Genomic DNA, 102813 nt, shown 5'->3' with positions numbered 1-102813 from the left:
TTAATAGTTCTGACACCAATTTTAAGATATTTCAACCTATTAGAGTTACCAGGCGTTCTGCTCCAACTAAGAGTATATTACTAGATATACCTAAAGCTAAGACTGTCACGTTCCAGAACAGTTTTTACTCAAGAGCCTCAAGAGCATTTAACACACTTCCAGACTTCTTGAGGGACAATACAAAATCTATAGATGTATTTAAAACTAATTTGAGGGCATACTACCTAGATTTGACTTTAAATGTGTACGATCCCGCAGTACCTCAAACGTTCAAAAGTGTCTGCATAAAATCTCATCAAAGCAGATCGTTACCTGTATTATTAGTTAAAATGTGTTGTTAATTAGTTGTCGATACTTAATTATTGTGATGTGATTTTATTTATACAAGGAGTCTCGTTATTGGAACATATCGTTCTGTGAGTTCTCTCCTGTCAGAGGTTTTTCATTTTGTTTTTTTTTTCTCCTCTGGCGAAGTTTATAAATAAAATAAAAAATAAAATAAAAAAATTATTCTAAAAAACAGTAAAACACAAAGCCATGTATGGCGTTTTTCCCAAATTGAGTTTTATTTTCTCTGAAAAATGCACGGTTACCCCAAATTTTCTTTTTGGATACCAAGAGCATTTGCTAAGTCCTTCTTTATCCACATAGTTTTAAACCGGGCAAAAATATCCCTGTATTAGGAAACCCGAGTATGTCAAGAAGCGCAGAACGTATGTGCAGTAACAAAAGTAGGCACCATCTTTAAGCTCTTTGACAATTTCAACCCACATAGTTTATTCAGTTCTTCGTTGGCTGAATCTCTGTCCCATTTTATCAGGTTTCTAGTTAGACGAAACTGCCGAATGGCCAGCTCCTCCCCGATCTTGGCAAGGCACCTGTTAAAGAGAAGAATGTTTTCAGGCAAGCCGCTCAACTCTATACTTTTTAATTTACGTGAGCAATACGCGTACGGGTTATTGATTCAGCAGAAATAATGCATTCTTAAACTACAGAAACGATTCCATCAATGTTTTCAGTGACACAACACGAAAGGCAATTTCTCTTACTACTGGACCAACCTCTGTTTCCCCAATAAAGTGTGGGATATAGTGAATGTTAATACACAGGAGAAGAACTAGGCTCCCTTTAGACAAGAGAATTCCCCATCCATCACCCTGTTTATTTAAGAATGATAAGCCTCTTAAAATGCGTATTAGAGTTTCTCTAATTATGTTAAGTCCGTTATATCAATTTATCGATTTAAACTGACCTTTACTTTCCAAAATCAAATGTCACGTCGTCTCCAATCAGCATGAAAGGCGCCCACTGTCTTACTTCTGAAAAGCCGTTACTTCTCATCCACTTCATGGTCTGGTGAAGAGATTCACTAGCACTTTCACCACGAACAAGGTGCTCGTAGAAACGTCTCATGAACTCCTTTGTTGCCAGGTCCTCTAAGGCCCACAGGGCAGCCAATACAGAACGTGCACCGGAACCTAAGAAGGCTCGAGCGATTCCAACAACCCCCTCGGATCTAATCTGTCCACGTGCACTGTGACAGCAACTGAGGACTACCAGTTTGGCTCGCAGACGAACTTGCGAAATTTCAGCCATTGTTAACAGGTAGTGTTCTTCACTCGGAATCCCTTCAAAAGAGAGTGGAGCGGCAAGAGCGATTTCTCCTCTTTCGGCGTCACCATGAGCAGCAAAATGTATCAGACCTACTGAGCGCATTCGCTGAAGAACTGCCTTCTTAGTTGCGTGCTCTCCTAATAAAGGCTGAGCTTCCAGCAGTCGTGCAATAATCTCGGCTTCCTCTTTTGCGCCTGGCAATGGACATAATTTCTCTCGACGTCCCCTGTGATACACCACACCAACCTTTGGCTCACCCACTATCAGTACATCGGTCTGACTGTGATAATCCTCTGGACTCTCCTGAATCAGCCTGAGAGTCGTCAAAGAAGGAACAATGCGGATCCTATAAGTCTCTGCTAAATACTTGTCATTTTCATCCTTAAACGCAGAAAATGGAACTTTGCACAGGACGCGATCAGGAACAATGATGATTTCGGGCTCTACAAGTAAGTCAGCAACAGGACCGATAATCATTTTGTAACACTGAGAGAGATTCGGTGGATCAATATACTGGTTTTCGTCTTCATCATCTTCTACAGGACGGAAAGTGGCGATTTCATCTCTCGAGAAAGACCCCTGTTTTAAGTAACCAGCGTTTGAAGGGAACAGTGATCGATCTTCGCAGTGCTCTTGAGTAAGCGGAAATGGAAGTATCCTGAAGATTATGTCATCGAAAATTTTATCAACAGACCTTCCTCCCATTTTGTTGCCAAAATGGTCGCTGAAGTCCTTTAGACGAAAATCTATGGTTTTGTCTGGCTTAATAACCCAGAATAATAATTGATGGTCGCGACAGGAAATGTATAAACAGGAACAGTTACTTTCTTTGGTCTCAGTCCTTTCAATGTTAAACCACGACCGTGGATTCACTGATGTTTCTTGCTCCACAGAGTATTGAGCTGTCATTAAGTCTGCCAGGGCTCTGGCCCGACTGAGCTCTTCCGAACAAAGTGCTTCATGAAATTTCCCAGTATTCAAAAATAGGTCTCTGAGGAGTTTGTATGGAGAAGCGCACTTGTCTATAAAAGAGATTTTATATTGGTCATTGTTTCTTAAATGCATTCGAATTTCCTCACACTTTCCAATGCTTGCAAGGAGACTCGAAACAGCTTCTTCTATGTTTCCAGTCAACCCCAAAGTGTCCCATGCAAGTGAAAGGAGGCTTTCAAGCTGCATCTCAAGGTATCCAATCTCGTTACTCAGTGCAAGTGCCTTCTCGTGCGCTTGTTTGGCCTTGAAATATTCACCTGTGCGAAAGAGCAAATCTCCCAGGCGTTCGTGAGATACTGCTTCTCCGTGTTTGTCACCAGTTTTTCTTTTGATCTGAAGACCTCTCTGAAGATATTCTTCAGCCTTGACATATTCACTAAGAGATTGAAACACATTTGCCAGGTTTCCGTAACATGTTGCTTCTCCGTCCTTGTCACCAATTTCTCTGTAGATCTGAAGAGCTTTCTGAAGATATTCTTCGGCCTCGACATATTCACTGAGAAAATGAAAGACATTTCCCAGGTTTGTGTAACATGCTGCTTCTCCGTCCTTGTCACCAATTTCTCTTTGGATCTGAAATGCTTTCTGAAAATATTCTTTAGCTTTCACATATTCACCGAGAGAAAAAAAAACACTTCCCAGGCTTGTGTAACATATTGCTTCTCCGTGTTTGACACCAATTTCTCTTTGGATCTGAAGTGCTTTCTGAAGATATCCTTCAGCCTTGACATATTCACCTAGAGTCTGAAACACTTTTCCCAGGCTTGTGTAGCATGTTGCTTCTCCGTGTTTGTCACCAATTTCTCTGTTGATCTGAAGGGCTTTCTGAAGATATTCGTCAGCCTTGACATATTCACTGAGAGATTCAAACACAATTCCCAGGTTTGTATAACATGTTGCTTCTCCGGTCTTGTCACCAATTTCTCTGATGATCTGAAGGGCTTTTTGAAGATATTCTTCGGCCTTGACATATTCACTGAGAGATTGAAATACCTTTCCCAAGTTTGCGTAACATGCTGCTTCTCCGTCCTTGTCACCAATTTCTCTGTTGATCTGAAGGGCCTTCTGAAGATATTCTTCAGCCTTGACATATTCACTGCGATATAGAAGCACATTTCCCAGGTTTGTGTAACATGCTGCTTCTCCGTCCTTGTCACCAATTTCTCTGTTGATCTGAAGGGCCTTCTGAAGATATTCTTCAGCCTTGACATATTCACTGCGATATAGAAGCACATTTCCCAGGTTTGTGTAACATGCTGCTTCTCCGTCCTTGTCACCAATTTCTCTTTTGATCTGAAGTGCTTTCTGAAGATATTCTTCACCCTTGACATATTTACTAAGAGAATGAAACACATTTGCTAGGTTTCCGTTACATGTTGCTTCTCTGTCCTTGTCACCAATTTCTTTGCTGATCTGAAGGGCTTTCTGAAGATATTCTCCGGCCTTGACATATTCACTGAGAGAGAGAAACACAGTTCCCAGTTTTATATAACATGTTGCTTCTCCGCGTTTGTCACCAATTTCTCTTTGGATCTGAAGTGCTTTTTGAAGATATTCTTCAGCCTTGACATATTCACTGAGAGATTCAAACACAATTCCCAGGTTTGTGTAACATGTTGCTTCTCCGGTCTTGTCACCAATTACTCCGTTGATCTGAAGGGCTTTCTGAAGATATTCTTCAGCCTTGACATATTCACGGAGAGATTCAAACACTTTTCCCAGGTTTCTGTAACATGTTGCTTCTAAGTGTTTGTCATCAATTTCTCTGTTGATCTGAAGGGCTTTCTGAAGATATTCTTCAGCCTTGACATATTCACGGAGAGATTCAAACACTTTTCCCAGGTTTCCGTAACATGTTGCTTCTAAGTGTTTGTCATCAATTTCTCTGTTGATCTGAAGGGCTTTCTGAACATATTCTTCAGCTTTAACATATTCACCAAGAGAAAAAAACACACTTCCCAGGCCTGCGTAACATTTTGCTTCTCCGTGTTTGTCACCAATTTCTCTTTGTATCTGAAGTGCTTTCTGAAGATATTCTTCAGCCTTGACATATTCATCGAGAGTCTGAAACACTTTTCCCAGGTTTGTGTAACATTTTGCTTCTCCGGTCTTGTCACCAATTTCTCTGTTGATCTGAAGGGCTTTCTGAAGATATTCTTCAGCCTTGACATGTTCACTGAGAGAATGAAACACATTTCCCAGGTTCGTGTAACATGTTGCTTCTCCGGTTTTGTCGCCAATTTCTCTTTTGATCTGAAGGGCTTTCTGAAGATATTCTTCAGCCTTGACATATTCACTGAGAGATAAAAACATAGTTGCCAGGCTTTCGTAACATGCTGCTTCTCCGTTCTTGTCACCAATTTCTCTTTTCATCTGAAGGGCTTTCTGAAGATATTCTTTAGCCTTGACATATTCACTGAGAGATAGAAACATAGTTCCCAGGCTTCCGTGACATGCTGCTTCCCCGTCCTTGTCACCAATTTCTTTGTTGATCTGAAGTGCTTTCTGAAGATATTCTTCAGCCTTGACATATTCATCGAGAGTCTGAAACACTTTTCCCAGGTTTGTGTAACATTTTGCTTCTCCGGTCTTGTCACCAATTTCACTGTTGATCTGAAGGGCTTTCTGAAGATATTCTTCAGCCTTGACATGTTCACTGAGAGAATGAAACACATTTCCCAGGTTCGTGTAACATGTTGCTTCTCCGGTTTTGTCGCCAATTTCTCTTTTGATCTGAAGGGCTTTCTGAAGATATTCTTCAGCCTTGACATATTCACTGAGAGATAGAAACATAGTTGCCAGGCTTTCGTAACATGCTGCTTCTCCGTTCTTGTCACCAATTTCTCTTTTCATCTGAAGGGCTTTTTGAAGATATTCTTCAGCCTTGACATATTCACTGAGAGATAGAAACATAGTTCCCAGGATTCCGTAACATGCTTCTTCTCCGTCCTTGTCACCAATTTCTCTTTTCATCTGAAGGGCTTTTTGAAGATATTCTTCAGCCTTGACATATTCACTGAGAGATTTAAACACAATTCCCAGGTTACCGTAACATGCTGCTTCTCCGTCCTTGTCACCAATTTCTTTGTTGATCTGAAGTGCTTTCTGAAGATATTCTTCAGCCTTGACATGTTCACTGAGAGAATGAAACACATTTCCCAGGTTTGTGTAACATGTTGCTTCTCCGGTTTTGTTGCCAATTTCTCTTTTGATCTGAAGGGCTTTCTGAAGATATTCTTTAGCCTTGACATATTCACTGAGAGATAGAAACATAGTTGCCAGGCTTTCGTAACATGTTGCTTCTCCGTCCTTGTCACCAATTTCTCTTTTCATCTGAAGTGCTTTCTGAAGATATTCTTCAGCCTTGACATATTCACTGAGAGATTGAAACACAAGTCCCAGGTTTCCGTAACATGCTGCTTCTCCGTCCTTGTCACCAATTTCCCTTTTCATCTGAAGTGCTTTTTGAAGATATTCTTCAGCCTTGACATATTCATTGAGAGAACGAAACACATTTCCCAGGTTTCCGTAACATGCTGCTTCTCCGTCCTTGTCACCTCTTTCTCTTTTGATCCGAAGTGCTTTCTGAAGATATTCTTCAGCCTTGACATATTCACTGAGAGATTGAAACACATTTGCCAGGTTTCCGTAACATGTTGCCTCTCCGTCCTTGTAAGCAATTTTTTTGCTGATCTGAAGGGCTTTCTGAAGATATTCTTCAGCTTTAACATATTCACCGAGAGAATGAAACACAATTCCCAGGTTTATATAACATGCTGCTTCTCCGTGTTTGTCACCAATTTCTTTTTTGATGGTGAGTGCTTTCATGTAAAAGCGTTTTGCTTTTTGATACTTACCTCGGTTTTGATATATTTTTCCCTGTTCGAAAATTTGTGTTCCTTCTACGTATTTTGTGTCACACGCGCGGTACATTCTGCCGTTTCCCACTGCACTTGTGTGGTCACTGATAGAAATGAAGCCAGACATCATTTGGATATTGTTGAACAGAATCATGTTTTCCCTGGATAATTCGTTGGCTATGAGAATACGACCGGTTTTGCAAAGGAAATTGGCCACAAGTGTAGCAGTATGGAGAACTTGTCGAACTCTTTCAGTGCTTGCCATGTCTGACGTTTCTAGAAACCACAGAGAGAAAAAAAGTGAAACGACGAAGTGGTAGCCAGAAGCAAGAGTTACGTAAACGTGTAATGCACTTGTTAGTGGCCATCCAGGGGGTGGGGGGAAGGTGAATCTCGGAACCCCTTGGTAGGTAAAGTGTTATGAACAAATCTCCCATACTCATAGACGATATTTTCTAGCAGAAAGCTACCACCACCCCTTCCCCGGTGGTACTTAGTATTATTTGATCAATCGTTGAAGGAGCTTAATATAGTTTACTAATAGTAGTTTGATTACAACAAATGGTAGATTAAATTGAAGAAAGATCCTCGCAGTTAGTACGCAACTTAAGCGGTTGCGAAAAGAAAGTCTGAAAAAAATTCAGGCTTGAATGGCATTCCTTTCAAGCCTGATTTTTTTTTCAGGCTTTCTTTTCACAACTGCTTAAGTTTTTTTTTTTTTTTAATGTTTTTTTTCCTTCATTGAAGTACCACACATTACTTACAACACTAACACTGCTACAATACTAACATTACTTACAAAACTAAATTTCTAACAATGCGTAACACTATTTACAATATAGTAACATTACTACAATACTAAAATACTAACTATAAATACAACACTTAAGTTAGTTATGCTAGTTATTTTTATAATACATATCATTTTTATTTATTAACCTAGTTTTCTACAGTTTGTCACTAAGGGAGAAAGAACGAGAGCACTATACCGTTATAACGTATCTAAAGCGTACAGTCTATATTTTTTCCATTTAAGTTTGTGACTGGACTCGTTCTTCTTTGACCTCGTTATTTGCCATTCTAATCGATAAACGTAGTTGATCTTATTGGTGAATATTCTAAAAGAAGGATGGGTACCTTTTTGGCGACAATCATAGATATATTGCTTAGCTAAAATTACAAGATGATTTAATAAAAGAAAATCGTCCTTTCTCTGCCAGATTCCCAAAAGAATATCAGTCTTAGAAAGTTCCTCTAAGTCTATATTTATTTTTTTGCACCAAGAAATAAAGTCCAGCCAGAAACTCGTAGCATAGGAGCACGTAATGAATAAATATTCGAGGGATTCGTTCTCACGTTCACAGAATGTACATAAAGGCGAAGTTATTAGACCTATTTTACAGAGGAATGAATTCGATACTAAGTATCTATTTAAAATTTTATATTGGAATTCCCGCCATTTTGTATCCATGAGGACTTTAAATGGCAGTTTGTTTATTTCGCGCCACTCTAAACATTTACCTGAGTACAGATCCGTAAATTTCTTTTGCGCAGTTGGGGTGCTTTCATACTTTGCTCGTATTTCTTTATAAACATTTTTCGAAACAGCTTTATCGATTCCAACGCACATGTTCTTTAAACGTAGTTGGATATGGTCACTTAAAACAAACGATTTCCCACTTTTTGGCCCACAAGACAACAAGGAGTTTCGCCACACCATCGGAAGGGCATCAAGAATCTGCATCAAGTAACACACTTCCATGGGTGACAAAATTGATTCATTAAGATTCTGTTTAATAATTACATCATTCTTGTCACTTATAAGATCTTCGAGTGTGACTATTCCTTTATTAAATAGGCTATAATGAAAAATCGATGTTCCGTTAATTAAAAGATCCTCATTATTCCATATTATTGTATTCGCTCTTGTGTTATTGTTCAAAATTTGACTGCACTCTCCCGTTGCTGCAGAATGCTCAGCGAAGATTTGTAGACATTCTTCGTAAAAACGAGGTAGTTTAACAGGAAGTTTTTTAAGGTCAAATCTACAAGCCAACACGAATTTTCCGCCAACTTGCTTTAAATAATGCGAAAGAATCATTTTCCAACTACTTTGTTGCGCTTCGGCAAATTTTTTGCAGCTCATGATTCGTTGCGTCCTTATAATCGATTCTAGATGCGGTGCTCTCAAGCCGCCATTTTCCTCATCACTTATCAGGACTGAGCGTTTCACTTGATCCTTTCCTTTCCAAATAAAGTTAAATAGGATTTTGTTTATCTCTTTGATTATGTCCTTGTGTATACACACTAAGCCAGCCCTATACATGATAACCGGGACCGCAAATGTTTTTATGATTTGTATGCGTCCAAGAACCGTTAGGTTTCTCCAATTCCAAAAGTGCAACTTTTCTTCAATAGATTTTAAAATTTCTTCAAAATTAAGCTTTTTCCAAAGAACCTGATCGTACGTAAAATGAACTCCTAAGATTTTTATGGCCTTTTTAACACTAATACTTATATTTGCAGGGGTTGTTAAAGTCGCCGATATTGGATTATTAATTCCCAAAAACATGATCTCCGTCTTTTCATAGTTGATTTTTAGACCAGAGCACAAAGTGAAACTGATAACAGTGTCTAATAATACGTTGAGCGAGGTGTGATTTCTCAAAAAAACTGTCAAGTCGTCAGCGAATAGCTCTAACTTTATCTCTTCATTATCAACTTGTATTCCTTTAATTTCTTTGTTGACACGTATGTTAATAGCCACAATTTCCAAACAAATAATAAATAAGTATGGGGATAGTGGATCACCTTGTCTAACACCCTTACCAACTTCAAAGGGGGCTGTTGTGAAATCATTGTTCATCACCGTACTGGAAATGTTTTTGTAAAAAGTTTGTATCCAGCGAATCAAAGACGGACCAAAGTTAAAGATGGAAAGCACCTTAAACATGAAGCCACGATTAACCGAGTCAAAGGCTTTCTGGAAGTCTATAGCTACTAACATTCCGTTGATGTTGTACCTTTCTGTATAATCTAGGATGTCATCTATAGTTCTAACGGCATCGAGGATCGTTCTTCCTTTAACATAAGCATTTTGATTGAAATGTATTATTTTAGGCAAAACCTTCTGCAGTCTTGTGGCAATTGCCTTAGAGCCAATCTTGGTATCAACGTTAATCAACGAAATTGGTCTCCAGTTACTTATGTGTCGTTTGTCTTTCCCTTTCTTCTCTATTAACTTAATGATTGCCTGCTTTTGAGTACTTGAGAGTTCACCATAGTCATATGAGCAATTAAGACAATCAACCAGTAGGTTTCCTAAGGAGTTCCAAAACGTTTTATAAAATTCAACAGTAAGACCATCATTGCCAGGCGACTTGTTATTTTCGAACGACTGAAGGCAATCAAAACATTCCTTAACTGATAATTTCCCTTCGCAAATATTCTTCATTTCGGAGGTAAGTTTAGGGATTTCTGGTCTCAACAAAAACGGGTGACTCTCGTCTACTTCTTCGTCGTTTCCGGCGTATAGATCCGAGTAAAATTTAAGCATTTCCATCGAAATTTTCTTTGGATTTGTGGTAAGCACGCCATCACTGGTAAACACCTTTCGAATACAGCTTTTGGTTCCTCTGTTTGATTCAAGCCCTAAAAAAAACTTGTTGCTTTTTTCACCTTGTTCGTACCAATTTGCTCTTGAACGAATTATTGCACCTTTTGCCATATAATCAAAATGTGAATCATATTCCATTTTTAATTTTTCAAGGTTTGATGTAGAAGAGTTCATTCTCAGAGCTTCCTCGGCTTCTTCAATCGAAGTCTCGATTTCTACCAGCTTTTGCTTTCTTTTCTTTGCTTTATCTTTACTATATTTTATAGTGAACTGCCTTACACGATATTTAATTAGATCCCACAGGACCCTTTTGTCAGTAACTTCATTAAATTCTGCTAGCCATTCCGGAATTTTTTCATTTATTGCGGAAACGTAGTCTTCATCCTCCATTAAACTGGAATTGATTTTCCAGAAAGAAGGGCCACGCATGTGCTCGTCTAAACTATTAAAAGATATAATTATTGCCGAATGATCAGTCCTAACAGCCGTCTTAATGCCTGTCTCCTCTATCTCATCTTGACACACATCACTGATAAGCCAAAAATCTAGTCTCCTCTGAACAAGGGGCTTCTTTTGTCTACAGGTAAAAAGCTTACTATCCGGGTTTCTGATTCTCCATATGTCAATTAAATCATAATTTAAGCAGATGTTTTCTAGAATTTTAGCTGACTCTTTTTCTTTAGGCGAACCTCCAGAGCTGTCAAGATCCAGATCCCTAACAACATTAAAATCTCCACCAATTATAATTCTTTGATTTTGACCAGTTACAAGATTGTCTAATTTTTGCTGTAGCTTATCAAAGAAGGAGCATTGTTCTTGTATCTTATTAGGCGCGTACACATTCCCCATAATGTAATTGGAACCTTGTACGGTGACATCTAGCAAAATGTAACGTCCATTTTCATCAGCTTCTGTGGATTTCAATTCAAATTCTAAGCTGTTTTTAACCAGAACCGGAACACCACAGCTTCGATTAGAACCATGTGCAAAAATCATTGGCCCTTTCCACTGAGATTTCCAAATGTTTTCCACATCTTTTGTGCTATAAGTTTCTTGCAAAAATATAATATCTGCGTTTTGTTTTCCAAGCCAGATCAATAAAGCCTTTCTTTTCTCTAGAGCTCGAATACCTCGAACATTTAAGGAAAGCATTTTGAAGTTTAGGTTAGCGTTCTCGAATTTTTAGAGTCATTTCGATATGAACCAAACTTTCTCCCCTTGTAAAATACCTAATAGAAAGAGAGGTGACTTGTTCGTAAAATGTAAATATAGCAGCTAACACTAGCACACATAACAAAGACTCAAAAATTATGACATTGCACATTGCTAACCTACCTAAAAAAAAAAAAACAATGGAACACACATTGAATTTTAAACAACAGGTCGCTAGAAATATTCCTGAACGCGACCAACTTCACACAATATGACACTTACAACGACACTAATTGGTTCTAAAAACGGTCTTAAGATTGGAATCTTAGTAACGACCCTTGGGACTTCGGACTTGTGCACCTGTTGAAAAAAGGATTCCTGGGAAAAACAATGACGAGTTACGGCATTTATCAGCTTCTAAAGTTGTTACCGGATATATTTAATTTTGTAGCAGTTGTTTATCCTTTTATGCTAATTTTTCGAGCAAAAAAAAAAAAAGAAAAAAAGAACATTTTTAACTAACAAAACGAAAGCATAAGAAAAAAGAAAAACTCTTACTCTAATAAAACGACTCAAAAATAGGCTTATTACATCAGTAAATGTTGTTAGGAGGGCATGTATGGTTCCTAAACATCGTCCTTCTTACTTGGTAAAAGGTACTCAGGCAAAGTGTTTGCTGCGTATCTGTTGCCGTTAACTATTAGATTTTTACCTTTAATGAAAGCTCTTTCGATGTTAAGTTCCTTAGCTTTCTTGTAGGCAGCACTTAATTTACCGCGTACTTTAGCCGATTCTGCGGATAAATCTTTGTCGATGAAAACTGTACGAAAGCGTCGACTTTTCAAGAGTTCCTTTCTTTTTGTCCACACCAAATCGGCGTCCATACGTGAAACAAATCGCACAAGAATTGCTCGTGGACGAGTTGCAGAACGAGCCCCTTCTTCAGATGATTCATTTGAAGCTGGTTTTGGTCTTCCTGTACGGTGTATCGCGTGAAATTTTATATCTGACGGCACACCGAGTTCAGATAGTATATCCTTGACCTTCTTTACACATTCTTTATTATCCTCTTCCGCTTCTTCGGGAACGTTGATAATTCTCAAGTTCTCTCTTCTCGAGTAATCTTCTTGTTTAACCGCCCGATCTTTAAGGATCTCGACCTCCTTCTTTAGTTGGCAATTTTCTTCAAGAGCGCCTTCCACTTGATCTTCTAAATGCTTGTTCTTCGCTTTTAGCGACTCAACCTCCTCCCACGCAGCACTCAATGATTTTATTGCTTCCTTTAATTCCTCTCTCATGGCCTCTATGTCCTCTCTCATTTGACATCTGAGGGTTTCCATTTCGCTGTTTATTTTTGTAAAGCCATTTTCTATCCTGTCTTGTATGCTCGTTAGCTTTTCGAGGATTCTCGAATCGTCTTCTCTAAGCGACGAGCTGGAGCCACGAGGCCGTTTTTTATCTTTGCCTTTACTATTTGACATACTTTTCGTTAGAAATGACATCTATCGGACTCAATCAATACTTCAAAAACATTCAACATAACCAGACAACCGCATAAAGATTATAAACTCGCCATTTTTGAGAGCCTCACCGAAGGCGTCTGACCGCCATCTTACCCAGACCCAGTCCCCACAACTGCTTAAGTTGCGTACTAACTGCGTGGATTTTTTTTTTCATTTAATCTTTCAACCGCAGTTCAAAATATATGTCTCATATATTCATATTCAAATGATACATTACAAAGAAATCTCTTATTTTTGAAAAACGTCAATTTGCTTATCTGTGTATCTTTCGTCTAAGGATGAGGACAAAGAATATATTTTACTACTGTCCTGATTATTTATTACATTAAAAGGCAATTCCAAAATAACTTGGTTGTCACGGAGGGAAATGGAAATAAGGCAAGACTCTAGCTTGTTCTGCAGTTCAATACAAAGAGAGTAATTTGGAGTTCATGTGAGGAGTTCTTGGTTATTGGTAGGGAGCAGATCCACCAACTAAGGAGTCTCATGGTTCTTTTATACTGACCTCTTTCAATGTTTTCACTTGGCACGTGTTTTGGTTATCACGTATTAAAACAGAATTAAGATACTTATTTAATGTAGCTTCATTTTGTTTCATGATTAAGGAAAATGCCATCAAAAAAGCACTTTATTTTTCTGTTCCAAATCTCGTGTGTGAAAGAGTGATTTAATCCCCCAGTACTAAGAGTTGGCTAGCAAACTGGGCAAATTCTGTTAGATGCCATTCTCGGAGACCCAGGGGCCGTCAGTCGGGGGCGGTCTTGAAAACTTTCTTCGTGCTATTTCGCCCGCCCCAGACTGACTGCCCCTGGGTTAGATGCGTCCTTGGGTTACCCTTTCTCCTTTTCTTCCCCACCAGGATGGCCGCTGATAAGTACGTAATAAGAAATATTTGTTTGATAATGGAGGTCATGGGTTCAAATCCCGTTCAAGCCTGAATTTTTTTCAGGCTTTCCTTTCGCAACTGCTTAAGTTGCGTACTAACTGCGAGGATCTTTCTTCTATTTGATATCCTCTGTTAAGTTACATTATTCTGCAATATTTGTCGTAAAGTCTCTTTTGTTTCTGTGATAAAAATTGCTTATTGCAAAACCAAATTTTGTGCTGCCTGGCTAAACTCGTATTAACGGGTTTTCATAATTTTCTTGTAATATGACAAATTAAGGTTGAATTCAAAGTATGAAGCACATTTAACAAATCTCTTCTTTCATCTTTTCACGGTAAAAAGTGAAATTACACTAGAAAGTAAACAGCGATAAACTAAGTTTTTTGTAACTGATTTGCTGTCAATGTCCTGCTAATTAATTAATTAATTAATTAATTAATTAATTAACTTTACTAACCTCGCTCTTTTGGCGTATTCATCTTTGTTGAAGGGAAGGGAGTTTCTCTGTTGCAAATTTCTTGCCTTAGTTAAAGAGTGAAAACGGGGACTTTCTCTGAAACCAAAACAGTTGAATATAGTTTACGAAATCATATTTTAACTGCAAAAATGTTTCGTTTAAAAGGGAAACTGTCCAAAAATATTTTCGTCAGATTTAAAACATAGTCCAAACATTTTCCCTTCCGAACAGTTATACTTCTTGAAATCACCTTTTCTCTGTAAACACTAATATAAAACTAGGAAAACTAAGAAGCAAACAGTGGTCCAATAAAGTAAACAAATTACGGAGTTTGTCGTAAAAACATATTTAAAAATGTCCTTCTAATTAAAATTGTTTAATTACAAGGATACCCATCGGTTCATACTATCTTTACAGAAGCCGTAAACTCCTCAGAATTTAGTTTTAAGAAAATCTAAATCAATTTCTTTGGTAAAATCTCAGCCCAAAGTTTTTCGTTTCACTGAAAACCTAATTCCTTTTGTTTTCGTAAAGCCAGCAATGCAAAAGCTTGTAGATTCGGGACTAAAGAAGATTCCGTCTCCTAAACTTTTTGCAACTTAAATTTCAATTAAGGCAAACACTAATTAGCTAATACCAATATATTAAAAAGGACACAAAATGAACAGAGAACACAGGAGACAACATTTTAAGTAATTTGCTTAATAAATGCTCTCGCTGGGTGGCCCTGAAATTATATAGGCCATTCAGTAAACTCAGACTAACAAAATAAGGTTATATAGTTGTACCTACCTCGCACCGTTGGTCTTATTAAATATTCACTGTTGTTGAAGGTAAAGAAGTAACTTGCTTCAAAAGTTTCTCGCCTTGAAAACTGAAAATCCAGGACAGTTGTTCAGTATTTACAACGTCACATATCGCAGCTAATTATAACAATAATACCGTCATTAAAATTTAAAACAAATGCCAACTACAGTCATCAAAAATTGAAGGATTGCAAGTCACTCATCCAGGAAGATTTGGATGATATCTGCCATCTTTCGTTATTAAAGGGGAAGAAGTATGAAGGTTTTTTTATATGTTTTGTTAGAAATGATGAAATAAGACCTTCAATCAGCTGCCAAATTATTTTAAAATGACGAGAGGAAAGAAAACAACTCAATTCTTGAAAGGAACGAGTCGTGATCTGTTCTAGCCCATTTTGGAAACAAAATTGCGAGAACTTGAAAAATATTAGCCTAACATTTTTCAAGTTTTAATCCAGACTGGCCTACTCTGTCTCTGGCCAGAGGCACTAATCGACAGTTTTATTGCACTGGGGTGATGACTTACAACAAACTTGACAATTATTTCGTTGTTTCTTCTGACAGACAAACATTTTCGCGTTTTGAAATGACAGCAAATTTACGTGATACTTCTCCTTTAAATCACAACCAGTGATGGCGGATGTTATTCGGAACTTTCTGGGTGTGTTTCAGTTTCCAGTTGTCTATTTACGTGCTACATCACGATATCCAAAATATCTTTAGAAGCTTAACAATCTGAATGAGTCAGAAAGTTGTCATCAGTTTATTTCTTGGAATGATTGAGTAACTGCCCGTTCCGAAGTTCAAATGGATTTGACTGGGGACGAATTTTTAACCTTTCATTTAATCAGAAATCCATCCATCACAAGAAAAGATCATATTAAAATAAGTCAGTTTACCAATTTTGTGATTCGGCCGCTAAATTGCTACCATGTAAAAGGCTTTCAAAATTCGAAAAAAAATTTAGAGACTTTGTATGGATTTGGGGGACGCCATCTGAGAATTAGAGACATTTAAATAAAATTTGGGCAACCTTTAACAGGACACAGCCTGGTTACTTCGCAATGAAACATACCTTAACCTGGTAAACTTATTAAAGTGATTTTTCTTGGCAAAGGGGTTCATTTTTTCATTATATGACGCAATTTGAAGCATGTGTAAAACAAGGGCCCAGTCCCTTTATGAAGTTCGGAAACGCTAGGCAATTAGAAAAACAAACAAACCAACAGGAAACCAAAACTTATACACACAATTGAAACAAAAAAAGATCACGAACGCAAAACAATATTGTATTTATAAATACGTGTATATGAAGGCAAAATTAAATGATACGAGGTTATAGTGAGGGCCACCCCATGGTTCATTTCGGTGGATATCTGTTCAAATGCAAAATATAGACGGCAGACTGATCCCAACGGCAGAGGTGACAAAAAATAAACAACACGGCTAGAAGAACTTGTATATTATTAATTACACCATTATCTGTTCGTTTGGTCTGAAGAAAATCTGCTCAAAGTTTCGTAACACTGAAAAAATTATCTCCTTACCTTTTCGAAGGAGCAAGTTTGTCGTTTTAATAGCGAAAAAACGTCAGCTTGTATTTTGGTAAAAACTGCAACCACTGCTAGCAAATTTTTGCAACGGTTAAAGTGAAACGCGCCTTAACGTGGCCACCCAACAAACGTTTTTTTTTTTTTTTTTTTTTTGTAATTTAGCCACAAAATACAAAACGACATGTTTTCAATAATTCGTTGTTCGTCACTTGCCTGTTGGATTTTGCAAGGAGGCGTGACTGTTAATCAAATTTGCGTATCCTGATTGGCTAACTTGTAAAAAAGGTTTGTTGGGTGGCCACGGCAAGGCGCGTCGCACTGTAAAATTTTCAGCTATAAAATAGTATCCGAAAAGGTAATCCGTGTCAGCTTACACAAACATGTATTTAAAAGGGCACAAATATAACATCTGCAATAAGCGGCTTAAATGATTGAAACATCATAGCGCATGGAACAAACAAAAAATGAAAGAGTGCAAGGAAAAAACAACCCTTTGTTAGACGCTTTCTAAAACGACCACTGAATCAGTCATTTACATGGCTTCATCTGTAAAATTGTTTATTGTGACAACTGAGACTAGTTCCGTGAGAGTGCAAAGAATATTATTAGGAAAAAAAAAGAAACAAACAAACAACCGCGAGAGCCGAGTTCATTTTCAAGCTTTTCCAAACTGTACTGGACGACCCAAATCACGGCTGACTTAAAAACTAACAAGCTAAGGATACCCATCGGTTCATAATCTCAGTTCAGAAGGCCACAATCGCCAAGAATTTAGTTTTAAAGAAAATCTGAAGCCGTTTCTTTGGCAAAATGTCAGCTCAATGTTTTTCGTTTCACTGGAAAACTAATTCCTTTTGTTTTCAGATGGGAACGCCAAAAATACGGAATATGGTCAGCTATCATTTACGTAAAGCCAGCAATGCAAAAGCTCGTAGATTCGGCACTAAATAAGATTCCGTTTCATAAAACATTCTGCAACTTATATTTTAGCTTAAGCAAACCTGATTAGTTTTCAGTGTATTAAAAGAAGGACATAAAATGACCAGGTAACACAGGAGACAACATTTTAAGTAATTTGCTTAATAAATGCTCTAGCTGGGTGCCCCTGAAATTATATAGGCCATTCAGTAAACTCAGACTCACAAAATAAGGTTAAATAGTTGTACCTACCTCGCACGGTCGGTCTTATTAAACATTCACTGTTGTTGAAGGTAAAGAAGTAACTTGCTTCAAAGTTTCTCGCCTTGAAAACTGAAAATCCAGGACAGTTGTTCAGTATTTAGGACGTCACATATCACAGCTAATAATAACAATAATACCGTCATTAATTAAAACGTAAAATTTAACACAAATGCCAACTGTAGTCATCAAAAATTGGAGGATTGCAAATTACTCATCCAGGTAATAGTTAAGGTTATGTGCATGATAGAATATAAACGTAAACTGACAATCGGAGACATACTCAGCAAGATTTGGATGATATCTGCCATCTTTCGTTATTAAAGGGGAAGAAGTATCATGCTTTTTTTATATCTTTTGTTAGAAATGATGATATAAGACCTTCAATCAGCTGACAAATAATTTTAGAATGACGAGGGGAAAGAAATCAACTCAATTCTTGAAAGGAAAGACTCGTCATCTGTTCTAGCGCATTTTGGAAACAAAAATGCGAGAACTTGAAAAATATTAGCCCAACTTTTCTCAAGTTTTAATCTAGACTGGCCTACTCTGTCTCTGGCCAATGGCACTAATCGACAGTTTTATTGCACTTGGGGTGATAATTTATAACAAACTTGACAATTATTTCGTTGTTTCTGCTGACAGACAAACATTTTTGGGTTTTTGAAATGACAGCAAATTTGCGTGACACTTCCCCTTTAAATCACAACCAGTGATGCGGATGTTATCCGGAACTTTCTGGGTGTGTTTCAGTTTCCAGTTGTCTATTTACGTGCTATATCACGATATCCAAAATATCTTTAGAAGCTTAACCAGTTGAATGAGTCAGAAAGTTGTCATAAGTTTATTTCTTAGAATGATCGAGAAATTGCCCGTTCCGAAGTTCAAATGGATTTCACTGGGGACGAGTTTTTAACTTTTCATTTAATCAGAAAATTAAAGTCCATCACAAGCAAAGATCACATTACAATAAGTCAGTTTACCAATTTTGTGATTCTGCCACTAGATTGCTACCATGTAGAAGGCTTTCAAAATTCGAAAAAAAATTTAGAACCTTTGTATGGATTTGGGAGACGCCATCTGAGAATTAGAGACATTTAAATACAATTTAGGCGACCTTTGACAGGTCTCAGCCTGGTTACTTTGTAATGAAACATAACTTAACCTGGTAAATTTACTAAGGTGATTTTTCTGGCAAAGGGGATCATTTTTTCATTACATGTGTGACGCAATTTGAAGAATGTGTAAAACAAGGGCCCAGTCCCTTTATGAAGTGCGGAAAAGCTAGGCAATTAGAAAAACAAACAAACCAACAGGAAACCGAAAAGTATACACACACTTGAAACAAAAAAAGATCACGAACGCCAAACAATATTGTATTTATAAATATGTGTGTATGAAGGCAAAATTAAATGATACGAGGCCATCCCATGGTTCATTTCGGTGGATATCTGTTCGAATGCAAAATATAGACGGCAGACTGATCCTAACGGCAGAGGTGGCAAAAAAATAAACAACAAGGCTAGAAGACTGAAAACATTAATTATGTTCTTATAAATATTGATATCTGTCTGTTTGGTTTTTAGAAAATCTGCTCAAAGTTTCGTAACACTGGAAAACTATTTCTTTTCGTTTTCCTCTGAGAAAATATGAGAAAAATTGTGTAAAGTCATTAGCTAGGATTTTTGGTAGTTACTGCAACAACTGGGAGGCAGCGTGGTCGACTGGTTAGGGCGCCAGACTTGAAATCCGGTGGTTCCGGGTTCAAGTCCCGCTCTGACCTCTAGCTGGAGTTGTTTCTCGGTAGCCCAAAGTTCAACTCCTCGGACGCGCTTGTAAATAGCCAGCTGGTCTGCCTCCTGCCAGTTGGGATTTTTAACCCTGTTGTTTTCAATTTAAATTATTTGTTTGTGACGTTAATGCTCGGCCCCACTAGCACTTGTGCTATAAACACTGCCGAGGGTAAACAAAGGTTATTTATTTTTATTTTTATTATTTTATTAATTCCAAGATTTTATGATCTTAGTGAAATAGCGCTGGAAGGGTTTCAATGTTGGCCTGAATAAGTTTCTGAATCACATTACGTAGTGTTTTCTTCTTTCCTCTTTTCTCGGTAAACAATATTAGCTAATGTTATTTTACTGTAAAGTAAGCAGCAATCCTATAAACTAAAACAAGCCACATTCAATGTCCTTCTAAAGTAAAACTGTTAAATTATATCGGGAGGCCATTCAGTAGCGTAACAAAATAAGGTTTTATAGTTGTACTTACTTCGCTCTGTAGCGGTATTCACTGTTAACTCCTGTTGTTACAGATTAGGATGTGATTTGTTTTGAGGTTTCTTGCCTTAAAAACTGAAAATACAGGACTTGCTCTGTATTATGAAACAGCTGGGCATTGTTTACCACGTCATATGCCACAAGTAATTATAAAAAAATAGTACCGTGATTTCAAAATGGCAACTATAGCCATCGAAAAGTAGCGATTTGCAAATTACTCATCCTGGTCATAAGGTTTTGTGATAGAGTATAAAAAAGAAACTGACAATTGGAAACTGCTGGAAATGTAGTCAGAAAGATTTGGATGACATCCGCCATCTTTCGTCGTGACTACATCGGAAACAGTGATGGCGGATATCATCCGGAACTTTCGCTAGGAAGTAAGCAGCAAGCCCATAAACTAATAAGCCACATTAAATGTCCTTTTAATGTAAAACTGTTAAATTATATCGGGAGGCCATTCAGTAGCTTAACAACATAAGGTTTTATAGTTGTACGTACTCCGCTCTTTTGGCGTATTCACTGTTAGTTCCAGTTGTTGCAGATTAGGGTGTGACTTGTTTTTGAGGTCAATGTATTTCATAAATATTCCATAGTCTTTTTTACAACACTTTTACTGTCAAATTTCTCGCTCGTTGATCGACTAATTTTTATCATATTTAATAATAAAAGCAGATGACGCCATCTACTTTATAATTATATCGAACTTTACGCTATCTTAAAAAAAAATGAGGTTTTGTTTGTTTACTTTCTTCAGTCACTTCCCTGGAGTGTTCGCGATGCACCTGATATTTGATCATCCCCACCCACCCCACCCCACCCCAAGAATGTAATTGTTGCATAACTGCTTCAAATATATATGCGTGATTCTCATATGAATACAATAGAACATGGCGGGAATGTATTCACAGTCAACACAAGGCAATAGTGTCAATAGTCTCAGCTGTCTTGACCAAGATGGTGAGCCCCATAAAAAGAGGAATAGCAGACCCGTCTCCCTTAAACGTTCTGTCGGAGTTCCTGGAGCGGTCTCCCTCCTTGTTGGCACAATGATCGGCTCAGGAATCTTCGCGACTCCAAAGTGGGTTTTGCTGTACGTTGGGTCGGTGGGAATGTCTCTGGTCATGTGGAGCTTGTGTGGATTGATCGCTTTATTTAGTGCTTTGAGCTACTGCGAGTTAGGGACACTGATTCCGAAATCAGGCGCCGAGTATCCGTACCTCATGGAGGCATACGGACCCCTGCCAGCTTTCCTCTACGTCTACGTCTTCGTGCTATTTGTGAAGCCCTCCGGAATAATGATTCTGCTTGTTTTTGGAGCCTATGTCATCGAACCTTTTTTCCCAGGTTGTGGGGGTCGTGAGGATCTTGTTCCACTTGTTAAAATTTTAGCAGCGGCTGCTTTAGGTGAGGTGAAAATTTTACTTTGTCTTTATTGACATGGCGGGGAACATGTTATTACATGCATGTATTTTATAAGTGGGAGTCGTCACGCAACCACTTTGGTCACGCATGTTTAAGGACGGTGCCTGCTACCTTTAATATAACATGAAATTTTGGCGACACTTTAATTTAGCGAATTTAGCGATTTTTAGATGCACAAAAATCAAGTGTCGCTTACTTTAAATCGTCGCTAAATTAAAGTGAGTACAATATGAAATTCCGCCATCTGGTCAGTTACACACACATACGCTATTTGACGGTCGATTATGACGTGTATCGGATGTCTCTTACACATTTCAGTCATTTCAGCTTGATAACTAAATTGGTTTCTTCGCTAGTATTAAATTTTGCATTCCCGTGTGAACTCCACGGTTTCCACGTTTATAAAGAGCTGTGGAATCCTATACTAAATGAAAAGCTCGACACAATTCAAGAGGAAATTCACGCAGGCTGGGTTCTCGCCGCTTTATATGACTTTCTGACCGGCGTTGAAGGAAGGGATTTGAGAAAGCAGGAGTCACGGAAATTAACAACAACGCGCGGCAAACCACTACCACCTGTTGATCCATTTGAAGAAATCTGCCGGGCTTGATCAGTGTAGTTAGAATGTTAATGGAAGGTACTCGTAAAACGAGCATTGACTCTGTCTGACAATGTACCTTAAACATGAGTGAGGACAACATTAAGATATGACATTTCAGTTGCAGTTTCGTTTGTTTCGTTCAAAATTAAGTTTCAGAACGTTGTATGATTTTGATTTAAATGCCTCTATGATTTTACAACATAAATTTTCCATTGTCGTCGTTAAAGTTTTGAATACCTTACAAAAAATCTAAAATTTACAAAAAATCGCTTAATCTAAGTGCCGCTAAATTAGGATTTTTCAAAATCGTTGAATTAAAGTGTCGCCAAAATTTCATGTAATAAGGTAATACAGAAGTATTTTGGCGCCCTTTATCACTATGCGGTTAAGCAGATTTTAGCAAGGGCTGTTGGAATCCAAAAAGAAAATTGGGGGTAACCACGCATTTTATCAGAGATAATTAAGCAATAATAATCCAAAAAACCGGCAAAAGACAAAGCAATGTATCGCGTTTTTCTTCCATAATTGAAGCTTTGTTATCTCTAAAAAAGGCATGGTTACCCCAAATTTCAAGAGGGATGCAGATTCGAGTAAAACCTTTTTTTCTCCAATTCACAGGTATCATCACTTTCATAAACTGTGCCAGCGTAAAGTGGGCGACTCGAATGCAGATCGTGTTCACTGCCGCCAAAATGATCGCTATTATGATGCTGATAGTGACAGGCCTGGTACGCTTAGGACAAGGTAAAATACATCGCTATTTCACTGTTTGGCTGGGAGGGGGTCGCTAGTAGCCTCCTTTTCTCCGGTTGAGACAGCCAACATTGTAACATTGCAAAATCCCAATTCGATCTAGAGGAAGATGACATTGCACTAAAAGCACTTGCCCACGTGGCAGGCGTCGATTGGGAAGGGAGTTGGGAGGGGGGGGGGGGGGGCATTCGCTCGCTCAGCGTGGAGCGCGAAGCGTGAGGGGAAGAAGAAGGAGAGATTCACTGTAGGTCCATGTATGTACGACAACACGTTCTTTATTTTTTACACTGGAAGTTTTCACTTATCCCAGGTCAGTTGTGCGGATTGCATTGCATTTCCCGTCCCCACTCCTCCCTCGCCACTGAATTTTGTATGATTTTCTTCGAATTCTAAATTCCTGGAAAATAAAGGCATTGGGATAAGTTAAGCAAGAATATGAAGTAATATCAAATGATCGTGTGAATATAACTGTTTGTATTACAGGGTACACTGCTTCTTTAGCAAATGGATTTGAGGGAACAAGTTGGAATATCGGAAAACTTGCCTTTGCGTTTTACAATGGATTATTTCCTTACGATGGCTGGTGAGTGACTAAGCAACTCCAAGACGAGGTTTTGAGAAAAGTGGTTTCAGCTACTTTTACAAACGGATAGTCGTGTTATAAAACAGATTTTGAACTGGTTATAGAACGTGTTTATAGAAAGGTTTTATTTTTTAAAGTTCATATCACTTGCATCACTTTCGTATTCGTGACTTTCGTTTTAAAAAGCAAAACAGTATAAAAACGGCCGTGTGACGCAGAACTTTTGTTTCGTTTTAGATAAAAAAAGGCGCAAATTCTCGAATTGGAAGCATAAACGCCGCCTTAATATTGCACTCTCTGAATAGAATGCTCAAAAAAAGCGCCGGTTACTAGCGTGGCTAAGACCATGTTACACTCTCAATTGTATCGTTTTCCTTTACAGGAATCAGCTCAACTTTTTTACGGAAGAAATGAAGAACCCTAACAGGTAAGCCACACACACAGTGATAAATACCGCAGCGTTCCAGTCGTTAGTTTCTGGAAGTTTTGGCAGTCTTTTGACCTTCGTTACTTTATTGCGTTCGACGTAGAAAGAACGCACTCCTAATACTGATTGGAGTCGAGATTGTATCACGAATGAATGGATCTGGCACCCCCCGCAGATTTTCCAGGGGCTGCTGACATCATCACCAACTTGGCAAAGGAAAGAGAGCCTGGGATCGAGATCATCGAACGCACTCCCTAATCTTTGATTATTCCTTGTCATAGCTTAAGTTGCTCACTATTCTCACTCCTGAAAAACTCTCATAATCAGACGTGTGAGGTTCTTTACCTGTTTTAAACACTCTGTTAAAAGTTCATTACTGGATGGCTCTCTAGAAATCCCGTTTGCCTATTTAAGTAAATTATTCTAGTTCTTTTTGCCTCTTTTGCCAAGTTACGCACTCTACATCATCTGGTGGTATATTTTTACCCTCCCTCCTCCCCTTCGGCGACGTTCCGCTTTGCCTTCCTCACTGTCTTGCGACCTCCTGCCTAGGTTAAAATTTCTTTGCTTCGCATATCTTAATTCCGCTAAGGCAGTGAGAGGTGTTTTGGCAGTGAGGATGGCTTACTATCAGATTACGATACAAACGTAAGTGATGTTAACTAGAGAGGAAAAGCCCCACATTAATGTTGATTTTGGAGACGAGAGGGAAACTGTAGAACCCGGAGAGAAAAAAAACAATCCACAGATAATGCTGAGTGCGAGTTCGAAGCTTAGAGAGACATAATCTTTGGCGGATAGGCGGTGAAGCTAGCCTGGAGAAAAGACGTTTAAGAGAATTACGTTTACGGCAAACGGCAAAAGGCAGAAATGGCCACGTGACCATGTTACCCTATATTTGCCGCTCGCTGTTTTCAGTTTCTCTGTAAAATTGAGTAGTTTTGAAGAAGGAGAAGATGATGATTATGATACTTTATTTGAATACATAGCAGCCTTGCGGCTGAATTGCGTTAACGTCAAAAGCTAGAATTATTTTGCACTATTCTCATCTATGTACTCATTTTTTTCAAGCAAACATAAACGCGAATCTCACGTTTGCCGTTTGAGGTAAACGCGATTTTAAATCTCTCTACTGAACGACTACTGAACAGAGTGAGGCGACCACTCCGCTGACCAGTGCGCCATCCCTTCTCGATTTCTTTTCAACAAATTTCACAGCTTGTTTTATATTACGTTTGGGATTGTTACTAAAAAATGACCTTCCAACAGAATCGTATGATTTGATCTTAGAAACCTCCCTCTGACCATTTGGATTGGCCTTCCGCTGGTCACATTGTGCTATTTACTGGTGAATATTGGATATGTCACGGTTTTATCTGCACAAGAAAATTTGGTGACCGACGCTTGAAACCGCAGATTCCGAGTAAAAATTGGTGATTGGTTGTAGCAAATTGCACAAGGTGTGAGCGCGGATCGTTACTCACAGGCGGTCGTTAATCCCACGTTAACAGACAGAACTTCTGATACGCGCTTATGAAAACGGTTTGCCACAACAAAGGTACACGACGGTAAGATAACCAAACAAAGTTTATTGAAGCGATGGAGACGTTAACAATGCTTGGAGGTGAAGCGATGTGTAGCGAAGCGATAACAAAGCGGTACGGTAACAAAGCGATGTATAAAGCGGTTTCGAAAACTAAGAAGTAAAACAACGAAAACTATAATAAGACTAAGTATTAAAGCTATTACAAACTTAAGAAACAAAAGTGAAAACTTCGTAAATCCGATACAAAAAAGCAGTAAAACAGTAACATGCACAAAGTAAAGAGACTTACTTCTGTGTCCGCGTTAGGGATTTACAGCGTTATACTTGAATTATAGTCTTGATCTTTACGCGATGGTACGTTGACTAGAACTGAGCGTTTTCCTGAACACGTTCGAGGAAAAGCTAACTAACTACAAAGGACTATAGATACAATAATTAAAAGCATTGTTTCGTTGCTTGTACGTGGGCAAACATATCCGTTGGTTTGACCACAGAAACTTAAACTTAATGACAACAAAGAAACTCTAAAGTCTAGAAAGGAAATACAAAAACCATGAAGAATAATTTGGCAGCAACATTCCCGGTCCCTTAAACAAAGCAAAGCTGTTTAACACTATAAAGCAAAAAACTAAGCAAAAAACTTGAAAAACTAAAACCTAAAATACTTGAAGTAAAAAATATTATCTAAAAAATGTACAGTCTTTCATCGAAGCTTAAGGCTTCTCAGCATCTTCACTTTCAGCATAATCAGCATCCACCTTGTCGTCTGCGGCAAGTAGTAATACAAGCTTGGCCACTGGTCTGCGTAATTCTGCTTTGGCGGTTCTCAGGACAACACTTCTGACAAGGTCCTTAGAGTCTCGTTCCACACTGGTAACCACGCCCATTGGCCACACGTTCCTTGCAGCGTTCTCATCTTTAACAAGGACGATGTCGTTGACAGACAGATTTCTTCTTTCTTTATTCCATTTGGGGCGTTGTTGGAGGGTTGGCAGGTACTCTCGTCTCCAACGCGACCAGAACAGGTTACAGAGATACTGGACTCTACGCCAGCGGCGGCGCATGTAGACATCGTTACGTTGAAACTTGCCAGGAGGGGGCAGGACGATGCTTGTTTTCATGGTCAGGATCTGATTCGGTGACAGTGGTATTGGGTCGTTAGCATCGCTTGAGATGGCGGTAAGCGGTCTTGAGTTTATGATGGACTCGACCTCACACAATAAGGTATGTAAGGACTCATCATCCAAGCGACTTCCATGTTCGCGGAGGAGAGTGTCTAGGAGCCTTCGTGCTGTTCTAATTTGTCTCTCCCAGACTCCACCCATGTGACTTGCTGCAGGCGGGTTGAACTTCCAGTCAATCTGCTGATGGCGAAGCTTCTCGGTGATCTCTTCGGGGTTCATTTCATTGAAAGCTTCTCGCAGCTCTCGTTTTGCACCAACAAAGTTAGTACCGTTGTCGCATCTTATTTCTCGTACAGGTCCGCGACGAGCGATAAAACGGCGAAGTACGTTAAGGAAACAATCTGTCTCGAGTGAGTTTGCGACTTCAATGTGGACGGCTCTGCTTACAAGGCACGTAAACATTACTCCATATCTTTTGCTTTCTTTGCGCCCTTGTTTGGCCACGTACGGTCCAAAGAAATCGACCCCAACATAGGTGAAAGGAGGTGCTGGTGTTAATCGATCTCGTGGTAGATCAGCCATCTTCTGATCTTGAGGCGGAGCTCTGGTGCGACGACACGTGACACACGAAGAGATATATTGACGCACTGCGGAGTTAGCTCCAACGATCCAATACTTTTCGCGTAATCTTGCGAGGACATGTCCCCGTCCTGCGTGACCGAGTTGCTCGTGAGTGTGACGGATGATTAATGTTGTCACGTGACTCTTTCGAGGCAAAATAATTGGATGCTTTGACTCTTCTGGAATGTCAGCATAATTCAGTCGGCCACCGACTCGTAGAAGACCTCCATCAACGAACGGGTCGAGGCGATAAAGGGAGCTGGTCTTCGTTATTTCGGTCTCTCCTTTCTTGGGGCGTGTCCGTTCATGCCCAGGTTCGTTAAGACTTGCTTGGTAGAGGCTCTTCAACTCGTTATCGAAGTTTTGAGACTGTGTGAGGCGAATTATTGCATGCTCTGCTTCTTCTAATTCTTGAACAGTAAGTGATGAGCAATCTTCGTTCAGCTTATTAGCTTTATCGTTAGTGATACTGAAGGAGCCATGTTGTTTCTCAGTACTCTTTAACCTTCTTTCTTGGAGAATGGTTTTCACTCTCAAGAAAACTGCAACGGCTTTCTTTAAGCGATACCAGTCGGAAAAATGCTGCAGTAGCTTCGTTACGGTGGCTTCTGGTGCTTGATCGGTGATCGCTGTAGCAAAGGCGTTAACTTGTTTCTTGACCTCTGGATCTTCGGTTGAAAGTTCGCCAAAAGACGGAGGTTGTACTGGCCATTCTTTCTCTCGTTGCCATAGAAACTCCGGTCCCCTTAACCAGCGCTGTTGTTCTATCATTGATTTGGCATCTAGGCCTCGGGAAGCATCATCAGCAGGATTTTCTTTCGTTTCCACATATCTCCACTGGCTAGGGTCAGAAAAATTGCGTATTAGTTGGACACGGTTGGCGACGAAGACCTGGAATCGTTTCTGGTCGTTACCGATGTATCGCAACACGGTGGTAGAATCGGTGTGGTACTGTACAGTATCGGGCTTATCGTCGAGCTCTTTCTTCATCATTTCGCCGAGGCGGACGGAGACGGTAGCGGCAGTGAGTTCCAAGCGTGGGATCGTCACCGTTTTGATCGGGGCAAGCCGTGCTTTTCCAATCATAAATGAACAATGTATGCGACCTTCGTTGTCGCAAAGACGCTGATACACTACTGAACCGTATCCCACTGAGCTTGCGTCTGAGAAAATGTGAAGCTGTCTAGACTCCACCTGTCCGAAGTCTGATGGTTTCACACAGCGAGGGACGATCATGCGTTCGAGAAGTGGGAGTTCATTTCGCCACTTTTCCCAGCGTTTAAGGTAAGGATCAGGGAGCTCATCATCCCATCCAAGCTTCTCTTCTCTACACAGGTCTTGAAGCAACTTCTTGGCAGTCAGAGTAAACGGTGCAGCAAAACCAAGAGGATCATAAATGGAGGACACGGTCGATAGTATTCCTCTTCTCGTTAGTGGCTTCTCCTTGACGACAATGCGAAAACCGAAGGTATCTGATTCGACGCACCACTGTACGCCGAGAGCACGTTCGACTGGCAGGTCATCGTAGTTGAGGTCCAGCGTTTTCACGTCTTTTGAACGCTCTTCTTCCGGAATTGACTCAAGGACACTTCTACGGTTGCTGATAAACTTCGTGAGTCGGAATCCACCCTTTGCGCATGCTTTACGAAGACCGTCAATTTGATCCTTGCCTTCTGCTTCGGTACCGACTGATCGCAAGCAGTCATCCACGTAGAAATTGCGTCGTAGTGTGTTTGCAATTGCGTTTCCAATTTCTTCTTCGTTTTCGTTTGCTGCGTTCCGTAAGGCGAAATTGGAACAGCTGGGCGAGGATACAGCTCCGAACGGGTGAACCGTCATTCTATATTCTGCTAGTTCGGCGTTCAAGTCACCATCTGGCCACCAAAGAAAACGCATGAAGTCGCGTTGGTAGACAGGAACCCTCACTTGGTAGAACATGGCTTCGATGTCACCCATAAAGGCTACTGGCTCTTGTCTGAATCGAGTGAGGACGCCAACCAGGGAATTTGTCAGGTCAGGACCTTGTAGCAGTTGTTCGTTGAGCGAGGTTCCACCAAACTTAGCACTACAATCAAATACCACACGAATCTTCTCTGGCTTCTTAGGGTGGTAGACGCCGTGATGCGGAACATACCACGCCTTGCCGTCTTCGGTCTTCAGTGCTTCGTTTGGGACTTTCTCCGCATATCCTTTATCCACCATATCGTTTATGAATGCCACGTAGTCTCTCCGATACTTGTCGTTCTGCGTCATCTTCTTCTTCTGCCAAAGAACTCTTTTGAGAGCTTGTTCTCGGTTATTTGGTAGCTTGACGTCCTGCTGACGAAAGGGGAGTGGGATCTCGTAGTGACCCTCTGCGTGTCGGATGCCGTTGTGGACTAAACTGAGGAATTTCCTATCTTCCTGAGAGTAGCCGACATCTTCTGGAATGTTGCTTGATGCCCTTTCGCTGAAGTCAAGCTCGAATAGATTAAGCAGGGATTTAGGGGTGATGATTTCCTTGACGCTTTCTACTTCTCTGACAGTAATTCGATGTGCAGTCAGTTTTCTCGTTGCTGGTTCGGTGGTTACATAAACTGGACCGCTGACTGTCCAACCATGGCTGAGCTGTAAAGCGAAGGGACCATCACCATCGTTTGGTACTACCTTGAGCGGTACAAGGGCCTTTGGGCAGTTGCTTCCAATTAGAAGACCGATTTCGAGTTCAGGATCATAAGCAGGTATCTCTTCAGCGATTTCTTTCAGGTGCTCGATGCGGCTGACAATTTCTGAAGTAGGGATCTGCTTGTGATCGGCTGGGATTTCTTGTCTAGTGTAGGTTCTGGGCAGCTCGATAGGATTCCTTCCTTTCAGATCAGACACGACAAGATCTTTGACAATGGCGCTTTCTACTAGGCTTTGACCGTGCATCGTTCCTAGCTGCAGTGTTGTTTTGGTACTTGTGGCTTCGAGCTGTCTTTTGAGGCTTTCGGTGAGAAAACAACCTGCGCTTCCGTTATCATAAAATGCATACGTCTTCACCGATTTATTCGTGCCTTTTTGCGTTATTACAACTGGAAGGATCGTCTGAAGGAGGATGTCGTCTTTTGCATTGGCTTGCTGAGTGATGTCCACGCATCCGTTTGTAACTTTTGTTGCTTTCTCCTCAGAAGCTTGCCTTTGGCTAGTATCTTCCCGTCTGGCCACTGTGAAGCCTTCTAGATGAAGCAAAGTGGGGTGAGGCTTGCTACATCTCTTACAAACTCTCTTCTTCCTGCAACTTCGCGAGTGGTGATTATCGCCGTAGCAAGCGAAGCACAGCGCCTTTTCCACAAGGAATGCCCTCCTTTCGTTTACTGTTTTCTTCTCAAAGGCTTCGCAGTCGTCCAAGTCGTGGGACCTTTCGCACAAAGGGCATCTTTGGCTTTTGACGTTTTGGCGGGAAAACCCGGCCCCGTGTGAAGAGGGGGGCTTGGCAGCCGTACTCAGGTTGGTGGCGAAACTGGAGCTTTTCGGCTTGGATGGCGGGAACTTCTTATTGTCCTCTGTGACGCCGCTAGAACGTAGCTTAGATTTGATGAGCGCGTCTTTGCCATAAACAGGGTCGTTTGCCGTTTCGGCCGCGTATTCCACAAATTCCACCAAGTCACCAAAGCCTGCGACGGTGTTGTCCTTACGCCTAGTTCTGACTACGGTTTCGCGCCACTTGGTTTGCAGATTGGCGGGAAGCTTTAGAACTATAGCTTGCAAGTTTGGTGCGTGATCCAACACTGCCAAGTGTGCGATGGTCTTCATAGCTTTATGGCATTTCGTTAAGAAGATCGAGAAACGTTTTAGTGCAGGGCCATCGTCATACTTGAGGACTGGCCAACTTAAAAGCTTCTGCATGTAGGCTGAGGAGACCTTGTACGCGTCGCCGTACTCCTTTTCAAGTAGTCTTCGGGCTTCTTGATAACCTTCGTCAGGCGCAATATGGAGGCAGCCGCCGATCAGTTCCTTGGGTTCGCCTATCAGGTGCTGGTCGAGGTAATAGAGCCTGTCTGCGCTGCTTATTACTTTTGACTGAACGCGCGCGTCAAAGGCCATGATAAACGTTTTGTAGTCCATGGGGTCGCCCTTGAACTTCGGTACCTCAGGCTGAGGAAGAGTCATTGCTGTGGCGAGCTGGTGTTGCGAGGATACCATCCGTTGTATCTGCTCTTGCTGCTTCTTAAAGACTTCCTTTAGAAGTTTTTCGTCACGTACTTGTTGCATGGAATTTTCGTCACGCCGTTCGGTTTTAATTCCATGAGGAAGGGGCAAAAACTCTGGAGCATGAGGGTCTAACGGGGAGAGCTGCTGACAGTTTTCACTCTCTGCCTTGAAGTTATCTACGCCGCGGTCTTCGTGGCCAGGAAGAAACGGTAAGGACAACCTTTCACGTTTTGGTTCTGGTGATGGAGATGGCGTTACATTTTGCTCCGACGACGGCGTTACATCGCGTGGCGGAGTTGGTAGTGTTACCGGAAGAGTAGGTGGTAAAGTTTTGGCACGGTTTTCGTTAAGGTTTCTATCATCGTCTTGTTGTTCTATTTCAGCCAGAACACGTTCCCTCGCTTGCGCTTTAGCAATTTTAAGGTCAAGACGGTATTCTTCCTCAGCAACCTTGAGTTCAAGTCTCTGTTTTAGCATAGAGCGTTCTGCGATTAATTCGGCAACTCTGGCCTTTTCTTTTGCTCGCGAAGACAACGACGAATTTTTCGAGATTCTCGAGGAGCGTGACTTGTTTGAATGACGACCGGAAAGGTTATCAAATTGATCGCTGAGGCATTGTTCACACGCGGTAATCCAATTAACTACCATCTTGCGGTACTCGAAAATGTCACTTTCTTTAAACCCAAAATGCGCCGACGCTTCTTCTTTGTCTTCCGGCGATGACAGCGCATAAAGGTACTCGTTTTGACAATCTTCAAAGTGTTGACATAATCTGTCAAGTTCCGTTAACTGATATTTCACGACCTCCAGATTGTTTTCATTGTTCATAAGTTTTGACATGTCGGTTCTTTTGCGGGTAACCGCCGATAAAGCGTTCGTTCGTTTTTGTTTTAGTCGGCGAACGTTTTCTTCTTCACCTTTCTCTGTTAATTTTCGAATCCTATAAGATTCTCCGTGCAGATCGTTGTCGACGTTTTCAGCATTTTCGGCGAAGGTTTTCGATACTTCTTGATCTTCTAAATCATTGTTCTCAAGTTCCGGTTTGTCATCGGTATTTCTAAGCGTGACGTCGACAACTTCGCTCAATGTTCCTTTGTTTGAGCACGTGCTTTCGTTCGATGCCATTTTAGACGTTTCTTTTCGTTAGAGTACTTCAATGAAATTCAGACGAAACCAAGCGATTTGAACGTTGCGTTGAATGGTTAGAACTGAAATTCACACATCAAAGCCAAGAATTTTCGAAACGAATGTGAGCGCGGATCGTTACTCACAGGCGGTCGTTAATCCCACGTTAACAGACAGAACTTCTGATACGCGCTTATGAAAACGGTTTGCCACAACAAAGGTACACGACGGTAAGATAACCAAACAAAGTTTATTGAAGCGATGGAGACGTTAACAATGCTTGGAGGTGAAGCGATGTGTAGCGAAGCGATAACAAAGCGGTACGGTAACAAAGCGATGTATAAAGCGGTTTCGAAAACTAAGAAGTAAAACAACGAAAACTATAATAAGACTAAGTATTAAAGCTATTACAAACTTAAGAAACAAAAGTGAAAACTTCGTAAATCCGATACAAAAAAGCAGTAAAACAGTAACATGCACAAAGTAAAGAGACTTACTTCTGTGTCCGCGTTAGGGATTTACAGCGTTATACTTGAATTATAGTCTTGATCTTTACGCGATGGTACGTTGACTAGAACTGAGCGTTTTCCTGAACACGTTCGAGGAAAAGCTAACTAACTACAAAGGACTATAGATACAATAATTAAAAGCATTGTTTCGTTGCTTGTACGTGGGCAAACATATCCGTTGGTTTGACCACAGAAACTTAAACTTAATGACAACAAAGAAACTCTAAAGTCTAGAAAGGAAATACAAAAACCATGAAGAATAATTTGGCAGCAACACAAGGTTTCTGACTTACTAGAGCTTACAAACGTAAGTAGTATCGGGTCAGTTTATTAAGGGCCCCAAAGAGAACTGAAATCAGTCTAAAAAGCATTATAAGTAAAATGTCATTTTCTGCAGTCCGTCACCATTTTATGCCTTTTAAAAGGTAATTATTTTTCTTGTGGCGCGATTCAACAGCTAACCAAATGATCTTAGGCTCTTGGAACGAGGATTCGAGGAAGATGACTTTTTTGCTGTTTTCTTGTTTCTTTTAGTTCATTAATTAATGGAGCAAATTGGCCAGCTCAGAGCTGGAGGACAACATTTTTTTCTTTTCCCTTGGCAGATTATATGATTATTCAAGGAAGAGTGTAAGTTCTCTAGCGTTACTAATCACTTTAAAAAATACCCTGCAAGCTGAGATTTCACTTAGCAAGAGAAAATATAGCCCTTGGTCGTTTCGTTTTTCTCCCCATATCAATGCCACCGCTGCAATTTTCTTTTACTGCAATAGAAAGAAAACAAAAACGGACGAGAGGAAACCTTTTTTCGTAGAGTATTTACAGGGGAAGTATCACGGGGATTTTGACCTGTTATCGTCAAAATGGTGCGAAAACACCTTCTTGAACATCAAGAACATGAAATCAACCGAATTCTTGAAAGGAGCAACTCAAGACCTGCTCTAGTGCATTTTGGAAACGAAAACGCGTGAACTTGAAAACAGTCAGCCTAACTTTTATCAAGTTATAGTCCATTCTAACCAAGTCCATCTGTGGCCATAGTCTTAGTACATTGGAGTGACAAATAATTATCTACAAGAAATCTGAGCAATATTGTTAGGTTTCTCTTCTAAACCACAAGCCATGAAAACACGCAAGTTTGGGACTAAGACAGCCTTTATTGATACTAAGTTAATAATTAACATTCCATATAAAATCTAAACTTGACTAAATTACACTCCAGCAAAACAAATTAAGACAATATAAAATCAATAAAGACAATTAACAATAAAACACGATGCACCCGGCTGTCTATGTATAATACGTGAGAACAGGTAGATAAGCTACAATAGTATATGGAAAATCAAGATATCCGGGAGGGCGGGGAGGGAAAACTACTTCTAATCAACTACTAAGTTGTACTGCATGCACGCTAGCGATAGCAATAAGCAAGTGACCTGGAAAAAGCTAACACAGCTCCTAATCTAGATTATTAGGCAATAGTACTTTAACTAGCACGCTGTACTTGTCTAGTACCTACTATCTCACGTGACTTGCTAGAGACAGTAAAAATACAAGGAACAATGAAACCTGTAATAGCGTGGTACTAAGACTGTCTGAGTCCCATACCCCATGTTTGAGATTTAGACGGGCATCAACTGAGCTGATGCTACCCGATTAAAAAAAAAACGTTTTAAAGTTTTTGATATGGCACCAAATTCCCGTGATACTTCCCCTTTAAGCATTGAATGGCACCGCAAGCAAATTTCCTTGTGCATTTTACATCCGGCCAAATAACGTTTTAGCTAGTTGTTTTCCTTTTGCCAACAGACTCTTGCAAATCGCACGGTTATACGGTGTAATGGCTTGGATCATTCCAATTCTCGTCGCTTGGTCCACGTTTGGGACTGCTAACGGCAATGCTTTCGCAGGAGGAAGGTAGGATACGATTGAAAACTTAGCAGGTGAAAATACTGAAACCTTCGACTTTTGACAGAAGCAATACTAGATAGAACATGCATGATATCTCAAAGATGTATCTGTTTTTACAACATGTCTGTGAAAGAAAATTGGCTTAGTTTGATTCTCCAATTGAATGACCGAGAACATTAACCATCCTGTATGTTGAATTTTAGTTTGAATTTTCGTTTCACACAAAAGAGTCTTATATTAAAGCCTTCAATTTAATCAAAGAACATTGCTCTATGTTTTTTCCACTCCTAAGTGTCTATGTTTTCATTTTCGCTGACTCAATATTTAAGCTCATTTTTCTCGAAAAGCGTAAACCAGTGCAAAAACACAGAGTGATTTACTTAGTGACCAGATTAAAGGCCACATGGAAAAATTTAGGCTCTTTTGAGTGAAACCAAAACTCAACCTAAATGCAACATATTAAACAGTTATGCTCTCAGCCCTTCAAAGCAAATACAAAATATGCTGCAAAAACATTATTAAACTCATCGTTAGTAGATGAGCTTGGGGGTTGGTGCCTGAAAGACCGGTGGTGCCACAGGTGAAGTGAGCTAAGCAAGGTGGGAAACCATGGCAACCCTGTGAGCGGCAACCACCCGGCACCGTCACACTGAAAGATCAGTGGAGATAAAACAGAAGGTAACAGCTGAGAATACGAATAAAAATACTACCACACGCACCACAAACCATACTTACCAAAGGGTGGGAGGGACTGGGAGCAACAAACTTAGACAGCACAAGCTCCGGCAAGTGAACAGATGCGAAATGACTGAACTGGCACAAACATGTGAGCTGTAAGAACCCAGGGGCCCCTGTGAAATGGGGTGGCCGCCCCCGCATGTCCCGGCCATGCGGGCACCGCTGACCAGCACTTGCCTCGATATTTTTAACTTTGCCTAAATTACATTTAGCCACATTTAAAATTTTTATAGGTGTCTTACAGGTTTTATTGCATGCTACCAAGGCAACAGACAATCTGGTCAGCTCTGAACACAATATTTCTTCAGCTGTTCCAGGTTTTTAGCTCATGAAGACAACTTTTTTTTGGTAGACTGTATGGATGCTTTCCTTTCAAAATTTGCTAAAAGGAGAGAAATTAGTCAGTAATACAAGTACCTTTTTGAGTTACTGTATTTATGATTGAAATAATCTGTTTAATTTTGTGTAGAGTCCCTTAAAGAAGATCCTTCAGGGAGGAGTATTATTCTAGAGGTCGGAGAATTTCACCGAATAAAGGTGAGTTTTAGTAAGAGCATCTTTTTGAAAGCTTTTAGTGAGATTTGTGAAAGTAGGCCAGAGATCACAACTGTACAATTGCCATATCAGACACCCCTAAATAAGTTTATACAAAGACACTCCAATAATTTCAGCAATGAAGGGAAAAGCAAAATTGGTTGGGTTAGGAAAAAGTTTGTGTTACTGTAATTAAAGAATCTTTAAGTGGAACTGCCTTTAGTTCAAGTTATTGAGAGTTTGAGTTAACCATTTAAGTCCCAGTACTGATCAGCATATAATTTCTCTTTACAATATCACTCCTTGATTAGCATTCAGGTCATGAGAACAAAGAAAATGATCACCAGAAATGAAATGTGTTGCTTTTTAACTGAATTCTTCCTATTAGTGACATTAGAAGTAATATAGAAAATATTGACAAGAATATGGATGTTGATATGGGAGCTGAAAGTGTTGATCCAAGTTTGAGCATGGTTTTAGATTATACCATAGCACATAATTTACATGAATCCTTTAATAAACCAAGTGATGTTAAAAATGTTTTTTTTTTTATAATTTACAGTCAGCATCACATGTCCCTACACAAGAGGAAAGAGAATTTGCCATGGAGGAGATTAAAAGGAGAAAAGAGTATGAGCAGAATGCTTCAGAAGAACGAAAGAACTTTATGCAGACTATGGAGCTAAAGAGGAAAGAGAATGCTCAGCCTTCTGATCTGGAGCAGGTAAACTATTTGGTGGTTGCAGGAAACATCCATACCCTGCCATTGGTGACATTGATATTTTAACTGCGTTGCCTTTAGAAATTTAAATTATCACCCCCTTCCCCCCTTAAGAGTTTCTGTTTCCTCTCCTAATTTAAACCAACAACAATAGCCTGCGACCAAGCTCTCTATTAGGTCAGCCACGATAGGGTTGGGGCATTCTCCTGCCCTAATCCTCTCGCAGCTGATCTTAAGAGAGCTTGCTCGCAGGCCACAACAACACCAGCACCTTTGGAATTTCCCAGCCAGAACAACTGGCCATAACTTCTATATAGGCACACTTTGCACAAACATTGCACAATAGGCCATTTCCGAGTTGCTTTGAACCCCATTACGAAAGCGAGGCTAAGTGCAAAGCTTTTAATGTGAAAATCGGTTTTGTTTGTAATATATAAATGAAAACTTATTTTCATGGTAAAAGCTTTGCACTAATAGCCTCACTAAAAGCAACTAAAAAATTGCCAATTTGCACAGTTTCACTATTGCCTTTAAAGTGTGCATGGTCTTGGCTATGAACAGACCCTTTCATTTAAAACCATACCACTTGGAAACTTAATTTTCAATTTCTGCATAAAGGCCTGTCTCCACACTCTTCAGTTTTAAGCCATACTTTTGTTGATTTTCATTTGCATAATTATGTTATTGAAACTCTTTCCCCTAATAACTTTAGGAACAACAGAAAAAGAGTGGTACATTGCTAGAGAAGGCACAAGAGCAGATGGAGGAACAAGAAGATGAAATCAAGAAGCTTAATGAGGTATCAAAATTTGTCTAATTACCTTTTTTTTCTGCTGTTCTTTTGATTTTAATTTAACCTTCAGAAAAGCAGAAGAAACAAAATGATATGATCATAAACCACAGAAAATGACTTATCAATGGCTTTCATTTGATAGTTGACATTTGAGGACTCTACTCTCTCCAGTCCCAGTGGGGCATAAAGCTGCCACAATGCTATGTAACTTACTGTAAAATTAATAACAAAACAAAAAAAGAACAGCTCAGTTACTACTGGACCATTGTGCCTCCAAAAAATAAAATTAAAAAATTAAAGACATCAGATACTGTATCTTAATCCATGCCTGTTTTATTCCATTCCAGCTCATACTGAATGCTAAATGTCATGCAATCCGCGATGCACAGCTTATTGAAAAGGTTGAGATCAAGAAAGAGCAGCTGGATGAAGAAAAACGCCTTGATGATATGAGATGATGGAGGTAGAGAGATGCAAAGCCCTGAATGAGTATGAGGAGAGAGAAAAAGCGGCGCACTTTGAAAGACTTAAGGGGGCTCAGGTTCTGCAGCAGCAAATTACTGATAGAGTTCAACTGAGGCTGCTTGATGGCGAGAAAAAGGACCAAGAAACAAAGGTACTTTAAAATTCCTAAAGTAAATGGTTATTGATTTTGAGTGGTTGTAACTGCTCTACCAAGCTTATCTGTTTCTGAATGCTGTACAGACAGGGTGGGGGGGGGGGGGGGTAGTGTCAGATGGGGTTGTCATGATCAGGATACAGCAGAGAGGAGGGCAGGAGGGGGGTGTCAGTTACATGGGAAAGCAAATCACCAGATTTCTTGAGCACGGTTTAAAGGTCAAACTTTATTTGTTGTTGAGCCTAATGCAAATTAGGGAAAAAAGAGCTTTTCCTCATGTACATTAGGTTCTGCACATGTAAAGTTTGACGTTTGACCTGGGGCGCCTTAATGCTACAGTTGAAAGGTAGAGTGGAAGGTGTTGACAGTATTTTGTTCCTTGTTAGGCAATGTTACAATATCTGGATAAATTGCAAAAAGAGGACATGGAGAACCTGATCAAGAAGCGTGAAGTACAAAGAAACTTGATGGTAGATGTAGCTAAAGCTAACGAGGTATTCTTTCATTCTATACCTGTTGATTATCAGTAGTGAGGCATGAAAGGTAGTTGAAGGGCGGGCTAATATACTAGATAATGTTTTGGAAGTTGCAACATGCCAATTGGAGGGTTTTGTGGTAGAGACGCGTACTGTGCATGTACAGTGTACATGTATGTGACTTTTTTGTCTTAAAGGGGTACTGTCGTATCGATTTTGCTGTGTTTTGGTCACAACAGCTCAAATAATTGAGGAAGAACCTTTTTTCTAACATGAAATTGTTCTTAGAGCATTGGGGAGAAAATACTCAGGGATTCCTCTGAGAAAGAACAAACTATAATTAGGTTTTAGTGACTTCTCTACAGCTTGAAAAAAGGGCATTTTTTTCAAGTTGCAATCCATTTCCATCCTAGCCATCCGCAGCCAAAGATAATTAATACTATAGTGTCTGTGCACTGATAGGGTTATTGCTAACACAAAGTTTTGGATAATTATTTTGACCATTCCACCAATGCAAATATGTTTTTTTGGCTATTCAAAATGACACAAAAAATGTGACACTGCCCCTTTAAAATTGAAAATAAGAAATAAGACCTAAGGTTTGATAAGATTTTCGGGAAATGGACAAAAAAACCCTTGAAATTTCGAAAATACTCAAGTTACCCTAGCATGACCAAACAGATAAAAATATTTTTGCGCGGCCTGAAATGAACCTACAGAGCTTTAAAAGCAAGGCCACATAGCCTAAAGTTGTGTTTCAAAGGACTGGATCTAGAAAACTGTCGTTGGGTGCCCCTGACAATTTTATGTTATCTTGTTTACTCTATAAGGAGATGCAAGTTCTGAAAGAACGCAAAAAAGAGCAGGAACAACTGGAAGACATCAAAGTCATGAATTATTTAAAGGAGAAAGCGGTATGTACTACGTAATTGTGTAAAATTAACACTTTGCCATGAAGTTTCGAAAGTAACAACTCTCGCTGCTCTTACTTTTAGCAGCCTGTTGTTAATCGTTACTTTCAGGCTACTTCAGTCAGCCTGTTTCGACTTTTAGCAACTTATACCTGCTAACTCTCACACTTAAGGTGTGAGTCTTATGCCTGCAGGTTGAAAACTTCGATGTTACTCCAATGCATTCTTACGGACCAATTTCTTACTTCAGCTTGAAAAATGTGAGCTATTACAGTCTTAACTGACATACTTCCAAAAATATTTAAACTCAAACCAATGTGAGAAATGAAAAGTCCACGTAAAATCAGTAAATGACGATACTTTCCCCGAAATCTCTCATGATTTTGAAGGTCCGTATGGAGCATAATCATTTTCTTGAGAACTTCAGAATTGTTCTGAATGTCTTTGGAAATCTTTATTTATTGGTTTGTGTGTATTTTTGTGCAGCAAAGAGAGGAAGCCTATCAGCGAGAATTGGAAGCTGCTAGAATTGAGAAAGAAAAAGAAATTGCTCGTCTTCGTGCTCAGCAGGAGAGAGCTAAGGACAAGCAAGCGGAAAAGGTACGTTGGGAATAATTTTTCCGGTTCAACAAGGTTTTATCAGCTCTAGTGCAAAATGTGAAAACTCGGCTCCTTATTGATTGCTTGTCTGATTGGCAATGAAAAAAGAAAGGTTGAAGATGTTCATTATTGGTAAGGATTATACTTCCCCCTGCTCTTTCACCCTTACCAGCACTGACTTAAAAAGAGCCTAATTTGAAAAACGCACCGTTATCTCAACTTTGACGCATTTTGAGGTTGTTTTTTTTTTTCTGAAATGTATCGACGAGTGAGTTATGGTAAGAATCAGATGGAATTTGAGTGCGTTTTCAAAGTTCGAAAACGCGTTTCTGAATTGTGGAGTGTAACTCCTAACCAGAGGGAGTTTAAAGGAATGAGGGTTTCTGAAATCTTTCATAAAAGAGAAAAACCACATTGCAAATTGACGTTGAATTTCTTTTTTTTTCTAGGATGCTCTTAGAGCCAAACGAAATCAAGAGGAGGCTGAACGAGAATGGAGGAGAAAAGAAAAAGAAGAAGCAGAGAAAAAGTACGTAATTCGTTGTTTAAAAAACCCATCTGAAACAAACCAAGCCAAAGGAGAATTGCTTTTGACTTTCCGCGCTACTCACGGTATACTCAGAATAGTTATTTACACTGTAACAATGTGTCCGGCTAACTTCAACACAAATTCCTACTTTTGCAGGAAAGCAACAGAGGAAATGCTACGTAGAGCTCGCGAGGACCAGGTCAAGAATAAAGAGCACTTTTTGGCTGTACAAGCTGGAAGAGACAGGGCGGAGTTCGAACGGGTTTTAAGGTGAGTTACATTGATTGTCCAGGCCTCCTCTAACGTTAACTGGGGAAACTTTCCTGCGGAAACATGAGAAATGCTCCCTTGAAAATGTTTCTTCTTAACTTCGTACACAAGGAATGCTTTGAGCAATGATGTTTGGTCAAGAGTGTTTCAGCCTCTGTGCAGACTCCTAAAATTACACCCATGAAATCTCGGAGAAAAAGGCATGCGACATATATAACGAAACGAAGACAAATGCAACTTGTGCCAAGCGTGGGAAAATGTGCAACCGGCGCCAAGTGCAGGGGAACATGCAACCGGTGCAAACGGGGGAAAACATGCAACCGGTGCCAAGCGCGGGAAAACACGTAATCGATGGGAAACTGGTGCTAAGCGCGAGAAACAAACAACCGGTGCCATGCGCACATTGCGCAGGAAAACATTTGCCATGGGCGGGGAAACATGGCACTTTTTCAAGGGAGAAAATGCAACCAGTGCCAAGCGCGGGAAAAATGCAGCCGGTACCAAGGGCAGGAAAACATGCAACCAGTGCCAAGCGCGGGAAAATGTGCAACCGGTGTTAAGCGCGGGAAAACTCCCAACCGGTGCCAACCGCGGGAAAATGTACAACCGGTGTTACTTACGTTTGCTGTGTAATTACAAAGAGATGGGATGTTTTAAAACCTGGATGTTCATATCTACAGGGCACAAGAAGAGCAGACAATAAAAGACGAAGAAGGTGACAGAATCCAGAATATCCGGCGCCATCAGCACGCGGAAGAAGTCCGTCAACAGATACGAGAAAAGGAGAAAGATAAAGTCAAAGCTAAAAACGCTTTCTTTGAAGAGGGAATCAAGTTGGACCAGGAAGCCAAAGCTAGGTATGACAGTCTTATTTGTTTTGTTTGTTTGTTTAGAGGTGTTTTTTTTTAATTATGCTAGTAAGTTGAAAAGTAGAAAAGTCGAGACTACTTTTAACAAGCCATTCATTTTATTAATTTATTTATTTATTGTATTTTTCAGGCGACAGAAATTGGACGAAATCAAGAAGAGAAAACTCCAGGAATTAAGAGGGGCTGGTGTTCCCGACAAATACTGTAACGAGGTTGCTCGCAGAATCGAGGCTCCACCGCCTTCACTGTCCCGGATGTATTGATTCGCCATCTAATTCTTTTTTTCTCAAATTCACGTTAGTCTTAAATATAATAAGAGTACTGAAGCATTCTGTCGCTTCAACTTTGAATTAAGTAAAAGATGTCACTTTTACGTTTAGAAATTGCTTATAGAGGAAGAACGGAATTTCAACAAGTAATTGTGTTACTTGGTCGCATTTATCTTACACTGTAAATATTTTCATTTTTTTACAGAGAAGCTGTGTTCATACCACATGTACAAAGAGCATGCTATCGAAATAATTAAATAATGAGCGTGATAAAAAAATGCCAACGTCTTGTTAAATTTTCTTTAAATGCGCGGAAAAGGCTAGAAAGGTAAAGCTAGCTGTTTATTCTTTCTAATTAATCCTCAGCAGTATTCGACAATGAGTCTTGCACAACAACATGCCAAGAGAAACCATTGAAGTAAACCGTAGGCAAACCACAACTGCAACTTATATCTAGCCTGCGTGCAGACGTCTCGTATTTCTTCCTACGTTGAAAAACGGACGTAGGGAGAAATACGAGACGTCTGCACGCAGGCTACTTATATCTGCAAGTTACTGATACAGCTAGCTGGCTTTTTTGCCTTTATGAAAAGTCCCGAGTTAGACAGAGCTTCCTTCCTAGTACACTTTTTTGCAGTATATTTAGTGTTGAAAGATTTTCTCTTTTGCTGGTGAAACGCTTGCTTCATTGTTGACTTCCCTCCACCCCATTTTGAAAGAGAAAGCTGCAGATATAGGCACTTAGATTCTTGAGGGTGGTGGGGGGGGGGGGGGGGGTGGGGTTGGGCTATAGTAAAAAAGCTGACAGCCAGTTTCTTCTGCATGGCTGGAACTTTATTTCAAGAGCAGGTAAATGTAACAATCATTCCAGCAAATACACGCAGCCGTAAATCAATCAGATCAGCGGTTTTACCATAAAAGTGTCAGCATCCGGGACTCTCTTAGTGGGATGATCAAAGTTCCCCCGATCGGGTATTTCCGCTCGTATATAGGGACGTCGGTGCGAGCGTGGCATCCCCCATGTACATTCTTCTCTCCGGTGGCTTTGAATGTCGAGGGAAGAATGTTCTGGTGATGCAGGCGGGAGTCGATAGCCACGTACACCATCACGGGTACATTCACAGCAAAGGTGATGGTTCTCTCGTTGTTCGGGCGGCGGAGATGCGTGAGTCCATAGTATTTCAGAGGGATATCAACCATTGTGTAACATTCCCGGTTGGTGCTGAATTTCTCCCCCTCTCGTACCATGCTTATCTCCCGCGGGGTGCCGGGAAAATGGACTTTGAGCTCTGCATAGGGGCGCACTTGATAGGCGTTTTCGCGGAGGAAGATGCTTGTCATTCGGGAACTCTTGAAATTCACCGTCACCAAACCCGGACCGGTGTTTTCGTAGTCGTCTCCGTGGATATATGAAGAGCGCGAATCGACGGCGAGGTAAATTATAACCGGAACGCTGACCTTGAAGTGTACATAAAATCACACAACAAACGAAGCAATAATCAATCTTTATGATTCACTTCGCCGGGTGAAATACACAGCAAACAAAAGGCATACAGTACGAGAATGAGGTCAGTAATTAGAACAGCCTGGATATCAAATTATTTTAGAGAATTGTTTCGAATGTTTTACGCCGAAAAGGGAGTCAAAAAGTTTCCGAGAGACTGACAAAATAACGAGAGAATTCATTTAGATCAGTTTCATGCATTACTACAGAGGTTAACGAACCCCGTTGCAATCTCCTCTGTACTTGAAGAAAATATTACGTTTGTCTTAAGCGTTTGTTCCGCAAAGTATAAGTTCCTCATGCTGTATTCACCGTAAGTACGAAAACATTTGACTCTTGGGTTTTTTGTAGGAATTTTTTGGACGTAGTATTTCGCCAGTTTTACGGTCCCTTCCTTTCCAGTCTACTATATGAAGGGCTATCCTGTTCAAGAAATCACTGCCCGCATGAAAAAAAGTTACCTTTCCTCTCTTATCGTTCAGTCCTCGAACATGGGTCAAGCCGTGATATAACGGTGAAACATCTTCCCAGCGGTAACAAGCTCTGTTAGTGGCGTACTTCTCTCCATGTCGCATCATAGCAATCTCAAGCGATCCGTAGCCTGTCACGGATAGTTGAGTGCGCCGCAGAATTACGCCAAAATTTGAATTGGCCGCAAAGAGAGCAAATACCACAAAGAAACGCTTGAAATTCGACATTGTTATTAGAGACAACAAGGCAACACAACTTTCTTATTCCTGAACGGAAGTTCAAGTTATTTATGGCATCTAAAAAGAAAAAATATACTATCCGCGAACACGTTAGAAACACGAATTCCGATCGCAATGCATGATAGAAAGTAGTTTTCGTAATGAGGAAGTTTGAGATTATTTGTTCAAGATCGTGGTAGAGTAAAGAACATCCTGCTCCGCGTTTATAGACTTCAGCCAAACCTGGGTAGTGTGTTTCTAACTTTTATTGGCCCAGTGGGTAAAGCCCCCGACTACATGTACCCAGCGAGTACTTTCATAATTTATAAGACCCTGTTTCTATCAGAGTATCCGAACTACATGAAGGAAATGTTTAGCCTCCGCTCTGTTAACTACAACCTTCGGGGCAGAAACATTCTCGCTGTGCCTTAACCTAGGACTACAACCCATGGGTTGAACTCTTTAAGTTTAGGTATCTTTCTGCAAAATTGTGGAATTTTCTTCTAGACAAAATACGAATTTGTCGGCAAATGAACAAATTTAAGGGGGAAGTAAATTGTAAATTAGAACATGCTAATCCTTATCGTTAAGACTATCAGATCTCTCGCATTCTAGTACACATTTTATTTATTTTCCTCTTTTTTTTTTTTTTGGTTTTGTATATGTATTTCTTTTAATTCTGCTCGAAGACACTAGCTATCGGCTGCTCTTAAATTCAAGTGAAAACAAAGTTTACGTATGTATCATGCAGTTTTGAATAATAATATTCACTGCGGCTTTTTCAGCTCGGTCAATATTTACACTGAATATTTACTTCGCATTCGGTGAATAATTGTTTAGTATAAGGTAGCTCTAACTTTCGATTCTATGGATAAACTCCTATAGGGCAACAAGTCAAATGAAAGCTACTGTTGAGAATGCTCAATTGTAATCTATTTACTATTATCTACAAATAGACACTATGATGTATGTTTCATAGTGAAATAATAATTAACATGCCCAAACCATTTTTAAAATTTAGTAATAATATTGACGTTAAAACTGCCGCTTGAAATTTGGTCCTTTATATTTTCGTCGCAGATCGGGAGACACACCCATACTGCTTACAAAGAATGCGATCATAGCAGTTAAGAAACTAGTCTTCGCTGTGGTGCAGGTTAAGGCCATATATACAACATACGTTTGCACGTATATGTTAAAGCTATTGTTGCAACTCCTTGGTGCCAGGGGGGGGGGGGGGGGGGAGCTCTGGTACTACCTAAAATGGTCTATAGGGGGAAACTCCGCCCGATAGAGGCACCATTTTTTATATAAATAGCTACTTACAATACTAACAATACTCGCACTACTGACAATACTTTTACTACGCGCACAATACTAACAGTGCTTACAATGCACTAAACTATACTTACAATACCGACATTACTTACAATACTGACAATATTCCCGATACTTTTTAAATTAATTCATTTATAATTACATTACAGTACAGTTGTAACACGATTACTGTCACACTACAGTTAGAGCAATCACATCAAAAAAATACAATACAGAACATTTATTAAGCGGACAATTAAATTAAATTATAGGAGGAAAAAATCACATGGCTTATGGAGGCATGGCTGCGAGTATCAATTTTAACTTCGTGAGAGGCAAAGTGAGACAATTTGATACCTCCCATCACAGGAAGGAGGCTAGGAAAGTCAAAACATTTTGTATATCAGGGTCCTTATCCTACATTTTTTTGAGCCAAATAAAATATCTTGCAATTAAGAAAAAGAAGTGCACTTGTTTATTTCTGAAAGAATGAGGCTTTAAGCCCAATATTATGGCTGGAGTAAGGTTGATAGCCGCTAAATCTGGCATGCCTTTTTCAGTAATAAGCCATTGCTTGCAACAAGGCCAGAAGCAGGACGTCGCCTTGAAAAACCATAAAAGATGGACTAGGCTTTCCACCTCAAAATTGTAAAAGGTGCACATATTATCTTCTTTGTGGCACCTTTTTGAGCCAGAGGTTAATAAAAGGGGAGGGATTTTACTTGCTGAAGTATAGAAAAGGGTACGGGACTGTTATTTACGTATTTAAAAGGGTCAAAATATCTCAAACAGAGCCAGCAAGAAAAGACACAGTTTTCATACTGAACGTGTGTGAAAGGGGTAACATTTTGTACAGAAGGTACATGAAAGGGTTGCCTTTTCTGTCAAAAGTGATATATCAGAGGGTAAGGGTTTGGGGTTTGGAGCGAAGCCTGCACGTAGAAAAATTTATTGAGTACCTCCCCCCCCCCCCCCCCCCCCCACCCCCGAGCCTTGGTGCTACTTAAACACACAGACCCAGAGGGATCAGTGGTAATAAATGATCTACTACATTATTCACAACACAATTCGCTTTGATCAGGGTGATTCGAACTAAACAAGAATTCCTGAATTCGATAGAGAATAATAAAACCCTAATGCAGCAAATATATATTTAAAGTAAACTGAGTCACAGACTCAAATCCGAGAGGCCAACCAAAAGAAGTATTTTTTGTCGTTAACATTACCCAAGCTACGGTTTCTTGCTTTGTCTTGCGTAAATTGTAATAGGAACACTCACGTATTTATTCAAAAAAGGGATGCGGCGGCGCTCTAACATGCGATAAGGCTCCATTTTCGTTTAGCCTGGTCATAGTCAATAAAAAGGTCATGGTTATGAAGCCCGACAAACTTCTTTGTTATGTTTTTCTTAGCATTTTTGGCCTTGACTGGCACAAACCACAATAGATTTTGAAATGTGTTGGAACAACTGACCAATAGAAATGTTCCTGTTAAGATATTCAACTATAGTGTGAACTTTAAAACAAAGAATTGTGCACGGTCGCGGCCCTTTCAACATAAATTACAGCACCATTATTGTCATGGCGAGGTTTCATAACCAGTCCCTCAATTAACTATGGCCTGGTAAACCTTTTTAATTGCTTTTATTTGGAAACGCGAAACGAAGAACTTCAATGCCCAATTGAACGAGCGAGAGATAAGAGGCACTGAGCGCTGTTGAAATTGGGCTTCATCGCAGGTTAGTGGCGCTCTTTCATTTATCTTAGAATGTTTAGAGTTTTTATTTCATTTTAGCCAAGCATGAACCATGTGAACCACGGGGCTTTGAAGGCGTTGCTTAAGTGTCTTTGCTTCAGTGTATGCTGCTTATTTAGGGAAGGTGGGGTGGGGGCACTTACTCGGCAGTTGAGCTTAAAAGGGGAACGCGAAGCATACTTAGGATATCAGAAGCCTTTTTGTTATCGATTAGCAGCTGAGCAACATCAACAGGAACCAAGTAGAAGGAACAACTACAAACATGAATCAATGCATCATTTAAGACATATTAGGACGGTGCCCACTAAATAAAGAAGTATTTTTGTTTGGTTAATGACAATGTGGGCAAAACAGATCTTAGTAGGGGCTATTGCAATCCAAAAAGAAAATTGGGCGTAGCCATGCATTTTTTTTAGAGATAATCAAGCAACAATTATTCTAAAAACAGTAAAATACAAAGCCATGTATGGCGTTTTTTCCCAAATTGAAGTTTTATTTTCTCTGAAAAATGCACGGTTACCCCAAATTTTCTTTTTGGATACCAAGAGCATTTGCTAAGTCCTGCTTTCTCCACATAGTTTTAAACTGGGCAAAAATATCCTTGTCTTAGTAGGCACCACCCATAGGAAACCCAAGTATGTCAAGATGCGCAGAACGTATGCGCAGTAACAAAAGTAGGCACCATCTTTAAGCTTTTATCCTTTGACAATTTCAACCCACACTGTTTATTCAGTTCTTCGTTGGCTGAATCTCTGTCCCATTTTATCAGGTTTCTAGTTAGACGAAACTGCCGAATTGCCAGCTCCTCCCCGATCTTGGCAAGGCACCTGTTAAAAAGAAGAATGTTTTCAGGCAAGCCGCTCAATTATATCCTTTTTATTTAACGTGAGCAATACGCGCACGGGTTATTGATTCAGCAGAAATAATGCATTCCTTTACTACAGAAACGATAACATCAATGTTCTCAGTGACACAAAACGAAAGGCAATTTCTCTTACTACTGGACCAAACTCTGTTTCCTCAATAAAGTGTGGGATATAGTGAATGTTAATACACGGGAGAAGAAATAGGCTCCCTTCAGACAGGAGAATTCCCCATCCATCACCCTGTTTATTTAAGAATAATAAGCCTCTTCAAATGCGTATTAGAGTTTCTCTAACTATTATAAGTCCGTTGTATCAATTTATTGATTTAAACTGACCTTTACTTTCCAAAATCAAATGTCACGTCGTCTCCAATCAGTATGAAAGGCGCCCACTGTCTTACTTCTGAAAAGCCGTTACCTCTCATCCATTTCATGGTTTGGTGAAGAGATTCACTGGCACTTTCACCACGAACAAGGTGCTCGTAGAAACGTCTCATGAACTGCTTTGTTGCCAGGTCCTCTATGGCCCACAGAGCAGCCAATACGGAACGTGCACCGGAACCTAAGAAGGCTCGAGCGATTCCAACAACTCCTTCGGATCTAATCTGTCCACTTGCACTGTGACAGCAACTGAGGACTACCAGTTTGGCTCTCAGACGAACTTGTGAAATTTCAGCCATTGTTAATAGGTAGTGTTCTTCACTCGGAATCCCTTCAAAAGAGAGTGGAGCGGCAAGAGCGATTTCTCCTCTTTCGGCGTCACCATGGGCGGCGAAATGTATCAGACCTACTGAGCGTATTCGCTGAAGAACTGCCTTCTTAGTCGCGTGCTCTCCTAACAAAGGCTGAGCTTCCAGCAGTCGTGCAATCATCTCTGCTTCCTCTTTTGCGCCTGGCAATGGACATAATTTCTCACGACGTCCCTTGTGATACACCCAACCAACCTTTGGCTCACCCACTATCAGTACACCGGTCTGACTGTGATAATCCTCTGGACTCTCCTGAATCAGCCTGATAGTTGTCAAAGAAGGAACAATGCGGATCCTATAAGTCTCTGCTAAATACTTGTCATTTTCATCCTTAAAGGCAGAAAATGGAACTTTGCACAGGACGCGATCAGGAACAATGATAATTTCGGGCTCTACAAGTAAGTCAGCAACAGGACCGATAATCATTTTGTAACACTGAGAGAGATTCGGTGGATCAATATACTGGTTTTCGTCTTCATCATCTTCTACAGGACGGAAAATGGCGATTTCATCTCTCGAGCAAGACGCCTGTTTCAAGTAACCAGCGTTTGAAGGGAACAGTGATCGATCTTCGCAGTGCTCTTGAGTAAGCGGAAAGGGAAAGATCCTGAAGATTATGTCATCGAAAATTTTATCAACAGACCTTCCTCCAATTTTGTGGACAAAATGGTCGCTGAAGTCCTTTAGACGAAAATCTATGGTTTTGTCTGGCTTAATAACCCAGATTAATAATTGATGGTGGCGACAGGAAATGTATAAACAAGAACAGTTACTTTCTTTGGTCTCTGTCCTTTCAAAGTTAAACCACGACCGTGGATTCACTGATGTTTCTTGCTCCACAGAGTACTGAGCTGTCATTAAGTCTGCCAGGGCTCTGGCCCGGCTGAGCTCTTCCGAACAAAGTGCTTCATGAAATTTCCCAGTATCCAAAAAAAGGTCTCTGAGGATTTTGTATGGAGAAGCGCACTTGTCTATAAAAGATATTTTATATTGGTCATTGTTTCTTAAATGCATTCGCACTTCCTCACACTTTTCAATGCTTGCAAGGAGACTCGAAACAGCTTCTTCTATGTTTCCAGTCAACCCCAAAGTGTCCTTTGCAAGTGAAAAGAGGATTTTACGCTGTAGTTCAAGGCATCCAATCTCGTTACTCAGTGCAAGTGCCTTGTCGTGCGCTTGTTTAGCCTTGAAATATTCACCTGTGCAAAAGAGCAAATCTCCCAGGCCTCCATGACATGCTGCTTCTCCGTGTTTGTCACCAATTTCTCTCTGGATCTGAAGTGCTTTCTGAAGATATTCTTCAGCCTGGACATATTCACTGAGAGATTGAAACACACCTCCCAGGTTTACGTAACATGCTGCTTCTCCGGCCTTGTCACCAATTTCTCTTTGGATCTGAAGTGCTTTCTGAAGATATTCTTCAGCCTTGACATATTCACTGAGAGATTGAAACACATCTCCCAGGTTTACGTAACATGCTGCTTCTCCGGCCTTGTCACCAATTTCTCTTTTGATCTGAAGTGCTTTCTGAAGATATTCTTCAGCCTTGACATATTCACTGAGATATTGAAACACATTTCCCAGGTTTACGTAACATGCTGCTTCTCCGGCCTTGTCACCAATTTCTCTTTTGATCTGAAGTGCTTTCTGAAGATATTCTTCAGCCTTGACATATTCACTGAGAGATTGAAACACACCTCCCAGGTTTACGTAACATGCTGCTTCTCCGGCCTTGCCACCAATTTCTCTTTTGATCTGAAGTGCTTTCTGAAGATATTCTTCAGCCTTGACATAATCACTGAGAGATTCAAACACACCTCCCAGGGTTATGTAACATCCTGCTTCTCCGTCCTTGTCACCAATTTCTCTTTTGATCTGAAGTGCTTTCTGAAGATATTCTTCAGCCTTGACATATTCACTGAGAGATTCAAACACACTTCCCAGGTTTAGGTAACATGCTGCTTCTCCGTCCTTGTCACCAATTTCTCTTTTGATCTGAAGTGCTTTCTGAAGATATTCTTCAGCCTTGACATAATCACTGAGAGATTCAAACACACATCCCAGGGTTATGTAACATCCTGCTTCTCCGGCCTTGTCACCAATTTCTCTTTTGATCTGAAGTGCTTTCTGAAGATATTCTTCAGCCTTGACATATTCACTGAGATATTGAAACACACTTCCCAGGTTTAGGTAACATGCTGCTTCTCCGGCCTTGTCACCAATTTCTCTTTTGATCTGAAGTGCTTTCTGAAAATATTCTTCAGCCTTGACATATTCACTGAGAGATTCAAACACACATCCCAGGGTTATGTAACATGCTGCTTCTCCGGCCTTGTCACCAATTTCTCTTTTCATCTGAAGTGCTTTCTGAAGATATTCTTCAGCCTTGACATATTCACTGAGAGATTGAAACACACCTCCCAGGTTTACGTAACATGCTGCTTCTTCGTCCTTGTCACCAATTTCTCTTTTGATCTGAAGTGCTTTCTGAAGATATTCTTCAGCCTTGACATATTCGCCGAGAGACCGAAACACAATTCCCAGGTTTCCGTAGGATGCTGCTTCTCCAGCCTTGTCACCAATTTCTCTTTGGATCTGAAGTGCTTTCTGAAGATATTCTTCAGCCTTGATATATTCACTGAGAGATTGAAACACAATTCCCAGGTTTACGTAACATGCTGCTTCTCCAGCCTTGTCACCAATTTCTCTTTGGATCTGAAGTGCTTTCTGAAGATATTCTTCAGCCTTGATATATTCACTGAGAGATTGAAACACAATTCCCAGGTTTACGTAACATGCTGCTTCTCCAGCCTTGTCACCAATTTCTCTTTGGATCTGAAGTGCTCTCTGAAAATATTCTTCAGCCTTGACATATTCACTGAGAGAATGAAGCACAATTCCCAGGTGTGTGTAACATGCTACTTCTCCGTGTTTGTCACCAATTTCTTTCTTGATGGTGAGTGCTTTCATGTAAAGACGTTTTGCTTTTAAATACTTTCCTCGGTTTTGATAAAAATTCCCTTGTTCAAATATTTGTGTTCCTTCTACGTATTTTGTGTCACACGCGCGGTACGTTCTGCCGTTTCCTATCGCACTTGTGTGGTCACTGATAGGAATGAAGCCAGGCATCATTTGGATATTGTTGAGCAGAATCATGTTTTCCTTCGATAATTCGTTGGCTATTGGAATACGACCGGTTTTCCAAAGGAAATTGGCCACAAGTGTAGCAGTATGGAGAACTTGTCGAACTCTTTCATTTCTTGCCATGTCTGATGTTTCTAGAAACCACAGAGAGAAAAAAAGTGAAACGACGTGCTGGTAGCCAGAAGCAAGAGTTACGTAGAAGTGTAATGCACTTATTAGTGGCCATCCGGGGGCTGGGGGGGGGGAGGTGAATCTCGGAATCCCCTTGGTATGTAAAGTGTTATGAACAAATCTCCCATACTCAAAGACGATATTTTCTAGCAGATAGCTACCACCGCCCCTTCCCCTGTGGTACTTAGTATTATTTGATCAATCGTTGAATTAGCTTACTATAGTTTACTATAGTAGTTTAATTACAACAAATGGTATATTAAATTGAAGAAAGGTCCTCGCAGTTAGTGCGCAACTTAAGCAGTTGCGAAAAGAAATCCTGAAAAAAATTCAGGCTTGAACGGGATTCCTTTCAAGGCTGAATTTTTTTCAGGCTTTCTTTTTACAACTGCTTAAGTTGCGTACTAACTGCGAGGATCTTTTTTTAATTTAATCTTTCATCCGCAGTTCAAAATATATGTTTCATATATTCATATTCAAATGGTACGTTACAAAGAAATCTCTTATTTTTGAAATACTTCAATTTGCTTATCTGTGTATCTTTCGTCTAAGGATGAGGACAAAGAATATATTTAACTACTGTGCTAATTATTTATTACATTAAAAGGCAATTCCAACTTCCAACTTGTTCCGCAGTTCAATACAAAGAGAGTAATTTGGAGTCCATGGGAGAAGTTCTTGGTTATTGGTAGGGAGTAGATCCACCAACTCAGGAGTCTCGTGGTTTTTTCATACTGACCTCTTTCAACGTTTTCATTTGGAACCTGTTTTGGTTGTCACGTATTAAACAGAATTAAGATACTTATTTAATGTAGCTTCATTTTGTTTCATGATAAAGGAAAATGCCATCAAAAAAGGCTTTGTTTTTCCGTCAAAATCCCGTGTGTGAAAGAGTGATTTAATCCCCCATTAGCGGGATAAGAGTTGGTTAGCAAACTGGGCAAATCCTGTTAGATGCCCATGTATGTCCTTGGGTTACCCTTTCTTCTTTTTCTTCCCCGCCGGGATGGCCGCTGATAACTACTTAATAAGAAATATTTGTTTGATAATGGAGCAGTTAATTCAGTAAAATTACAAGTTGGCTTGATAGCTCAGTTGGTCGGGCACTGCACCGGCATCGCAGAGGTCATGGGTTCAAATCCCGTTCAAGCCTGAATTTTTTTCAGGCTTTCCTTTCGAAACTGCTTTCATATGCAGTTCAAAATATATGTTTCATATATTTACATTCATCTATTCATCTTACATGGGTATATTACGAACTCACAATATGTTCAGCTCCCAGTTGGCTCGATAGCTCAGTTGGTAGAGCACTGCACCGGCAGCGCAGAGGTCATGGGTTCGAATCCCGTTCAAGGCTGAATTTTATTCAGGCTTTCCTTTCGCAACTGCTTAAGTTGCGTACTAACTGCGAGGATCTTTCTTCCATTTGATATCCTCTGTTAAGCTGCATTATTCTGCAATATTTGTCGTAAAGTCTCTTTTGTTTCTGTGATAAAAATTGCTTATTGCAAAACCAAATTTTGTGCTGCCTGGCTAAACTCGTATTAACGGGTTTTCATAACTTTCTTGTAATATGACAAATTAAGGTTGGATTCAAAGTATGAAGCACATTTAACAAATCTCCTTTTTTCACCTTTTCACGGTAAACAGTGAAATTACATTAGAAAGTAAACAACGATAGGATAAACTAAATTTTTGGAACTGATTTGCTGTCAATGTCCTGCTAATTAATTAATTTTACTAACCTCGCTCTTTTGGCGTATTCATATTTGTTGAAGGGAAGGGAGTTTCTTGGTTGAAGAGTGAAAACGGGGACTTTCTCTGAAACCAAAACAGTTGAATATAGTTTACGAAATCATACTTTAACCGCAAAAATGTTTCGTTTAAAAGGGAAACTGTCCAAAAATGTTTTCGTCAGAACTAAAACATAGTCCAAACATTTTCCCTTCCAAACAGTTATACTTCTTGAAATCACCTTTTCTCTATAAACACTGATATAAAACTAGGAAAACTAGGAAGCAAAAAGTGGTCCAATAAACAAAGCAAATTACGGAGTTTGTCGTAAAAACATATTAAAAAATGTCGTTCTAATTAAAATCGTTAAATTACAAGGATACCCATCGGTTCATACTATCTTCACAGAAGCCGTAAACTCCTCAGAATTTAGTTTTAAAGAAAATCTTAATCACTTTCTTTAGTAAAATGTCAGCTCAAAGTTGTTCGTTTTACTGAAAACCTAATTCCTTTTGTTTTTTTAAAGCCAGCAGTGCAAAAGCTCGTAGATTCGGGACTAAATAAGATTCCGTCTCCTAAACTTTTTGCACCTTGAATTTCAGTTAAGGCAAACCCTAATTAGCTTATACCAATATATTAAAAAGGACACAAAATGACCAGGGAACACAGGAGGCAACATTTTAAGTAATTTGCTTAATAAATGTTCTCGCTGGGTGGCCCTGAAATTATATAGGCCATTCAGTAAACTGTGACTATAAAAATAAGGTTATATAGTTGTACCTACCTGGCACCGTTGGTCTTATTGTTGAAGGTAAAGAAGTAAGTTGCTTCAAAAGTTTCTCGCCTTGAAAACTGAAAATCCAGGACAGTTGAGCATTGTTTAAAACGTGATATGTAAAAATTATGACAACATGCAATACCGTGATTTAAAACTTAACGTGTAAAATATTTTATTGCATATAAGCACTACAAAATGCCAACTACAGTAATGAAAAAGTGGTGGATTGCAAATTTCTCGTTCAGGTTTTAAGGCTATGAGATAGAATATTAAAGAAACTGACAACTGGAAACTGCTGAAAACATGCTCAGGAAGATTTAGATGATATCTGCCATCTTTCATTATTAAATCACAACCAGTGATTGCGGATGTTATCCGGAACTTCCTGGGTGTGTTTCAGTTTCCAGTTGTCTCTTTACGTGCTACATAACGATACCCAAAATATCTTTAGAAGCTTAACAAGTTGAATGAGTCAGAAAGTTGTCATTAGTTTATTTCTTAGAATGATCGAGTAATTGCCCGTTCCAAAGTTCAGATGGATTTGACTGGGGACGAGTTTTTAACTTTTCATTTAATCAGAAAATTATATTTAAGTCCATCACAGGAAAGATTATACTGATTAAAATTGGTCAGTTTGCCAAGTTTGTGATTCTGTTGCTGGATTGCAATCATGTAGAAGGCTTTCAAAAACCGGAAAAATTACAGCCTTTGTATGGATTTGGCGGACTTTGTATGGAGTTTGGGCGACCTCTGACAGGTCACAGCCTAGTTACTACGCAAGGAAACATAACTTAGCCTGGTAAACTTACTAAGGTGATCTTTCTGGCAACTCCTATGACGCAGTTTGAACAATGTGTAAACTAGGGCCCAGTCCCTTTATGAACTTCGGAAAAGGAAAACAAACAAACAAACCAAAACAACAGGAAACCAAAAAGTATATCCACACTTGAAACGAAAAAAACACCACGAACGCAAAATAATATTGTATTTATAAATACGTGTGTATGAAGGCAAAAGTAAATTATACGAGGTTAAAGTTAAGGCCACCCCATGGTTCATTTCGATGGATTTCTCTTCGAATGCAAATCATAGACGGCAGACTGATCCTAACAGCAGTTTCGTAACACTGAAAAAATTATCTCCTTACGTTTTCGAAGGAGCAAGTTTGTCGTTTAAATTGCGAAAAAACATCAGCTTGTATTTTGGTAAAAGCCGCAACCACTGCTAGCAAATTTTTGCAACGGTTACAGTGAAATGCGCCTGAACGTGGCCACCCAACAAACGTCTTTTTTTTTTTTTTTTTTTTTTGCAAGTTAGCCACAAAATACAAAACGACATGCTTTCAGTAATTCGTTGTTCGTCACTTGCCTGTTGGACTTTGCAAGGAGACGTGACCGTTAATCATATTCGCGTGTCCTGATTGGCTAACTTGTAAAAAAAGTTTGTTGGGTGGCCACGGCAAGGCACGTCGCACTGTAAAATGTTTAGCTATAAACAAGTACCGTGTAGCATTAAAATTTTGCGGGAGTTTTATTTTGCGGATTGACGATATTTTGTGGTTTGCGGGAACAAATTTTTGCGGCTCGAGATGACTGAAATTTTCTGGTGGGAACTAATTTTTGCGATTCATTGTTCAAGTAGCAGAAAAGTTACCGGCAATCATCGAGGATGGATGTAAAAAATCTGGCATCGCAAACGCCCTAGAAAATGGTGCTCCTTCAAATGGCCCTATTCGTGCAAATCTAATAAACTGAATTGCTGCACACTTGACATTTTCTGTTCTTTATACATTGTTTTGTTTGCGATACAGACTACCGTATGTATCTAAGCTCTGGTTGCCTTATCCAATGGAAAATCATGTTAATGTTCTTGGTTAAGTCCAATTTATAACGCCCCAGTGGCACAAGTCTATTACAAGCGAAGTTTTTAATTTGACAGTGAAGGGAGTTATTTTTTGCGGAGTTTTATTTTGCGGTTTTTTTTTTCTGCGGGGACTAATTTTTGCGGATCGAGGTCAATCCGCAAAATCCGCAAAAATTAGAAACCGCAAAATTTTCATGCTACACGGTATCCGAACGGACAATGTGTGTCAACTTACACAAACATGTATTTAAAAGGGCACAAATATAACATTTGCAATAAGCGGCTTAAATAATTGCAACATCATAGCACATGGAACAAACAAAAAAAGGAAGAGTGGAAGGGAAAAACAACCCTTTGTTAGACGCTTTCCAAAACGACCACTGAATCAGTCATTTACATGGCTTCATCTGTAAAATTGTTTATTGTGACAACTAAGACTAGTTCGGTGAGAGTGCAAAGAATATTATTAGGGAAAAAAAAGAAAAAACAACCGCGAGAGCCGAGTTCATTTTCAAGCTTTTCCAAACTGTACTGGACGACCCAAATCACGGCTGACTTAAAAACTAACAAGATAAATATACTCATCGGTTCATAATCTCAGATCAGAAGGTGATAATCGCCTAAGAACTTAGTTTTAAAGAAAATCTAAAGCAGTTTCTTTGCCAAAATGTCAGCTCAATGTTTTTCGTTTTATTGGAAAACTAATTCCTTTTGTTTTCGGATGGGAACGCCAAAAATACGGAATATGGTCAGCTATCATTTTCGTAAAGCCAGCAATGCAAAAGCTCGTAGATTCGGCACTAAATAAGATCCCGTTTCATAAAACTTTCTGCAACTTATATTTTAGCTTAAGCGAACCTGATTAGCTTTCATTGTATTAAAAGAAGGACATAAAATGACCAGGGAATACGGGAGACAACATTTTAAGTAATTTGCTTAATAAATCTTCTCGCTGGGTGGCTCTGAAATTGTATAGGCCATTCAGTAAACTGAGACTAACAAAATAAGGTTATATAGTTGTACCTACCTCGCACCGTTGGTCTTATTAAATATTCACTGTTGTTGAAGGTAAAGAAGTGACTTTCTTCAAAGTTTCTCGCCTTGAAAACTGAAAATCCAGGACAATTGTTCAGTATTTACAACGTCACATATCACAACTAATTATAACAATAATACCGTCATTAATAAAAACGTAAATTTTAAAACAAATGCCAACTGCAGTCATCAAAAATTGGAGGACTGCAAGTTACTCATCCAGGTAATAGTTAAGGTTATGTGATAGAATATTTACGTAAACTGACAATTGGAGACTGCTGAACACATACTCAGGAAGATTTGGATGATATCTGCCATCTTTCGTTATTAAAGGGGAAGTATCATGGGTTTTTTTTTTTTTTTTGTATCTTTTGTTAGAAATGATGAAATGAGACCTTCAATCAGCTGCCAAATAATTTTAGAATGACGAGAGGAAAGAAATCAACTCAATTCTTGAAAGGAACGACTCGTGATCTGTTCTAGCGCATTTTGGAAACAAAAATGCGAGAACTTGAGAAATAGTAGCCCAACATTTTTCAAGTTTTAATCCAGACTGGCCTACTCTGTCTCTGGCCAGAGGCACTAATCGACAGTTTTATTGCGCTGGGGTGATAATTTATAATAAACTTGACAAATTATTGCGTTGTTTCTGCTGACAGACAAACATTTTTGGGTTTTGAAATGACAACAAATTTGCGTGATACTTCCCCTTTAAATCACAACCAGTGATGGCGGATGTTATTCGGAACTTTCTGGGTGTGTTTCAGTTTCCAGTTGTCTATTTACGTGCAACATCACGATATCCAAAATATCTTTAGAAGCTTACAGTCAATCCAGGTCACGCGTGAACAGTAATTCCAAGAATGAAATGAACATTCGAATTTCTCTTTGTAATGTCCGACGTGTGAATGAAATGTTGGACATCTCTCTGGAAATCGTTCCGAAAAAGACGCATTAACTGAAAAAAAGATTCAAAATACTTGGGAAACAATTGTTATTCTTGAAATATTCAATTTTGCAATGTAAAGAAAAATTCATAGCTTTATACTGTCAATAAGCTAGGGAAATTTATACGGGAACTCTGAAATCTCGTTGACGATTTCGAAAACTGACATGTAAATTTCAAAACTCCGTTCAAATTTCAAAAATATCGTTCACGCGTGACCTGGGTTGACTGTAACTAGTTGAATGAGTCAGAAAGTTATCATAAGTTTATTTCTTAGAATGATCGAGTAATTGCCCGTTCCGAAGTTCAAATGGATTTCACCGGGAACAAATTGTTAACTTTTCATTTAATCAGAAATTGAAGTCCATCACAAGAAAAGATCGCATTAAAATAAGTCATTTTACTAATTTTGTGATTATGCCGCTAAATTGCTACCATGTAGGAGGCTTTCAAAATTCGAAAAAAAAAACATTAGAGACTTTGTATGGATTTGGGGGACGCCATCTGAAAATTAGAGACATTTAAATACAATTTAGGCGACGTTCGACAGGTCACAGCCTGGTTATTTCGCAATGAAACATAACTTAACCTGGTAAACTTACTAAGGTGATTTTTCTTGGCAAAGGGGTTCATTTTTTCATTATATGACGCAATTTGAAGAATGTGTAAAACAAGGGCCCAGTCCCTTATGAAGTTCGGAAAAGCCAGGCAATTAGAAAAACAAACAAGCAAACAAACCAACAAGAAACCGAAAAGTATACACACACTTGAAACAAAGAAAGATCACGAACACACAAAACAAATATTGTATTTTTAAATACGTGTGTATGAAGGCAAAATTAAATGATACAAGGTTATAGTGAGGGCCATCCCATGGTTCATTTCGGTGGATATCTGTTCGAATGCAAAATATTGATGGCAGACTGATCCTAGCGGCAGAGGTGGCAAAAAAATAAACAACACGGCTAGAAGACTGAAATATATTAATAATGTTCTTATAAATATTGCTATCTGTCTGTTTGGTTTTAAGAAAATCTGTTCGAAGTTTCGTAACACTTGAAAACTATTTCTTTTCGTTTACCTCTGAGGAAATATGAGAAAAATTGCGTAAAGTAACCAGCTAGGATTTTGGTAGTTACTGCAACAACTGCCAAGATTTTATGATCTTATTGTAATAGCGCTGGAAGGGTTTCAATGTTGGCCTGAATAAGTTTCTGAATCACATTACATAGTGTTTTCTTCTTTCCTCTTTTCTCGATAAACAATATTAGCTAATGTTATTTTACTATAAATTAAGAAGCAGTCCTATAAACTAAAACAAGCCATATTAAATGTCCTTCTAATGTAAAACTGTTAAATTATATCGGGAGGCCATTTAGTAGCGTAACAAAATAAGGTTTTATAGTTGTACTTACTTCGCTCTTTACTGAGGGGTATTCACTGTTAGCTCCTGTTGTTACAGATTCGGATGGGACTTGTTTTGAAGTTTCTTGCCTTAAAAACTGAAAATACAGGACTTGCTCTGTATTATGAAACAGCTGCGCATTGTTTACCACGTCATATGTCACAAATAATGACTACATCGCAAACAGTTGTGGCAGATATCATCCGGAACTTTCGCTAGAAAGTAAGCAGCAAGCCCATAAACTAATAAGCCACATTAAATGTCCTTTGAATGTGAAACTGTTAAATTATACCGGAAGGCCATTCAGTAGCTTAACAAAACAAGGTTTTATAGTTGTACCGTACTTCGCTCTTTTGGCGTTTTCACTCACAGTTAGTTCCTGTTGTTGCAGATTAGGATGTGACTTGTTTTGAGGTCAATGTACTCCATAGTATTTTTACAACACTTTTACTGTCAAATTTCTCGCTCGTTGACTAATTTTTATCTTCTTTAATAATAAAAGCAGCTGACGCCATCGACTTTATAATTATATCGAACTTTACGCTATCTTAAAAAAAATTGTTTTGTTTGTATACTTTCTTCAGTCACTTCCCTGGAGTGTTCGCGATGCACCTGATATTTGATCATCCCCACCCACCCCACCCCCAGAATGTAACTGTTGCATAACTGCTTCAAATATATTTGCGTGATTCTCGTATGAATACAATAGAACATGGCGGGAATGTATTCACAGTCAACACAAGGCAATAGTGTCAATAGTCTCAGCTGTCTTGACCGAGATGGTGAGCCCCATAAAAAGAGGAATAGCAGACCCGTCTCCCTTAAACGTTCTGTCGGAGTTCCTGGAGCGGTCGCCCTCCTTGTTGGCACAATGATCGGCTCCGGAATCTTCGCGACTCCAAAGTGGGTTTTGCTGTACGTTGGGTCGGTGGGAATGTCTCTGGTCATGTGGAGCTTGTGTGGATTGATCGCTTTATTTAGTGCTTTGAGCTACTGCGAGTTAGGGACACTGATTCCGAAATCAGGCGCCGAGTATCCGTACCTCATGGAGGCATACGGACCCCTGCCAGCTTTCCTCTACGTCTACGTCTTCGTGCTATTTGTAAAGCCCTCTGGAATAATGATTCTGCTTGTTTTTGGCGCCTATGTCATCGAACCTTTTTTCCCAGGTTGTGGGGGTCGTGAGGACCTTGTTCCACTAGTTAAAATTTTAGCAGCGGCTGCTTTAGGTGAGGTGAAAATTTACTTTGTCTTTATTGACATGGCGGGGAACATGTTATTACATGCATGTATTTTATAAGTGGAGTCGTCACGTGTTTAAGGACGGTGCCTACTACCTTTAATATAACATGAAATTTTGGCGACACTTAAATTTAGCGAATTTAGCGATTTTTAGATGCACCAAAATTAAGTGTCGCTTACTTTAAATCATCGCTAAATTAAAGTGAGTACAATATGAAATTTCGCCATCTGGTCAGTTACACACACATAATGACATATGCTATTTGACGGTCGATTATGTCGTGTATCGGATGTCTCTTACACATTTCAGTCATTTCAGCTTCGCTAGTATTAAATTTTGCATTCCCGCGGCCGTGTGGACTCCACCGTTTCCACGTTTATAAAGAGCTGTGGCACTAAATGAAAAGCTCGACACGATTCACGAGGAAATTCACGCAGGCTGGGTTCTCGCTTTATATAACTTTCTGACCGGCGTTGAAGGAAGGGATTGGAGAAAGCAGGAGTCACGAAAATTAACAACAGCGCGCGGCAAACCACTACCACCTGTTGATCCATTTGAAGAAATCTGCCGGGCTTGATGGGTGTAGTTCGAATGTTAATGGTAAGGTACTCGTAAAACGAGCATTGAATTTGTGTGACAAGGGTCTGACAATGTACCTTAAATATGAGTGAGGACAACATTAAGATATGACATTTTAGTTGCAGTTTCGTTTGTTTCGTTCAAAATTAAGTTTCAGAACGTTGCATGATTTTGATTTAAATGCGTTTATGATTTTACCACATTAATGTTCCATTGTCGTCGTTAAAGTATTGAATACCTTAATTCGCCAGTTTTAGTTCGCGAAATCGCAAAAATTAAGTGACTTATGTTCCAAAATTTACAAAAAATCGCTAAATCTAAGTGCCGCTAAATAAGGATTTTTCAAAATCGCTAAATTAAAGTGTCGCCAAAATTTCAAGTAATAAGGTAATACAGAAGTATTTTGGCGTCCTTTATCACTATGCGGTTAAGCAGATTTTAGCAAGGGCTGTTGGAAGCCAAAAAGAAAATTGGGGGTAACCACGCATTTTTCAGAGATAATTAAGCAATAATAATCCAAAAAACCTGCAAAATACAAAGCAATGCATGGCGTTTTTCTTCCATAAATGAAGCTACATTATCTCTGAAAAAGGCATGGTTATCCCCAATTTCAAGAAGGATGCAGATTCCAGTTAAATTTTATTTTTTTTTCTCCAATTCACAGGTATCATCACTTTCATAAACTGTGCCAGCGTAAAGTGGGCGACTCGAATGCAGATCGTGTTCACTGCCGCCAAAATGATCGCTATTATGATGCTGATTGTGACAGGCCTGGTACGCTTAGGACAAGGTAAAATACATCGCTATTTCACTGTTTGGCTGGGAGGGGTCGCTAGTAGCCTCCTTTTCTCCAGTTGAAGCAGCCAACATTGCAAAATTCCAATTCGATCTAGACGAAGATGACATTGCACTAAAAGCTCTTGCCCACGTGGCAGGCGCCGATTGGGAAGGGAGTGAAAAAGGGGGGGGGGGGGGGGGGACATTCGCTCGCTTGGGACGCGAAGCGTGGAGGGCGAAGTGTGAGGGGAAGAAGAAGAAGTAGAGATTCACTGTAGGTCCATGTATGTACGATAACACGTTCTATATTTTTTGCACTGGAAGTTTTCACTTGTCCCCGAGTTCAATTGTGCGGGTTGCTTCGCATTTCCCGTCCCACCCCTTTCTCGCCACTGAATTTTGTATGATTTTCTTCGAATTCTAAATTCCTCGAAAATAAAGGCATTGGGGTAAGCTAAGCAAAAATATGAAGTAATATATAATGATCATGTAAATATAACTCTTTGTATTACAGGGTACACTTCTTCTATAGCAAATGGATTTGAGGGAACAAGTTGGAATATCGGAAAACTTGCCTTTGCGTTTTACAATGGATTATTTCCGTATGATGGCTGGTAAGTAACTATATAAAAAACTCCAAGACGGGGTTTTGAGAAAAATGGTTTCAGCTTCTTTTGCAAACGGATAGTCGTGTTATAAAACAGATTTTGAACTGATTATAGAACTTGTTTATAGAAAGGTTTTTTTAAAGTTCATATCACTTGCATTCGTGACTTTTGTTTTAAAAAGCAAAACAGTATAAAAACGGCCGTGTGACGCAGAACTTTTGTTTCGTTTTAGATAAAAAACGGCGCAAATTCTCGAATTGGAAGCATCAACGCCGCCTTAATATTGTAGTCTCTGAATAGAATGCTCAAAAAAGCGCCGGTTACTAGCGTGGCTAAGACCATGTTAGGCCCAGTTCAGACGCTGAACTTTTCATGAGCCGAACTTAATTCAAATTAAGGTCGGTCCAAATCACGAAAATCCCGCCTTTTGATTCAGACGCCGAACTTAATTAGCCGAACTTAATTTACTTGAAGCAAAACCAATCGAAATGTTCGCGTTTTTTTTTAAATTTTTTTTTTATTTTTTATTTGAAATACGTTATAATAATTTATGCATTAGGTTCGGCTCATGAAAAGTTCGACGTCTGAATCAAAGCCGTTCCAAAGCCGAAATTCCCGGCTGGGCCAGGCGGGAAGAACGGCTGAGCCGTTCCAAATTGAAACAGCCGTTCTCAACTGATTCAGACGCCGAACTTTTCATGTACTTAATTCGAGGTATTAGGCTCATGAAAAGTTCGGCGTCTGTACCGATCCTTACACTCTCAATCGTATCGTTTTCCTTTACAGGAATCAGCTCAACTTTTTTACGGAAGAAATACAGAATCCTAACAGGTAAGGAACACACACAGTGACAAATACCGCAGAGTTGCAGTCGTTAGTTTCTGGAAGTTTTTGGCAGTCTTTTGACCGTCCGTCGTTACTTTATTGCGTTCGACGTAGAAAGAACGCTCTCCTAATACTGATTGGAGTCGAGATTATGTGGGACAATCAATCAACCAATGAATGGATCTTGGGACGCGTATCTGGCATCCCCCCGCAGATTTTGCAGGGGCGAATGACATCATCACCAACTTGGCAAAGGAAAGAGAGCCTGGGATCGAGATCATCGAACGCACCACCCTTATCTTTGATTATTCCTTGTCATAGCTTAAGTTGGTCACTGTTCTCACTGCTAAAAAACTCACATAATCAGACGTGTGAAATTCCCTATCTGTTTTAAACACTCTGTTAATAATTTCATTACCGGATGGCTCTCTACAAAACCCGTTTGCCTATTTAAGTAAATTATTCTGGTTCTTTTTGGCTCTTTTGCCAAGTTACGCGCTCTGCCTCATCTGGTAGATTATTTTTACCGTCCCTCCTCCCCTTCGGCGACGTTTCGCTTTGCCTTCCTCACTGTCTTGCGACCTCCTGCCTAGGTTAAATTTCTTTGCCTCTCATATCTTAATTCCCCTAAGGGAGCGAGTGGTGTTTTGACAGTGAGGATGGGTACTTTACTATCAGATTACGATACAAATGTAAGCGATGTTTTAAAATTAGAGAGAAAAAGCCCCACATCAATGTTGATTTTGGAGACGAGTGGTAAGCTGTAGAACCCGGAGAAAAAACAATCCACAGGTGATGCCGAGTTCGAGTTCGAAGCTTAGAGAGACATAAGCTTTGGCGGATAGGCGGTGAAGCGGACCTGGAGAAAAGACTTTTAAGAGAATTACGTTTACGGCAAACGGCAAAAGGCAGAAATGGCCACGTGACCATGTTTACCCTTTATTTGCCGCTCGCTGTTTTCAGTTTCTCTGTAAAATTGAGTATTTTTGCGTTAAGAAGAAGAAGAAGAAGATGATAATGATTATAATACTTTATTTTAATACATAGCAGCCTTGCGGCTGAATGGCGTTAACGTTAAAAGCTAGAATTATTTTGCACTATTCTCATCTAATGTACTCATTTTTTTCAAGAAAACATAAACGCAAATCCCTCGTTTGCCGTTTGAGGTAAACGCGATTTTAAATCTCTCTGACTGTCAATCTCTCTACTGAACAGAGTGAGGCGACCACTCCGCTGACCACTGCGCCATCCCTTCTCCATTTCTTTTCAACAAATTTCACAGCTTGTTTCATATTACGTTTGGGATTGTTACTAAAAAATGACCTTCTAACAGAATCGTATGATTTGATCTTAGAAACCTCCCTCTGACCATTTGGATTGGCCTTCCGCTGGTCACTTTGTGCTATTTACTGGTGAATATTGGATATGTCACGGTTTTATCTGCACAAGAAATTTTGGTGACCGACGCATGAAACCGCAGATTCGGAGTAAAAGTTGGTGATTGGTTGTAGCAAATTGCACAAGGTTTCTGACTTACTAGAGCTTACAAACGTAAGTAGTATCCGGTCAGTTTATTAAGGGCCTCAAAGAGAACTGAAATCATTCTAAAAAGCATTATAAGTAAAATGTTATTTCCTGCAGTCCGTCACCATTTTATGCCTTTTAAAAGGTAATTATTTTTCTTGTGGCGCGATTCAACAGCTAACCAAAAGATCTTAGGCTCTTGGAACGAGGATTCGAGGAAGATGACTTTTTTACCGTTTTCTTGTTTCTTTTAGTTTATTAATTAGTGGAGCACATTGGCCAGCTCAGAGCTGGAGGAAAACATTTTTTTCTTTTCCCTTGAAGTTTTGCTCGATTAATTTTCACGCTGTTTTTATTTCGCTCGTTTTACAATACAGGCCCGTAGCAGGGGCAGGGGCAGGGGGGGCTTGAGCCCCCCCAGAATTTTTGGAAGTTACAAAACAGTTTGACAAAAAATAAATAATTAAACCAAATTAATGTGCATCAATCAGTCTTAAACTCTGATGCTGCAAATGCCTTTTCACAGCCCTTTAAAAATGTGTTTACTACCTTTCAGTTTTCTTTGCTAACAGTTTGTTTTTATACACAACAACAACAACAACAATGGTACTCCTACCTTGTGAATCGGAAATAAGAACCAAAATGGATCAAAATCAACCAATTTTAAGCCCTAAAAGCTGTTGAAATAACTTACTTGTTTTCTAAGGGGCTGTTTACATGGAGGGAGAAAGATCCTAGCTCTAGGAAGATCCTAGAAGGCGAATCATCCTAGCGCCATATGTTTTCTCTATTCAGTTTACATGCAATAAGTTGTACTTGGCCCGGGCGCTAGGATCTTCCTAGAGATAGGAACTTTCTAGCTGAGAGATAAGAGGATCCTAGGACTAGGAAGATCCTAGCACCATGTAAACTACTTTCGCTCGGAAGATCCTAGTACTACGGACAAAAACAACAAACATGGCGGCAGCAGGGCGCTAAAGGCAGACAGTTATTCTTCTTTTCCTTCTTCACTTGGTAACCACTTCGGCCGGAATTTCTGTAGGTAAAACAAACGAAAAGTTGTTTCGCCTTCTCGGATCTTCCTAGTGCTAGGATCATTAGGGAGTTTAAGATGCAACGAGAACATAAAAAAAAAAAAAACAGAAAAAAAAGTAGACTTAGTAAGTAAAACAATTACTTTGCACCTGCATCACACTTTTTGGTACATCTTTTTTGCCGTTTCTTTTAAGTGGATTACCATGTGAAGTTTCCTAATATCACGTTTGAAGGAGGACGTAAACAAACGACGACAAATTTTTCTTTCTCTTTTAAAATTTGGCTTTAACCAGGCAGTAAAAATCCGACTCCGGGAGAATTTTTTCTCTGGCTCTTGTGAGGACATATTTGTGTGTCTTTAGACGACGCGCGAACACTAAATTGTTATACACTAAGGAGGTCTAAGGACATTTGTATTGCTATAAATGAGCGGATGCCTTAGGGGCTGTTTACATGGAGGGAGGAAGAGACAGGTTGTTTTTGGGGGGGTGACGGGGGGGGGGGGGGGTAGTTTTGTTTAACCATTTTGCTGAGCCCCCTCAGTTGTTTGAGCCTTGCTACGGGCCTGCAATACTTTGATAAAATGGAAAGTCTATGAGCAGATTATATGATTATCCAAGGAAGAGTATAAGTTCTTTAGCGTTACTAATCACTTTAAAAAATACCATGCAAGCTGAGATTTCACTTAGCAAGAGAAAATATAGCCCTTGGTCGTTTCTTTTTTTCTCCCCATATCAATGCCACCGCTGCAATTTTCTTTTACTCCAATAGAAAGAAAACAAAAACGGACGAAAGGAAACCTTTTTTGGTAGAGTATTTAAAGGAGAAGTATCAGGGGGATTTTGACCTGTTATTGTCAAAATGGTGCGAAAACACCTTCTCTTATTAAATTTACAAAATAATTCTTGAACATCAAGAAAATGAAATCAACTGAATTCTTGAAAGGAACAACTCATGACCTGCTTTAGTGCATTTTGGAAACGAACACGCGAGAGCTTGAAAACAGTTAGCCTAACTTTTATCAAGTTATAGTCCAATCAAACCCAGTCCATCTGTGGCCAGAGACACTCATCGATAGTCTTAGTACATTGGAGCGACAATCTACAAGAAATCTGAGCAATATTGTTAGGTTTCTCTTTAGTCTTGATAAAAAAAAACGTTTTAAAGTTTTTGATATGGCACCAAATTCCTGTGATACTTCCCCTTTAAGCATTGAATGGCACCGCGAGCAAATTTCCTTGCGCATTTTACATCCGGCCAAATAACGTTTTAGCTAGTTGTTTTCCTTTTGCCAACAGACTCTTGCAAATCGCACGGTTATACGGTGTAATGGCTTGGATCATTCCAATTCTCGTCGCTTGTTCCACGTTTGGGACTGCAAACGGCAATGCTTTCGCAGGAGGAAGGTAGGATACGACTGAAAAATTAGCAGGTGAAAATACTGAAACCTTTGACTTTTGACAGAAACAATACTAGATAGAACATGCATGATATCTCAAAGATGTATCTGTTTTTAACAACATGTCTGTGAAAGAAAATTGGCTTAGTTTGATTCTCCAATTGAATGACCGAGAACATTAACCATCCTGTATGTTGAATTTTAGTTTGATTTTTCGTTTCACAAAAAAGTGTCTTATATTAAAGCCTTCAATTTAATCAAAAAACATTGCTCTTTGTTTTTTCCGCTCCTAAGTGTCTATGTTTTCATTTTCGCTGACTCAATATTTAAGCTCATTTTTCTCGAAAAGCGTAAACCCAGTAGTCGGGGTGAAAAATTTTCCGAGATCTCGGCCGAGACGCGTTTTTGGCCGCCGAGATTTTCATCTCGCCGCGATCTCGGCCGAGATCTCGCCACTAATCTCGGCGCGTTTTTGGCCGCCGAGATTTTCATCTCGACGAGATCTCGGCCAAAAACGCGCCGAGATTAGTGGCGAGATCTCGGCGAGATGAAAATCTCGGCGGCCAAAAACGCGCCGAGATCTCGCCAAATCTCGGCGGCCAAAAACGCGCCGAGATTAGTGGCGAGATCTCGGCGAGATGAAAATCTCGGCGGCCAAAAACGCGCCGAGGTTAGTGGCGAGATCTCGGCGAGATGAAAATCTCGGCGGCCAAAAACGCGCCGAGATCTCGCCAAATCTCGGCGGCCAAATTAGTGGCGAGATCTCGGTGAGATGAGAATTTCGACGGCCAAAAACGCGCCGAGATCTCGCCAAATCTCGGCGGCCAAATTAGTGGCGAGATCTCGGTGAGATGAGAATTTCGACGGCCAAAAAAAGCGGCGAGAAATCTCTGGCGGGATCTCGGCGAGCGAGCATCCGCAGCGGTGTACTGAAAATTTGATCGTCAGACGTTAAAGTAAAGCTTTTGAAATTCTTCATCAGCGGAATAACATTGGAAGGAAGCTTATAACCGAAGTAAGTTCTCAAGACGCCCCTGAGCATTTTCCACGAAAAAGTGAATATATAACTTCTGTAAGTAAACAACCACTTACTTAATTCTACCGTATAATTTGAATCATTACGGCTGACAAAAGAGCGAAACTAAGCGGTAAGCTTATGATGTAAATGAATTATGCCAACTAACTGCTTCAAATTAAAAACGAATATTGTGAATCACCAACAATTTATTTCAAAAATTTTACCTTCGAGGTTTCGAGTTATAAAGATGAAATCGTTCGTGTAGCTAATTACGCTTTGTGAAAACTTCTATCGATTTCTAAACAAACTCTTTCACTCTCAGTGTTTCTTTAAGCTATCAAGTAAGATGAAATACGGATAAATAATATAAGAAACTAACCTTTTTCTCAATCAAGAGATACAAGGCTGTAGAAGAAAGCCATTAAAATCTCAATTCTCGCGCAAACTTGATGGTCACTTCCACTAAGTTGATTCTTAACACGCTTACAGCTTAACGAGCTTGAACATCCCTTTAGCAAATTTTAAGTCCTTCTTCTCCAGCACCTTAATTATCCAGGACATTCCGTATTCCGTAAAAAATGTGCGGTGACTGAGTTCATAGTGTGCAGTTCAGTTTAGTTCAGTTAGTTCGGGTACCGTAGTTTGTCAACTTAATCAGCATCATTTTAGTTGACCAGTGCTCATCATATCCCTTGTGTGCTATTCTCCGGTTGACCACAGGTTCTTTTATCATGATTTCCAGCCATAAACGAATGGTTAACTAGTCATGAAGCTTAACTTTTCATATTTTCTGTGTTTTTATAAGAGCAGGATTAATTTTTGTGGCCTCGCAAACCTCAAATTTCAGTCAAACTCTTTTTTTTAGCTTACGCGAGCATCGCCGGGTGGCGTGATTGAATTAACCAATCACATCGCCCAATTCACGTTGTTGTTGGGGACTTTCGCGCCATTTGTCAAGTGGCAAGCCGCGGAGACGGCAAGTTGTTTACGAGAATTGAGAGACAGATTGTGAGGGAAAAGAGCACAATTGACACAATCAATAAAAATGTCGACAACTGAAGACAGTGTAATGAAAAGGGAAAGAAGGCGTTTTCAAAAATTTTGCTACCTGTACCGAAAAATCGTTCGCAGCAGGCATTACGACATGACTGAAACGGCCTTTTGAGGGACAAAAATCGCCTAAAAAGGTGAGTTAAAGATTTAGACAATAAAACGATAAGATGAATTCATTTTATGATAGTAAATAAGTATGTTAACGAGCGTCCGGTATGAGCAGCGTTCTTCTCACTTTTATCTTAAGACGCGCATATCTGCCGAAGCGCGATCTCGGTCAACAATTTAAATCAATTTAATAATTGAAGCTCATCAATTTTCAGTTATAGCATGAAAAAAATGAAAGCAAACATTATTTTCACCGAGGGTTAAGCTGAAGTTTTAACTCATTCAACCTCATAACTTAATCCTTACCACTGAAGAGTTCACATGTCTTCGTTTCGAATCTGGCGAAGATCGCGGTGTCTTGTCGAGATCGTGGTTGTCTCGGCAAGTTTTGGTTTTCTCGCCGAGATCGCATTTGTCTCGGCGAGATCTCGCCTGTCTCGGTGTCCCTAAAACTCTCGCCGCGAATCTCGCCGAGATGGAAGACGCAACCGCAATCTCGGCGAGATCTCGCTGAAGCTTTTCGCCCTCTAAAAATCTCGCCGCGAATTACTGAAATCTCGCCGAGATCTCGGTTACCTCGCCGAGATCTCGCCTCCCCCGGCGAGATTGACGCAATCTCGGCGGGATCTCGCTGAAAGTTTTGCCCTCTAAAAATCACGCCGAGAATTACTGAAATCTCGCCGAGATCTCGGTTACCTCGGCGAGATCTCGCCTACCTCGGCGAGATTAATGCGATCTCGGCGAGATCTCGCAGAAATGTTTTGCCCGCTAACATTCTCGCCGAGAATTACTGAATCTCGGTCAACTCGGCGAGATCTCGCCAATCTCGGCGAGATCTCGCTGAAATTTTTACAAGGATGTTGCCGTGCAAAAACACAGTGTGATTTACTTAGTGACCAGATTAAAGGCCACATGGAAAAATTTAGGCTCTTTTGAGTGAAACCAAAACTCAACCTAAATGCAACATATTAAACAGTTATGCTCTCAGCCCTTCAAAGCAATACAAAATATGCTGCAAAAACATTATTAAACTCATCGTTAGTAGATGAGCTTGGGGGTTGGTGCCTGAAAGACCGGTGGTGCCACAGGTGAAGTGAGCTAAGCGAGGTGCGAAACCATGGCAACCCTGTGAGTGGCAACCACCCGGCACCGTCACACTGAAAGATCAGTGGAGATAAAACAGAAAGTAACAGCTGAGAATACAAATAAAAATACTACCACACGCACCACAAACCATACTTACCAAAGGGTGGGAGGGACTGGGAGCAACAAACTTTGACAGCGAGTGAACAGATGCGAAATGACTGAACTGGCACAAACATGTGAGCTGTAAGAACCCAGGGGCCCCTGCGAAATGGGGTGGCCGCCCCCGCATGTCCCGGCCATGCGGGCACCGCTGACCAGCACTTGCCTCGATATTTTTTAACTTTGCCTAAATTACATTTAGCCACATTTAAAATTTTTATAGGTGTCTTACAGGTTTTATTGCATGCTACCAAGGCAACAGACAATCTGGTCAGCTCTGAACACAATATTTCTTCAGCTGTTCCAGGTTTTTAGCTCATGAAGACAGCTTTTTTTTGGTAGACTGTATGGATGCTTTCCTTTCAAAATTTGCTAAAAGGAGAGAAAGTCAGTAATACAAGTACCTTTTTGAGTTACTGTATTTATGATTTGAAAGAATCTGTTTAATTTTGTGTAGAGTCCCTAAAGAAGATCCTTCAGGGAGGAGTATTATTCTAGAGGTCAGAGAATTTCACCGAATAAAGGTGAGTTTTAGTAAGAGCATCTTTTTGAAAGCTTTTAGTGAGATTTGTGGAAGTAGGCCAGAGATCACAACTGTACAATTGCCATATCAGACACCCCTAAATAAGTTTATACAAAGACACTCCAATAATTTCAGCAATGAAGGGAAAAGCAAAATTGGTTGGGTTAGGAAAAAGTTTGTGTTACTGTAATAAAAGAAGCTTTAAGTGGAACTGCCTTTAGTTCAAGTTATTGAGAGTTTGAGTTAACCGTTTAAGTCCCAGTACTGATCAGCACATAATTTCTCTTCACAATATCACTCCTTGATTAAGCATTCAGGTCATGAGAACAAAGAAGATGATCACCAGAAATGAAATGTGTTGCTTTTTTATTGAATTCTTCCTACTAGTAAGATAAGAAGTAAATAATTGTATAGAAAATATTGACAAGAATATGGATGTTGATATTGGAGCTGAAAGTGTTGATCCAAGTTTGAGAATGGTTTTAGATCCTACCGTAGCACATTACATTAATCCTAATAAACCAAGTCATTTTAAGGATGGTGCCTACTAATACCGAAATATTTTTGTGCGGCTTATGACTATGCGGGAAAAGCAGATCTTAGCAAGGCCTATTGGAACCCAAAAAGAAAATTGGGGGTAGCAACACATTTTTCAGCGATAATTAGCAGTAATACCTTTAAAAACCCCAAAATATAAAGCAATGTATGGGATTTTTTCCTACATTGAAGCTTAATTATCTCTGAAAAATGTATGGTTACCCCCAATTTTCTTTTGGGAAACCAAGGGCATATGCTACGTTCTGTTTTCTCCATATAGTTTTATACCGCGCAAAATTTTCCTGTATTAGCAGGCACCACCCATAGGAAACCCGAGTATGTTGAGATGCGCAGAACGTATGCACAGTAACAAATTAGTAGGCACCGTCCTTAATAAACCAAGTCATGTAAAAAATGTTTTTTTTTTTAATATATAATTTACAGTCAGCATCACATGTCCCTACACAAGAGGAAAGAGAATTTGCCATGGAGGAGATTAAAAGGAGAAAAGAGTATGAGCAGAATGCTTTAGAAGAACGAAAGAACTTTATGCAGACTATGGAGCTAAAGAGGAAAGAGAATGCTCAGCCTTCTGATCTGGAGCAGGTAAACTATTTGGTGGTTGCAGGAAACATCCATACCCTGCCATGGGTGACATTGCTATTTTAACTGTGTTGCCTTTAGAAATTTAGAATTACTTATCTTATGCAGGGCTGTCACTAAGATTTCAAGTTGCTGGGTAAATACAACAAGTAGGCGGGGAATCAAACAGCTAGGAATTTCTTTTGGTTCTATTTTTCTTCTATTTTCCTATGAAATAGCCGGGGGCCACGTTCTTAGTAACCGGGGGAAATCCCCAGCCCCCGCCTCTTAATGACAGCCCTGCTTATGCCCTCCAAATTCCATAATTTATCACCCCCCTCCCCCCCTAAGAGTTTCTGTTTCCTCTCCTAATGTAAACCAACAACAATAGCCTGCGACCAAGCTCTCTATTAGGTCAGCCACGAGAGGGTTGGGGCATTCTCCTGCCCTAATCCTCTCGCAGCTGATCTTAAGAGAGCTTGCTCGCAGGCCACAACAACACCAACACCTTTGGAATTTCCCGGCCAAAACAACTGTCCATAACTTCAATATAGGCACACTTTGCACAAATATTGCACAATAGGCCATTTCCGAGTTGCTTTGAACCCCATCATGAAAGCGAGGCTAAGTGCAAAGCTTTTCATGTGAAAATCGGTTTTGTTTGTAATATATAATTCTCAAACTCATTAATAATTCATCAAAAGAAAACAAGAAAATCACTACCGTGACCGTGGTTTGGATATGTGATCCTAATTACCATAAAATTTTGCCAACTTTAGCCTTGAATTTCTCCAAGAATTATTGATCATTTGAGAAGCCATATCAAAAACTCGAAAGTGTGTTTCATCAGATATCCAAACACCACGAAGTCGTTAAAAAAAACTCGGCTGCGCCTCGTTTTTTCAACCTACTTCTCAGTGTTTGGATATCTGATGAAACACTCTTCCTCGTGTTTGATATATTACATGAAAACTTATTTTTATGGTAAAAGCTTTGCACTAATAGCCTCACTAAAAGTAACTAAAAAATTGCCTATTTGCACAGTTTCACTATTGCCTTTAAAGTGTGCATGGTCTTGGCTATGAACAGACCCTTTCATTTAAAACCATACCACTTGGATACCTAATTTTCAATTTCTGCATAAAGGCCTGTCTCCACACTCTTCGGTTTTAAGCCATACTTTTGTTGATTTTCATTTGTATAATTATGTTATTGAAACTCTTTCCCATAATAACTTTAGGAACAACAGAAAAAGAGTGGTACATTGCTAGAGAAGGCACAAGAGCAGATGGAGGAACAAGAAGATGAAATCAAGAAGCTTAATGAGGTATCAAAATTTGTCTAATTACCTTTTTTTTTTCTGCTGTTCTTTTGATTTTAATTAAACCTTCAGAAAAGCTGAAGAAACAAAATGATATGATCATAAACCACAGAAAATGACTTATCAATGGCTTTCATTTGAGAGTTGACATTTGAGGACTTTACTCTCTCCAGTCCCAGTGGGGCATAAAGCTGCCACAATGCTATGTAACTTACTGTAAAATTAATAACAAAACAAAAAAAGAACAGCTCAGTTACTACTGGACCATTGTGCCTCCAAAAACTAAAATTAAAAAATTAAAGACATCAGATACTGTATCTTAATCCATGACTGTTTTATTCCGTTCCAGCTCATACTGAATGCTAAATGTCATGCAATCCGCGATGCACAGCTTATTGAAAAGGTTGAGATCAAGAAAGAGCAGCTGGATGAAGAAAAACGCCTTGATGAGATGATGGAGGTAGAGAGATGCAAAGCCCTGAATGAGTATGAGGAGAGAGAAAAAGCGGCGCACTTTGAGAGACTTAAGGGGGCTCAGGTTCTGCAGCAGCAAATCACTGATAGAGTACAACTGAGGCTGCTTGATGGCGAGAAAAAGGACCAAGAAACAAAGGTACTTTAAAATTCCTAAAGTAAATGGTTATTGATTTTGAGTGGTTGTAACTGCTCTACCAAGCTTATCTGTTTCTGAATGCTGTACAGACAGGGTGGGGGGGGGGGGGTGGGTAGTGTCAGATGGGGTTGTCATGATCAGGATACAGCAGAGAGGAGGGCAGGAGGGGGGTGTCAGTTACATGGGAAAGCAAATCACCAGATTTCTTGAGCACGGTTCAAAGGTCAAACTTTACTTGTTGTTGAGCCTAATGCAAATTAGGGAAAAAAGAGCTTTTGCTCATGTACATTAGGTTCTGCACATGTAAAGTTTGACGTTTGACCTGGGGCGCCTTAATGCTACAGTTGAAAGGTAGAGTGGAAGGTGTTGACAGTATTTTGTTACTTGTTAGGCAATGTTACAATATCTGGATAAATTGCAAAAAGAGGACATGGAGAACCTGATCAAGAAGCGTGAAGTACAAAGAAACTTGATGGTAGAATATGTAGCTAAAGCTAACGAGGTATTCTTTCATTCTATACCTGTTGATTATCAGTAGTGAAGCATGAAAGGTAGTTGAAGGGCTAAAATACTAGATAATGGGAAAGGGGTACTGTCATAGCGATTTTGCTGTGTTTTGGTCACAACAGCTCAAATAATTGAGGAAGAACCTTTTTTCTAACATGAAATTGTTCTTAGAGCATTGGGGAGAAAATACTAAGGGATTCCTCTGAGAAAGAACAAACTATAATTAGTTTTTAGCGACTTCTCTACAACTTGAAAAAATTGGCCATTTTTTTCAAGTTGCAATCCATTTCCATCCTAGCCATCCGCAGCCAAAGATAATTAATACTATAGTGTCTGCACTGATAGGGTTATTGCTAACACAACTGGATAATTATTTTGACCATTCCACCAATGCAAATATGTTTTTTGGCTATTCAAAGTGACACAAAAAATGTGACACTGCCCCTTTAAAATTGAAATTGCCCCAATAAAGCCCAATTTTGGTACACCTAGTTACATACGTAGGAGATACCAATGCTTGGCTAATTTGTTTTGTATGTGAGACTGAACTAAGTCAGAAGAAATCAGCCAAGTGTCCATATCTCCTTTGTTGCTTTCCTTTTCTAGAAAAAATAAAATGCTATTTCTTGTTATTCAGCATTTTGCTCAAAAATTAAATACTCTGTGGCTTAATGTATAGTGATTCCCAAAAAATTCAAAAAAGACTCATCATACTCAGTAGGAGTAAACTTTGTGACCAAGCAACAGTGGATCAGAAGATATACCAAGCTATCTCCACATCCCCACAACATATTAAGAAATTCGTATGGACTTTGATGTACAGTCGAACCTCCACTAACGGCCACCTCTCTACAACGGCCACTTTTTTTTGTCCCGGTGGACAGTCCATACATTAGCTCTTGTCTAAACCTCTCTACAACGGCCACCTCTCTACAACGGCAACGGCCACTAAAGTGCGTCCCCAACTGCCAAAATAACCTCTCGACAACGGCCAGTACAGCTCTTTTTTGTAAAAACAAAACCTTTTTTTATAAGTTGATGCAGTAATCGACATTTGTCTTCGGAACATTACCTTTCTGTATCCATTTTAATGATATACGTATTTTGATTGTGTTCCATTTATATGCTGCAGTAAGCATAAATTGTCTACAATAATACAGCGAATGTTGCGAACCTTGCTCGTTTCGTCTTGTTATGCAAAAATGGCTGACATTTTAATATTCTTTTGTCTGTATTCAAATTAGCCTAAGGCAAAATATTCTTTTGATTTTTGAACTCAAGAACGAGGCTAGTAAGGCTAATTTGAATGCAAACAAACGAATAATAAAATGTCAGCCATTTTTGCATAGGGTCTATTATTTACGTTTTATTGTGTATTTTATCTGTATATATTATTTAAGATTGGATTGCCATTATCGGTTACAGTAAGCATGAACTTGGCACAATAAACATGTTATACTTCCCGAAAAAAAAGGTGTCATATTACACCCCTACCTCCCCATAACGGCCACCTCTCCACAACGGCCACTTTCTTCTGTCCCCAAGGTGGCCGTTGTGGAGAGGTTCAACTGTAGTCATAATTTTATGTTATCTTGTTTACTCTTTAAGGAAATGCAAGTTCTGAAAGAACGCAAAAAAGAGCAGGAACAACTGGAAGACGTCAAAGTCATGAATTATTTGAAGGAGAAAGCGGTATGTACTACATAATTGTGTAAAATTAACACTTTGCCATGAAGTTTCGAAAGTAACAACCCTCGCTGCTCTTGCTTTTAGCAGCCTGTTGTTAATCGTTACTTTCAGGCTACTTCAATCAGCCTGTTTCGACTTTTAGCAACTTATACCTGCCAACTCTCACACTTAAGGTGTGAGTCTCATGCCTGCAGGTTGAAAACTTCGATGTTACTCCAATTCATTCTTACAGGACCAATTTCTTACTTCAGGTTGAAAAATGTGAGCTATTACAGTCCTAACTCAGACACACTTTCCAAAAAAATTTAAACTCAAACCAATGTGAGAAATGAAAAGTCCACGTAAAATGAGCAAATGACGATACTTTCCCCGAAATCTCTCATGATTTTGAAAGTCCGTATGGAGCATAATCATTTTCTTGAGAACTTCAGAATTATTCTGAATGTCTTTGGAAATCTTTATTTATTGGTTTGTGTGTATTTCTGTGCAGCAAAGAGAGGAAGCCTATCAGCGAGAATTGGAAGCTGCTAGAATTGAGAAAGAAAAAGAAATTGCTCGTCTTCGTGCTCAGCAGGAGAGAGCTAAGGACAAGCAAGCGGAAAAGGTACGTTGGGAATAATCTTTTTTTCCGGTTCAAGAAGGTTTTGTTAGCTCTGGTGCAAAATGTGAAAATTCGGCTCCTTATTGATTGCTTGTCTGATTGACAACGAAAAAAGAAAGGTTGATGATGTTCGTTACTGATAAGGATTATGCTTCCCCCTGCTCTTTCGCCCTTACCAGCCACTGAACAAGAGCCTCATTTGAAAACGCATCTTTATCTCAACTTTGACGCACTTTGAGGTTGTTTTTTTCTGAAATGTATCGATGAGTGAGTGATGGTAAGTATCAAATGGAATTTGAGTGCGTTTTCAAAGTTCGAAAACGCGTTTCTGAATTGTGGAGTCTAACTCCTGACCAGAGGGAGTTTAAGGGAACGAGGGTTTATGAAATCTTTCATAAAAGAGAAAAAACCACATTGCAAAGTGACGTTGAATTTCTTTTTTTTTTCTAGGATGCTCTTAGAGCCAAACGAAATCAAGAGGAGGCTAAGCGAGAATGGAGAAGAAAAGGAAAAGAAGAAGCAGAGAAAAAGTACGTAATTCGTTGTTTAAAAAACCCATCTGAAACAAACCAAGGCAAAGGAGAATTGCTTTTGACTTTCCGCGCTACTCACAGTATTCTCAGAATAGTTATTTAACAATGTGTCCGGCTAACTTCAACACGAATTCCTACTTTTGCAGGAAAGCAACAGAGGAAATGCTACGTAGAGCTCGCGAGGACCAGGTCAAGAATAAAGAGCACTTTTTGGCTGTACAAGCTGGAAGAGACAGGGCGGAGTTCGAACGGGTTTTAAGGTGAGTTGCATTAATTGTTCAGGCCCTCTCTAACGTTAACTGGAGAAACTTTCCTGCGGAAACATGAAAAATTTTGCCTCAAAAATGTTTCTCCTTAACTTCGTACACAAGGTATGTTTTGAGCAATGATGTTTGGTCAAGAGTGTTTCATCCTCTGTGCAGACTCCTAAAATTACACCCATGAAATCTCGGAGAAAAAGGCATGCGACATATATAACGAAACGAGGACAAATGCAACTAGTGCCAAGCGTGGGAAAATGTGCAACCGGTGCCAAATGTAGGGTAACATGTAACCGGTGCAAACGGGGGAAAACATGCAACCGGTACCAAGCGCGGAAAAACAAGTAATCGGTGGGGAACCGGTGCTAAGCGCGACAAACAAACTACCAGTGCCGTGCGCGGGAAGACATTTGCCGAGGGCGGGAAAACATGGCACCTTTTCAAGGGAGAAAATGCAACCGGTGCAAAGCGCGGGAAATAAACAACCGGTGCCAAGCACGGGAAAAATGCAGCCGGTGCCAAGGGCAGGAAAACATGCAACCAGTGCCAAGCGCGGGAAAATGTGCAACCGGTGTTAAGCGCGGGAAAACATACAACCGGTGCCAAAGGCAGGAAAACATGCAACCGGAGCCAAGCGCGGGAAAATGTACAACCTGTGTTACTTACGTTTGCTGTGTAATTGCAAAGAGAGAGGATGTTTTAAAAACTGGATGTTCATGTCTACAGGGCACAAGAAGAACAGACAATAAAAGACGAAGAAGGTGACAGAATCCAGAATATCCGGCGCCATCAGCACGCGGAAGAAGTCCGTCAACAGATACGAGAAAAGGAGAAAGATAAAGTCAAAGCTAGAAACGCTTTCTTTGAAGAAGGAATCAAGTTGGACCAGGAAGCCAAAGCTAGGTATGACAGTCTTATTTGTTTTGTTTGTTTGTTTAGAGGTGTTTTTTTTAATTATGCTGGTAAGTTGAAAAGTAGAAAAGTCGAGACTACTTTTAACAAGCCATTCATTTTATTAATTTATTTATTTATTGTATTTTTCAGGCGACAGAAATTGGACGAAATCAAGAAGAGAAAACTCCAGGAATTAAGAGGGGCTGGTGTTCCCGACAAATACTGTAACGAGGTTGCGCGCAGAATCGAGGCTCCACCGCCTTCACTGTCCCGGATGTATTGATTCGCCATCTAATTCTTTTTTTCTCAAATTCGCGTTAGTCTTAAATATAATAAGAGTACTGAAGCATTCTGTCACTTCAACTTTGAATTAAGTAAAAGATGTCACTTTTACGTTTAGAAATTGCTTTGAGGGGAAGGACGGAATTTCAGCAAGTGACTGGGTTACTTGGTCGCATTTATCTTACACTGTAAATATTTTCATTTTTTTTTAAAGACAAGGTATATTCATACTACATGTACAAAGAGTATGCTATCGAAATAATTAAATAATGAGCGTGATAAAGAAAAAAAATGCCAACGTCTTGTTAAATTTTCTTTAAATGCGCGGAAAAGGCTGGAAAGGTATAACTAACTGTTAATTCTTTTATGCACGCAAAACAGCAGCTCATTAATCCTTAGCAGTATTCGGCAATGAGTCTTGTATAACAACATGCTAAGAGAAACCATTAAAGTAAACCGTAGGCAAACCACAACTGCAACTTATATCTGCAAGTTACTGATACAGCTAGCTGGCTTTTTTGCTTTAATGAAATGTCCCGAGCTATACAGAGCTTCCTTCCTAGTACACTTTTTTTGCAGTATATTTACAGCGTTAAAAGATTTTCTCTTTTGCTGGTGAAACGCTTGCTTCACTGTTGACTCCCCTCCTCCCCATCTTGAAAGAGAAAGCTGCAGATATGCGCATTTAGATTGTTGAGGGGGGGAGGGGGTAGGGTTGGGCTATAGTAAAAAAACTGACAGTCAGTTTCTTCTGTATGGCTGGAACTTTATTTCAAAAGCAAGTAAATGTAACAATCATTCCAGCGAATACACGCAGCCATAAATCACTCAGATCAGCGGTTTTACCATAACCGTCAGCATCCGGGACTCTCTTAGTGGGATGATCACAGTTCCCCCGCTCGAGTATTTCCGTTCGTATATAGGGAAGTTGGTGCGAGCGTGACATCCCCCATGTACAATCTTCTCTCTGGTGGCTTTGAATGTCGAGGGAAGAATGTTCTGGTGATGCAGGCGGGAGTCGATAGCCACGTACATTATCACTGGTACGTTCACAGCAAAGGTGATGGTTCTCTCGTCGTTCGGGCCCCGGAGATGCGTCAGTCCGTAGTATTTCGGAGGGATATCAACCATTGTGTAACATGCCCGGTTGGTGCTGAATTTCTCCCCCTCTCGTACCATGCTTATCTCGCGCGGGGTGTGGCGGGGGAAAGTGACTTTTAGTTCAGCATAGGGGCGCACTTGATAGGGGTTACCACGGAGGAAGATGCCTGTCATACGACGAGACTTAAAATTCACCGTCACCAAACCCGGACCGTAGACTTTCTTGCTCCTGTAGATTGGGAACTTGACCCTTTTATGGCACCCCCCTAACATCAAAACATCTCCGGTGTTTTCGTAGTCGTTTCCATGGATATATGAATAGCGCGAATCGATGGCGAGGTAAATTATAACCGGGACGCTGACCTTGAAGTGTACCTTAAATCATACAACAAACGAAACAATGATCAATCCAGTTATGATTCACTCCCCCGGGTGAAATACACAACAAACAGAATGTATACAGTACGAGAATGAGGTCAGTAATTACAACAGCCTGGGTAATCAAATTATTTTAAAGAATTGTTTCGAATGTTTTTACGCCGAAAAGGGAGTCAAAAACTTTCCGAGGGACTGACAAAATAACGAGAGAATTCATTTAGATCAGTTTCATACTACAGAGGTTAACGAACCCAGTTGCAATCTCCTCTGTACTTGAAGAAAATACTACGTTTGTCTTAAGAGACAGTCCGCGTTAGATTCGACCGGTCAATTTGGGCCAGTCGTTCGATTTCCTTCAAATTTTCAGCAAGAGACAAAGTTGATATAACATTAATGAAAACACATTTCTTTTGATTCTAAACTTAACAAGACCCGAAATTTTGAGGCGAATGTTCAACCCTCCCGAATCTCCGAAAATCGACCTTTCACCGAGTCGAAATTAACCCGTTTTCGGATGCTTGCCGCCGAAAGAATATTTATCCGAAAAACCTTACATTTATACCACGAACACATACACTATACTTCTTTACAAATATGGTATATAGAACTCATATTATTGAGAACTTTTAAAAGGAGGGCATCTCAAACATACCAATGTTAACGATTCGTGCACGGAGCGTGTCAAGTGCTGCAACAAAAACCAACATTTCTCAAAATTCTGACTTACTCTGGAAGTCTCGTGTATTTTTTCAAAGAGTACTAGGATAGTGTCCTTAAACTACGGAATAATATTTAGTGGATCTCTATACTGCGAAAAGATACGGCCGCAACAATTTTGGGCAAATCTCTTATTTTCCGACACGTGTTGTGTGACAGCGATGGCATCCCAAGGCAACAAATTTCGACTTTTTCTGTCTTGACCGCAACTTAAAGTAGACAAATGCGTTTTAAAAGGGTAAACAATGAAAAACGTACCTTAAAAGTTCCACTGTTTTGCTTCCAAGACTTCATGTCTCACCGATTAACTGTTAGCAAATTTGATGGCCGTGTCACGGTATCCGTGACACGGGATCCGTGTTCTTTATTTGTTGGCTTGCAGGCGACGATCATGCTAGCTAAAAACCTGAACATCTCTATAGAGTTCCGTGAAATTAGCTCTATTATTCAACCGGGCACTCTGCTGACCAAACAGTCATCAGTTGCAGAATTTATATCGAGGAAAGACTTTTGAAAGTTGTCGTCCATCTTTGTTTTGAAATAACAACCGCTGACAGTAACAACACTTCCGGTCTGATCGAACCGGAAACAGAACATCGTCTACAGTAAGAAGTCGTGCACTAAGTTCAATTTCAACTGTTAATTACTTGATTATTTCTAGCTTATTTTCTACTTCAAATGCATACATGTTTATGCAGGGCAACTCATTATTTAACCCTTTTACGTTATCTATGATGTATTTTACTAAAATAATAACGAAAACTGTAAAAAAAATATCAAAAAACTGCGAAATATATAGAAATGAGACTTCAGAAAGGTCTCAACAGCAACTGCAAATTTACGAAACTTGCAATAAATAAGACGTCAGAATGGTCTCATTGAGAACTGCGAATTCTAATGTAAAAAGAAGAAAATGCAGGAAACTGCGAAAATTTGCAATTTTCAGTTGAAAATCGTAAACTTTGTAGCGACAATTTCGTCCTTGACCGGCATACCGCTACAATAAAAGAGGCTAAGGGTAGCAGAGTTTTTCTTTATCTTGTTTGTTTTCCGGGGGTTTTATTTAGGCTAGACTTTTCAGCGGCTCTCCTGTTTGCTATCTCCGAGAGCGACAGGTAGCTGCATGGAAGGCAATCATTAAAAACTGAGTGTACCTAAATATTATTCTGTCTCTTAGCTAAATAATTTTACAGAAAACACGAACATTTTTCAACAAAGATAGCCAAGTGCTGAACCAAATCCTTCTTTCTGTCCTTTGCTGTAAATGGGACTTCATAGTTCTTTAGAATATTGATGTTCTTAAGCATTGAAACATTAAACTGTGAAAGTTTGTTGGTTTTCCGGTACTGGCAAAGGTCATAGACGTCGTAGTAAATGGGATGTAGAAGGCCGATCTCGTCAACAATGCTGTTCACCACTTCTTGTCTGTTCCTTTCTTCTTCCTATTCCAGTATTTCTTCAATTTCTGTTTTTTGTCATCAGCTGCATCTTGCCCTTTCCTCTTGGATGACACTAGCTGAGAGAAAAAGTTCTTTATCTGAACAGCTGTTAGCCATTCTTCTCTGGAAAAGCGACGCTCATTTTGTTCATCTCGGGCGTTTCGCATGTCTGCAGAGACTTGTTTTGGGTTAGTCTTCAACCCCGTTCGTTCTCCTTGGTTAAACTTTGCTTTCAAGTAATCCTTTACATTTTCAGAAAAATGAGTTGGGGCAAGTGGCTATGAAAGGGCCCACCCTCGCGTGAGATTTGAGGGTCTGGTTGCCTGTTCTGAACCACGGGCGCTCTCTCTCGAATTATTAGAAGCTTCTTGACTGTCTTCATCTACAGTAGAGAAACGCGCGGCCCACTCTCTCCTTAGTCGATCATAAATACTTAAATTCATTGGCTTCTTTGCATGATCTCCGATTTCAATGTGTATTTCAACAGACAAGAAGTGGTGAACAGCATTGTTGACGAGATCGGCCTTCTACATCCCATTTACTACGACGTTTATGACCTTTGCCAGTACCGGAAAACCAACAAACTTTCACAGTTTAATGTTTCAATGCTAAAGAACATTCTAAAGAACTATGAAGTCCCATTTACAGCAAAGGACAGAAAGAAGGATTTGGTTCAGCACTTGGCTATCTTTGTTGAAAAATGTTCGTGTTTTCTGTAAAATTATTTAGCTAAGAGACAGAATAATATTTAGGTACACTCAGTTTTTAATGATTGCCTTCCATGCAGCTACCTGTCGCTCTCGGAGATAGCAAACAGGAGAGCCGCTGAAAAGTCTAGCCTAAATAAAACCCCCGGGAAACAAACAAGATAAAGAAAAACTCTGCTAGCCTTAGCCTCTTGTAGCGGTATGCCGGTCAAGGACGAAATTGTCGCTACAAAGTTTATGATTTTCAACTGAAAATTGCAAATTTTCGCAGTTTCCTGCATTTTCTTCTTTTTACATTAGAATTCGCAGTTCTCGGTGAGACCATTCTGACGTCTCATTTATTGCAAGTTTCGTAAATTCGCAGTTGCTGTTCAGACCTTTCTGAAGTCTCATTTCTATATATTTCGCAGTTTTTCGATATTTTTTTTTTACAGTTTTTGTTATTATTTTAGTAAAATTGCTGGTTTTCACATGACGTCATAAAAAACTGAAATTCATATTTAAACTCAATTTTGGGTTTTTATCTTCATCACATAAAAGAAAATATAAAATACCATAGGCTTGCTTGTTTTCAGAAGGAAAGCATTTTTTTTTAAATAGAGCAGTTTGAATTTTAGATTTTTGCGCAGTGCGTGACAGAAGGATTGCTGCTCTAAACATGTCACGAATACATGAAAACATCGATTTGCCTCGTGTTTTATTAGGTCTCATCAGCTAACATGTAATAGAAACGTCTATGTAAATGTGTGACAGTTCAGCGGAGAGAAGAAAAGCTTTGAAATAGCCAAGGTAAATTTCAGATGTTTTTGCTGGTTTCCGGCCGCCATGTTGGTATCCCTCAGACGGAACACCAACATGGCGTCCCATACTAAACTCTGTAATTTTCCGTGGTACATTTTCTTGAATAACTCGGTTATGAGATATCGCACGGCCCTGCACACGTTGTTTATGTATCACTCTTCTACAACATATCTATTTCTTGACTTTATCTATTGAATTGTTGAGGATTTTATTTTTTTTACTTGCGTGACGATGTGTGAGGTGAAAACCACCAATACATCTTAGATAACGTAAAAGGGTTAAATAATGAGTTGCCCTGCATAAACATGTATGCATTTGAAGTAGAAAATAAGCTAGAAATAATCAAGTAATTAACAGTACGTTAATAACAATAAAACTCTAGAAATTGAACTTAATGCACGACTTCTTACTGTAGACGATGTTCTGTTTCCGGTTCGATCAGACCGGAAGTGTTGTTACTGTCAGCGGTTGTTATTACAAAACAAAGATGGACGACAACTTTCAAAAGTCTTTCCTCGATATAAATTCTGCAACTGATGACTGTTTGGTCGGCAGAGTGCCCGGTTGAATAACAGAACTAGTTTCACGGAACTCTGTAGAGTTGTTCAGGTTTTTAGCTAGCATGATCGTCGCCTGCAAGCCAACAAATAAAGAACACGGATACCGTGACACGGCCATCAAATTTGCTGATAGTTAATCGGTGAGACATGAAGTCTTGGAAGCAAAACAGTGGAACTTTTAAGGTACGTTTTTCATTGTTTACCCTTTTAAAACGCATTTGTCTACTTTAAGTTGCGGTCAAGACAGAAAAAGTCGAAGTTTGTTGCCTTGGGATGCCATCGCTGTCACACAACACGTGTCGGAAAATAAGAGATTTGCCCAAAATTGTTGCGGCCGTATCTTTTCGCAGTATAGAGATCCACTAAATATTATTCCGTAGTTTAAGGACACTATCCTAGTACTCTTTGAAAAAATACACGAGACTTCCAGAGTAAGTCAGAATTTTGAGAAATGTTGGTTTTTGTTGCAGCACTTGACACGCTCCGTGCACGAATCGTTAACATTGGTATGTTTGAGATGCCCTCCTTTTAAAAGTTCTCAATAATATGAGTTCTATATACCATATTTGTAAAGAAGTATAGTGTATGTGTTCGTGGTATAAATGTAAGGTTTTTCGGATAAATATTCTTTCGGCGGCAAACATCCGAAAACGGGTTAATTTCGACTCGGTGAAAGGTCGATTTTCGGAGATTCGGGAGGGTTGAACATTCGCCTCAAAATTTCGGGTCTTGTTAAGTTTAGAATCAAAAGAAATGTGTTTTCATTAATGTTATATCAACTTTGTCTCTTGCTGAAAATTTGAAGGAAATCGAACGACTGGCCCAAATTGACCGGTCGAATCTAACGCGGACTGTCTCTTAAGCGTTTGTTCCGCAAAGTATAAGTTCCTCATGCTGTATTCACCGCAAGTACGAAAACATTTGACTCTTGAGTTTTTTGTAGGGATATTTTGGACGTAGTATTTTGCCAGTTTTACGGTCCCTTCCTTTCCAGTCTACTATGTGAAGGGCTATCCTGTACAAGAAATCACTGCCCGAATAAAAAAAAAGTTACCTTTCCTCTTTTATCGTTCAGTCCTCGAACATGGGTCAAGCCGTGATATAACGGTGAAACATCTTCCCACCGGTAACAAGCTCTGTTAGTGGCGTACTTCTCTCCATGTCGCATCATAGCAATCTCAAGCGATCCGTAGCCTGTCACGGATAGTTGAGCATGCCGCAGAGTTGCGCCAAAATTTGAATTGGCCGCAAAGAGAGCAAATACCACAAACAAACGCTTGAAATTCGACATTGTTACTAGAGACAACAAGGCAACAACTTTCGTATTCCTGAACGGAAGTTCAAGTTTCAAGGATCAGTTTATTTATGGCATCTAAAAAGAAAAAAAATGCTATCTGTGAACACGTTAGAAACACGAATTCCGATCACAATGCATGATGGAAGTAGTTTTCTTAATGAGGAAGTTTAAGTTTATTTGTTCAAGATCGTCGTAGGGTAAAGAACATCCTGCTCCGCGTTTATAGACTTCAGCCAAACCTGGGTAGTGTGTTTCTAACTTTTATTTGCCCAGTGGGTGAAGCCCCCGACTACATGTACCTAGCGAGTACTTTCATAACTTATAAGAGCCTGTTTCTATCAGAGTATCCAAACTATACGAAGGAAATGTTTAGCGTCCGCTCTGTTAACCACAACCTTCGGGGCAGCAACATTCTCGCTGTGCCTAAACCTAGGACTACAACCCATAGGTTGAACTCTTTAATTTTAGGTATCTATCTGCAAAACTGTGGAATTCCCTCCAAGACAAAATACGAATTTGTCGGGAAATGAACAAATTTAAGGGGGATGTAAATTGTAAATTAATACGTGCTAATCCTTATCGATAAGACTACCAGATCTCTCGTATTCTAGTTCACAGTTTATTTATTTTCCTTTTTTTTTTGGTTTGGTTTTGTATGTGCATTTCTTTTAATTCTGCTCGAAGACACTAGCTATCGGCAGTACAACTCTCAAATTCAAGTGAAAATAAAGTTTTGAATGATTATATTTACTGCCGCCTTTCAGCTCGGTCAATATTTACACTGAATATTTACTTCGCATTCGGTGAATAATTATTTAGTATAAGGTAGCTCTAACTTTCGATTCTATGGATAAACTCCTATAAGGCAACAAGTCAAATAAAAGCTACTGTTGAGAATGCTCAATCTTAATCGATTTACTATTATCTACAAGTAGACATTATGATGTATGTTTCATAATTAACATGCCCAAACCATTTTTAAAATTCAGTAATAACATTGACGTTAAAACTGCCGCTTGAAATTCGGTCCTTTATGTTTTCGTCGCAGATCTGGAGACACATCCATACTGCCTACAAAGAATGCGATCAAAGCAGTTAAGAAACTAGTCTTCGCTGTGGTGCAGGTTAAGGCCATATATACAACATACGTTTGCACGTATATAATGAAGCTATTGTTGCAACTCCTTGGTGCCGGGGGGGGGAGCTCTGGTACTACCAAAAATGGTCTGTAGGGGGAGGCTCCGCCCGATAGAGGCACCTTTTTTATATAAATAGCTACTTACAATACTAACAATACTTGCACTGCTGACAATACTTACTACGCGCACAATGCTGACAATGCTTACAGTGCTGACACTAAACAATACTTACAATACTTACATTACTTACAATACTGACAATATTCCCGATATTTTTTAAATTAATTTATTTATAATAACATTAAAGTACAGTTGTAACACTATTACTGTCACTCTACAGTTACAGCAATCACATCAAATAAATACAATACAGAACATTTATTAAGCGGAAAATTAAATTAAATTATAGGAGAAAAAAATCACATGGATTATGGAGGCATGGCTGAGAGTATCAATTTTAACTTCGTGAGAGGCAAAGCACACGAGACAATTTGATACCTCCTGGCATGCATCACAGGAAGGAGGTTAGGAAAGTCAAAAAAGTTGGTATATCAGGGTCCTTATCCTGCATTTTGTTAAGCCAAATAAAATATCTTGCGATTAAGAATCAAAGGCTCCTGTGAGCCAACTCGTGAATGCAGATGACACATAGTAATTGAAATTTAGACGGCTACGGAAACTTCCTTGAATGCTAAAAGAAATTATATCTTTGCCCGATTATGTAACGAAAAATAACCATTCTTGTACTATAAAAATGATTGTCAACTATTCTCTACAGATTGAATAAGATTATTCTGATGCTCCGATTAAAAAAAAATCACGTGTTTTTTTATTCAAAGTTCATAGAAGCACGCCATGTGCAGCTACGTCATGCAAATTCGTGTCCCCGATAGTCCGGGGCTACTGGATTTTGCGATCGGGCTAGTGGATTCTAACCATCACTTGCCCGATGGGCAAGTGAAGTTTTTTTGGGAATTAAAATTACAAAATTACTGTAGGGCAAGCCGATCTCACAAGGGAAATCTGTTCAACAAAGTATCGCATTACATTTCATGCCCGACATAAATGCGTGATATTTTTCCTTTGGAGTTCAGTCCACGCAATCCTCAAGTAAAAATAATGAAATATGACAAGCTCTTGCTAAAAAAGAATTATTTATCGACCGCGTCCTTTTGCTTTCCCATAAATTACCAGTTGTAAATTTCGAAAATGAAACATTTTTTCCCTTTGAAACCTCTATGAAAGCTGACAAGATCTTAAAGTGTTCATTTCACCAGAAATTTGCATAATTTTGTTTACGACGTCAATGATGCGTGACATGGCACGTTCCGCTTTCGCGTGAAAACTGACAAATTAAATTATTTTTAATCAAATTATTTCTAAATTGAATTATTTTTAATTCTTAAAAGAAACCGCACTTTGTAGGAAAAAACGAAAAAATCCTATAACTATGCTCAGATTCAACGAAAAATCTCCATTCTTACACTAAAATGATTGTCAAATTATTCTTTACAGAATGAATGAGAGAATTCCGACGCGTCGTGAAAAAAATTTTCACGCTTGTTTTTTTTTTCACTAATTGAGTTTACGACCCCGGACTTTCTGAAAAACTGAAAAAACTTGTAACTTTGCTCAGATTGAACGAAAAATCTCCATTCTTGCACTAAATGATCGTCAAATTATTCTCTACATATTGAATAAGAATTTCCTGATGCGCTGTGAACAATAAATGTTCGCGTGTTTTTCCACTAATTGAATTTAAAACTCATTCACTGCGCACGCCCGAAAGTTAACGACAAAACCGACCGACCAACCAACCAAGTCAACAGTCACTTATCGCTATAACTCGTTCATTGCGCTACGCGCATTCACGAGTTAAAAAGAGGTGCTCCTGTTTATTTCTGAAAGAATGAGGCTTTAATGCCAATATTATGGCTTCAGACAGGTTGATAGCCGCTAAATCTGTCATGCCTTTTTCAGTAATAAGCCATTGCTTGCAACAAGGCCAGAAACAGGACGTCGCCTTGCAAAACCATAAAAGATGGACTAGACTTTCCACCTCAATATTGTAAAAGGTGCACATATTATCTTCTCGGAGGCAGCTTTTTGAGCTAGAGGTTAATAAAAGGGGAGGGATTTTACTAGCTGAAGTATAGAAAAGGGTATAGGACTGTTATTTAGGTATTTACAGTCAACCCAGGTCACGCGTGAACAGTATTTCCAAGAATGAAATGAACATTCGAATTTCTCTTTGTAATGTCCGACGTGTGAATGGAATGTTGGACATTTCTCTTGAAATCGTTCCGAAAAAGACGCATTAAGTGAAAAAAAAGGTTAAAAATACTTGGGAAACAAGTGTTATTCTTGAAATATTCAATTTTGCAATGTAAAGAAAAATTCATAGCTTTATACCGTCAATAAGCTAGGGAAATTTATAAGGGAACTCTGAAATCTCGTTGGCGATTTTCAAAACTGACATGTAAATTTCAAAACTCCGTTCAAATTTCAAAAATATCGTTCACGCGTGACCTGGGTTGACTGTAAAAGTGTCAAAATATCTCAAACAGAGCCACCAAGAAAAGATACAGTTTTTATACTGAACGTGTGTGAAAGGGGTAACATTTTGTACCGAAGGTACATAAAAGGGTTGCCTTTTCTGTCAAAAGTGATATATCAGAGGGTAAGGGTTTGGGGTCCTGCCCATAGAAAAATTTATTGAGTACCTTCCCCCCACCGGGCCTTGGTGCTACTTCGACACACAGACCCAGAAGGATCAGTGGTAATAAATGATCTACTACATTATTCACAACACAATTCGCTTTGATACAGGGTGATTCGAACTAAACAAGAATTAATCCTGAATTCGATACAGAATAATAAAACCCTTATGTAGCAAATATATATTTAAAGTAAACTGAGTCACAGACTCAAACACGAGAGGCCAACCAAAAGAAGTATTTTCGTCGTTCACTTTACGCAAACTACGATTCCTTGCTTTTTTTGCGTAAATTACGTATTTTTCACGTATTTATTCAAAAAAAGGATGCGGCGGCGCTCTAACATGCGATAATGCTCAATTTTCGTTTGACCTGGTAAACCTTTTTCATTGCTTTTTTTGGAAACGCGACACGAAGAACTTCAATGCCCAATTGAACGAGCGAGAAATAAGAGGCACTGAGCCCTGTTGAAATTGGGCTGGATCGCAAGTTAGTGGAGCTCTTTCATTTATCTTAGAATGTTGTTATTTCATTTTAGCTGAGCATGAACCATGTGAACAGCGGGGCTTTGAAGGCGTTGCTTAAGTGTCTTTGCTTCCGTGTGTGGTGCTTATTCAGGGAAGGTGGGGTGGGGGCACTTACTCGGCAGTGGAGCTTAAAAGGGGAACGCGAAGCATTATAAGTGCGCACACTGCATACTTAGGATATCAGGCGCCGTTTTGTTATCGATTAGCAGATGAGCAACATCAACAGGAACCAAGTAGAAGGAACAACTGCAAACATGAATCGATGTATCATTTAAGACATTTAAGGACGGTGCCCACTAAATAAAGAAGTATTTTGTTTGGTTAATGACAATGCGGGCAAAACAGATCTTAGCAGGGGTTATTGTAATCCAAAAAGAAAATTGGGCGTAACCACGCATTTTTTAGAGATAATTAAGCAACAATTATTCTAAAAAACAGTAAAATACAAAGCCACGTACGGCGTTTTTTCCCAAATTGAAGTTTTATTTTCTCTCAAAAATGCACGGTCACCACAAATTTTCTTTTTGGATACCAAGAGCATTTGCTAAGTCCTGCTTTCTCCACATAGTTTTAAACTGGGCAAAAATATCCCTGTATTAGTAGGCACCAGCCATAGGAAACCCGAGTATGTCAAGATGCGCAGAACGTATGCGCAGTAACAAAAGTAGGCACCATCTTTACGCTTTTATCCTTTGACAATTTCAACCCACATAGTTTATTCAGTTCTTCGTTGGCTGAATCTCTGTCCCATTTTATCCGGTTTCTAGTTAGACGAAACTGCCGAATTGCCAGCTCCTCCCCGATCTTGGCAAGGCACCTGTTAAAAAGAAGAATGTTTTCAGACAAGCCGCTCAATTATGTACTTTTTAATTAACGTGCGCAATACGCGTACGGGTTATTGATTCAGCAGAAATAATGCATTCTTATACTACAGAAACGATTCCATCAATGTTCTCAGTGACACAAAACGAAAGGCAATTTCTCTTACTAGCTAATGAAACCAACCTCTGTTTCCCCAATAAAGTGTGGGATATAGTGAATGTTAATACACAGGAGAAGAAAAACGCTCCCTTCAGACAGGAGAATTCCCCATCCATCACCCTGTTTATTTAAGAATAATAAGCCTCTTAAATGCGTATTAGAGTTTCTCTAATTATTATAAGTCCGTTATATAAATTTATTGATTTAAACTGACCTTTACTTTCCAAAATCAAATGTCACGTCGTCTCCAATCAGCATGAAAGGCGCCCACTGTCTTACTTCTGAAAAGCCGTTACCTCTCATCCACTTCATGGTCTGGTGAAGAGATTCACTGGCACTTTCACCACGAACAAGGTGCTCGTAGAAACGTCTCATGAACTCCTTTGTTGCCAGGTCCTCTAAGGCCCACAGGGCAGCCAATACGGAACGTGCACCGGAACCTAAGAAAGCTCGAGCGATTCCAACAACTCCCTCGGATCTAATCTGTCCACGCGCACTGTGACAGCAACTGAGGACTACCAGTTTGGCTCTCAGACGAACTTGTGAAATTTCAGCCATTGTTAATAGGTAGTGTTCTTCACTCGGAATCCCTTCAAAAGAGAGTGGAGGGGCAAGAGCGATTTCTCCTCTTTCGGCGTCACCATGAGCGGCGAAATGTATCAGACCTACTGAGCGTATTCGCTGAAGAACTGCCTTCTTAGTCGCGTGCTCTCCTAACAAAGGCTGAGCTTCCAGCAGTCGTGCAATCATCTCTGCTTCCTCTTTTGCGCCTGGCAATGGACATAATTTCTCACGACGTCCCTTGTGATACACCACACCAACCTTTGGCTCACCCACTATCAGTACATCGGTCTGACTGTGATAATCCTCTGGACTCTCCTGAATCAGCCTGAGAGTCGTCAAAGAAGGAACAATGCGGATCCTATAAGTCTCTGCTAAATACTTGTCATTTTCATCCTTAAACGCAGAAAATGGAACTTTGCACAGGACGCGATCAGGAACAATGATGATTTCAGGCTCTACAATTAAGTCAGCAACAGGACCGATAATCATTTTGTAACACTGAGAGAGATTCGGTGGATCAACATACTGGTTTTCGTCTTCATCATTTTCTACAGGACGGAAAATGGCGATTTTATCTCTCGAGAAAGACGCCTGTTTCAAATAACCAGCGTTTGAAGGGAACAGTGATCGATCTTCGCAGTGCTCTTGAGTAAGCGGAAATGGAAATATCCTGAAGATTATGTCATCAAAAATTTTATCAACAGATCTTTCTCCAATTTTGTTGACAAAATGGTCGCTGAGGTCCTTTAGACGAAAATCTATGGTTTTGTCTGGCTTAATAACCCAGAATAATAATTGATGGTCGCGACAGGAAATGTACAAACAAGAACAGTTACTTTCTTTGGTCTCAGTCCTTTCAATGTTAAACCACGACTGTGGATTCACTGATGTTTCTTGCTCCAAAGAGTACTGAGCTGTCATTAAGTCTGCCAGGGCTCTGGCCCGACTGAGCTCTTCCGAACAAAGTGCTTCATGAAATTTCCCAGAATCCAAAAATAGGTCTCTGAGGAGTTTGTATGGAAAAGTGCACTTGTCTATAAAAGAGATTTTATATCGGTCATTGTTTCTTAAATGCATTCGTATTTCCTCACACTTTTCAATGCTTGCAAGGAGACTCAAAACAGCTTCTTCTACGTTTCCAGTCAACCCCAAAGTGTCACATGCAAGTGAAAGGAGGTTTTGACGCTGCAGGTCAAGGCATCCAATCTCGTTACTCAGTGCAAGTGCCTTCTCGTGCGCTTGTTTAGCCTTGAAATATTCATCTGTGTGAAATAGCAAATCACCCACGATTTTGTGACATGCTGCTTCTCCGTGTTTGTCACCAATTTCTCTTTGGATCTGAAGTGCTTTCTGAAGATATTCTTCAGCCTTGACATATTCACTGAGAGATATAAACACGCTTCCCAGGTTTCGGTAACAAGTTGCTTCTCCGTCCCTGTCACCAATTTCTCTTTTCATCTGAAGTGCTTTCTGAAGATATTCTTCAGCCTTGACATATTCACCGAGAGATTGAAACACATTTGCCAGGTTTACGTAACTTTTTGCTTCTCCGTCCTTGTCACCAATTTCTTTTTTCATCTGAAGTGCTTTCTGAAGATATTCTTCAGCCTTGACATATTCACCGAGAGATTGAAACACATTTGCCAGGTTTACGTAACTTTTTGCTTCTCCGTCCTTGTCACCAATTTCTTTTTTCATCTGAAGTGCTTTCTGAAGATATTCTTCAGCCTTAATATATATGCCGAGAGACCGAAACACACATCCCAGGCTTACGTAACATGCTGCTTCTCCGTCCTTGTCACCAATTTCTCTGTTCATCTGAAGTGCTTTCTGAAGATATTCTTCAGCCTTGATATATTCGCCAAGAGACCGAAACACACATCCCAGGTTTACGTAACATGTTGCTTCTCCGTTCTTGTCACCAATTTCTCTTTTCATCTGAAGTGCCTTCTGAAGATATTCTTCAGCCTTGATATATTCGCCGAGAGACCGAAACACATTTCCCAGGTTTACGTAACTTTTTGCTTCTCCGTCCTTGTCACCAATTTCTCTTTGGATCTGAAGTGCTTTCTGAAGATATTCTTCAGCCTTGACATATTCACTGAGAGAAAAAAACACATTTCCCAGGTTTCCGTAACATGCTGCTTCTCCTTTCTTGTCACCAATTTCTCTCTTCATCTGAAGTGCTTTCTGAAGATATTCTTCAGCCTTGACATATTCACTGAGAGAAAGAAACACATTTGCCAGGTTTATGTAACATGCTGCTTCTCCGTCCTTGTCACCAATTTCTTTTTTCATCTGAAGTGCTTTCTGAAGATATTCTTCAGCCTTAATATATATGCCGAGAGACCGAAACACACATCCCAGGCTTACGTAACATGCTGCTTCTCCGTTCTTGTCACCAATTTCTCTGTTCATCTGAAGTGCTTTCTGAAGATATTCTTCAGCCCTGATATATTCGCCAAGAGACCGAAACACACATCCCAGGTTTACGTAACATGTTGCTTCTCCGTTCTTGTCACCAATTTCTCTTTTCATCTGAAGTGCCTTCTGAAGATATTCTTCAGCCTTGATATATTCGCCGAGAGATCGAAACACATTTCCCAGGTTTACGTAACTTTTTGCTTCTCCGTCCTTGTCACCAATTTTTCTTTGGATCTGAAGTGCTTTCTGAAGATATTCTTCAGCCTTGACATATTCACTGAGAGAAAAACACACATTTCCCAGGTTTCCGTAACATGCTGCTTCTCCTTTCTTGTCACCAATTTCTCTCTTCATCTGAATTGCTTTCTGAAGATATTCTTCAGCCTTGACATATTCACTGAGAGAAAAAAACACATTTCCCAGGTTTATGTAACTTGTTGCTTCTCCGTTCTTGTCACCAATTTCTCTTTCCATCTGAAGTGCTTTCTGATGATATTCTTCAGCCTTGATATATTCACCGAGAGATTGAAACACATTTCCCAGGTTTAGGTAACATCCTGCTTCTCCGTTCTTGTCACCAATATCTCTTTTCATCTGAAGTGCTTTCTGAAGATATTCTTCAGCCTTGACATATTCACTGAGAGAAAGAAACACACGTCCGAGGTTTCCGTAACATGCTGCTTCTCCGTCCTTGTCACCAATTTCTCTTTTTATCTGAAGTGCTTTCTGAAGATATTCTTCAGCCTTAACATATTCACTGAGAGATTGAAACACATTTCCCAGGCTTCGGTAACATGTTGCTTCTCCGTTCTTGTCACCAATTTCTCTCTTCATCTGAAGTGCCTTCTGAAGATATTCTTCAGCCTTGATATATTCGCCGAGAGACCGAAACACATTTCCCAGGTTTACGTAACATGCTGCTTCTCCGTTCTTGTCACCAATTTCTCTTTGGATGTGAAGTGCTTTCTGAAGATATTCTTCAGCCTTGACATATTCGCTGAGAGAAAAAAACACATTTCCCAGGTTTCCGTAACATGTTGCTTCTCCGTCCTTGTCACCAATGTCTCTTTTCATCTGAAGTGCTTTCTGATGATATTCTTCAGCCTTAATATGTTCACCGAGAGATTGAAACACATCTCCCAGATTTCTGTAACATGCTGCTTCTCCGTTCTTGTCACCAATTTCTCTTTTCATCTGAAATGCTTTCTGAAGATTATGTTCAGCCTTGACATATTCACTGAGAGAAAGAAACACATATGCCAGGTTTCCGTAGCTTTTTGCTTCTCCGTCCTTGTCACCAATTTCTCTTTGGATCTGAAGTGCTTTCTGAAGATATTCTTCAGCCTTGACATATTCACTGAGAGATTCAAACACATTTGCCAGGTTTAGGTAACATGTTGCTTCTCCGTCCTTGTCACCAATTTCTCTTTTCATCTGAAGTGCTTTCTGAAGATATTCTTCAGCCTTGACATATTCACTGAGAGATTGAAACACATTTGCCAGGTTTACGTAACTATTTGCTTCTTTGTCCTTCTCACCAATTTTTCTTTGGATCTGAAGTGCTTTCTGAAGATAGTCTTCAGCCTTGACATATTCACTGAGAGATTGAAACACATTTGCCAGGTTTACGTAACTATTTGCTTCTCCGTCCTTGTCACCAATTTTTCGTTGGATCTGAAGTGCTTTCTGAAGATATTCTTCAGTCTTGACATATTCGCCGAGAGACCAAAACACACATCCCAGGGTAACGTGAGATGCTGCTTCTCCGTCCTTGTCAACAATTTCTCTTTGGATCTGAAGGGCTTTCTGAAGATATTCTTTAGCCTTGACATATTCGCCGAGACACCGAAACATCCATCCCAGGGTTACGTAAGATGCTGCTTCTCCGGCCTTGCCACCAATTTCTCTTTGGATCTGAAGTGCTTTCTGAAGATATTCTTTGGCTTTCACATTTGCACTGAGAGAATGAAGCTTAGTTCCCAGGTTTCTATAACATGCTGCTTCTCTGTGTTTCTCACCAATTTCTTTTTTGATGTTGATTGCTTTCATGTAAAGAAGTTTTGCTTTTTGATACTTACCTTGGTTTTGATATAAATTCCCCTGTTCCAATATTTGTGTTCCTTCTACGTATTTTGTGTCACACGCGCGGTACATTCTGCCATTTCCTATCGCACTTGTGTGGTCACTGATAGGAATGAAGCCAGACATTATTTGAATATTGTTGAGCAGAATCATGTTTTCCTTCGATAATTCGTTGGCTATTGGAATACGGCCGGTTTTGCAAAGGAAATTGGCCACAAGTGTAGCAGTATGGAGAACTTGTCGAACTCTTTCAGTGCTTGCCATGTCTGACGTTTCTAGAAACCACACAGAGAAAAAAAGTGAAACGACGTAGTGGTAGCCAGAAGCGGGAGTTACGTAGAAGTGTAATGCACTTATTAGTGGCCATCTGGGGGCTGGGGGGAGTAAGGTGAATCTCGGAACCCCTTAGTATGTAAACTTTGTTATGAACAAATCTCCCATACTCAAAGACGATATTTTCTAGCAGAAAGCTACCACCGCCCCTTTCCCTGTGGTACTTAGTATTATTTGAACAAGCGTTGAAGGAGCTTGCTATAGTTTACTATAGTAGTTTAATTACAACAAATGGTAGATTAAATTGAAGAAAGATCCTCGGAGTTAGTACGCAACTTAAGAAGTTGCGAAAAGAAAGCCTGTAAAAAATTCAGGCTTGAACGGGATTCCTTTGAAGCCTGACTTTTTTCAGGCTTTCTTTTTACAGCTGCTTAAGTTGCGTACTAACTGCGAGGATCTTTTTTTCATTTAATCTTTCATCCGCAGTTCAAAATATATGTTTCATATATGCATATTCAAATGGTACATTACAAGGAAATCTCTTAGTTTTGAAAAACTTCAATTTGCTTATGTGTGTATCTTTCGTCTAAGGATGAGGACAAAGAATATATTTAACTACTGTGCTGATTATTTATTACATTAAGAGTGCCTGACTGTAACTTTCGAGAATCGCTGGCCAAGCTTGAAAAATCGAAACTCCTGATAATTTGCCTGAAGTTTACTTTTGGGGAACTATCTTCGAAAATATTATTTGAATGTTCTGGAAATTTATAGTTTTCGAGAATTTTGGAGAAAACGAAATTACTGGTTTTACCTCATTAATTATGCAAAAATCTCACTCAAAATTAGCCAAGTTCAATATGCTTGTGTTGAAACAGTACGCAACGCTAGAAAACGAGGTCGGTTTTGAGTAAGAGCATAACTCACCAACTTTCTACCAATGGGACCTATATAAACTTTTGTAGAACTTTGGAGGGTCTTATGGCTCTTTGAAAAATTGACATTTTGAGGACTTTGCGATGAGGTGAAAATTGAGTAAGTTTGAAGGTTTAAAACGCATCTTGGTATGTCAGATATCGACTCGACAGGAACATTGTGATAAAGCTTGGGTCTTCGTCTTTAATAATACGAAATAAAAAATCTGGGCAATCAATGCACACGCTGACGAAAACCAAAGGTAGTTAGGCTTCGTTAACAAATTTGCATAATTCGAAACTGTTGAGAAAATGCTTTGTTGTGGCGACTCGGTGAAAACATTTACCCAAGCTATCTTCAAATGGTCATTTTATCTCATATTGCATTTGTCTGTTTCTCTTTCTTGTTTAATAACGTGGTAGAAAAGATCTGGACAAAAAAAAGTGTGTAATCGGAAAAGAAAATATTCGCCAAATTGTGGTGGGAAAATTTGCATAATGCAAATCTCCCAATAAATCTTTCTGCAAAGGAATCTGATTGGGAAGGTTTCGTTAAGAGTCTATTATAAAAGGAGTCAAAACAACGTTTAATAATCCGATTTCAACAAATAATTGTCGAATCTTAACCTTTAAATTTATATAATGCCAAACTGATCCTCGCTATTGCGTTACCTGCGTCACGTCAATAGCCCACTTTGAAAAAGAGTGATGGCCTGGGTCGAGAGTAGCTGCCCAAGCGATTGTGGGAAGGTTTGGGGGGACGTTGGCTATTATCTTCGCATTTTTGCGTCCCTCCAAACAATCCCACAATCACTTGGGCAGTTACTCTCAACCCAGGCCATCACTCATTTTCAAAGTGGGCTATAGCTGTCGATATGGCCCACAAAGTAACTTGTGCTGCAAAATTGCCATTATAACAACTAGGAAAAAGACCTTTATTTACTGGCATACAAGCGGTTTTGCAAAAAATTCAACGTTCATATGACACTGGAATCATGTTTAAAAAATTCACACTTGTCAAATGAGTGCGAAAGTTAGTCATAGAGTCCGTCAAAGTGAATATTATTAATTAAATCAAGTTTGTTTACTGGAATGCTTTTTCAAATAGCTAGTCCAACCTTTTTCGGTGGCCTTCCAAATAATAATCACCCAGAAGCGGGTCAGTAAAAAAAAACCCTCTCTGTTCTTGCTGTTTGATACTGTACCTTCGCAAGTGACTGAAAAACAATGTCAGCCGGCACGCCATATTTTAACGTAATTACTGGTATGAAATAACGCACATGTACGGATACACGCTTGAAAACCTGTGTGCCAGTTTTCGTTTAACAAAATAATACTCATTTCTTCCTACAGTCCACATTGGCTGTAGGGCATGCATTTATCTTTGTCGAATGTCAACAACAGAAACACGGCTATCTCAGTGACACTGTATACACGCAATGTCTACTGCGTACATCACTGGTAGCCCAAGCTCTATGAGCGTTCAAGAGACCTTTGTTTGACCTTTGTATTGTCACGTTGTAATTCGAGTGTCACGATGAGTGTTACACAATGGCGTAAATTATAAGGGTTTGTATGGGAATTTACGAGAGTGTTTTGGAGTCGAAAATAAAGGGCATAAATGGAACAAAAATAGCTTACCTTGTCTCTTGATGTCTTGCTAGTGTTTGTGTGCCATATTATGACCATTTCAGTACGATTCCAGTGGGTTTTTAAGGGTTTGCTGAACATTTTCCTCAATCTATATCCTGCTCTATATGTCCCCAAAAGGTTGGTCACTTCAGTAGCAATAGTATTTCTTTGAAATGATTGCAACGTTAACAAGGAAGACAGTATAAAAGACCGAAGAGTCTCGGACAAAGGACTGCGGACCGCGGACTGGGTATAGGTGGACTATAGACTACGGACTGGGTTTAAAGGAGAACTGAAGTATGACAATCATATCTTTCTTGTATTCATTTTCGTTAAGTTTAAGATGTATAAAATCAAGTTTCGGTAGTTATTTTTGTCCCTTTATTGTTGTTTTTGAGAAACAAAACAAGGACTGGGAATAAAATAGTGAGGATCGACAGTGCAAACATAAAATCTTGCTTTATCTCAGCGAAACAGCTGGATTTTTATTACGCGCTGAAGAGAGTCCGACATTTTAGTTTTTCTAGCATTCATCTCAGGGTTCAATATGATTAAAACTTGCTCTTGCAGTGCAGATTAAATGCGCAAAAGGATGTTTGATGATCATTGACCGTGATCAACCAATGAGGCCACGTGCACAATCATGTAGATGTCGTATATAGACATTTATGACCCATTTATGCAGTAGACATTACTGAGATACCCGTGTTTCTGTTGTTGACATTCGACAAAGATAAATGCATGCCCTACAGCCAATGTGCACTGTAGGGCATGCAGTCAGTCCGTAATCCGTAGTCCATAGTCCCCCTACGTTAGTACCTCTTTAATACCCAGTCCGTGGTTCACAGTTCTTCGTCTTTATACCGACCACATTTTTAACGTTGCAATTTATTTCAAAGAATACTATTGCTACCGAGGTGACCAAGATTTTGGGGGAATATATATATAGTAGGATACCGTATAGAGAGAGGAAAATTTTCAGCGAACTTAAAACCCACTGGAATCGTACTGAAATGACCAAAATATGGCACACAATACCTGGAAAGATATCAAGGAGACAAGGTAAGCCATTTTTGTTCAATTCATGCCCTTTACTTTTGCACTCCAAAACACGTTCGTAAATTCCCATACAAACCCTTATAATTTACGTCATTGTGTAACACTCATCGTGACATGACAATACAAAGGTCAAACAAAGGTCATAGACCTTGTGATGTATGCAGTAGACATTGCGCATATACAGTGTCACTGAGATAGCCGTGTTTCTGTTGTTGACATTCGTCAAAGATAAATACATGCCCTACAGCCAATGTGAACTATAGGTATAAACTAAGTTATTATTTTGTGAAACGGAAACACACAGGTTTTGAAGCTCTGATATTTCATACCAGTAATTACGTTAAAATATGGCGTGCCGGCTGACTTTGTTTCTCAGTCGCTTGCGAAAGTACAGTATCAAACAGCACGAACGATAGTTTTTTTTTACTGACCCGCTTCTGGGTGATTATTATTTGGAAGGCCACTGAAAAAGGTTGGACTAGCTATTTGAAAAAGCATTCCAGTAAACAAACTTGATTTAATTAATAACATTCACTTTGACCGACTCTATGTCTAACTTTCGCACTCATTTGACAAGCGTGTATTTTTTAAAGGTGATTCCAGTGTCATGTGAACGTTTAATTTTTCGCAAAACCGCTTATATGCCAGTAAATAAAGCCAGGTGAGGTCTTTTTTCTAGTTGTTGTGAATGGCAATTTTGCAGCACAAGTTAGTTTGTGGGCAATATCGACAGCTATTGACGTGACGCAGGTAACGCAATAGCGAGCATCAGTTTGGCACTATTATTTAAAAGTTAAGATTCGACAATTATTTGTTGAAATCGGATTATTAAACGTTGTTTTGACTTCTTTTATATGGAGGGTTTCGCTCAAATAGACTCTTAGCGAAACCTTCCCAATCAGATTCCTTTGCAGAAAGATTTATTGGGAGATTTGCATTATGCAAATTTTCCCACCACAATTTGGCGAATATTTTCTTTTCCGATCACACACTTTTTTTTTTGTCCAGACCTTTTCTACCACGTTATTAAACAAGAAAGAGAAACAGACAAATGCAATATGAGATAAAATGACCATTTGAAGATAGCTTGGGTAAATGTTTTCACCGAGTCGCCACACTAAAGCATTTTCTCAACAGTTTCGAATTATGCAAATTTGTTAACGAAGCCTAACTACCTTTGGTTTTCGTCAGCGCGTGCATTGATTGCCCAGATTTTTTATTTCGTATTATTAAAGACGAAGACCCAAGCTTTATCGCAATGTTCCTCTTGAGTCGATATCTGACATACCAAGATGCGTTTTAAACCTTCAAACTTACTCAATTTTCACCTCATCGCGAAGTCCTCAAAATGTCAATTTTTCAAAGAGCCATAAGACCCTCCAAAGTTCTACAAAAGTTTATATAGGTCCCATTGGTAGAAAGTTGGTGAGTTATGCTCTTACTCAAAACCGACCTCGTTTTCTAGCGTTGCGTACTGTTTCAACACAAGCGTATTGAACTTGGCTAATTTTGAATGAGATTTTTGCATAATTAATGAGGCAAAACCCGTAATTTCGTTTTCTCCAAAATTCTCGAAAACTATAAATTTCCAGAACATTCAAATAATATTTTCGAAGATAGTTCCCCAAAAGTAAACTTCAGGCAAATTATCAGGAGTTTCGATTTTTCAAGCTTGGCCAGCGATTCTCGAAAGTTACAGTCAGGCACTCTTAAAAGGCAATTCCAAAATAACTTGGTTGTCAAGT

At 39.6% G+C, this 102813-nt stretch overlaps 8 protein-coding genes and 2 pseudogenes across 9 annotated transcripts; 4 read left to right on the top strand and 6 right to left on the bottom strand.

Moving 5' to 3' along the window:
• Positions 1-686: 686 nt before the first annotated feature.
• LOC146469163 (uncharacterized) lies at positions 687-14995 on the bottom strand. Its single transcript, XM_085123796.1, has 4 exons — positions 14894-14995; positions 14102-14197; positions 1253-6743; positions 687-878 (listed from the first exon to the last, which is right to left on the bottom strand). Exons 2-3 carry the CDS (start codon positions 14121-14123, stop codon positions 1255-1257), a joined length of 5511 nt encoding a protein of 1836 aa, XP_084979922.1. The 5' UTR covers positions 14124-14197; positions 14894-14995; the 3' UTR covers positions 687-878; positions 1253-1254.
• A 5781-nt stretch (positions 14996-20776) lies between these two features.
• On the top strand, positions 20777-25115 carry LOC146469162 (b(0,+)-type amino acid transporter 1-like). The gene is made up of 5 exons (XM_085123703.1): positions 20777-21325; positions 22563-22688; positions 23181-23280; positions 23663-23707; positions 24998-25115. The coding sequence occupies exons 1-5, from the start codon at positions 20809-20811 to the stop codon at positions 25113-25115; spliced, it is 906 nt and encodes a 301-aa protein (XP_084979829.1). The 5' UTR covers positions 20777-20808.
• Positions 25116-25966: 851 nt separating this feature from the next.
• LOC146469161 (uncharacterized) lies at positions 25967-33076 on the bottom strand. The gene is made up of 2 exons (XM_085123702.1): positions 32794-33076; positions 25967-32654 (listed from the first exon to the last, which is right to left on the bottom strand). The coding sequence occupies exon 2, from the start codon at positions 32294-32296 to the stop codon at positions 25967-25969; it is 6330 nt and encodes a 2109-aa protein (XP_084979828.1). The 5' UTR covers positions 32297-32654; positions 32794-33076.
• Positions 33077-34688: 1612 nt separating this feature from the next.
• On the top strand, positions 34689-80229 carry LOC146469157 (cilia- and flagella-associated protein 45-like; annotated as a pseudogene). Its single transcript, XR_014867322.1, has 13 exons — positions 34689-34722; positions 35924-35991; positions 36551-36712; positions 37422-37508; positions 37850-38118; positions 38508-38615; positions 39428-39511; positions 39995-40108; positions 40558-40637; positions 40794-40907; positions 41588-41764; positions 41907-42373; positions 80099-80229. The product of XR_014867322.1 is annotated as a cilia- and flagella-associated protein 45-like (transcript).
• On the bottom strand, positions 42941-44247 carry LOC146469160 (uncharacterized; annotated as a pseudogene).
• LOC146469154 (uncharacterized) lies at positions 47443-97454 on the bottom strand. Its single transcript, XM_085123695.1, has 6 exons — positions 96411-97454; positions 93983-96170; positions 51256-51842; positions 50157-51135; positions 48512-50051; positions 47443-48137 (listed from the first exon to the last, which is right to left on the bottom strand). The coding sequence occupies exons 1-5, from the start codon at positions 97452-97454 to the stop codon at positions 48514-48516; spliced, it is 6336 nt and encodes a 2111-aa protein (XP_084979821.1). The 3' UTR covers positions 47443-48137; positions 48512-48513.
• Positions 60650-65504, top strand: LOC146469159 (b(0,+)-type amino acid transporter 1-like). Its single transcript, XM_085123697.1, has 5 exons — positions 60650-61229; positions 62487-62612; positions 63114-63213; positions 63994-64038; positions 65387-65504. Exons 1-5 carry the CDS (start codon positions 60713-60715, stop codon positions 65502-65504), a joined length of 906 nt encoding a protein of 301 aa, XP_084979823.1. The 5' UTR covers positions 60650-60712.
• LOC146469158 (cilia- and flagella-associated protein 45-like) lies at positions 67921-79867 on the top strand. Its single transcript, XM_085123696.1, has 12 exons — positions 67921-67997; positions 71872-71938; positions 72919-73080; positions 74297-74383; positions 74727-74990; positions 75382-75492; positions 77106-77189; positions 77677-77790; positions 78238-78317; positions 78467-78580; positions 79307-79483; positions 79625-79867. The coding sequence occupies exons 1-12, from the start codon at positions 67921-67923 to the stop codon at positions 79755-79757; spliced, it is 1470 nt and encodes a 489-aa protein (XP_084979822.1). The 3' UTR covers positions 79758-79867.
• On the bottom strand, positions 80508-86775 carry LOC146469156 (uncharacterized). The gene is made up of 2 exons (XM_085123806.1): positions 86514-86775; positions 80508-81232 (listed from the first exon to the last, which is right to left on the bottom strand). Exons 1-2 carry the CDS (start codon positions 86748-86750, stop codon positions 80585-80587), a joined length of 885 nt encoding a protein of 294 aa, XP_084979932.1. The 5' UTR covers positions 86751-86775; the 3' UTR covers positions 80508-80584.
• Positions 91165-93282, bottom strand: LOC146469155 (tetratricopeptide repeat protein 28-like). Its single transcript, XM_085123799.1, has 2 exons — positions 92335-93282; positions 91165-91956 (listed from the first exon to the last, which is right to left on the bottom strand). The coding sequence occupies exon 1, from the start codon at positions 93171-93173 to the stop codon at positions 92337-92339; it is 837 nt and encodes a 278-aa protein (XP_084979925.1). The 5' UTR covers positions 93174-93282; the 3' UTR covers positions 91165-91956; positions 92335-92336.
• Positions 97455-102813: the final 5359 nt, after the last annotated feature.

The sequence above is a fragment of the Pavona decussata genome, unplaced genomic scaffold, assembly GCF_977016875.1.
Source record: "Pavona decussata unplaced genomic scaffold, jaPavDecu1.1 SCAFFOLD_127, whole genome shotgun sequence".
Taxonomy (NCBI): domain Eukaryota; kingdom Metazoa; phylum Cnidaria; class Anthozoa; order Scleractinia; family Agariciidae; genus Pavona; species Pavona decussata.
Note: the sequence above shows the minus strand (reverse complement) of the source record. Positions and strands in the feature narration are given on the sequence as shown.

Excerpts from the sequence above, each read along its gene's own strand:
- LOC146469163 (XM_085123796.1), bottom strand. The coding sequence starts at position 14,123 with ATGAATACGCCAAAAGAGCGAG. Across the intron at positions 6,744-14,101 it reads GAATACGCCAAAAGAGCGAG|AAACGTCAGACATGGCAAGC; the intron begins GTTAGTAAAGTT and ends TGTGGTTTCTAG.
- LOC146469162 (XM_085123703.1), top strand. The coding sequence starts at position 20,809 with ATGGCGGGAATGTATTCACAGTCAACACAAGGCAATAGTGTCAATAGT. Across the intron at positions 21,326-22,562 it reads TTTAGCAGCGGCTGCTTTAG|GTATCATCACTTTCATAAAC; the intron begins GTGAGGTGAAAA and ends TCCAATTCACAG. Across the intron at positions 23,708-24,997 it reads GAAATGAAGAACCCTAACAG|AAACCTCCCTCTGACCATTT; the intron begins GTAAGCCACACA and ends ATTTGATCTTAG.
- LOC146469161 (XM_085123702.1), bottom strand. The coding sequence starts at position 32,296 with ATGGCATCGAACGAAAGCACGTGCTCAAACAAAGGAACATTGAGCGAA.
- LOC146469159 (XM_085123697.1), top strand. The coding sequence starts at position 60,713 with ATGGCGGGAATGTATTCACAGTCAACACAAGGCAATAGTGTCAATAGT. Across the intron at positions 61,230-62,486 it reads TTTAGCAGCGGCTGCTTTAG|GTATCATCACTTTCATAAAC; the intron begins GTGAGGTGAAAA and ends TCCAATTCACAG. Across the intron at positions 63,214-63,993 it reads TTATTTCCGTATGATGGCTG|GAATCAGCTCAACTTTTTTA; the intron begins GTAAGTAACTAT and ends TTTCCTTTACAG.
- LOC146469158 (XM_085123696.1), top strand. The coding sequence starts at position 67,921 with ATGGCTTGGATCATTCCAATTCTCGTCGCTTGTTCCACGTTTGGGACT. Across the intron at positions 71,939-72,918 it reads GAGAATTTCACCGAATAAAG|TCAGCATCACATGTCCCTAC; the intron begins GTGAGTTTTAGT and ends TATAATTTACAG. Across the intron at positions 74,991-75,381 it reads AAAAGGACCAAGAAACAAAG|GCAATGTTACAATATCTGGA; the intron begins GTACTTTAAAAT and ends GTTACTTGTTAG.
- LOC146469156 (XM_085123806.1), bottom strand. The coding sequence starts at position 86,750 with ATGTCGAATTTCAAGCGTTTGTTTGTGGTATTTGCTCTCTTTGCGGCC. Across the intron at positions 81,233-86,513 it reads TGAACGATAAAAGAGGAAAG|GTACACTTCAAGGTCAGCGT; the intron begins GTAACTTTTTTT and ends GTATGATTTAAG.
- LOC146469155 (XM_085123799.1), bottom strand. The coding sequence starts at position 93,173 with ATGATTATCGGTCCTGTTGCTGACTTAATTGTAGAGCCTGAAATCATC.
- LOC146469154 (XM_085123695.1), bottom strand. The coding sequence starts at position 97,454 with ATGGCAAGCACTGAAAGAGTTCGACAAGTTCTCCATACTGCTACACTT. Across the intron at positions 96,171-96,410 it reads CACTTCAGATCCAAAGAGAA|ATTGGTGACAAGGACGGAGA; the intron begins ATTGGTGACAAG and ends ATGAAAAGAGAC. Across the intron at positions 51,843-93,982 it reads CAAACACGGAGAAGCAGCAT|CATGTTACACACACCTGGGA; the intron begins GTCACAAAATCG and ends ACGGAGAAGTAG.